Source organism: Daucus carota, chromosome 8 (genome assembly GCF_001625215.2).
Source record: "Daucus carota subsp. sativus chromosome 8, DH1 v3.0, whole genome shotgun sequence".
Taxonomy (NCBI): domain Eukaryota; kingdom Viridiplantae; phylum Streptophyta; class Magnoliopsida; order Apiales; family Apiaceae; genus Daucus; species Daucus carota.
The window spans coordinates 30,281,166-30,415,913 of record NC_030388.2 but is presented as its reverse complement, the minus strand read 5'-3'; the positions used below and the strand labels follow the sequence as shown (position 1 = coordinate 30,415,913).

Below are 134,748 nucleotides of genomic sequence, written 5' to 3'. Positions count from 1 at the left end.
TGTCACTTTGACTTTTTGCACATAATTTAAGGTGAGTAAAAAACATACATCCGTTCATTATTTTTAAAATTTTCTTTTTGTGAATAAAAATATAAACTATAAACTTTAATTTAGAAAAAGAAAATTTTAAAAATAATAAGTAGAAGTATGTTCTTTAATCACTTTAAGTTACGTGCAAAAAGTGACAAGTAAAAAGGGACGGAGGTAGTAGTAAAAAAAGATCTCCCGGTCCTCTCACACTTGCATTCAATTTCTTTCTAAATTATTACAAAGAATTTTGGTTAACAAAATTATTACTCCCTCCATCCCATTTTAAGTGTCCACTTTGTAATTTTCACACATATTAAGAATCAATTAATGTAATGTTTTTATCATCATCTTTCACAACTAATCAGCTTAGTTTTCATACATATTAATTACGTATCTCATTAATTATTGTGTATTGGACCTTCTCTCACTTCAAATTACACTATACATTATGAATGCTTCTAAATATATTTATGAGGGGTTGTTGGTTGTATTTAATACTATATTGGAAATAGTATAAACTAGTTGAGAATCCGCGCGTTGCGGCGGCCTATAAAAATTACATTAATGATTCAGAATTAATATTTATAGAATAAAATCAATTTGCGGCGACTTATAAAAATTATATTAATGATTCAAAATTAATATTTATAAAATAAAATAAATTTTATATTATAAACATCTCGATGCAATACCAATATTAATTTTTAAAATTGCAAAATTGGACTATAATTCATGTGTGAAAAAATGATAATAAGTTTCTACATGTAATTAACGATTTAAAGCACGACGAATCTTAATTTTAGTTGTGTTTTTCTTTTTGAAAAGTAATCATGTTCTTGACTAACATTGTCATTAACTTTTCCAAACACTACTTCTTAGACACATACACCACTGCCTGCATATAAAAAGCATACGACTATACTGACTGATGACATCAATAAAACAGACCGTAAGCTTGCAAACAACAACAAATATGTCCGACGACCAAAACAAATATTATAAAAGAATCACCAACAAAAATATATCATTGTAATTAGGGGTGTGCATTCGGTTAACCGAAACCGAAATTTATTTCGGTTAACCGAAACTGAAATTCTATGAAACCGCGGTTAAAAAACCGGATAACCAAAAAATGAAAATTTGGCTACCGAAAACCGATCCGATATATAAATTTCGATTAACCGAACCGAAATTATTTTGGTTATTCGGTTCGGTTTTCGGTTAACCGAACCGAATGCACACCCTTAACTGTGATATTGAGAGACAGTGTAGGTTGTGTTTAGATGATCCAAAACCCTACAACCTTACAGGTGCCGAGAAACTTGTGCGCTACTCTTTTCCATAATTAAATAATCTGAAATAGAATCAGATTAAAAAACTTGCAAGTTACTATATTCCATAAATAATCTGAAATAAAATCAGACTAATACTTCAATTTATTATATTCCATAAATAATCTGAAACAGAATCAGATTAATTTATGCCAAGATATATACCATATCAATGAATCTGAAACAATTTGGTTATTCGGTTCGGTTTTCGGTTAACCGAACCGAATGCACACCCTTAACTGTGATATTGAGAGACAGTGTAGGTTGTGTTTAGATGATCCAAAACCCTACAACCTATAAGGGTATTTATAGGTGCCGAGAAACTTGTGCGCTACTCTTTTCCATAATTAAATAATCTGAAATAGAATCAGATTAAAAAACTTGCAAGTTACTATATTCCATAAATAATCTGAAATAAAATCAGACTAATACTTCAATTTATTATATTCCATAAATAATCTGAAACAGAATCAGATTAATTTATGCCAAGATATATACCATATCAATGAATCTGAAACAATTTTTTTTATATCTTTCACCCAAAAATTCCAGAAAATTAGAAAAATAGAACGGAGCTATCTGAGAGGCGCCACCTACACGCCCCTCGCTTCTCCTTTATATAAGTATATTGATTTTACATGGGTTAAAGAGTATGACACATATTTTGGGAATTTTTTTTTTGGCAAAGTGGACACTTAAAATGGGATGGAGGGAGTATTTAGCTACTGATTTATAGATATTAAACTATATATTTGTCTAAATTTTGATAAAAACTTCAAATCTCAAATCACAACCACAATTTTCAAACCACGGCATCCAAATCTCTAAGGCCGGGAATTATATTCATCGACTTCTGAGTCTATTTTCTGTCATTGGGCCTGAAAACATGAAATTTACAAACACCTTGAAACTTGTTTTGCCAGAACGATGTCAAGCTTGTCTGCTAAGAAAAATGAAAAATTGTGTTCATACATGTCGCTTTACCCGTGGTGATCAATACGAAAACATGCAAGACCTGTCTCATCTCACTCAAGGACCACCAGGCACCACGGGAGAGAATGCACATTTATTATTTATCTCTCTGTTTTTTTCCTCGATTACGTTCATAACCTTCTTTGTCGATCTCCAGCAAATCGTTTATTTTTATAAGCTGCTATATTGTGCGACAGAATTTCTAATATGTGCTCACGGTTATATTTATAGTTAAAATTTTGATTCATTCTTATTTAATTCATAATAACGAAGCCCATAAAAAAAAATTATCAATCAAAATCTTCTACTTAACTAAAAAACTGTTAGAGCATCTCCCTTGAGACTTTTTAGTTAAAATATTTATGTGTCATCTAAGTGGCATTTTTAGATGATATGTAAAAAAAAATACTCTCCAACCATCATCCATTAGCAAAGAGAATATAGATAATCATGTTTGATTCAATAGATTTGTTGAACTAGTAAAGCTATTATGTATAATTTTAACTTGACATAATTATACATAATTTCATTGGAGTGTTTTTCTCACCTGTTAACAAAAAACTTGTATAAACAATTTACATAATCATTGTAGCTAACAAATATAGAAATCACCCTTGTGACGTATGAAAAAAAATATCATGAAGACTCATTCTACAAATCCGTCGATTGATCACCAAGTGCATAGTAATCACACATGTCATGTCTAAAATCTTGTCAACAATTATATTTTACATAAATTAGTTAAAATTTAATAGAGACAAGATATTTCAGATCGACCGATGATGGCATGTCATAATTTATTAACTAATCACGTGTTTAATTTCATGTTGATAACTTGTTTTAATGTAAATTATTCAAAATCAAGAATAAAAATGTGTTAATCAGTAATCCCTCCGTCTCAATTTATAGGTCCCTTTTGAAAAAAATACATATATTAAGAAAAAAGTTAGTTGGATATAATTTTATCACATATATCATTAATTAGTGCATTGATAAGTGATAATAAAGTTGAGTTTCAAAAAAATCACAATTAATATAGAGATAAATTTGTATTGAAATAGGAGAGGGACAAATATTTTCGGATAATTTTTTTTTCAAAAAAGACCTATATTTTGAGACGGAGGAATACAATTTGTAACAATTACAAATTTCGTAAAAGACTAATATTAAAGACAATTCACACTTTGCAATTATTCCTCGACTCGGTGACGGTGAGCGGCTTGTATTTGGGACAGAGTAATAATACGGAGTACTTCGTTTTTTATATGACCTTTGTTCTCTTTTGATATACCAAAAACAATGAACATTTAAAATATATATTTAATATTATTACAATCATATATTTATATAATATACTTATTTTAGCAAGCACAATTTTATTTTTATAATTATCATTAATCAAATTTTAATTTCTTAAACATCATCCTACTCAACCGATGTCATATATTCCATCCGTCCTCATCCATTTACAGTTTTTTGGCATTGTTCGGCACACATTTTAAGGCGCATATAAAACATAGTTTCATAATTTATTTTTAAAAATTTTCTTTTTTTATAAAAGTTTATATGTTAAATTTTTATTTAGAAGAAAAAAAATTAAAATAATTTGTCAAACTCCATTTTACGGGAGCATTAAAATGTGTGCCGAGTCCCCATCTCTCATGTAAACTATTGAGGGGCACCAGGGAGTAATAACTTAGTACGGAGGAGAATAGTTTCAGAACGAATTGTATTACTGTAGCACTTAATAATCGTAAAGTTGCGTTACAAAGATACACTCTTCAACAAGAGTATTTGTAAGTTACAATAAGTAATGAGATTTGGTTGGTGGCTAGATTGGGTGGTTGAGCCTCTCGAGTTAGTAAATGAATGGGAGCGCAAGTGGTGAAACAAACTGTCCCTTGCAGACGTCGTCCAATTCGTTATTGGGTGCACTCAGACAAGATGGAAAGAAATGACAGCCCTGTTTGAGGGCCCATCATGTGCCTAAAGTTGCAATCCATGTTTCAACATCACGGAAAGCCTAGTGTCCTAGACGCATCGCTTTACCCTCAGCAACTCGCAACTCCCTTCTTTCGCCGTAATCGACTAACTACTTGACCTGCATGACGCGCCTGCGTCTCTTGCTTTCTTTTTCTTCTTTCCGTCTTGTCGGGAGTTTCATATTTTACGAATAATTTATCATTTGGCAACGCCGCAACGGTAACACGACACATATTTTAATATTTTGTAAAATATAGTTTTGTAATTTATTTTTTTTAAAAAATTTGAATAATAATTTAATTTTTAAATTTTTATTTAGAGAAAAACATTTAAAAATAAATTATATATTATAAAGTATTAAAATATGTGTCGAACAGTGAAGAAAAATATATAAAATTATATGACACGGAGTATGATTTAGTGAAAATTTTGTTAGCACGGGAAGCCAAAATTATTCCAATGCAAGTTTCGGACAGTGGCAAAATGGATTATGAATATATGTATATGCATAAAGCAGTTTTTAGATAAGTAACAAATATTATTGAACTTTAATTTTATCAATTTTTCATCTATTTTTTGTCCACAGAAATTATAGTTAGAGCCGGTATTTCAAAAATTCTGAAATTATTTAAAAGTTAATGAATAAATTTTTAAAAAATATTTTACCGATTTAATTAGTAATTATACTCCGATATTGCTAAAAGTCACATATATATATTAAAATAAATTTTATTAATTTTTAATAAATCCTGAATTGGTAGGTTATGACCTCGTTTCAAACATATTTTTCTAGATTTTATATTGTGTTTATAATATTGTCACGAACTGTTCAGTAACAAAAAAGACGTTGCCTTCACAAAGTTTTATAATAACAAAATATTATAAAGCCACGAATTATTCAACTAGAAGTCTAGAACTGGCATAGCTGTGATTTCTTAATTTCTTTATTGCCAAGTAACTTTGAACTAAACTCAAAAAATAAAATAAAAAGTTTTACGATAGTAAAAAAAAAGTGCCTTCACAGCACTTCAAAAAACATAACAACCCACCTAACTAAAAAGTCAAAGCCTCAACGGCATCAAAAACCGCCCTCACGCGCCGCCACTCCCTCCCACGCGCTCCCCGTCGCCGACCAAAGAACTCCGACACAACGGACAACTAAAGTTGAGATGATCAAGCCACCCATCAAAACACTTTTTATGAAACACATGTCTACACGCTAACCTGCGCACACAGTCCCCATTCCTGAGCCGGCTCAGACACACCACACAGTCGGCGCCGCCAGCTCCGTCCAACGTTGTCCTCGAATTGTACGAGTACGAGAACATCTTGTTGAGGCTCAGCTGCTCGGCCAGGCCCGAGGAACTCCCTTGTGGTGAGTCGTCATGGGAGAGATTGAGGGAGTGCAAGATAGCGAGGAGGATGGAGCGGAGATAACCTACGCCGTTGGCGATGAGGAGGAGGATAAGGATGGGAAATGAGTCCGATGAAACATCGTTCATCTGGTTTTGTAGTCCCATGCTTCCACTCCTTAACTTTGTAATAAAATTATGTAGCCTAATCCTATGTATATATAGGTAGAGATGTAAAGTAAAGCTATGTAGAGTTTATAGAGCGTGGGAGATTTTGTTTAGATGGGGAACTGTGGATCGATGTGTTGTGTGTATTTATGGTACTTTGCTTCTCCCCTCATTCTTTTCCACATTGTTTATTTCAAAATTATTATGGCCTTTAGCGGTTAGCTCTTAGCGGATTGAATTATATATTCTGACTAATTGATTGAGATAGATGTTTTGATTAGCGGATTGGATTAACGGTTTCATGTAAAATTGTTTGATAAATAGTTGTTTCATTAGCTTTTTATGACGCATACCAAAACCGCTAACTCAAAAAACTCTTAAAAGTAGCTTTTTGAAAATTAGTTTTTTGAGTTCAAACCTCTATTTCAATCCGCTAACTATCAAACACTATTATTAGCAGATTGAAATGGTCAAACCTCTAACTCACCCCAAACCTCTAACTTTTCCCAAACTGCTAACTTCCAAACACGGCCTATATATAAAATTAAATTGTATTTATATTAAAATTTGAAATTATGTCTTTTAAAAAGATTATTGACCATTTTTAAAGTGTTTTGATAAAAATTTAACTTTTAATCTAAATAAATTAAACAATAAAAAATATGACAAATTAAATGAGAGGAGAGGTGAGGACCTGATTAGTGGTGTGTATGTAATACAGGGAGCGGTGGAGTGTTGGGACGAACGCCTTTCTTTATTGTTTTTATTTTTTAGTTATGCGTCAATTTTGTTGGCGTTTTATGCTCGGAGGGCGCGTTCAAAGTGTGTGTCATTTGTTTATTTGATGATTTTTAACTGTTTATGATTTGTTGTTTCTTATGCGGAAATGTTACATCATAATTATGTTACTCCCTATAATTTTGTTCTTAACAAAATCCTTTTCGGGCATCTAATGCTCCAACAAAATAATCTGAAATAGATTCTAAATTATTGTTTTTTGATTTACCAACTAAAGTTTATAATAATATTATATATATATATATATATTCTTTATATTCTTCTCATTTCCTTTTATAAAAATTTAAACATCAAATGTTACTCACAAAAATATAATTTATTAAATTATATTTTATGAAAATTTTAAAAATGTCGTAAGAGGGAACATAGGAAGTATATGTTTAAAATGGTATCTAGAAAAATTTGTATAACATGGACATGTGATGAGTGTTCCTAATATATTACATCCTCAATTGTTTATATTGGGTGACGAAAATTTTGCACGTATTTTAGTATTCTCATAAAATATTATATGATTTGATAAATTATTTTAAATGTTTTTTATAAAAAAGGAACATTTTTAAAATATTATATATCGAAAATACGTGAAACATTTTATTTTTTTTGAAACTAAAATACGTGAAACACTTGAAAAAAGTGTGAATAAAAGAGAAAGGATCGGAATACATTAAAAAGTTAAAACGATCAATTTAACTGAAAAAAGTCACACAAGCCCGTTTGATCGATGACGGGTGGGTTAAGAAAAGAGGTGATACGTCATACGTGGTGGAGAAACAGGGTGACAAGAGTCAAGCTCTAGTGATGTACGCCTGTAAATATTTGTACACTATCGTGTCACGTTTCCTCGCATTTCCAGGAAACCACCCAAACCAGAAGAGCAGAAGACAACTGTGTTGGAGACCGGGAGTAAACAAGAGCAGTATTGTCGCAATATTTTACACTCGTGCATAGTACAAACCGCGGTTCGAACCCGTGCCCTGTTTCAGTTCGATTTGTTTTATTTCAACGTGGTGATTTCTACAATTGAAAATGATATTCGAAGTGAAAAAGTAAGAGGAGAGTGATACAGTGGAATAGAAAAAAATTAATATTTTATTAAGAAAATTGGTTTAGAACATGACTAATAGCGTCTTAAAAATGAGATACTTGTTGGATGTGCCGGTAATTCAAAACACTGTTAGGATATTGTTGGAGCATACATTTCATTCAAACGGCTTAAATTTGAGTTTTGGACATCAATTTAGAACATTGTTGAACTCAGTGGCGGTGCCACATTAGGGCACCTGGGGGCTCGTGCCCCTCCAACTTTCAAAAAACAACTATATTTTTGTGGGTCCCACATGTATTATTAACAGATGCCCCCAGCTGAACTATGTGATTAGAGTTATGGTGCCCCTTTATACATTTGATCCTGGCTCCGCCAATGGTTGAACTTGTTCATATTTATTCACTCGTCCAAAATCAATTCAATATTTTCTCGAATTTGTCTAATTCTAGTAATATTTGGCAAATAAGTTATAGTTAAAATAAAACTTATTTTTTTGTAAAAAGTTCATATTTATATAATTTGAATTAAAATGATCATTATTTTGAAGAAAAAAAATATTTATTTCTTTTTTTCATAAATATACGCTTCATTCAACAATGATTTTAAAGCATGGCGGCAATATTTCCTCGTAAACCACCCAAACCAGAAGAGTAGAAGACAACTTTGTGGGAGACCCAGAGTAAACGAGGGCAGTCTTGTGACAATATTTTACACTGATGCAGTACACACCTCGTTTCGAACCCCGTACCTTGCTTCAATTCGATTCGTTTTATTTTCAACGTGTTTATTTCTGCAATTGAAAATGATATATTTCGAATTTCGATGTGCTCGCCAATGTAACTTCTTGGGCCCGCACTCGGACCATTCACTCTCTATGGACGTGATATCTTATATACTTATTCGATTTCGAATAGTTTGATTATTAGCTGAATAAATATGAGTTTTTTTTTTTTTGTAAAGAGCTGAATAAATATGAGCTTAAATATGATGAGTCGTTTGAAATCTACAAAATGTTCGGGTTTTTAGAAATCTTAAATCGTTACCAAATTATGAATTTATTATCTAGTTGTGATTATTGTTCAGATTGTTCAACACTAAAAAAATGATATGTTTTGCGATTTTTATCTACAATTATGGATCATATACGTTTTTAGACAGTGCACAACAATTTTGTGTCTCTCGATAGAACACGAAATTTCTAGTCTTATCAATGATGATAAAAATTTATATCAGCAAAAATTTTCACATACAAAAATAAGTAGTATGTAATTAGTAAACCTACATATTATAAAGATATATTATTAAAAATAATATTCATGAGTGGGCGAGTAAAACTATGCTTCGTTCAAGAATGATTGGAAAGCATGGCGGCAGCTAGCCAAGTGGAGTATAACTTGTGGTGAAGAGCTAATTGTCGTCCAAGATCTCTTAATCCAGGCCACAAGTTAAATACAGGTGTAATTTACGATACTATTACTCGATATTAAAGTGTGTGTATGAAGTTTTTGACCAGGCAAGTGACGGGTTGTACACAGTTCTTTTAGCCATGAAATGTGTACGTAACACATCTATCAAACGCTCATTTCCTTATGATTATGCTACTCCCTCCGTCCCAATGAATTGTATATAGTTTCCTTTCTGGGACGTCCTATCAATTGTATACATTCCAAAAGTAGTGAACTTTTATAATATAAAAAAGGGAAAATAGATTTTTATGCCACCCAACTTATTATTTGTTTAGAAACCTACCACTGAACTATAATTTTTTTCTTTTTTGCCACTAATGTTAGGTTCGGAATTTTTTTTTTGTCACCAACGTTAGGTTCGGATTTGATTATTACACCAGTGTTAATAATCAAATCCGAACCTAACATCAGTGACAAAAAAAAATCCGAACCTAACATTAGTGACAAAAAAGAAAAAAATTATAATTCAGTGATAGGTTTCCAAACAAATAATAAGTTGGGTGGCAAAAAAATCTATTTTCCCTATAAAAAATCATTACACCAACTACTTTCTTCCACTATCTCCATTCTATAATACTCCCTCTGTTTTTTAATATATGACGTTTGACTTTTTGGCACACACTTTTAAGTACTTTGACCGGATAGTTAAAAGTATTATTTTTGAATTTTTCTTTTTCTGAATTAAAATATACAATCAAAATTTTAATTCACAAAAAAAATCAATCAAAAATAATGTTTTTTACTATCCGGTCAACCCACCTAAAGTTACCTGCCTAAGTCAAAAGTGTCATATAAAAAAAAACAGAGGGAGTACTGATATAAACACTATTACAACCACTAATTTCCTCCGCTATCTCAAATCTATTATTAAATATAAATGGGTCCCACCACTACACCCACTTTTTATCTAACTTTACTCATTTCTTACACAATTTCTTGGTCTCCGTGTCCCAACCATTTGTATACAAATGACTGGAACGGAGGGAGTAATTTTTTTTTTCCCATCTTTTCCTAATTGTACATTTTTAACTTTAAATTATCAAATTAACTATTTTTTTGAGGATTCTAAAAAACGCCAATTTAACTGATTAATCTCCGATTAATCCTCAACAACATGATGTAAATAAATAGTCGAAATTTCAGGTAAAAGATGCGTTTGGGACGGTGGCTGGGCCATTTAAACTCTCAAAGATATCTGCCGTGAATCGTGATGCTCTCGAGTTAAACTTATTAATATAAATCAACAAGTACGTATGATTTTAATTAATTTGATTAGTATAATACACAATTGGATTAAGGAGAATTAATTACATCGTTGAAGGCGGTTGCAGAAGATTTGAACATCCACCGGCCACACTCAGTTTATAATTTACTTAACACCACTTGTGAGTTCTTAATTACATTCTTTTAAAAACAATATTGCACTAACCTTGTCATAGACTAGGAATATTATTTTCATATTTAATAGGGGAGTCAAAGTAATTGTTTAAATTAGGAATTTTCAATAACTACAAGTCAACATCTATAATTCTTGTATTTAGTCGGTCATAATAAAACTTATTATTCTTGTACCCAGCTAAATCATATCATTTCTTGTACTTGTGTCTTTCTAATTTAAGTACAGAAGAAGAAAGAACAGCGAGTTTATGTGAGATTGTTATTTGCCCAGCAAGCGAACAAAATTCGTGCAAAGCTCAATGACTTTATGTGACAACCCGGGTCAAATCCCGAGTCTTTTTCGAAAATCGGGTCAAGTCCCGAATTCCGAATCCGAAAATAAGCCCAAATAACTGGCCCAACTGCAACAACTTGGGTAATCCACAAGCCCACCACATGCCACCAAAAGATCATGATTTGTTGGTGCAATTAGTAGTATTACTTATGCTTATAAACTGAACTAAAGTCTCCACACGACTCGATGTGGGACTGGGGTGTTACAAACTCCCCCACTTAAATTCCTGACGTCCTCGTCAGGCCGAAACGGATAGCCCATAGGCCCAGATCGAACCTCTCTAGCCATTGTGGGATAATACCGGCTGGCTTCGTGTCCCCGCCTCCGGATCTCTGTCCATTGCGGGATAATACCACCAGCCTTCGTGTCCCCACCTCCGGCAACTTGACGAATCAAGCTTTCGAGAGCCTGCTCTGAATACCATATGTGACAACCCGGGTCAAATCTCGAGTCTTTTTCGAAAATCGGGTCAAGTCCCGAATTCCGAATCCGAAAATAAGCCCAAATAACTGGCCCAACTGCAACAACTTGGGTAATCCACAAGCCCACCACAGGCCCCCAAAAGATCATGATTTGCTGGTGCAATTAGTAGTATTACTTATGCTTATAAACTGAACTAAAGTCTCCACACGACTCGATGTGGGACTGGGGTGTTACACTTGCAAATGAAATATAAATATTTTTTTTTAATTACTAGACATGTATTTTAATACAAAATATAATTTATACTTTTATATATATTATTCAAATATCTACTTTATTTAACTTGTTGCAATAATTTCAATTATACAATTTCTTTTATTATCTGAAATCATTTTTATTAGATTTAATTATCAAAATGACATGTAAGAAATTAAATAGACTTTATTACCATATATATAAACAAATAAAGTTTATATATATTTTATTACCATGTATGTGAAAAATTAAATGAACTTTATTAACATATATATAAACAAATAAAGTAATGATATCAAAAAATCCAATGAATTTTTAATTTTGTCAAAAAATTAACAAAACCCTGAACATTTTGAGCGCCTATATTTCCCGCTCCTCAATCAAAACATAAAAAACTAAACTCAACCATTGAAGAAGCTCGGGTTTAAATCCGGACCCATCTCAATCTTGCCGACCCGCCAAAATTAGGGCACCAAATTCTCCCTCTTTCAACTCTATCAGGTAATTGACTCAACATACAAGCAATCTCATTTTGTATCACTCTATTTTCTTACAATATCGCTTATGTTCTTTATTGTAATGTGTTAATTGCTAGTTGAGATATGTGGTATGTGCTTAATTGAAATTTAAATTTCTTGCTTTATAATGTGATTATACTATAATTTTGTTTATTGAAATGTAGTGTTTTGTTTGGATGAGGTCAATTACGAGAAATTTAAATAGTCACGTGCATATATGCCTTCACTCATGCTCGAACTCTCAATGATGTTTGGTGATTAAAGAGGGGCATATTTTTTATGCTACGGTTGTTTACGGGAAATGTGCGGTAGTGGGAATAGGATTTTTATTTTTTTGAATTTCATCGAATGTTAAATTAAGTCGGGTTTAATTTAGATTATGGAGATTAGAGTGAAATTGTTGTTCAGTTGTTACATCTGTAGGATCGGTGTTAGCGATGATTCAATTATTTGAATTTAGATGATGTGTTTTCGCGTGCTAATATGCTGGCAGTTTGTATAGATATTAGAAATGTAGATTGTCATGTTTCAGAGCATTAGAGCAAGGATGTGAAAGAAAGATTGGATTTGATCTAAAAAGAACATGACGAAAGGATGCAACGATTGGGTGGCAGAAGCGCGGATCCTATTATTAATGCAGGGACTTAGCTCCTTATAGTAGTAAAATGTGCTCATCTATAGCATCCGATATGTTTTGTAATGTTTGAGGTTGGAATTGCAGGGAAAGTAATCTGGAAGCCCCCCAACCCAACCCCTAGAAACAACACCGGTATCTAGTATCTAGGGGTGTGCATTCGGTTCAGTTAACCAATAATTGTACCGAATAATTGAAAAAATTTCGGTTCAGTTAACCAAACTTTATATTTCGGCTTGGTTTTCGGTAGTAAAATTTGTGAAATTCGGTTTTTCAGTAATTCGGAGTTAACCCAAAAATCGAATTAATAACCGAATTTCTTATAAGTATGAATGATTACTATTATTTATAATAAAGTATAAAACATGTACTTTACTGTCTACTCTCTTTCTCAGTTTCTCTTTACCGATAGGTGATAATCTGACAGATACACACGCTCTGTCACAGCTTAAACACACAGCTTCGATTATACACACAGCTTAAACATAGACACACGACCACAGCTTCGATTCCCCTATCAGTCTCCATTCGATTCGATTGAGGTAAATCCCTAATTGATTACTCGATTTTTGATTTTAATACACAGTTACATTCGATTCTATTTGATTTTTGAGGCTATTTCACAGTTAGGGTCTTAGACAGTTAGACTCTTAGGGATTTTTGATTTTGAATTGTTGATTATATTGTTGAGTTTTGAGTCTTTTGACAGTAGGTCAGTGTGCACTGGGCAGTGGCTTAATACTATTTTGTTCATGTCTTGTCGATGGATGGAAGATGGCTTAATCTATGTTTTAATTGATCTATTTATGTTTTATGCAATAATCATTAGATCTGTTCAACACTGTCTCTAATAGTCTTTGTATATTATTTGGGAATTCTGTCCTCTTGTTTTTTAAACATGATCACATGGTAAAGAAAATGGCATTTTTCATAGTTTTTTCTACCACTGATAATCTCAAGCAATACCATTCCATAACTATAAACATCACTCTTTTCTGATATTGCATAGTTTGTGATCCACTCTGGTGCAAGGTAACCCCTCGTGCCCAATCCAACAAATCTCCTTTATTTTTCTTAAAGATCTATCTTTCCAGTGAACCATTTGCCATGTATTCAAAAACCAGGAGCCTGTGGGCACCTTCTGTGCAAAAGCCTTTCAGCCTCACCAGGTGGAGATGATGAATGCTATTATGCTACCAATACTACTAACTTCAGCTTCTTTGTGACTAAAACGTATTGGCATCTCAGATATGTTTTCTAAGAAATTATCCTCTTCTGCTTCTTTAGGGAACTTTCTTTTTGCCGCCTCTATCCCCTCCAGAATCTATCCCATTGCCTCCGTTCCTCGAGACCTTTATGTACGAAACAAAGTCATTCCCATTATTTGAACCTTGCAAGCTTCCTACAGTATCAAAATGATAGCAGTTTTGAGGCTTCTCGTCATAAAACATAGCAAGACATGAGCAGTTAGCAAGACAATTTTTTTTTTTAATTCATGTCTTACTTTCATACAGACTTATAGCCACATTTGATGGCCACTTTTAACAACCTCTTTGGATTCAGTGGTCTGGTGTTTCACGTTGTATTTTCTGTTACTTGTTTAGGCTGTAAACTTGAATGTGTTGGCATGTGAACTTTAATATTTTAAATTTTGTATTCAGATTTCTGATTGTAAACTTCAAGTTTCTGATTTCTTTTTTGCAATTTTGGCATTTTATTTTAAAATTCTTTTAAATTTCGGTTTTCGGTATTATTTCGGTTCAGGTTAAAAACCTAATACATTTCAGTAGTGATTTTTCTGCTAATTCGGTTTCGGTTAACCGAACAAAATTGGGTTCGGTTCGGATATAACCGAATGCACACCCCTATTAGTAACGAAAATTAATTGATTATAAATTGGTAGTAATTTTGGCAGTCACTGATTGCTGTAATTATAAATTGCTTCATGTTTTTGCAAAGCAGGACAGGGTAAGAACTCACAGGTTAACCAAAGATGACTAACTATTTTGACATTGATGATATTCTGGCCGAAGATGAGGTTAGAACCACCTGTTTGTTCTCTTAAAGTTCTCATTATTAAATATTAGTTCTGTAGAAGGTGCGACCCAATGTTTTGAAGAGAATTGGCACTTGCATGCAGCTTGTACCAGCTATTTTCCGTGAAGCTACAAACGGAGTTGGCCTTTTTGATTCTACCGACGACACGAACAAGGTAATGCTCTGAGGCTGTTTTAGTCGACAAATAATTCTTGTGAGTACACTATTTGATATCACATGGGGTTTCTTGATATAAGGTAGAGCCAGGTTCAAAAGTAGAGCTACCATTTTGGCTTGCTCGGGAACTACACTTGAGGCAAGCAGTGACAGTTAATGTTCCCCCTTGTTTCAATAAAAGGTAAATGCTTCAAAGCTGTGAATTTAATATTGATGTGTAATAATTTCTATTAGATACTAGAGTAGTATGCTTTATAGGTATTCTGTTCTGATGTCTATATTTGCTGGACTCTAGTTTTGAGTAGTTATTCTTTGTGTGTTCGTGTGGAAGTGTGATTACTTTAATTTGTCATGTTGATATGCTTTTAAAAGGTTCGTTCTTTGCCAGAACACGTGAGGAAATTGATGCTGATGCTGCGCATGTGGATTTAAGGAGCCGTTGTCCATATTTTTATGAATTAGGATACAAGATTGCACCATTGTGAGTTCTCTTATAGTTGTTCCTTTTTAGCTATAGATGCTCTTGAACTTAATAAGATTTAGAAGATGGTTACGCTAGACCGCATAACTACTGTTTACAAACTCTGTTCATAGGAAATATTTAGGTTCCATATTCTCTTGGTTTTGTTATAATGTTAAGGGGTTTTGGTATCTTTTGTGGAAGAAGGTAGAAAGCCACCAAAAATTTATGAAAGTATTACTTTGACAAATCATCAGTCATTACGATGCTCAAATTTGTGCTGTAAAATTAGAGAAGAGATTTCATTACGATTGATGAAAAAGGCAGTCTTATGCTGATCTGGTGGAGTTCAAGTGATGTTTGGTAAAAGAAGTTGAAATGTTTATTCGGAATCTTATTCAAAATCCTCTAAACTGGCCATATTTCTCATAGGTGTATATGGTACAAGTCAACACAATTACAGTATATCCGGCTAAGTTCGAAATTTGAGTTGCGTGGTCCATGTATGTACTATATACAATGTGTATATATGGTTTTCGAGGCTTCGAGCAACAAGCTGCAAAATCGCTTAAAACCTGTCCATATTACTGGGTTTCTTGGCAGTACGAAAGAGGCATGAAGCAAGTAATTAACAACTTATAAATCATAACAAATACACGTCCTGTAGTCAAAGCTAAGGTCATGGGTCCGACACTCTGCTTTTGGATTGAGGACTTACAGACTTAATTTATCATAGGTTTCATATCTTGTATTGTCATATGTTCTTTGAGAATATACTTAACTGAACCTATCAAAGACATCATTTTATTCATTAAAACATTACTATTATCTTAAGTGTATGATTGGATTTGATAAAATATTATGTTAAGAAGCATTTGTATCTGCATCTGAATTCTTTTATTGCTTTCTTGATTATGAAATTGATATACAAACGTGGGTGCTTACAATTTAACTTCACTTCTAATGTTTGTTACTTAGCGGACATTTGTTTCTGACTAATTTTCTTCTTGCTATGGACAGAGTTGGTGATAAAACCATAGGACTTGTTCTCTTGATCGCATTTAGAACCAGGTACAAGGAAGTACTGATCAAAGCTCATACAGCATTTGCAGTGGCTCCGACATTCTTAAGCCTTCTAACAGAAGAAGAAATCAAACGTAAGATTTAAAACTAATTTTACTTTTAATCTTCTCAATTAACATTATAACATAAGTGATTTTCACCATGAAGTGTACAAGGCAGCTCAATCTTCTGCCGTTGCATTTAAGAAATGGCGTGTGGGCGGCCCAAGATTTCAGAAAGCTTCTGTACTTGGGAGGAAACGAAAGCCGGCTGAGTAGGTAACCAGCACCAGCTAAGAGAGTTAATTTTAAATTGTAACTATATACAGAAGATTTATTGGCTTTTACTGCCGTTGTTGGTTACATCATCCTCCTGAAGATTATTATGCAGGTTAACATGAATTTAATTTGCTTGTTTCAATGAAAAACTTAAGATAGTATGTCTCTCGTGCACAGATGGCATGCAACCTGAATATCTTGTTTGTCCGTAGTCCTACAATAACAAATCACTGCTTTCTTTAATGTTTAAGCAACTAAGAAGACTGAAAGATTAGTACATTTTTATACCTAGTGCATTTACATGTAGTTCGAGAGTTGCGTTCGCTTCTGTATGCTTGAACTTGCACACAAGGGTTTCATATATGGACAGTTCAGAATAAGAAAGAGAGGAAGAATGAGTAGGGGATCGGATCGGATTCGAGAGGGTGGTTATTTTTAAAATAGATGATAATAAGAAGACTTGTGAAGATTATGGAATCTGGACTATGCAGGTATGTAGTTAGCACCAGAATGGTTATAAACTACTTGCAAGATTGCTCAAGAATTAAAGTGATCACAAATACATAAACTTTCTTTTTGTGTTTTATTATTCTTTAATATCAAGGGATTAGCAATTAGCTTATTTTTTGCTTCTTTAAATCAGTGAATTTGATTATTGCTCTACTGGTATATCCGTATATAGAATCGAATGTAGTTCCTCTTGTTTATTTTCTGTTTTTCTTGAATATAGAATAGGATGTCCTTACATGCGTCTAAACGGCTTTTGGCTTATTTAAAAAAAATAAATTAATACTTATAAGTGAAAAAATATTTATAAATGAAAAATAGTTTTTATTTTATCTGTTTGGGCCTTTTTTTATATTTACATATTATCGGGTATAAAAATTATTAATATAATAATCAAAAATATCAGAAATTAACTTTTGAAGTGTCCATTACATTTTTATAAAATTACATTTAAAAAAAAATCACCAAAAAAATTAGGATTTTCAACTTCTCATATTCTGACTTATAAGTCGAAAACTACTTATAATTTTTTTACATAAATGGGATAAATAAAACACTTATGACTTATAAGTCCAAGTGGATGCATTCAATTGTGATTTTCAAGGATTTTTTTCATTTATAAAATCTAGATGTATTTAATTCGAATTTTGAAAAATGTATTAGAATTCTGAAATATTCAACCAAGAATTTAAAAAATATTACAAAATCTAGTAATATTCAACCAGGATTCTAAATTACACTTAAAAATGTGATTGTATACCATTGACATTATTTAAAATCTAATGATTGTCAAATGTTGATGGATATTTTTGAACTTATGGATTTTGTGGATTGTTCAGTATATTTTAGTTTTTTCTTAAAATCTCACCAAAATCAATAAAATGTAAAATACAGTGTTTAAATCCCAAATTCTTTATATTAACTTTGTATCATTTTATCTAAAATCTGTATAAAATCAATCCACTAAAATTTATAATTTATATAATACACTTTAACTAGAAACAATCCTAAGCTTGTATCATACATAATAAATATAAATTTACCGTAACGTGGAAAAATAAAAGTATATAGTAGTATCTGATGAGATACACTAGAGAAGCAAGTTTACTTAATTGATACTATTATTTACAATTTTCAACTACTTTCTGGTGGAAGTTAAAAGGTAAGTAATTAAAAGTATCCGCAAAATCCAAAACTTCTATTTATGCATGCACAGACTGTAAAGCACAATAAGTATACGAGAAAATATAGAAGATCATACCAAATTAATATCCTCATTAACTCGAAACAAATATGGCAATGCAGATGCTATAATTCTCATAGATGCCCAAACACAACGAAGAAACCAAGTAAAATGAGCCACACTATGTGAACCAGCAGAAGAGCTTGACCCGAAATCGTCCCGTTAACACCGTCTCCAATCTCGCAGAATCCTATTTTGGCGACCTGAGCGCCAGCGCACTCAGCGTCAGCACAACCGCACCAGTAGGTCACACCGTCCGCACCGCAAACGGGGTCGGTTCGGAAGCAGCTGACGGGGCAGTTGACGGCAGTAGCTGCGACTGGACCGCAGGGGCGGTTGACAGTGGCATTGGTGAGAGAGAGCCGAAGTGAAGTGGATTCTGATTTGATTTTTGCGGAGAAAAAAGTGAGAATTATGAATGTTGCGAGGAAAATATAGAATTTCGACATGGTGGTCGAGATTGTTGGGAGGAAAAATGGGTAAACGGGGGTTGACAGAATGGAGTGATGTAGTAAAAGAATATTTTGTTCATGATCTGGATGCCATAGATTAGTGAAAGTAAATTTAGATATCTCTCGATTTGAATAAAAGATACATTCTATCTTAATATATCATAATTAAATATCGGATTTTCTGATGCGTGTTCATATACACTGACAACCTACTTTTAAGTTAAATGACAGATTTTTATACGCTCTAATTTGAGTAACGATGGTCTATGCAAAAAACCACTTTTGAGTTAAATGACAGATTTTTATACGCTCTAATTTGAGTAACGATGGTCCCCGTGTATGCACAAAAATATTTACGACTCGAGGACCCATCACATGTCTAAAATATGATACTCCTTCCGTTCCCACAATTTCTTATCGAATGGATTGGACATGGAGTTTACGAAATATGTATAAATTAGTGGAAAAGAGAAACAAATGTGGGTGAAGTGGTGAGACTTATTCATTTTTAATGTAGTAGTGAAAAAAAAACGAAGAAGTAGTGGGACCTATATTTTATATTTGATAAGTTTTAAAATATAAAGAATTAGATGGTACACCCCAAAAAGGGAAACGTAAAGAATTGACCGATACTGAGGGAGTAAGCAAATTGGTATATATTATTTATTTGTTTTAAGTTATAAGAAATCAAATAGTGTTTATCTAACCGATTAACGTTTGTAGTTATAAAGAGACCAAATACTCTTTATCTAACCACTGTGCCCATGTGGAATGTTACACTGACAGCTTATGTTTACTCAAAAAATGCAGGGGTTGCACGTACATGCTCTGACTGCAAGAAATCCCAGAAAAAGCTGTTCATTTGTTCCTCATTGCAGATTTAAATGAATCCATTCGGCCTCTTGTATGAGCCTCGTCATAAAGAAGACTAAAGAATAACCATTGACTGCAACCTTTCTGCAAGAGCTGCTTTGTTATTGCATCCTTTATCTGTGAATGCATTACTTTTCAAACCATTTGCAGTATGGAATCTTAAAGTTTTAGGAAAACTGGTCACTTAATATGGTAACAGAGCTCTCGACCCAAAAATGGGCTTTCGAGTGAGGGGGAATTTTAGAATACAATATGATCCTGGTAAGTTCTTCTCCTAACACCTTGAAGTTTTAGGAGAATTGGTCACTTAACACATCTTGTTAGTTGTTACAGGTGAGACCGTGGAAATGACGGCTACATGCCTTTGTCCGAGTACTGTCATAGTATGGAGTATTATCTGCAAGAGACGTGCTACAAGACTTCATCGCTGACTTTTTAATAGCTGCAATGCAATTCCACTTCAGGCCAGGCAGACGGCTAAAGTATCAGACTGCTTGCATTTGATTATGACAATTATCTTGGTCTGGCATTTCAATGAATAGATTTCAGTGGGAAATTCTCTTCTCTCAAAAAGGTTTCCCTTTCTGATTTTTATATTATGCCACAAATCTTGGTTGGCATTTCATTAATAAGTCATGACACATTAAAATTTGATTTTTATACGATTAGGAACCAGAATGGCAGCATATCTTGAACCAGAAAACCTCGATTGTCAAGGCCTTTCTGGAAATTAATAAGAGCTGTTCAATTAGTTATGAATCAACCTACGAAACTAAATCACACACAATTCACTACATAGGAAATGGCATTTTGGAATGCTTTTTCCTCCATGTAGTCCTTCCTCTAACAATCTCTTCGTTCTTAACTTCTCCTTTTGTTTGCAGAAGATGTGTATACTTTATCTGCATCCCGTTTAAGGATCTCAAGCTTTCATCAGTTGTTCTGTTTTCTTCATCAGGTTCAGAAAGTGATTGAACTATATCTGAACTTCCGCATTCTTTTCTGTATTCCAGAATTATATTGCACAGCTGGTACTGCTCCATAAACTCGTCAGGCATTGTCTGCAGAATGAAAAACATAATAGTTTCAGCTTTGGTTTTTTTCAAAAATTATCTTACATTAGACTCGTTTGATGTTTTTTTTTTTTTACCTCGAGCATCCATCCCACATACTTCACATTATTTACATGGTGGTTCATGTCCAAGTCACTCCTCTTTGCCTGTAGATAATAAAACAGAATTATCAGCATGCATTTCCTTACAGTTTCATGCATATTAACACATGAGTTCTTGTCATAAACTCTGAATCCACTTTAAGATAGTTTACCTTCAAGCTTGAAGTGCCATGTTTTGCAGTGTCATCCAACTTCTTCATCTTTTCAGGAGTGTCTTCCATTATTGCTTGCTTCTCTATGAACCATGGTGATAACTCCGCCCTCACTTCATCGGGCATTTTAGAGAGGCGCCTAGTTCTCTTGTTCATCATTACCCATGTACTGCTCAACGTCGCACCATTACTTAATTGGAAGTGATGTACTAAATCTCTCAAGACAGTAGTGAATGAATAAGATTATATCTTGACACACATGTTATTACCTTGTCGCCCGAGCAAATACAACGCCTGTGGCCTGTGATCTAAGTTCCCAGTCTCTTCGCATCCCATTTTTCCCTGATGCTCCAACCCAGGTGTCAAGTTGTAAGACCTCTCCCCTGCACAAAAGAAGCATATGCACTACTTATCTAGACCTTGTCTTTCAATCATCTTTCGGAACATTAAAATTGCGTGTTTAAAATTTTGGTACCATATTGGATAATCCTCCACTTGTAACTGCAGTCTTGAGACAACCCACATGAGATCATTTCTTACCATTCCATGTGTGGCACCAAATCCGTCGCCCAATAGTCCTGACATCCAGACATGATTTAGTGCTGTTTCCTGCATAATTATCAGTTACAAACAAGAATAATTATTTATGCAATCACATTTTGTGTAACAAAATTGGAACAACTAAATAGTATCTGTAACTACTTGTTCAGGTGAATCTGAACATTAGAACAGAAGCGAAAAAATAACTGTTTACCTGAAGAAGGTTAAGGATGCTCTCTAATGTTGCAGTTTTGTCAGGTCCAACTTCATAAGACCGAATAACCACCAACTGTCTATATCTTACCCCGTTCTCAATAATGCTGCCTTGACGATGAGGATCCACAAACTGTTTCGTGGTTGGAATATTCTGGCGTGTCTGTTTCAAATCCATGTCCACATTTTCAATGACATGAGGAACAGTGGATACAGTTGAGGCTCTGATCTTTGTAACAGCAGACGTACTGCCATTTCCGCGGATATTAAATTTTGGCAGTTTCAATTTGCTCAAGTAGTGAATGTCTTTAGCTAAAGAGTAACTGATATTATAGCAAGCATGATAAGAGACAAAAGCAGAAGCCATTTCTTCTCTTACTGCAGAGAGAAAAGAATGAAAATGAGCTTGGTGTACTCCATTGTATTTATACTCCTTTAATGACACATCCAAGAAACAAATATTGGAACTTTGTGTTTGATGACTTGTCAAGCTGTTTTAGTTCTAATCGACATGAGATCGAAGAAGACAACTATTGGCTGCATGACATTTAAAAGACTAAATATATGAATCAGCAATAACAAAAACTGAATGTGTAATTTCTAGTTTTATGTAATTTAGCTGAAATTTTTTTATGTTTCAGTAGCTATGAACAAACAAACAAACAAACAAACAGGACATTGGTTATGATGTATTGACACCTTGTTTTGATTTTATGCTGTTCTTAAGTTTGTAAACTTGCTAAAACTACCACTAGTAAATCCATTAATTTGACATGCATGTATCCAGGATTATCCCTAGAGTCGTAGATCGGAATCTGCATGCTACAATCTGAACTAAAAAAAATTTACCCTTCAACTATTTGAGGAAACTCAGAATGTAAAAACTATCTGGTGCCAAAAAATATTGACCGCGAACAGACTATAGAAGTTAAGTCAGTTCTCATTTATTTGTTGTAGTCTGTAGACTAACCGTGCTGTCGTGCAAAGAATACAACCTCTACTAGTTCTTATGTAGTTCAGGCTCTCAGTTTACCCTCGATGAACACGTGCTGCTGGAGAAAAAGTTCTGGAAACCCAAATATAGGACTGCAAATTGAAACTACGGAGAGATACTTAAATAATTAAATTCATATAATGATCAATTTAATTGAATAATATTGAGCTTTCACCTTTTCTTACAAATGTATTGATTCTCTTGCTGATCACAGAAGAATCTGATATTATTTTCATAGGTTTTGAGGAGTTGAAAGAACATCGATGCCTAGGAAGTAAAACAAAGCACACCTAGAAGAATTTGTATAGATCAAGGCTACAAGACAACTAAGATCATCCAAGAACTATGGTACCAATGCAGAGAAAGGACGTTGAATTAAAAAAGGCGACAATTCTTTATTAAAACTTATATTTCATTCCTCGGTGTGAATGTTCTTCTGATGTGAAAGTTAGATATTCGAAAGCTCAATTCCCTACTCATAAACGAGCATTCCTATGCAATATCTCTGGTGTTATTATAACAATTGCAGAATCTTGTAAACTAAAAGTTCTGAATTCAAGATCATCTACTTTATATGTAAAAAATAGTCCAGATTCTTGTATTGTCAACGTACAGGAGACTCTAGAGTTTGTATATACTTCCGAGGATCATAGAAGTTAAATTTGTTTTCAAAGATTGTGACATGATTGGAGCATCTAGATGGAAAGGATTACGGAAGACAATGGCGGAAATATGTGAAAATTTGATGCTGATACATTAACTTTACTATTGTATTGCTTGTGTTCTGGATGGTATACAGAACAAGCCCAGACAAAAATAACTCATACTTGCTGCTACTATTTTGTCGAAACTGTGGATGATATCTAAGAAGTGAACAAGTACCCCAGGTAGTATGTGCATGTTAAACGAAGTGCGGACGGAGATAAGCAGAAGGAGATGAGAAGAACAAGAGACTCAATCCTGATAAGTTCACAGGTGAGACTGATACAGCTTACAAGAAGACACAGACACACTACAGATCTCTCCAACAGACAGACGTCAAGAAAGACGGGAATTTCCAGAGCCCGTGGCCTTGAGAATCATCATGATTTTTGCAGGTACAGTGCTAGAACCATACCGGTAAATCAAGAAGCCATAAAATAGCGTTATGCCTAAACGAAAAATTGTTATGCTGAGTGCTTGAAGGAATCATTATGTAGGGAACATTTGATTTTACTAAATATACAATAATGCAGTATCCATCCTTTTTTTTTCTTTTTCTATCCACTTCTGGACTGGAGGCTTTCTGTCATGACTTACAGTTTCGAGTTCTGTCAACATTTGAAGGTCCATGAGTATCATATGATGGACTGACAGAATTTCACAAGAATCACTTCCAAAATTATTTTGAGAGAGCACATAAATAATTTGGCAAGTTCCCAGATAAAGGAGATGCTCATACTTTAAAGGGAGAATCATGTCAACATTTTCACTTGTATAGATAAATCATCAGTAATGGCAACTTACACTCAAGAATGTGTGGTTCTGGTTGGTCACATGCATCGAATTCTTGGATGAGGTGCTACATCAGTCTATAGAGCCACTATGGAGTATATTTAAAGACATCCCCTCTTTGATCAGGCCACTCTGAACATGTCGAAACACCTGTACAAATTTAAACGAAAAGAGAGGAGTACAAGCAATATGATGGAAGAATACAGTACATTTTTTCAAGTTCTTACTACCTGAGCTTATAAAAAAAGTAGTCACAGTTATATTTTGGCAATAGAAGATGAGAAAAAGCTAGAGAAGAATTAGTATGTCAAAAGAATTTGAAATGAAGAAATTTTGCCGGTATCTAGACAACTCAATCTACAGAGCAGCTTCAGGAGTGGCATGATATTTAATATAATATGATCCTGATTCCTGGTAAGCCCTCCTCCCAACATCTTGAGGTTTTGGGAAAATTGATTACTTAACATGGTATCAGAGCTCAGGCTCGCCTAGTAAACCCTCCTCCCAACACCTTGAGGTTGAGGTTCTTGGAGAATTGGTTACTTAACAACACCACTGGCCCATCAAATTTCTTAATGGCCTAACACACTACAATGCCATAAAACAATCGAAAATTTAGAACAAGAGAGTTCCCCAATGGTTCATGCATTGTTTTAGCCTGAGCTTCAACATCATTACTGAGAGGTATGCATTCAAGGTATCTGGTATTCATTTCTTCACATAGTTCAAAAGGATTAAAGGACTCGAAGGCAGATAGCAACCATTTTCGCAACAGCTCACTAACTTGTTCGTCTTGTTCCAGATTTCTTATCTTACAAAGACCATCAACAAAAACATTAGTGATAATATCTGGTGGCACTCTCTTTTCTAGCATTTCTGCTTGCAGATTTGCAGACTAGATGCAATGCAGTTAAGTTATCATCAAGCCTCTGTTCACCACTTTTCGAGTTGAGCATGCACGATCATCTGGCTGCAACACGTTATGCAACAAGTTATGCAAAATCATTCTGCGGCGCTTGGCTAATTCCTAGTCTTCCGAGAAGCAAACACTAGAGTACCAAAACTAAAGTAAAATGAGGAACAGCTCGACAGAAGAAAACTTCAGAAACAACCTTATCATAGGCTAGCTAGAATATGACCACATGAGACCACTGTCGTGAAAAATGAAAATATGATATTTATCATTTCAGAGCTACAACAACGACAAAAATAATACAAACAAAAGTGTAAATATGATAATAAATATGAATACTAAGAGACATATTATAATAATATAATCATTTCATACAAATTTGGTATAATAGTAATAAGAGATTGATAAGATAATACATTTTTATATATGTATATATTATTGCGCTGCGGTGCGGTTTGAACCGCACTAGGATTATGTCAAACCGCAACCCGCACCGCACCGTGCGGTTTGTGAAAAATTCAAACCACAACCGCACCATGAAAATTAAAAACCACATTTTGTGGTGCGGTTTGGTGCGGTGCGGACGATTTATGCGGTTTGGGCGGTTTCTTGATCTCACCTCATGCATTGGCTGCATTCATTTCATTTGTTTTCTAGCAGCATTTCCTACCTCCCAGGGACACTGCACTAAAATATTTGATTGTAAGGCAACAACTTATTACAATATTCGAACTTGAATTTTTAGACTTTGAGCAGAAAAAGTTCGAGCTGAACTTATATTATTTGTAAAAATAAGATTTTGAAAATTTTCAATTAACAGATTAAGGAGGATATTGACCAAAATTTTGAAAGTCTGATTATTGAAATTTTATATTGGAATATCATTAGTATCAAATTTTTATTTAAATTGCAGTAGTAGTAATCATGCATATTAATTAATAGTACTGAATCAATGTAAACTTTTTTCCAAAATAATAAATGACCCAGGACATATTAAAACATACCTCCATAATCAGACAACATATTAATATAAATCTTTTCCTCTTTTTGATCAGATTGAGAATTTAATCTATTCCTTTTATTACTCAAACATACACATAACTCGTGCTTTTATATATAATAATTGATAATAATTGATAATTGATATACAAAATGCTTTGTACTTATCGAAAAATCAGAAATTATTGTTTGGGATTTTATACCATGCCAATCATTTTTTAATTGAGTTATTGACCATAACACAATTGTCATTATTGCTTTTCGACAAAAAGAAAACTGTTTTTTTTTTTTTTTCCTCTTAGCATTCCCGCTTAGTTATCCTAAAAGCCAATAAATTATATTACTCAAAAAAGCAAAAAAAAAGAAAGAAGAATGAAGAAAATATTCCATATTTCTTACCACAGTAAAAAAAGTGAAAAAGACAAACTCTTACTCCTGCGGATAAATTAAGACACATCCTCCTGGTCAATCGCATTTCAAACCCTAACACACACATCTCTGTCTCTCTCTCTCTCATCTCTCTCGCCGCTATGTCTTCTCGGCGACTTCTCGCCTCTCTCCTCCGCTCATCTCTCTCCAAATCCACCTCCAAGCCCTCCCTCTCCTCCACCCCCACCTCCCGCTTTACCACTCGCAGACTCTCCCCCGCCTCCACTCTCTTCCCACGCGCCGCTACCTACTCCACCGAAGCCGCCGCTCCCCCCGCCTCCTCCCCCACCGTCTCCGCCTCTCCCAAATCCTCTCCCGGTGGCGGAAAGATCACCGACGAGTTCACCGGCGCTGGCGCCATCGGTCAGGTATGCCAGGTCATCGGAGCAGTCGTCGATGTCCGATTCGACGACGGATTGCCGCCGATTTTGACGGCGCTGGAGGTGATGGACAACTCGATCCGCTTGGTTCTCGAAGTTGCGCAGCATTTGGGGGAGAATATGGTGAGGACGATTGCTATGGACGGTACGGAAGGTCTTGTCAGAGGTCAACGCGTGCTCAATACCGGATCTCCTATTACCGTAAGCTTTGGATCACATTTTTCGAGTTTAGATATATGTAATTGTTGATTTATCGTATTTATGCTGATAAAAAATGTCGATTATTAGATTTTGTAGATTGTGAACTTGCGGATCTCCTGAATTGTGTATTTATAGGTAGATAGAAATACTTCTGTGTTATATTGTTGCTCGATTACTGATTTGAAATGTTTTGACTATTGAATCTTGTGTGATTGTAAGTCTGTAAGTGGATGATTTACTGAATTTGTTGTATGTATTGATATGTGTGTGTTTTAATATATTTTTAGTGTCTTGATTAGAAATGTTTTGAATACTGGATATTTACCGAGTTCGATGTATTTAAATATAATTGATTAGAAATGGCAAAGATTTGAGATGTAATGTACATATATTGTTTACGAATGTATTGTTCAAATGCAGGAGGATTGCCAAGTCTTCACATGATTACTTTGTTTTATTTTAAGTGTAATATATGTTTGTATATTGCATATTCAGCTATATTATGATGTCGTTCATAGTTCTCAATTCCTATTGTTGCTGACATTTGAGACTAAATATTTGGCAAAGAGAAGAACTTATCATGTTAGTTTCTTTATAGTGATTTACCCTGTTAATTTATTTTGTACTGTTACAGGTTCCTGTTGGGAGAGCTACTCTTGGTCGTATTATGAATGTTATCGGGGAACCGATTGACCATAGAGGCGATATCAGTAAGTGAACTATCTCATTTTTACAAACAAATGGCTTAATAAAGTCCAATTCGAAAAAAAATCTCACGTGTGTTATATTTTTCTACTGCAACAGAGACCGACCACTCCTTGCCTATCCACAGAGAAGCCCCTGCTTTTGTTGAGCAAGCAACAGAACAACAAATTCTTGTCACTGGTATCAAGGTAATTTATATTGGACTTTTTATTTGGTGAGGGGGGGTGAACACTTATAATGTTATTGTCCAGGTATACACATGTATAAGCCTAATGAGATGCTCAATTATAGGTTGTTGATCTGTTAGCACCATACCAAAGAGGAGGAAAGATTGGTTTGTTTGGTGGTGCTGGCGTGGGAAAGACCGTGCTTATTATGGAACTTATTAACAACGTCGCAAAAGCTCATGGTACGATCTTGTTCAAATTCTTATAGAAGTTCTATAGAGTCTAATGTTTTTCTTACCCATCTTTACTTATATTCTTTGTGCAGGTGGTTTCTCTGTGTTTGCTGGTGTTGGAGAGCGTACCAGAGAGGGCAACGACTTGTACAGAGAAATGATTGAAAGTGGTGTCATCAAGCTAGGAGAGAAGCAGGTTAGTTTTACTTCAGTTTATTTTTTATCACTCATTGTTTCCTACTAGTTTCAGACCTAGTAAACTGTACTCAATTACTTGTGTTAAATCAGAGTGAGAGCAAATGTGCTCTTGTCTACGGTCAAATGAATGAGCCCCCAGGTGCTCGTGCTCGTGTTGGTCTTACTGGTTTGACTGTTGCTGAACACTTCAGAGATGCTGAAGGTCAAGATGTGCTTTTGTTTATTGACAACATTTTCCGTTTCACTCAGGTACTGTACCCTGCTATGAGAATTTTGGAATTTTGATTACAGTAGCATCTTAATAATGTTCTATATGGTTTTTCTTTGTCTCATTTTCTTGCAGGCTAATTCTGAAGTGTCTGCTTTGCTTGGTCGTATCCCATCTGCTGTCGGTTATCAACCAACTTTGGCCACTGATCTTGGAGGTCTTCAGGAGCGTATTACTACAACTAAGAAAGGTTCCATTACTTCTGTCCAAGCTATATATGTGCCTGCTGATGATTTGACAGATCCTGCTCCTGCAACAACATTTGCTCACTTGGATGCCACAACTGTCTTGTCCCGTCAGGTTTGCACTTCCTGTCTCCCTTATGTTGACTTACTAGGTACTTCTTATTAGAAATTTATACTGAAGTTGACAATTTTCTTAACAGATCTCTGAGCTGGGTATCTATCCAGCTGTTGACCCCCTTGACTCTACATCTCGCATGCTCTCACCTCATATTTTGGGAGAGGAACATTACAATACTGCTCGTGGAGTACAGAAGGTTCTTCAGAACTACAAGAATCTGCAGGATATTATTGCCATTCTGGGAATGGATGAGCTTAGTGAAGATGACAAGTTGACTGTTGCTCGTGCTCGTAAAATTCAAAGGTTTTTGAGTCAGCCCTTCCATGTTGCAGAAGTCTTCACTGGTGCCCCGGGCAAATATGTGGAGTTGAAAGAAAGCATTACCAGCTTCCAGGTGATTGTTATTTATTTAATGGTTGTTTAATTGGTTCTTTTTAAATAAGTAATTCCTCTGTAAATGCCTTGTTATGATGGGGAGATGTTACACCTAGCTGAGTAGAATGTAAGAAGTAACTTCCTGTTGCCAGTAGCACAGTAATCGAGCCTAAATATCCTTGGTGGGTCAAGTACACAAGAGAGGACATACTAATTTCGATGTATGCTCACGTTTTGTTGTATCATGTTGTTCTGGAGGTGGAAATGATACACGGACAAAAAAAAAAGTGATTTCATTAGAGATAAATAGACAATAAGAGGATTGTAATGTTTATAATGGAAAAAGGAAGTGGTACTCGGTAACTCGGTTATTGACCATTTCCATCATAAAGGGTTTGTTACATGTTTTAATGCACATCATGTAGTATTATATTCTTCCCTTGCTTACAGCATTACTGCAAGTTTATCAATGGACCTGTGTTCAAAAGTAGATCTCCTGCTTATTCATACTTTTATAGACACCGGGACTCTCTCGGGGTGCCTTCGTATATCCTTTGCATGTACAACAGATTTAGTATGTGCAAGCTCTACTTGTTTATGTTTATGATGTTTAATGTTTTGTTGCCTCATGTTTGTTTCAGGGAGTTTTGGACGGGAAGTTCGATGATCTATCAGAACAATCTTTCTATATGGTTGGAGGTATTGAAGAAGTTATGGCCAAGGCAGAGAAGATAGCCCAGGAAAATGCTGCCTCTGCTTCTTAGACAAATGACACCTGACTTCTTTTATATCTAGATAATTGCGAAAATAATATTTTGCTGAATGTTGGCTATGCAAGTGCCTGGAGTTTAATTTTTTTTTTCGAAAACCAACTGTGTTGGGATTTTGCTTTGTGTCTTTTGTCCTTTTACAAGATTGTACCTGAGCACTAGAGAGCAACAGAGTTGAATACCACCCATAGGAAAGCCCCTTTATGTTTCATTGTTTCACAATAAGGGAATGATGGTGGACCTGTATATTTTCATCCAAGTGTTACTTTCTCCATATTGAACACCTATTTATGAAATCTCTTGTTGAAATTCAAGGTAGACAACTCTCTTGGTTTTTTTTTTTTGTTTTTTTTTGAGTTTACGAGTTTAATGTTCACTTGCAGTGAAAATCTGCAATATTCTTAATAGCTAGTAATTTGGAACTTTGAGCAATTTGCATAATACATATATTTACTAAATTGTGTCAATAGTTTGAGACAGTTGCTTCTCCTTTTTCCGTCTTAGGCAACTTTGAAAGGTTTTTGCAACCGGAGTGTATTTAATTGAGATTATAATAAATTGTTTTTAGTTTATGGATTTTAATGAATTAATGAATTGCATGTGATTTTGATTTTGTGTGCAATTCTTGATTTAATATCACAGAGTTGATAGAATTTAAGCATAATGTTTCAAAATCTCAATTAAATATTTCAAGATTTTAATAGATATTAAATAATCTCAATTGAATATTTTTCATAAATGGAAAAAGATCGTTTAAAATCCTAATTTCATATACTCTTCCTATCCCAACAGATTCGTTAAGTTCGTTTTTGGCACACGTTTTGAGGCTCTTTCAAAGTATAATTTTATAATATTTTTATAAATATTTTTAATGGATTGTTTTTATTGTATGGATTTTATTGAATTTTATGTGCATTTGATTTTGTGCGGATTGCTGATAAAAATATCACACATATTCTTTAGGATTTAAACACAATGCTTCAAAATCTCATTGATCTTTATCAATGAAAATCTCATTGATTTTCATTGATAAAAATCTCAAAGTCCTTCATTTTATAAAATTTTAAAAAATCTATCTGACATTTGAATACCATCAAATTTTATGATTACTATTAGGGGTCGCTTGGTTCGAGGAGGGGTATCGGGTTGGAATGAGGAATCGGGTTAAGTTGGTATGAGTTTGAGCCTTTGAGGTATCATATCTGATATCATGTGTTTGGTTGAGTGCTGGAATCAATATATACAATTTTATAAGAAAATAAGTTATTAATATATATCAATTAAAAATATTAATAAAATTATTATTGTCATATATTTTTGCATCATTGATTTAATTTTGTATCAAACATTAATATTTCATTACTTAAAGAGAGAAAAAAAATAAAAAATCAATGTATCTCATACCTTCATCTCATACCCACCTCCCCACTAGGTATCAAAAACTCATACCTCGGGGGTTTTCTCAACCAAACACCAGATATGGGTTTGGAATGGACAAACCCCATACCTGATATCAGAAACCCACGAACCAAACGACCCCTTAGATTTTGTAATATAATTTAAAATTTAAATTGAATATCCCAACATTTTAATGCATTTTAAAAATCCAATTATTAAAGGGGTTTTTTCATAAATATATAGGAAAAAGTAAATTTTTGCAAATTTACTTTTCTCAAGAATAGCTATTTGCAATTTTACTACACTATGTTTCTAAATTGCAAAAATACTACCCCTCCTTTCTGCAACTGAATGCAACCACATGCAACTGAATGCCATATATATATATATATGGATTCCAAGGATGAGGTCGAAAATGACATTCGAGAACTGGAACTTGAAATCAGGAGTTGTAGTTGCATATGAGGTTGCATTCAGTTGCATATGGTTGAATGCAATCTCATATGCAACTGAAAACTGTAAGTTACAATTAATGTATGGGTGCCCCTGGCGGGGCCATTAGATCAAAATAGAATCAACTGAATGCAACCTTATAAGCAACTGAATTTTTTTTTAGGGTGGGGTGATATTGTGGTGGATTTGGGTTGCAGGCCCCGCAGGGGCAATATTCAACTGAATATGCAATCTCATAAGCAACTAAATAGAATCAACTGAATGCAACCAAATGCAACTGAATGCAACTAAATGCCTGATTTCAAGTTCCAGTCTCCAAATGTCATTTTCGACCAGATTTTCAGAATATATATATATATATATATATATAGAGAGTTTTACTCCAATAGAAACCTTCTTATCCTAAAAACTAAAAACCAATCTGAAATATCACTAAATCCTAAAGCAGATACCACTAAATTCTTAAACAACCCCATCTCCACTTCCATCTTCACCAAAACCACCTCCATCTTCACCAACCCACCTCCACTACCACCACCTCCGTCGTCGCCTCCTTCATAACCACTACCACCTCTATGCCGCCCGCCCCCTCCATAACCACCACCTCCATCTCCATCTCCACCTCCACCTCCACCTCCATTATTTCTCTAACAACACAACCTCCACACCTCCATCTTCACCATCCCCATCTTAATCGCTGCTTCAACCTCCTTCAACCATGTTCATACTTCTTTCTCCACTCGACTCAACTTCAAACGCGGAGCCGCCACTAATCCGGCAACGCTCCAACCCCCCACTTCAAGCCGCTCAAACCTCCGCTACAATCATCCTTCCTCCATCTTCACCTTCACATCCACCATCTCCACCACTATCACCACCATCTGAATTGAACACATGAACAGATCTGGACATTTTAAGCTGGAACATATCTGGAGATTAAATTTTCACTAATTCCTGCAACACATATCACTAAATCCTAAAGAGAATATCACTAAATTGTACTGAGAATATCACTAACTTGTATTGGTTTCTAGTTTTTATTTTAAAATTGGTTTCTATTTGATCATTAGCCTATATATATATATATGTGTGTGTGTGTGTGTGTGGATTCCAAGGATGAGGTCGAAAATGACATTTGAAAAGTGGAACTTGAAATCAGACATTCAGTTGCATATGAGGTTGCATTTAGTTGCAGGGGGTGGGGTAGTATTTTTGCAATTTAGAAACTTAGTTTAGTAAATATGCAATTAATTTAGAAAGATGGTATTTTTGCAAATAAAATCCTAAAATATAGTATATTTGTTAAATTCCCATTAGTGCAATACACCCTCTTGATCTCGATAGGTCTGTAATTATAAACCTTTAACTGGGACATAATCAGGTGAAAATAAACCAGCGGCGGAACGGAGACCTCACCGGCGACGAAGACAGTGAAACTCCGGCGTCCATTTCCGTAAGTTACATCTCTTGTATATCTCTGTGTGGTGATGTTATAATGAATTCAACTTGTTCATGTTAGTTTTGCATTTGGCTGATTTGAATTGAGGCTTTTAGGGTTTTTAATGAACTGATATGTGATGAAATTACTACAAATGTGATTTAATCGGAAAAATAGACGACTTAAGTAGTCGAAACGCAACCGAACGACTACCCGGAGAAATGAGCTCAATATCCATATATATATTCGTATCAATGTAGATTATGATTTTACTTATTAAGAGAAGAGTGATACTAGTTACCCCAAATTCTGTTCCCAAATGATGTGGTGGACAGATGACTTATTTTAGTTAGATGGTTTACGTGCATACAGGGCATCCCATTATTATTAGTGTGTGTGGAATCAATCATAAATTACCAACTAGATTTGAGAAAAATTTTGGAACACTTCTTGGGGTACCTAGCATTTTCGTTAAGAGAAACCGATATGTGGGTTACATGACTCGTAACACGATAAACAAAGGAAAATGCTAGGTACCCCAATAATTGTTCCCAATTTTTTCCCCCAAATCTTCGTTGACAATGTATGATTGGTTTCACTCATACTAATAATAATGGGAACCCCCGGTATGCACATAAACCTCTCTATTAAAATCAGCCATTTGTATGCCACATCATTTGTTTGGGGGGGGGGGGGGGGGGAATTTGGGGTTTATTTTGAAACTGTAGCACGTCAGTGAATTGCGTTATGTGCCCTGATGCTTTTAGTGTGAGTGTTATGTATTTTCAAAGCATGTTAGAGTGCATGAACACTTGTGGCGTACTCTCAACCAATATGGCAGCAAGCATATTGAATAATGTATATTTATTATTCATATGGCGTATGTATTATTAACGTTAAGAGGGTCATCATCTTGTAACATGCTATTTTGAGCATTTTCTCAAAACTTAACTTCTAGCCTCGTGTAAAAAGTATATAGGTAAACACTAATCTTTATACTAAATTTAGGTGAAGTATTTACCAATAAAAGAAAACATCCCTATAAGTAAATTTTTTTTGAACTGGGAGAGATATATAGTAAGAAAGATTAATATTTAGAAAGTGAGCGAGGCATTTACTTGAGGGTAGTTGCCCAAAATACTTCAATGAGTTATTAAGCGCAAAAGTCAAAAACAAGTAATAATAGGGTATAGGAGTATTTTTGTTCATTTTGCTTATTCATTGTGATTTGGTCATTTACTTTTATATCTGTTGGGAAAGCTAAATGTTAAGGGAGCATGTTTTTTCATATTGCTTACTTATGGTGATTTGGTCTGGGTTCATTTGTTTAGCAAACTATGTATACTTCATAATTTACCTATCGGTCCTATCCTGATCAAACTTAAGTAACTAAATCTTCAACGTTTTTTCGTGTTTTTTTCTTTCATTTTGAATTTCTGAATGTACATGCCTGCTGTGTTTTCTTTTCATTCATTATGAAGTTCTGAATGTACAATTTCGGAACAGGAATTAAATGTCATTACTTGCAGTCGGTTTGAAATGTATATATAGTTTTGGATCAGGGGAGGAGATAATAATTTAATAGCCGTGGAAGCTAGAGGTTTCCATAATGAATCAGCAATATGTGGGTGTCTTGTCTTATTTTATAACATTTGGATAGAATGTACTGAATTGAAAGTCACTAAATATATAATACATCTCAGTAGTTCTCACTAGGTAAATAGATAGCAGTAAAGATAGAGGTTGAACCAAAAAGGTCAAGTTTTAACCAAATGAGTTTTGGCCCTTTGTAGTGCAAATATGGGAGAAACGAGCTCTATGCAGGGTGATACAAGCTTGGTGGCTACGAGGGAAAGATTCTCCAGTGTTCTCAAAAGGTATGGGGAGTTAGCCGAGCGTCTTTCCAGGGACTCTGATAAGAATGTTTTTGAGCGTTTGCAGAGGGAATTTGAAGCTGCTTGTTACTCTAAAACTCGAGAAATTTGTTTAGATGGTGAAGAGTGGAATGATGGGCTATTGGCCACCATAAGAGAAAGGGTTCACATGGAGGTTGAGAGTAGGGCAATGCAGTTACCTGGGTCCCCAAGATCTCCTCTTGCTGAGAAGATCATCTACAAAGTCGGGACAAAGATACTTTGCTGTCTTGATGGAGCAAGAATTGGCATCCGGTATGAGGCACTGTATGGTGGATATGTTCGTGAGCATTACCATTGTGTGCTTGAAAGCAAGTCATTTCTTCAGAAGATGACTGTCCTCGAACATACAGTTCCTTTCTTTCTGCCAATAAGGGAAGCAGAAAATAATTTTCTCTCCTCAAATGCGATAAAATTTATAGATCATGTTGGCGAGCTGGTGCAAGCTTATGTCGACAGACGGGAGCAGGTCCGTCTTACGAAGGAATTATATGGGAATCAACTCAAAGAACTTTATCACAGTCTTCCTTACGATATGGTGGAATTCATGCTAGGCCATTGTGATTGCAATATAACTGTCAGTCTGAAATACGCAGATCTGTTGTCTATTCTACCCACTCGGGTGAGTGTACTGGCATGGCCTGTGAGTGAGTCTAAAAATTCTTCGACTGCTAAAAAACTGAGGAAAGGTAATGGAGCATCAGAAAATAGAGATGTACCATTGCGCTTAACATACGCAGAAGATGCATTGCGAACTATGAGTTTGCCTGAAGCATATGCAGACATGGTGCTAAACCTCCCCGAGGAGCTTTCTGAACTAAATACTCAAAGGAACGTCTGATGTATTTTCCTCAGAAGAAGATCTGCAGATTAGCAAACAGGTGAATGTTTGTTTGTGTAATAACAGACTTCTTAGAACTATTAGAATCCAGGGTGTTATAAACATACAAAGTAAGTACTGTTTCCGACTTCTGCACATCCAGTTATGATGCACATTGCAACTAGTTCTCGGGTTCATGTGGCTTGTGGTTTCTAAATTATGTCATCTGTGCATGTTTCAGTAGTTATTAGATTGGAAACCAACTTTTCAAATGAGCTCTTTTGGTTCCTTATAGGTTACAAATTTTAGAAGTTTTCAGTTTAGAGGTTAGAATGAGCCGACATTCATCGACTTAGTTTAGGTTTTCACCTTCATGACTCCTCTTCCTCTAGCGAGGTACCCCATCTTAAGCATTTACCCACACACATTTGCTCGAATCCTAGGTCAATATTTACTAGGTTATATTTGGCTCTTAATCTCAGCGGAGATAGAGCCATGGTCAATCAAAATATGACACGTGTTATTTAGGACATATTTTTGAATCAAAATTGGTAGTATGATAAAAGAGTTGGTTGCAATAAAACAGATTATGTGTACTTTCTTAATCAGGTCTAAGTAGGTTGCCAACCAAAGTACCCAAACCAATGAAACTAATCCTTGTCACCCAAATACTTATTCTACTAGATTTGGTCATAATACAAGATTAGCTAGTCAAATTTCAAAAACAAAATCATCATACATGTCGCTCTCAAACAATTAGATAACATAAATTTCTATTAATTGCAGAGCAGATAGATTATTATTGCATGTTTACTTGGTAGTCTTCATTTCAATGAAATAGGAGAGGCTGTAGCTCAACTAACCACACATAACTAATTTGAGAAAATCTTTCGTTTTCAACCATTTTATTTGTATTTTCTTCTCTTAGGGACATAGTATAAGTGCAAATTTAGGCAATTGATTGCTATTAGTAGTCTTAATTTAATTATTCTTAGCTTAATATAGGTGATCAACTATTCCAACTACTTTGTTCATTTGTTTATTGCCATTCAATTCAATGGGGTGTTTGGTTTATGATCGAGATCTTTTACACTAGTGTTTGCATCAATAATTTTTGGTTATTTTGAACAGGAGTCCTAATCATATTAGGGATTTAAATTTATTGACGAAAAATCATTATGTTTGGAGCCCCTCGTTACATGATTACTTGTAAATCGTAAAGAATTTGAAAAGAAAATGATTATGTTGAGTACATAGTTTTGCCTTGCACGCCTAACTCATGTTTTATGCAATAATATTAGAAGGAAAGTAATTGTTTTGTCCTCTTTTTGTACAAAATAAGAATGAAAGTAATTGTTACAGTGGCTTCTTAACTCCAAAAATTCAATTTTTTTACTCTATCTTGTTACAAAGAGCTCCTCGATCGAAGTGACTAAGGTCCTTTTGGAATAAAGGATACGATGTAAATATAAGAAAACTTTGAGTTATAAATTCGATTAATAAGGATGAACGTTTTCGTAATTAAATTACTCATTCAACGTTAATATAAGTAATACTAATGTATGAGTTCGATGTTGAGTTTTCGTGATTGACGTAACTACAATTCTTCGTCAAATTAATAAAATCATTTCATGTTAATTGAATTTGAGTTCATTCTCGAACAAATACTTTGAGTTTATACAAAATTATTTCAAAATTTCGACAAATTCAATATATTTCTCGTTATTCTGAAATTAAGTTTATAAATAGGTTTATAATTACCGAGTCTCAACCTATGTATAAATTACTAAATAGTAAACATAGATTAATATTTTTAAAAAAATTGAAAAGTTTGTGTGTTTTAAAATATAGATGCCGAGTTTGGTCTTGACAATGTTTGAGTAGGATCTAATAAACAAGATATAAGATCACTAGGGTGTTTGGTCGGGTTTAAAAGCCCGGCTCCTGCAAGCATTAATTCATACCGTTGCATTAATTCATACCGTTTGTTGTAAAACTCAAGAAGTACTTACAAGAAACTATAAGAAATTGAGAATACTAACTTTTGTTCAATGGCTTCTACTTCTTTCCCAAATACTCTAATCACTTGTAAGTCGTAACTTACAAGAAGCACTTATTTTAAACTCATTAAAACTGTCAGTATTGGTTCTTTAATTTGTCCGAGCATCGGTGTGATCTGTCCAGAGTCTTATTGAGATTTTAATGAACACGAAATAAATTGAGGAAAATCGGGAATGATTGGTTACATTTTGATTTGTTTGTATTGATTTGTACTCCATTTGTCCCCTCAAGTGTTTACATGGGAGATGAGAATTCGACACGTATTTTAGTCTTCTCGTATAATATAGTTTAATATAGTTTAGTCTTCTCGTATAAACAAGTATCAACTAAACTCTAGCTTCTCCCTTAACCCTAATTCTCTTTAGCCTCTTTCTTGTCATAGCCGTCTGGGGCTTCCATCGGTTTTCACCGGTGGAAAACCCTGAATCACTTGATTGCTTTGTTTTCTTTCTAGTTTTTTGAATAATACATCTTCTCGGGAGAAACTTAGATCTAAAACCATCGGAGATTTCACTGTCTCTCTTCCAAGTGGATGAGTTTCAGTCTGATTTCTCTTGTTTTTGTGGTTTTGCTCCGGATCTATTCTCGGGAGAATTCTTAGATCTAAAACCATCGGAGATTTCGGTGTCTTTCTTCTCTGTTTTCAAGCGGGTGGATTTTCAGTCTGATTTCTCTTGTTTTTGTGGTTGTGCTTAAGATCTAAGGTTGTTTTCTCTCCCTGGTGAGAGTTTTGTTTTTGGCTTCTTAATTGTAAGCGGGGTTTTTGATTTGGTGATGAAAGTTTGTATGGAATCGCCGTTTTGGTCGATAGCTCAAACGATAGCTCTGTCAGGGCATGATGAAGAGGGTACCAGTAATTCAACGAGGATGCATGAAGCGGGTACTTGTATTTGTATATACATTTTCTTCAAAATATCGTTTAACTGTCTCCTTATGAGAACAGGCGATTGCAAATTACTGTTTGTTCGACTCGATCATTGGTGTAGATGCCGTATGGCTTTTTGTTATTAGATTAACACCTTTGCTTCAAAAAAAAAAAAAAATTATTTTTAAATAAAATTTTAATGTTTAAATTTGTATAAAAGGAAAAATTTAAAAATTAAATTATGAAATTATGTTTGACATGCGCTTTAAAATCATGCCGAGTAATGTAAAGAGATTATAAAGAAATGAAAGAGACACGGTTAGAATTTACTAATTTATATTGATTTATCTAGTTATACTGGTACTCAGAGAATCTCCAGCAGAGTCCTAACATGTTCCTTAAATATATAATAAAATATTCATTTTTTAAGGGATTACTACATTTTATTGAATGGAAACTCCAACAACATTCCATATTTCTATTCCCTATTATTATTATAATATTAGAGCAACTCCGGCAGCTTCCCTATTTCATGTCCTAAGTTCAATTATAAGGAATGTGACATAAATTAGTGCTCCAGCAGTGTCGTAGAGGTGCCTTAAATCACTAGGATCCTCTTTCCATGCCTTATTAATAAGGCACCACTAGCCATGCCTTATTTGATTTCTTTGATAAAAAAATCATTTCTCTCTCTTATTGTAACTTATTTTTCTCTCTCTTCCTTCCATCTTTTATCAATCTCTTTCCAAATTTATTATTATAATAATAATAAGGAATGAATTATAAGGATCATTGTTGGAGTTGAAATACAAAATCTTGTCCTAAATTATTAGGATTCAATATTTTATAATATTTATAAGGAAGACACTAAGACACGGCTGGAGATGCTCTTATATTCAACTTGTAAGTAGGAGAGAGAAAGGAGGGAAAGAGGGTGAAAAGGAGAGAAGTGAATATTTTATTGTTCAAAATAGTATGAGGAATGGTTCCACAATCCTTAAAAATAGGAATGGAGTGGGCATTCTAACTTTTTAAGAAATGGTCAAGATTCTGCTGGAGTTGTGTTTTATGTCATATTCTTTATATTAATAATTTAGGACACCATACAGGGAAGCTGACGGAGATGCTCTCACGATTTGAAATGTTATTACTATTAATAATATTTATAAGTTTGAAACGAATTGAACACAAATTTTTACTCGAAAAACCTCCCACACATATTAATATCACATTAATTATTTTCTAATAAAGAAAGATTATCCAATCATACTAATCCTCACACAATAAATTCACAACTCCACTTCATTTAATCAATCTTGCCCCAAGATCATCTAAATTACTCCAAAGATTAAACAAATCAAAAAAAGAATCGTGGCCGCAGTGACCGGCTTAGCCGTTAAATCCTCCCCTCACTTCTCTCCTTTCCTCTACATAAACTCCCCCAAACATATACATACAAACCCCTTGTAAGTATATGCAATTGTGTCAAACACTGACAACATTTTCAAGCACATAGGACAAAACTCCACATACATAATACATAGTACTGTAACAGAAATATACATGGGTATTGTGGATATGTATTAGGTTAATGGGTAGCTTTTAAATTTCACAAAAATCACTATACTCCATCTCTTTGCTTCAATTTGAACATACATAGAGTGATTTTGCAGGCCAAGAAAAGGGTAAAGATCAAAACTTTCTTAGCTGAAACATATAGATCCCCCTTGTTGTAAGTCTTTATGATGACCCTTTTGTTTTTTCTGCTTATTTCTTGATGATTTTATGTTGTTTGATTATTGTTTCAGTTTTGCTCATCTGGGTTGGTCTCATTTTGTTTCAATTTCTTGTATGTTGTTGGAATCTTTGTGTGTTTATAAAGCTTTGGAATTGTTGTGTTGAATAAGGTGCTTTTCTTGATTTTTGGGACTTTTAAGGGGAGAGAATTGAAAAAGCTGAGTACTTTATGTGAAATTTCAATTCTCTTATTTTTGGTTCATGTCTTTAGACCATTGCTTGTTTACTAGCTTTGATTTGTTTTTTGGGTGGAACTCCAACTTAAACTTTTATACTTTTTGTGATATGTGTAATTGATCCTAGAAGCTTGGGTTTATCTTTTGTTCTGTGCTATTTATAAGTAAATTGGTTCAAGCACCGTTGTGATTGTATTGGTTAAAACTTTGTTGCTTCATTCAATTTGAATTTGATCTTGGTCGGGAGGTAAAATATGTTTTTAGCTTTCTTTTAGGGCTTTTCAGTACTTCAACTCAATTAGAAACTAATTTAAAACCTGTATGTTGTTTTGGGTATAAAATTCACATGATAGTTCTACTTTATGGAGATTCCTAGTATTTATATGTATAGATACACACAGCACATGCCTTTATATAATATGAGTAAGTAGGTTTTTTGTGCTCTTTTTGTTGAAATACTTGGCGTTGGATGATGTAGTTAGGTTTGGGACGAGAAACTGAGTTTGTTGGTTGCATTTTATTTTCAGTAGGTGTTATCTGGGAATGGGGGACCATTTTGTGTTGCTCGTTGATCGCTTGCTTACTGAATCCACTTTGGAGGCTGCAATTGAGAGCAGGAACCCATCAAAACAATCAGGATCCGCAGAAAACAATGATGTTGTAATTGATTGTGCTTCACATTCAGATTCTGAAATTGGTTTCGCTCCTAGGAAAGTGGTTGAATGCAGGATATGCCAGGATGAGGATTTTGATTCAAAAATGGAGACACCTTGCTCTTGCCGTGGCAGCTTGAAGGTCAGTTACACTACATGTTGATTATTGTTATTGCGTATTTGCATTGTCCTTTTAGAGTAGTGTTCATTTCGCATGTATGACTCTGGAGGCTCACATATCAGGTTAAGTCTCTAGAGTAACATTTGTATTGTGATTAATGCTGGTCCTGGTATCCTTTCTACTTTTGACAATATTTTCATTCTGTTATATAATTCTGAAGCCGGATGAAGTGGGGGTGAAGTTTCACTAAAATTGTGTTGACCTTTACATGTTAAAAACATTACTAGAACAACTTTTTTGCAATAAAGTTCACAATTCCTCGCTGGTCCACAGATTAGTGAAATGACGATTGATATTTTGCAAATTTGCATGTATGTCAACTTGTATGCAATATTTAATACTTCTGACATCAACATATTGCTTTATCTAGTAAAAATTTCTTACTACGAACACTCATCATATATACACGTTGAGGAGATTTGGGAAATTTGAAATGGCCAGCTTGTGCCAAGTAATTGTGGAGTTTATTTGTTGTGGAAAAGTTTGATTTGATTTCTGTTTATATTTCAGATTTTTGAGTTGCCTTGCAAGAGTGGTAGGCTGAAATTCTACTTACTTTTAAAGAATTTACCGGACCTTTAACTAGTCTTTTATTTGCTACTCCATCTCTCCATAAATATATATACACATATACATATACTTCCCTTTTGTTTTAAGTTTCTTATTTTTACTCCCTTCTCGTGATGTACTGTTCTTTGCTTCATGTGGACCTTTTAAACAAGGAAAGTACTAACCTAACTAATACTAATTACTAAGTACCATTAATATGCAAATAAGTATGGCATGTTGAAAATAAGTAATTCAAGGAGGACCTAACAATGCACAAATGGAAACTTTTAGGGTACAGCCACCCCTTACTAAGAACAGAACCTCATCCTGAAATGCCAAAGTTCACCCAATCAATGAAATGTTTGAAACAAAAGGAAATGGGATTGCCTCTCGATGTCTTTTGATCTTAAGTAAAGTTTGGTGAACATTTGTGTAATGCAGAACTTTGACTTGTTTACTCATCGAGAACTTGCATTGTTGCCAAATGCAATTTCCCCTAAAGCCTGTTTTAGTATAAGAATTGCTTTAAGCTGATATACTTTTCTTATTTAGAAGATAATGTAAATTAATTCTTTGAATGTTAATATTGTTTCCATGCTTCGTGCATCCATAAAGTTATGGTTGGCAACTTTTAAAGCTCATGTTTACTTTGTTTTTGTAGTATGCTCATCGCAGATGTGTGCAAAAGTGGTGTAACGAGAAGGGTAACACTATGTGCGAGATATGTCATCAGGCATGTCTTTTTTAGCATTAATTTGACCAGTAAATTCGTACTATTACCCTTTTTTATTCCACACGTTGCTCCAACTTTTTTCAAACCTGTTGCCTATGTAATTGTAAATGCTCTGACTGTTAGAAATTCATGAATTTTCAGCAATTCACCCCAAACTACACAGCACCACCTCCTCTCTTTCGATTTGGGGGCATCCCAATGAACTTGAGGTATTTTATTTTATCTTGATTCATTTAAGAAATTGTTATTTATACAATTCCATGATCAGAAATTTGAAGAATCTTCCATTTGATTTTTTGTGCCAGGGGTAGCTGGCAAATTAGCAGGCGTGACTTGAATAATCCCCGTTTGGTTGCCATGGTTTCAACTCATCGCAACTTTCTCAGTCCTACATATGATGAATATGCAGATTCGTCATCAAGAAATTTGATATGCTTTCGTTTAGTTGTTGCAATTGTAAGTATCTCTTCTTACCTCAACATAGTAATTAGTGACACAATTCCTTATATAAGTGATATTTAGGAAATCATTATATTTTTTTAACATGTGTTTGATAAGACCAGTCCAATACTTCATTCAAGGTGAAATAAATACATATCAAATGAGGGAAAGTGAAGTTGGCCAAGTCAGTTCAGGATTTTGTTGGGGGGAAAACCTGAACTGATTCTCTCAAGTGATGTTTAATTTTAAAGGTTTTCGATAATGAACCTGTTCCATAATTAAGGGACGTTGACTGGTTCAAGATATATCGTGCATTTGCTAAATTTATCTTATTAGTACGTATCTGACATTTGAAATATCACTGTCCCCTAAAATAGATGACGAAGGAATGTTTGGTTCAACAACACAGTTTGATGTCTATCATCAATTACATCATTCTGACAGAATTTTATATGTTTCTTTTTCTGTGCAGTTCATGGTCCTATTAATTCTAAGGCATGCTGTTCCAATCTTTGCCACAGGATCAGATAATTTCTCTTTCCCATTGTTTGTGGTAAGAGAAACTAGCTCAAAAAGTGCCAACTGCCAGTTTTTCCTTATGGTAACCTTTTTGCTGTTCTTTGTTTCAGTTACCGCTACTGCGAATTTTAGGGATCCTTCTCCCAGTTTACATCATACTGAAAGCTCTACATGGTCGCCGTCGCCAACGACAGGTACTTTGCCAAACTGTAGCTGACCCAACTTCTGCAATCACTTTAAAACATACTTCCTTTTGTGTCACATCTCCAAGGATTATTTTAAATAAATCACGGTAGATAAAGTTGAATCTGTAAGGATTAAAGTTTGCGAGGGATTAAACTGACATATTTGTTCTATTTTTTCTAAATGGTCGTTGATAGGCTACCAGTGTATCCTCGGTACGATCTGATGATGAAGAAGCTGATGATGCGGCAATTTTGCAGAATCAACCCGAAAGCATTCAAGTTCCATGATGGATCTGTTACAACAATCTCAAGTAACAAGCTGAGTCGATGTGACTGGTTTCTTTTGGCACTAAAGGCTGCCATGAAAGTGGTGCTCCAACTTGAACATAACTGGTCAAGTTTAGGTTTTAGTTAAAAGACTTTATAAACAAAACAGGATGAGCTCGAAAGCATGCTCTCCATAGATACAGAACAGGCACCCTTCAGGTTTCCATATAATATGTATGTGTGGATATTTTGTGTATCATACTTTCAGATTTTATAGAGTCCGTAAATATCGAACCGGGTTGTAATTATTACCAGTTTACTGAAAGTAAGCAGGCAATGTAATATCTTAGTGGATTTTGTGTATTAAGCGTAATTATTACCAGTTTACAGAAAGTAAGCAGGCAATGTAATATCTTAGCGGATTTTGTGTTCGAGCTAAGATTATGTTTGGGAACATGTATGCCATCTCAAATTCTGGATTTTAAATGACATAATTTGAGACGTCATTTCAGATTACCGATTTTATACTAGTATCCTGGATTTCAAATGAAATTAAAATCCAACATTTTTTGTGTATTCAAATATGACAGTTGATCAAATCCAGAATTTAAAATAAGCTTCAAGTTCCCGAACATGCCATAAAGATTATCGCTGTATTAATCCGTTGAAACAAGGTTAGCACGGTCTTTGACCGGCCATGTCTTTGATTAATCTTTATCAGTTTATAAACCAAGTTGAAAGACCAGATTAACAATGAACACGCTGTTCCATAATATGTATAGGCCTTGAGGTTCAAAATTACTAGTATTATATAATCCTAATATACAATAACCACAGAATCAAACTCTTGCTTTGCAACAGTTTGAGATGGGTCATAACACAACAACGCTTCCAACACTAGAGCGAAAAGTATTTTCCTAAGCTTCAACAGTTGTCTGAGCTCTGGTTCTTGATGATCCATAGCTGCCCTTTTTGTGTTAATGGACTCTTAGCAAACACTTCCTCCTCTGCGGGGCGGTATGCGTAGATTATCCATAGCACAAGACTGAGCATAACTCCTACTGAGATTAGGCCGAGTCCTGCGTTAACTACTTGGAGACGGTGTTCTAGTGGAGGGCAGTAGTCAAGTACGATAGAATGGAATGTATCACGTACGAAGTTGCAGTCTTGAAGACTAAGCAATATAGGGGCGTAATGTTGAAGGGCATTACTAACATTGACTGCATCCACCAACTGGTCATACATATCTGGGGTCAACCTTCCAACGCTGCTGCAGACACCAAATCCTGATGACGTGCAAATGTAGTTCTGCCAAACCTAAAAATGTACAAGCGATGGATACAAGTTCAGCTGCCTATAACAAAAACAGATGTGTTCCAATAGAAACCTATTACAGTAATATTTCCAGGCACGTAAACAAGAGACTACATACCTGAGAAGCATTTGCCATGGAAACCTCTTGAGGTGGACACTGGCGATCTAGCAGATGGGAGTCGTATGGCTGGCATAGATGAGGCATAAGAGGTCCTGACTGGTTGTAATAACTGGGATATGCCTGAGGAGGTGGATTTGAGTTGGCAAAATTATCTAGAAACTCGTTCACAATATCTACAATAGCATTGGTGACTTCTTTACTTTCTATCAGTGTCTGGTTTGTCGTTCTCTGGTCAACACATGGAAGTATATTACTAAGAGCAGTTTCAGCATGGGGGTGATCCACCCATTCGTCCATTGCCACACAGGTATCAGCAATTGCACTGAAACACAATTCATTTACTACCATCTCAGCATCAGAAATTCAATGTGCTTTGAGCTTATTTTGTTTTTCTAATTAAGTGTAAATATCTGTCTAGAACCCAGATAACAAACTGAACAAAGGGTCTACACAGGCAGGAATCCTTTTAGCAATGAGTTACAGGATATGATAAGTATGTGTATGATGGATAAATGCATAGCTAATGGAGTCGTATAAAACAAGCAGCAGCTGATATCACAAAGTGGAGCCATGTAAAACAAGCAGAAATTACACTATTTTGCATACTGTAATCTATTACAGCAGATGATACATAACTAACTGCAGAAGTTTAACCAAAGATGAAATATTTGAATGCACTACAAAATAGACAGATTCTAAACTGAAATGCTTAATTGAGCAAACATAATGCATGCTTCATCATTACGAATACGATATGAAGCAAGTATATGCATATCTTTAAATGCGCGAAAATCTTTGGAGATAATTTTGAAAACCAATATATCATCCATCTCTTGGAAAAAAAGAACAGCTATTGAAAAAAGTGTAATAGTGACTAGTGTATTTATAAGTTGAACCAAAAACTGGGTTTTTGAAGTGTATATTTAAAACTATATTGGTAACTTACTTTTCGAGAATCAGGAAAACTCCACAAAGAATGAAAGTAACTGCAACGAGTATCCATCCACTAACAACAAATCTGCATTGCAATTTTGAAAAAGTAAGAAATTTGTAGAGGATAAAGAGATATAATTATGAGTGCTGTCATTAAGTCATTCAGCAAAGGTAATGCTAAGATTAGTTACATGTAAATTGCATGTCGATGACCAAGCACGGACAGAACTGCAGAGAGATATATAGTTAACTATATCAGTATACTGACAAGATAGATATATTTAAGGGGAAAAGTAAAAGAAGATGGCTGATGGGTATAGTAATACATACCAAGACCCAGAACGGAAACAAGAAGCATCACCGCTGCAACAGTAATCAAAGCTGATCGCCTGCAACACACACATAGCTAATCAGCTTAGGACAGGAGGTTATAGCACACACTAGACCAACTGAAACTACTATTTATAAAGTCAACAAGATCATACACAGCATCAAACACCCTTCTGATCTTGATCGAATTTTCATCTGTTTTCTCCCAGAGTGTTTCTGCAGCAGTATTTAGGTCTACATTCAGCTTGTCAATATCATCTTTGATATCTGAAGGTAAAAAAAGTTGTGCGACATTTACTGTCTTTGCAAGTGACAGATACCCCGTGACATTTCTCAGAGTCTGAACAGTGAAGTCTGACTGATTCACTACATAATTTAGAGTATGTAGTGCTTCACCACGAAATTCATCCTGTCCAACCGAAAGTAGAATACATCCAATCCTGAGCAATAAAGATATTGGCCCATTGTTAGACAGGGTTGAATAGAGTGCCTTGGGGTATGTATAATTACTGGAAACACCATAAAAAAAACATAAATGAAAAGTAGCTTGTGTAACCCAAGCTGATAAAGGCATTAATCAGCAAGGGAAAATGATGGATATACGGCACACGGCACAGATATGATCACCTAAGTCACGGCACACATTAAAATAAGTACGTAAACAAAAGGCCCGATGGCATTCTCGCTCTAACCACCTCTATGGATTCTTTGTGAACTGTCATAGTAAGGAAAATTCACTCCAGTGCATTGAAGTCTGGTGCAGAAATATATACTTTAAACAGAGGAACTCTTAATCAGAAGAAAGTGCTTAAAGTATGAAAGGTCAATTTAGACTTTAGTAGGGGAGGGAAATTCATAGCTAGTACGGTCTTTAGCGTTCCTGTGGCCATAGTTCAAATTTTCAAGGCAAATGGAGGATAAAAGAAATGTTGTGTATATAAACCCTTAGAAACAGCATTAGATGAATTTATTGTCACTGCTGTTATTAATGAGTAAATGTAAAAGTGACCTTAAATAACACAAAGACTTGGTGGTAAAAATATGAATCCTTAGGCTATTTCTCTTTTCTGGATCTACCAAGATGTCTATATAAGAGACTGTAATTCATATAAAAGATAAACTTTAACCAATAAGGATTGCTGCCGAAGCAAGTTTCGACCAGATGGGCTTACCAAAAAAAAAAAAAAAAGGATCAATATTGGAAAGAATAGAGTGCAAACAGACACAAGGACAGGAAAATTAGAATTATATAGATATGAGAGCCATAATTCAGTGTTAAGATTATTACGCTGCGGCACATGTGAAGACAACGAGCAAGATCAAACAAATCCTTTGAGAACGGGGTGTTTCTTTTCCTCTAATGTTAATTCTCCACCCACAGCATTGATGTACACCAAGAGCAATTCCAAATGACACAAACCACAGCACGGCAAGAATGAAACCAGAAATACCTGTATATCCTACAGACTGCAGATGCAGTTGTCAAATACAAAAGATATCAAAAGATAATTCTTTCAAGAAAATTAATAGCATTGCATAATTTGTGTGGGTTGTCCAACTTAAGCAGCAAACACTACATTTGTGTGGGCGGTTTATAAGGTGCATTACTGAAAGTAGCAAGCATTTTGTTGCAACAAGTTTAGCAACTAATTAATCAATATTCAAATACACACAGCACCACAAAACTTCAGAAATATGTAGAAATGTAAAATTCACAACGATTACTTGGAGAACAATACTGGTCATGCACTGGGGACTTAACTAATCATATTGCATGACCAAGTTGACAAACAAGCCAGCTAACAGCCTTTTTCTTAAAAAATCCTTGGATAATCACAAGTAAAAAAGTAAAGTTTCAGAAGAACTGAGATAATTAATCCCTCTCAACACTTTTCTTGAATTTTTTTCTTTCTTTATATATATATAAATAATTACATCTTTTTGGTCCGTAAATGGTCTGAAGACTCCTTCAGCCACAAGTAGGTACCCTGCAAGTGTGTGTTCTGGAACAGCAGGCCTCAAACAACCTACTATAATACTTCTTCTACAGCCAAGTCATATTTCTTTCCAATTACTATCACTTCAATGGAAGCTGTATTTCTTTCTCTTTTTTCTTGGCTGTTGAAGCTCTTAGATATTTTCGATGTCTTTCCTAGCTTCCAGTTTAACACACAAATGTAGGTTCCTACTCAAGAACGGAAGTCTATAAACTTTTCCTGATATATTCGCTTAATCACCACCAACTATTCCATAAAACTACAACATGTCAATATAATTCGAGAGAAACTTAGTAGAACATATCAAAGATAAACAATCAGAAGCACACAGCAATATATATATATTCTCAGAGCGAGAACTAAAGAGAAAAACACTCACAGCCCAGTAATGCTTATTGACAATGTCCCATCCACCCTGATATTTTTTAAAGCCGGAGAGTATGTCCGGCCTGCGTGTCCTTTTCTCTGCCAAAACAAATGGGCTTGATCCTGGACCAGGGGCCTCTGCGATTGCCCTCGATATTCCACTTCTCCACCTCCCTAAATTTGTATCACCTAATGTCAATCACAGAATAGTGCAATTCAGTATAATCAAACATTTCAAGATATGCACAAGCACAACTACAATTTGCAAACAGGGCAGAAATAACACTATGTAACACACTAGTACTGAATTATAAAGTGACAAAGAAAACTCCCAAATTTAAAGGAGCCGTTTGTGTGCCATTGCAATATAATCATAAGAGACTGACTCTTGTACATTGCAATCACCAGGTGATCAAAATCAAGAATCAAGAAAACCCAATTCACATACATCAAAAATAAAAATCCCATTTCACCATTTCACCATTTCACAAAAAGAAACCATAAACAGCGAGAGAGAGAGGGAGGGAGGGAGGGAGGGAGAGAGAGAGAGGGGGGGGAGGGAGAGGGAGAGAGAGAGAGAGGGGTGGGAGAGAGAGAGATGACAAACCTAAAATAAAGTCGAGACTTTCTCGATCAGGCTGTTCCTCCACAGCTAAAACCGAGCTGCAAAAACTCAAACCAACAATCACCAAGACACCCAAGTGAGCAATGAAGAACAAACCAATATCACTTCTCTTCATTTTTCACCAGCTGTTACAAAAAACAGTGTATCAACACCCATAAATGACGGATTTTATAGTGCACAAAGAGTCATAAAACATCATTTAATAGAGAAATCCAAGAATCTGATTAGCCATCATTCCGTTCTTTTCTTGTTATAAGAGCTAAGTTGCACTTTTAAGTGTAAAAAAGAGACACACGCATGTAGAAATATGTATGTATGGAGAGAAATATGATCACATGGGAAAGAGATGGGGAACGAAAAAGGCGGGGTGTGAATAAACGAAAGAGAGTGAACCAAGCAAAGTTCAGCTCGGTTTAGTGTGTTATGTTACGTCCAAGTGCCGATTAATTTTTTTAATCTCGAGCTCGAGTTCGAATTTGTTTTTAAATTAATTTTTAATATTTAAGTAATAAAAATTGATCCTTATAAATGTAAAATAGCGTGAGTTAATTATGTTGTTTGACATTCGGGTTTGATATCACCAGTATTATTCTTTGTAGTGATTTACGAGTATCTGTAATTTTTTGACATTATTGTTACGTGATTTTTGTTAAAGTATGAAACAACAATTACATATTTTGGCTTTGTATTTAGTGAGAAAAAAAAATGATTGAAAAGCAATACGTAAATCTTACAAAAAAAACACGTAATGGTGTCAGGTATTTCTTAAAATCTTGTCTATTTGGAGTGGGCCAGGGGAAATCTTAAGGATCTGTTCGCGGACTGTAAAACTAGTAAGTCATGCGGTCGAAATATTTATAATTTATTAGTATATTTGTTTTAATATATACTCCCTCCGTCCCCTTGAGTTATATATAGACATGGCAATTTGATACGTAACACGCTAACACGAAACGAAACGACACAGAAAAAATGGATATGGGTTTTGATTTTTGATACACGAAACACGAAAGTACACGAACACGAAATTACACGATAGATTTCGTGTCGGATATGGGTTTTCATTTGGAGTACACGAAATATACGAAAGTATACGAAATATTGGTACATAATATTTATTATATATATGTTATGATATATTAAATATATAATTGTGTAAAAAGTATATATTTATATGTATGTGTGGATATATATTGTAGATACATTAACAAATTTATAGAGAATTGTATACAAGTATAAATATATCATTCACATTTACTAAAATTATGAAGGAAATTATATATTAAATCTATTTTTTGATTAAAAATTATATTGATATTTTTATATATAATATACACGAAACGTTTCGGATCGGATACGGGTTTCAAAGTAGGTACACGAAATTAATAACGGGCGGATACGGGTTTCACCTTTGAGTACACGAAACGAAACGATTGCCACCCCTAGTTATATACATTGAGGACGGAGACGCGGTACGGATTTAAATACTCCTATAAAATATAGTTTTATAACTTATTTTTAAGATTATTTTTTTCTGAATAAAAGTTTGAATGTTATATTTTTATTCAGAAAAAGAAATTTAAGAAAAATAAGTTATGAAACTATATTTTATAAAAGTATTAAAGTGCATGTCGAGCTGTGAAAAAGAAAAATATACAATTAAATGGGACATTTATATATCTTTCTATAAATTTTATTTATATTTAAGCTAAGAAAGTACACGTCATGTAAACTGTATACTTTCAGTAAAAATAATCAATTTCGAAGAAAAATAACTTGCCTCCTGATTCACACCGGAGCAAGCAATTAATTAAAATCCCATTAGGAGGCATAATGATGATTAAAATATAGACATATTATTATAGAGTCGGCAACAAAAGAGAGTGCAAAATTAATAGATAGGCTCAGGGGCGACATGGGGGCCCAAACGCGTCTAATAAAGTTGCGGCCCGACCTGACCCGGATCTTTGTTCACATCTCATAAAGATCCTGATCCATCCCAGGGGCCAGGAGTCACCCTAAATTTTTTATTCGATTTTATAAATAATATCATTTTCTAAAATGTTTCTAAAAAAAACCTATGTTATATAATATCCGATATAAATATTAATTTCCGGAATTTTGGATATATCTATCCATATTGACCCATAGGCCATATCTCAGGATATCTCGAAAAATATCGTGTTCTTATTTTATTTTTTAAGAGATTTAGTTTCATCAAAATAAACTAGATTTAATTTCATCGAATGAAAGGAGTAGGTACGTAATTCATCGACATGACATTTTTTAAATCAAACCAATTGCTTTCACTTTTCTTTCAACGAACGAGAAAAAGACTGCATGCGTATTAAAAAAATGTAATTTTGCGGCAAAATTGCACTCTCTTCCTTAAAAATGCAAATTGTCCATTCTCAGTAGCTTTTAAACTGTTAAATATATGTTTAAATGGTAATTAACGGGATTAAGAAATGCTTGGTACATTTCTCACTCAACCTCTACATCATCGCACTATCTCACTAACCACCTAAAATTTTAAAATAAGTATCATATCCGAAATTCGGAACAAAACATTTTCAATTCTAAATATCGCATTAACTTCGATATCTATTTTTTAAGAGTCCTGGTCTCCGACAACCGTTTGTCAAAGACCGTCCGTTTATATAACATACATTATCCGGCGTGTCGGATCTATATAATAAGGGTCCGGATTGAAGCTTTTTCTTTACCGATCCGCTATAATTTTTCGCAGATGAGAACTTTTCGGTTTCGTGAAAAGGAATAGCTCTGATCCACAGAGAATTATAGCGGATCGGTAAAAATAAAAACTTTCATCCCGATCATTAAAATACAGATCTAACCACTCTGAAGTTGTGTGTTGGATAAACCCTCCATAACAAACGCTTGTTATGAACCAAAACCCATTTTTTAATACAAAGTTTTCAATTGACTAAAACTGAATACGGTGTTTATGCACAATTTCCGGTCCAACAATCGCAACAAAAAGATAAAAGGCATGCCAAGGTAAAAAGAACGAACGAGAAAGATACTTTGCTAAAAAATTAACGACGAAAATGAAAGGAGGGGAAAGCAATAGCACGTATTGCACTTCACACACAATGAATAAACGCAGTAGGGTCTCCTTTTTCATGGGATTGGTATCTAGGCCGAAAGCAATAAACTTGCTTTCATGTTTGTCTCTTATGTTGGCTGCCTTTATTTTATCGGAGTCTTAAAATACGTGTTAAGTTTCCGTTCTTGAAGATAAAAAAATCTCCGAAAACAAAGCTGAGTAGAAACTAGAAATGAAAGGGATTGATTTATATAATTGAAGGGTTTTGGTCCATAACAAGTGATTGTTATGGAGCCCTTATCCAACACACAGCTTAAGAGCCTTTAGATCTGTATTTTAATGGCGGGGATGAAAACTTTTTTTTTACCGATCCGTTATAATTTTCCGCGGATCGGAGTTTTTCTCTTCCGCGGATAATCCAGACCCTTCAAATAGAATTCCGACGGTCCTGGTAGTGTGTGTTATATAAACGGTCCCTGACACATGGTTGTCAGGGACGAGGACCCATAATTGAAAGTAGTTTCTAGAATAGCTATGATAATCTGATGCACTCAACCATCTGGTGATGCATGCAATTTTGTTTTTCATTTAATTTCTTTTCCTGCTAGTTACATTGAGGATATGTGTGAAGACTTTATAAACGTGAGCATAAGGCAAGTTGATAACTTGATAATACTTGAAATAGACTACCATTACTAAAGATATACGACTCTGTTTGTTAAAGTTTGTTCTGTGTACAAAAGAACAAAACAAAATGAATCAGCAAACCTAACAAATTGTTTTGAATGTAAAATACTAAATACTCCCTGGGATGAGATTTTGTAGAATAGATTTGTATGAAAATGACAATAGTCTCTGCTTACATGTAATGGGCTAAATCTTGGTTCCACTGGACCAGTATTGATTTTGCACCATTCAGATTGGGCCTTGGCCACATCAATTTTGAGTGAGTGCAGCTGCCGCCAAATCCAAGCCAGATTAAATCTCAGGAAGGGGACGGTATAACACCCGTAACGAATTTAACCAGCAAAATATGATTTGGGTTGGAGTTTTTCGGATTCGAGTTAACGTAAAATCTACCTGGAAAAAGCAAATGCACAAGAATTAAAGTTTATATAGTTATACAACCGAGAAAACAACAAACAACAAGCCTGAGAAGTTGCATTACCCCGAAAGAAACTGTGTTAGTTAATGGAATTTCTGAGTAACCATACAAAACATACAGGTTACCCAACAAAAAAAAAACAGCAAACATTACAAGCAATAAGTTACCAGAAAAAAATCCACATGGACAAGATTGATATCAAAATAAATATTGTCATGCACAACATTTTAAACGAGAGAAAAATAAAAGCTTAAAGGATAGTTTACAAAGACATGATATACTGGCCATCGGAATGTATTGATAATTAGATAATGAGACCAAATGTCAAGGAATGGCAAAATTTCAGGAACATTAACCCCAAACATACATCCATGATTTACATTTTATACAACATTTGACCATTTTAACCCGAATTTAACAGAAAACTCCTGACTACTCTTTAGATATTCAATTACGTTAGCTAAGCAATTAAATTGACAAAACTATGAAGCTAAACTACTTATTCTTGATGGTGACACCAAGCTCGCCTGCAACGATCAATGTAGTAGCCATATCTAAACAAATTCCATGCTCAGCAACACCGGCAAGCCTCAAAATCTCATCACTAGCAACCCTCAAATCCCCGATTTCTTTCTCTAAATATAAATCAATTATATAGTTACCATTATCCGTAACAAAAGGTTCGCCATTTTCACTAATTATCCGTAGCTTAGCAACACACCCTGCATGCACAAACATCTTCTGAAGCCTCTCGAGAGTATATTTCCAACAAAAAGGTACAACCTCAACCGGCATAGCCAACCCACTACCACCTAAATGCTTAACCAATTTCGTTTCATCGACAATTACGACAAATTTCTTGGAAGCACCTTCCACCATTTTCTCTCTTAACAAACACCCACCTCTCCCCTTAACCAAATTCAAATCAGGATCAACCTCATCTGCCCCATCTATCGCAAGATCAAGAACCGGGTAATTATCGAGATCAGATAATGGAATTCCAACCGAAACAGCCTGCTCATGAGTCTTTTTTGACGTAGGAATTCCTACAATGTTCTTGAGCTTTCCTTGTTGCAAAAGCTCCCCAATTCGAGCCACAGCATAACAAGCAGTAGACCCAGTTCCTAACCCTAAAACTGTATCTGATTCGACAAATTCGACAGCTTTGTAGGCTGCGATTTTCTTTAATTCATCTTGGGTTAAAATCAAAGTTGACTGTGAAGATTCCATTTGACAAGATCAACTTTTGGCTTGTTAGTCCCAATAAAATGAGGGTGGGGAATTGCCATAATATCAAGAAATTGAATAAAAATAGAATCTATATGGATATAAAATGGGGGGTGTGTAAAAATAAAATCTTTATGGAAATAAAATGGAGGGTTAGAACAAAAAATCTTTAAGAAAACAAATTGATGGGTATGAATAAAAATTGAACCTTTATGAGTAATGAAGATATCAAGGGTCTAAAATGGGTGCTAATTGCTAAAGGGCTCTAAAATGGGTTGCTAATTGGCAATTGCTAAAGGGCTATAGCAGCATTTAGCAAAAATAAACAAGGGCTGTAGCATTGCAGAGGAGAGGATAAAGATTAGAGTTTTGAGATTTGAAAAAGAGTGGAGGATATAAAAGGAAGCTTTTTAACAATACATGCAATATTACTGTACATGATGTATGTATCAAGGAAGAAGGTATTGTGGGAAAAGAAAGATGTGGAAATGATTACAAATTTGAATGGGTTGTGAGAATATTGGATTGTCAGAATGTGGGAGAGGAGAGAAAAGGGTGGTGGCAGGGTTTTGGATTGCTTGTTATAGATAAAATTGGGTGTTTTTTGTCTGAATATTTTTTGTGTTTGGGCACTTGAATTTATAAGCAAAAATAAGGGAAAAAATTGGCTGGACTAGGGAGGGAGGCCTGGAGGGTAACCAGAAATCTACATATTTAGTTTTATAATAATAATATTGGATTATATTCATAAGTCATAACTTAGCTAGTTAGCTCTAATTAGATAACTAAAAGTATAAACAGTACATAAACAACACCCTTATATAAGAAAAATACAGAAAAATATCAGCATAACACTTCAATTTTTTATAATGTATTGGATTGTTAATGATCATATTTAAAAAAAGTTGAAAATTATTTATATACAATCGTGTTATGATAGATTAAATTAATGTGATTTTGTGACTTACTATATGAAAAGGAAATCAATGGAGAGGTCTCCTTAACTTTATAAGATAGAGAGGTGAACAAGGCATTGGCCTTGCTTTCATTGCTACCATTCTCCGCATATTCCCAACTCACTGGGCTTCTAGATTCCCAACATTTGCTTTAGTAATATCAGATTTTAGCATCCCCTCAACTCATTGATCATACTACTATTGGTTTATGGTTAATTTAATTTGGCTACTTCAGCCATGTTCTCAAGTTCAAGCTAGTGTAACCCAAGCTGATAAATGCATTAATCATTTTGGGGGGGGGGGGGGGGGGGGGGGGGAGGGGGATGCTGGATTTACGGAACCCGGAACAGAAATGATCACCTAAGTCATGGCACACATGAAAAGGTGTGTTAACAAAAAACTATAATCTCTGGATTCTTTGTGCATATAATTTGTCTTTAGAATGGAATTATTAAGTCCAGTGCACCAAAGTCTTGCATGAAGAAATATATGATCCAAACAAAGGAACTCTTAGTTTGAAGAAAGTGCGAAAAGCATGAGAGGTCAATTTAGTACGGGCCGATGGTCTTCAGCTCCCCTTGCCATATTTCAATATTACAAGGCAATTGGGGGGATAAAAGACATATTGTCCGGTATATAAACTCTTAGAAACAGCATTAGATGAATTGATTGATCCTGCTTTTATTATTTTGTAAATGTAAGAGTGATGTTAGCTGAATCAAACACTTGCTAGTAAAAGTATTATGAATCCATGGGTTATTTCTGTTTTTAGGTATACCACGATGTTTATATAAGAGACTAATGTAATTCATGATAAAAGATAAACTATAACTAATAAGTATTGTTGTGAAAGCAATCTCAACCGGATAGGCTTACCAAGAAAACGAATCAAGATTGAAAGAAGTAAAGTGCAAACAGACATTAGGACGAGGAAAATTAGAAGTATCTAGAATTGAAGGCCATAAAGTAGTGTCAAGATTATTACCCTGCAGCACATGTGAAGTCTATAAGCAAGATCAAGAATATTCTTTCAGAATATGGAGATTCTTTTCCTTTGATACCAATTCTCCACCCACAGCATGACAGCCATACAGCATTGATGTACACAAAGAACAATTCTAAATGACATAAACCAAGAGCAGTGCATTTGTCAGATACAAAAGATAATAAAAGATAATTCTTACAAGAAAAGTAATAGCATTGCATAATATGTGTGAGTTATACAACTTAAGCAGCAAGCAATGCATTTGTGACAGTCGGTGTAAGAAATGCATGACTAAAAATTAGCAACAACTTTAACAACTAGTACATATCTATAATTTAATACACACTGCGCCACAGACCTTCAAAAATATATAGATATGTATAGAAATATATATATATATATTCATGCAGCAAATATGATAAGGTCCACAATGATTACTTTAAGGATGACACTGGTAAATGGTAATGACTGGGAATTCAAGTAATCATATATTGCCTAATCAAGTTTCACAAACAATCCAGGTTGTGATGCCTTATTTGATTATTTCTCAGACAAATCCTATGATAATCATAGATGAATAGTGCAGTTTCATAAGAACTAGGATAATACTACTCTTTTATTGGAATTCACTCCTCTCTGTTTATAATTAATTACATTTTCATTTTGTGAGTGTTTTGAGGACTCCAACAGCCGCAGGCCAGTGCCCTGCAGGTGTGTGTTTTAGAACAGCTGGCCTCATATGCCTACACTGAACCGTGATTACCTACTATAATCATTCTCCTAGAGCTCAAATCATATTTCTTACTAATTACTCTCACTTTAACAGAAACTGTATTTCTTTCTCTTTCTTCTTGGCTGTGGAAGGTCTTAACAAGAATCAATGTCTTTCCTAATTTCTAGCATCAAGTTTAACACACAGACTGTAGCCTGTAGGTCTCTACTCCCGAACAGAAGTCTATGAATCTTGCCTGATATATTTTATCTTACTCACTAACTATTCCACAAAATTAAATAATAGTATAATTGGGAGAAACATAGAACAGAACAGAGCTAAACATTTAGAAACACACATAACTTTATATATCCAAGAGCGATAACTAAAGAGAAAAGCACTCACAATCTAGTAATGCTTATTACCAATGTCCCATCCACCCTGATATTTCTTAAATCCCGAAAGCATGTCAGCTTGTTTGTCCTCTTCTCTGCCAAAACAAATGGCTCGATCTCTCCTCTGCCAAAACAAATGGCTCGATCCTTGACAGGGACCCTCTCCTATCCCCCTTGATATTCCACTTCTCCACCTCCCTAAATTTGCTTCTCCTACACCATTCTCAAAACCAAACCAATTTCTTATAACAAAATAATGAAAACAAAATAATCCAATTCAGCACAATCAAACATAAAACATAAGCTCAAACTTAGTTCCATACATCAAACACATTCAAATAACACACTATTACTCGATTATAAATAACCAAAAAAAAAAAATCCAAATTTTAAAGAGCCATTCTGGTGCCAATTGCCATTGAATTCAAAGTTGAATATCAAGAATTGAGAAAACCCAATTCTCAAACATCAAAACAAAGAAACCCCGTTTAGCCATCAAAAAAATCACAAAACTTTACAAGATTAATTCTGGTGACATTACAATCAATATCAAGAATAAAAAAAAACCAATTCACATACATCAAAATAAAGAAACCCCATATACTATTTCACAGAAAGAAACCATTAAAAATTCAACACACACAATGAGAGAGAGAGAGGGAGGGAGAGACCTGAGATATTGTTGGGCTGTGAAGGAAAGGAACAGCTGAAACAGCTGAGCTGCCAAAACTCGAAACAAGCCAAGTGAACAGTGAAAAGGAGAGCACTTCTATATTTTTTCAAACTAAAATATAGTGACAGTGTCCGATAATAAGATAGTACTCCCTCCGGTGGGATTGTTAACTTACACTGTTTGCACGCATTTTGAGGCTTTTATAAAATATAGCAATATAATATTTTTTAAATTTATTTTTTTCCTGAATAAAAGTTTAGACATCAAACTTTTATTCAGAATTTTTTTTATAAAAAAAAACATCATGGAGCTATATTTTATTGAGGCCTTAAAAAGCGTGCCAAAAAGTGATGTTAACAATCCAATGGGACGGAGGGAGTACTATAAATCTTTTTAATCTTAAAATCATTTCCAAAAATCACGATGTTTAGCAACATATATTTAAGGCAGGTAAATAAGTTGGATGTATTTTATTCCGTAAAATTAAGGCCATTTTCATTTGAATAAAATAATATAAATAAGATTTATACGATAAATTAGGTTGACGAAGAATATGTATATATTTTTCGTTTGATCAGTCATTTCATTCCGATCTATTTAAACTAAAAAAATAACTCACATTTTAAAAAATAATGCTCATTTCAGTTATATATTTTATTTACCTTTTTATCGTCAATAATTCAGTGTCACACATTTTTAATGACTACTTTTTTATATATTATTCTTTATTACAAGGAAAGTTGATTACTTGAGTAACTCAAGTTGAGTTCACATGTCATGTTCAGGTAAATTTAAACTACTTCTTTTATGATATAAATCTCTGTTTCAGCAAACCTAGGAAATTAATTAAAATCCAAATTATAAAATCTGGTTGAAATTGAAATCGATCAGTCATTATTTTTTTTCAGCTAAACAAACTCACGTGGTTGATATTTGATAATGACCACTGGACTGATTCTGTAACATTCAAATTGAGCTTCTGCCATATCAAATGCTGAGTGAGTGCAACTGCAGCTACACTGTTATTGCAATGGATATGATGCTGCAATCTAAAATCTAAAATAAACCAACACTTGCTAGTTGCTATGCCTTTTGTGGTGGACACTAATGATAACTAATACTTCAATATGATACTCAAGCTAGGGAAAACCTGATCTGTCAAGGGAGTTCAGAACAGCTACTCTTCTGCATGCCTGAATTACTACATACATCAATTGCTTGGATTACTGCAAGTTGAGACGATTCCGCTAATTATACTTATTCAGCTTGCTGGTTTATTTCTGCGAGTCTAAACAAAACCTTCACCTGTATTACTTGAAGGGTGGTTCATGAAAAATGTCTACTTGCTCAGAGGTTTGAAACTTAATTGGATGCATCTAATCCAATTAAGTTTCTACCAGTAAAATATCAAACTATCAGAAGGTACTTTGGTAGTTCAGATGTTCCTAGGTCTACAATTAACTAAAACTGGCTAGGATAGGATGTACAATGTCTGCTTCGTTACATCTTCTAAGACTTAGCCGCACAGAATGGAGCGGATCCATCACATAGAACATATAGCACAAAAGCCACACTACACAATAGAATATCACAAGACTAACTGCAATATAACCATTTCCACTACTAACATACAGATCTGATGCCAGCTGATGCCTTCGACCAGAAAGACTCTGCTCAAGAAATATCATAAAACCTACCACGACAACCGTTTTCAATTCTACTTACAATACAATCCTAACTTATGCACTCAATCGGAAAAAAACCTATGCTTAAAGAGAAAAAGGCTGATTAACAACCAACAGGTATCCATTGGTGATAATGAAAACAACAAGTTTTATTATCGATAATAAAGTTGTATTAGTTGAACAAATTAATGAGCAACATACAAAACATACAGGTTAACCAGTAACCAAAGTTAAAAACAAACATACAGGTTAACTCCAAGCATATGCTACAGGCAATAGTTAACAGAAACAATCCACATGAAGACAAGATTGAAGAATTACTTATTGTCATGCACAACATTCCAACCGCGAAAAATAATAAAAGATTAAAGATAACTATTACGAAGCCATGATATGTTTGGAAATGAAATGTATTAATAATTAGATGATGAGACAAAAATGTCAAGAATTTGCAAAACTTTCGGAACATCATCCCCAATCACATATCCAAGATTGTATCTGATACAACAATTGACTCATTGTAGCCCAAATTTAACAGGGCAATCCCTACCACCCTTCCATAGATATACTAATACGTTAGCTAAGCAAATTGATAGATAAGCCTCTAAAAGCTAAACTACTTATTCTTGACCGTAACACCAAGCTCACCTGCAACAATCAATGTCGTAGCCATATCCAAAAACATTCCATGCTCAACAACACCAGCAAGCCTCAAAATTTCATCACTAGCAACCTTCAAATCCCCAATATCTTTCTCAAAATACAAATCAATTATATAATTCCCATTATCCGTAACAAAAGGTTCACCATTTTCAATAAACCTCCGCAGCTTAGCAACACACCCTGCATCCATAAACATCATTTGAAGCCTCTCGAGAGTAAATTTCCAACAAAAGGGCACAATCTCAACCGGCATAGCCAATCCACTCCCACCTATATGCTTAACCAATTTTGTTTCATCGACAATTACAACAAATTTCTTGCAAGCACCTTCCACCATTTTCTCCCTCAACAAAGACCCACCTCTCCCCTTAACCAAATTTAAATAAGGATCAACCTCATCTGCCCCGTCTATCGCGAGATCAAGAACCGGGTAATTATCAAGATCAGACAAGGGAATTCCCACCGAAACAGCCTGCTCATGAGTCTTTTTCGACGTAGGTATTCCTACAATGTTCTTGAGCTTGCCTTGTTGCAAAAGCTCCCCAATTCGAGCCACAGCATGACAAGCTGTAGACCCGGTTCCTAACCCCAAAACCATACCCGATTCGACAAATTCCACAGCTTTGTAAGCTGCAATCTTCTTCAATTCATCTTGGGTCAAAATCACTGGTGATTGTGGAGAAGCCATTTGACAAGAATCAACTTTTGGCTTGTTAGTCCCAATAAAACGAGGGTGTGCAAGAGCCATGTTATCAAGAAAATCAATAAAGATTGAATCTTTACGCAAACAAAATCAAGGGTGTGTATAAAAACCGAATCTTTAAGAAAATTAATTGATGGGTATAACTAAAAATCAAATCTTTATGAAAATGAATTGATGGGGATGAATAAAAATTGAATCTTTATGAATAAAGATGATTTGGGAGTCCAAAAATGAGTGCTAATTGCTCAAGGGCTATAGCATTGCAGAGGGGGGATAGAGATTAGGGTTTTGAGAATCAAAAAAGAGGGGAGGATAGTAAAAGAGGAAGCTTTTTCAACAATGAAGAAAGAAGCTTTTGTGGGAAAAGAGAGATATGGGAAAGATTGCAAATTGAATTAGTGGTGAGAGGATTGGATTGAGAGAAATGGGTGATGGTAGGGTTTTGGATTGTTAGGTTATTGAAAAACTTGGGACTTCTCTTGTGTGCATATTTTTGGTGTTTGGGCACTTCAATTTATAAAAGAAGATTGGTGGGATAGGAACCCAAGAGGAAACCGGTAACCGGAAATTACAGAGGTTATATGCCTCCGACAAATTTTGAGTATTTATAAGGAATTTAAATCTTTATTTTTGAAGTAACATATATGATGATTCGATATCTTTAAACATAAAAAGCTAAACAAATCTCCAATTTTGAAATATAGAATATTAAACGTCATTTGAAATGTGTAACTCAAATAAAATTCAAATTGAACTTTTTTATATATTTATAATGTTATTTTATCAAATACAAAATTTTAAATGAAAATCAAATTCTAACTTTTTATAGATGGATAATGTCATTTGATACAGAATTTCAAATAAATTTACGAGTTATTTCTTGTATTTAGTTGTGTGTAAATATTACTACTCCCTCGGCCCCTGAGCATATATATTGAGAGACGGTAATGCTATTTTAATATTTCTGCAAAATATAATTTTATGATTTAGTAAATTTGTTGTTTCTAAATAAAATTTGTCATTAAAAATTTTATTCATTAAAAAGTAAAAATATATAAAATAAACTAGAATTTATTCATGAAAAAAATAAAAAATATATAAAATTAAATGAAAGGGCGGAAAATATAAATTATTGTTGCTTTGGAACTTGTAGTGTGTAAGAAAAGAATCATAAGAGAGGTCATTGTCTCTGTTTGAGACAAGGCATGGGCCTTGCTTAACATAGCCCCCATTCTCCGCATATTCCCAATTCACTGGGTGTCTAGATTCCTTTCATTTGCATTTAATTATATCAGCATTTTGTCCTCCACTCAACTCATTCATTAGGTCCTACCTTTTCCGTCTCAAATTAAATTTATGTGGCCCGTTAAATTTTACTTTAAAAAAGTTATTATTCTCGTATGAAATTTTTCTAAACGAGTAATGTAGAGTTAATTTTTCATTTCAAAAAAAAAATTGTTGAGTTAATTTTTGATTTCACTGAAGTATATATAAAAAAGTTCACCAAAAACAATTACTAATATTAAGAATTTTTTACATACAATTCTTTTTTAAAAAAATAATAATTCAATAAATAACAGTCATACGACATCTACAAGAACGACAGAGTCGAACAAACATAGAATAGATTAACATAGAATAGATTAACACGTCTGTCTTCGTACTTAAGATGAGACAAATAAGCGGTGTTGAAATTGACGATGGTCTATTTATAGATCCTTACTCTGTGTTCACTACCTTTTTCAAAAAATCCGTTTGAGCTATCAACCACAAATGTAATTACCGTAAGACTTTTATCGAAATCCAAACCAACTTTGACAAAAGAAGGAGAGAAAAATCACACGCTCTCACTAGGGAGAGAGATCAAAATAACACACGAGAGAAAATTCAACTGCATACTAAGATGATTAGATCTGCACCACGAAACTACACTAGAAGATGATCAATCCACTCACAAATTCAAAAATCCATCTGAAAGCGAATAAGAGCGAAAATGAAAAGTTTCGATGATATAGATCTAAGATAACTTTGCCCAAAGAGGGAGTTTTATTGAGAAAATCAATGAAACAAATAAGAGCAAACAAAGAACAAGTAATTAAACGGAAGGATTTGGGGCTTTCCAACGAAAAATCGGTGAAAGCCCCGTCGGGATGTGAAAAGAGCGAGGCGGCTAAAGAAAAGAGAGAAGAAATTTGGTGCAAAATATCACATGAACATGTATAATAAATTAATTATAGCCTCCACGAGTGTTTATTTGTCGGCGTTTATTATAAATTAAAGTTTCTTTTGATGTTTGGCATTGTTAGAGCATCTTCGACCATACGAATTAAAAAGAGTTTTTCAATATTTATGGGAAATTATTATAAATTTCATTATCAAATTTCATCAAAAATATTTTATTTTTATAATATAAAATATTAAATAGTTATCTAATTTTTAGGCCCTTCTCTGACAACACTAACAGTTTTCATCAAAACTTCGGGACAATCCCACCGTTTAATTATCACTTGAAACTAGCCACCTTAGAATTGACCAAATATGAGTCGTGGTTTGGACCCATAATGCTCAGCCTGCACTTTGGTTGACATTAATTCTAAAAATTCAGCTGAATTAAAAGAAAATTTGGAATCAGAATACTATCAGATTACAGTCAAACAATTTGAAGGTCCTTTAGACACGCCATCCTCAAAAGTGTTTTTCAGTTAAGAATTTTAATTATGGACAAACGAAATTGTTCAGGATTACAAATGTGAGTCTTGATATTTTTCAGAAATATATTTTTTTAACAACTTAGGATATTTATATTAGTATATTAATTTTTAAGTTAAATAATTTATTTTATATTTATCTGAATATTAATTATATAAACTTTTATTATGTTATAACTAAAAATAAATTAATTATAACAACTTTTGTTTCACATCATATTTCTTTGCTTTGTCATTTATCACTCTAAAAGCCACCTTTTTTTTTAAGTACTCTAAAAGCCACCTTAGAATCATTTTGACCAAAGACGAGTCCTTCGTTCTGACCCGTGATATATACGTCTCCAACACTTTCGTTCGTTGACAATTAAATTTGAAATTCAGCTCAATCGAAAGAAAACTTGGAATCAGATTACAGTCAAGCAATTTGAAGCACGGACTTCAAACACGTTTAACACAAGGGGGAAAGGGTGCAATTTAGGCGCATACTATGATCTTAAGTTTGGTTGAACTAAGAGGAATTTAAATTTACGATTTATGATTTAACGTATTTAATATGATTATAAGTTGGGAGTTTAAAATGTTTGTGTACTTAATTTTGATTTATTAATAATTTATAAGGATTTAAAAATATAACAAAAATATAACAAAAATAAAAATAATTTATGGATAATTTATGATTTATGAGTAATTTTATAAAAATAAATTACTGAAAATATCATCTAAAACTAATTTTTTATTTTAAATCAGTTTCTGACTTATATTTTTTTTAAAATTAATTTTTAATATATTATACAAACAATATTTTTCAATTTAAAATTAGAAATCGTTGTAAGCTGACTTCAGCTCTAAACAAAGAGGTTCGAAATGATTTGTTCGATTAACTTTTATCTACTTGCTTCAACTTATTAAAATGTGATGATATTTATTTTTGCTGTATTAATTTTTATACTTAAGGTAGATAACATTCTAATAATCTATCTATTCCAAATGATAAGTAAAGTTAATTTTGCGTGCAAATAGTACATTCGAAATGAGATTTTCGCCCTTATTAAAAAGAAAAGAAATTAGATATTGGACCTTCAAAAAAAGGAAAAAAGATTAGATATCCGACATGTTCAGGGCCGTAGTTTATAGCCCATTAGAAAGAGCCTGGGTTAACTTTCCTGTGGGCTTGAATAGGGAAACATTTAGTTAGTGGGGTACCTGTGTGTGGTCCAAAGCTCGTGTTGGGCTGACCCAATCCCATCCCCTGCCGGTCATAGTCTTCTGTCATAATCATCCCAATTTTAAGTTTATGAAACATATTAAAATAGTAATGCTACATATTTTAGTTTCTTTTCCGATTGACGTGATGAAGGGGCGGCTGATCTTAATGAAAAATATTTTCAATTATTTTTGTCAAATTCTAGTTGACGATGTTGGATAGGTTTAACTTATATTAGTGATAATTGGATTTCCTGTATGCACATAAACTATCCAACTCAGTCGTTTGTTTAATCAGACGATTGAAAAGAAATTCTAGTCAAGGGATAAGATCCGCAGAAGAAGAGAGAGAAAAAAAGAAGAAACTGTTGGAAAATGTGGGTTTTTCACCTCATATTGTTATGTCGATTTTGAGTCACATATTTGAGAAATAATTGTTGTGTGCGCACAACGAGTGACGCTTAGATAGCGTTCTTTTTCTAGACATTTTTCCAAGGCATTTTGAATGAGATAAATTAAAAGTATCCAAAGTTGGTCTCTTGGAAATGAAAAAATAGGAATGTGTTAGAAGTCCCACATTGACATTGCAAAGGAGAATATCTGATTTTATATAGCAAAACATTCATGGAGTACTCACATGTGTTGTCAATATATTGCTCCAACACCCACGGTGCGCGTGCAGGGGAGAAATCTAGATTTACATAAATCACTTGCTTAAACTTGAAATTTTCTCAGTTTGAAGAGAGTTGAGCAGGGTCTTTCTTTGAAAATTAGTCCCAGCCTCTCTGCAGAGTCAGGTGAGGACAGTAGGACACCTCTCAAAGTTTCAAAATAATAGGAGTATGTCACTCAGAAGAAATAGAAACACAGACACATGATATGTTTTCTGTTGCTTCGTGTTTGGAAGTTATTTCCCATACTTATATACTCCTATTTGCACATATTTTAATGTCAAAAGTCTGAGATTTAAGGGCAGGATGAAGTGTACTCTCCTGAGCCTCAGTTTAGTACGTGCACAGTGTAAAGTTTCAAATAGTGACATGTTTTTCAAAATTTAACCAGACAGCTATCTTACCAGGATAAAAAAGCAAAAAATTCAAGACAGCTGTGGTATGATTCGGAAGAATGATACTGTATGAGCATGTAACGTAGGGTTTAGCTGCGAACTGCAAACAGGAAACAGGTAAGTGTAGAAGTAGACACTACACGAAAACAAGGCTAATAAGTTCGATTAAAATTTGATCCTACTTTACATGAAAACATGCATGGTATTTAATTTAATCATTTATAATAGGTATATATCAGATTCTGAGCCCTATGTTAACAGCATATATTCAGTGGAAAAAAACATTGGAACAGTTTGATCTTAAGTTTTTGATGTATATACAGGGGTGCTACAATATCATTCGGTGGAAAATTGTCTAACTTTAAATTCTTCACGTTCAACGCTTTTTTTTCGTGTCGCATATGTTAACAGCATACAAGTGTTGCACAGTTTGATCTTAAGTTTTTGATGTATACACAGGGGTGCTACAGTATCATCTAGCGGAAAATTGTCTAACTCTAAATTCTTCACGTTCAACGTTTTTTTTTTCGTGTCGTATATATGTTACTAACATACATATGTTCTGGACTATCTTTATAATATGGCTAGTTGAAAAATAAAAGTTAATAAAGCGGGGGTTATATTTTAGAAAAATATAACATATTTCGATGTATAGAGTATTTAAGAAAAATTATCATCAGCATGTTGAAGGAGGAGGGAGGTCTATAGTGAAATGGGCAAATGGCAAAATTTAGGGCGTGTTTGGCTAACAAATAAAAGCACTTTTTTTTAACAATAAGTAAGCTTTTGGTTTTCTTGACCATTTGTATAAAGAATTCAGATGCCCTTATAAAAACCTAAAATTCTAGCTTTTCTTTCAAGACTTCTACTTATTTTCTAAACACTTTAATAACTTATAATTCTTAATTTCTCACATCTATTCCAATTTTTTATTTTAAGCAAGAAGTCGTTTTGCTTAAGCTCATCCAAAAGACCCCTTAAATTAACTGGAAAATTTGAAATAGAATTGACAAACGATATGACAACACAAAAAACTTAACATAGAGCTCAGATTTTACAGAACACTTACCCTTTCGGTCCCACAACGGTGGGAGTGATGAAAACAAGCTACTCAATCTCTATATGTAGCCAGCTATGGCTTTTGCTGCAGTATCTTTCAGGTCCTCTGGCTTCAGAGTTTCAATAGTATTTTTTATCTCTCTCTCTGTCTCTCTCTTTCTCTCTCACTTCATGCTGCATGTGAACAAGGACGACCTTGCCAGTGGAGCTTCAAACGAAACAAACCAAGATGGCAAAAAACAACTAAATCTCAAATTTTGATTTTGGTTGTGAACTTATTTGGTAATTACAGGAACCAGATTGTTGAGAAGCAACTCTTTTAGTTAGGGTTGGGGAGTCGGCAGAATAACTAAATATGAAACAAACTAGCTAGTAGGTTAAACATGCATGAAAGCTGTTGAGAAAGGTGATATATGTGGGTACTTGTCATGAGAACAAGAACTTGTAGTACATGTGTTTTTACTGTATGATTAGCTCCAGTTTCTAACTAGGGTTTCAATAGGAAGGAAAACTTTGTAGTCTTCAAGTGCTTGAATGTTTCTTTGACCCGGATTTGTTTTCAGAATTTTGTTCACGATGCATACTCAATTTCACTAGCTAATCATGTCTCACCAACATATATACTACTCCCTCCATCTGTCCCGGACAGCACTTTATTATGAGATTATTATAAAATATAGTTTTTTAATATTTTTTTAAATTTTGATTATGGAATAAAAGTTTAGACATCAAATTTTTATTCAAAAAAAAAAAAAATTTTAGAAAAATATTATAAAACTATATTTTAAAGGAGTTTTAAAATGCGTGTCAGAAAAAAACGTATATATTTAATTGGGACATAAAAGTAGATTTTAATATTATTTCTGAAAAGAAATTCATATTAGGTTCTGCTTCAAACCCTAACTGATACCGGAAAAGGTACTCAATGATTTCAAGTATCTAGGTTTAATGACCCAATAAACAAATGTTAAAAGATAATTTGTGGCACGTATCTGTAAGATCTTGTACTCTTATAGGTAATTATAATAATTATTTGTAATTAAATGATAACAAGATTCGACAAGGGTTGTTAAAATTAATTATGATTGATAATGAAACAATGATTTATAACGGAATAAGGTTTATAATTTAGGACTTGGACTGAGATTAATTGGGAATTTCAGATTTATTCGTAAGATTGAAGAAACATCAAACAAAGACGTGATTCTTGAAAAATAGGTCCCTTCACCATCACCATAGGTTTCTCATTCCAAGATTTCACCATAATGGACCACTGCATATGTGGTATTGATATTGTCGATATCAATTATAAACATGACGAGACTTATTGTGATTTTAGTTAACGGAATACTGAGAAAACTTCTGTTTTCGCATATTTTTTTGTAAAATATTGATTTTTCTTTAAACAATTTTTTTTACCGACAATTATTATTATTAACAATATCAATAATTCTGAAGCATTACATATGTCTCAGAAACCCTGAACACAAGGAACAGAGAAGGGTCAAGGGTGTATTTGAATCACACAGGCCAGCTAGATGAGTAGTGTATTATTGTGGAATATACAAAAGTAGCCCAATCCCATGATAAATAAACCACTAGCATTATTTGGGAGAACTCTTCTCATCACTTGTCACTTGTCAGTGTTACAAACAGCTAATTTATCTCCCTTGCATTTCCATGTCCCCGCTTTTCTTTTCTTCTCCACATCCATCATCTCTATATATTCGCCTCCCCTATGTCTTGCTATTCTGTTTATTTTAAGTGTATGATTTAGTTAAAATGTTCTTGATGTGCATGTTAATTTGCTGCTGCATGAATACTAGTGTGTATAATGTTACTAGGGAGCTTTCTTCAGTCCAGTCCGAGGTGGTTCGAGGGCTGATTACACAACTGCTGGCTCGTTTGTTCACGAACTCGTCGCAAATTTATTATAAGGTCTAAGATGAGTTTCTGATCGAACGATGCAGGGGTTGTGTTCAGTTATTGCCGTCGCGTCTTGGACTGAAGGGAGCTCCCAATATATACATAGCTATTGTATTCCCTCTGGTTCATTATTCAGGGCGTTTGACTTTTTAGTAACTTTAGGTGCTTTGACCGTATAGCAAATATTAATATTTTTGTAACTTTAGCTGTATAATTAGTATCAGAAGCCTTGTTGATAGCTTGAAAATGGAGATTATCAGCTTTCAATAATTAGGGGAATTATCAGTTTCTTATAATTTATTGCTATATGTTTACTAGCTGGTAATTTTTGTAGAAGGTGACCTGTGGGGATTAATATATATTGTTGTGCCGATTTAGTTTATTTAAATTGCAGGCTGTGGAACTAGGGTTTCTGATTCTGCAAGATGGATTCGATGCGGCTTGAGTTGATTCATAATTCTCTGCAATGCCGGAGCTGGATTCCCTACAGCTAGCAGCACTCCCCTTCCTTTATCTTTTGCATGCTTACTTGTATTTCAGTTAATAAAAGCTGCCTCTTTAATGTGTGACAAATCTCAAATTTTAAAAAAAATTCATCTTTTATACTCCCTCCGTCCTAAAATACTCCCTCCATCCTAAAATAAGTGTCACTTTGACTCTGGTCGAATAGTCATGTCATATTAAACTCAGGTTGATCGGTTTCGATTCTGTTTCTTTTATGAAGCTGTTTTCCGATGTATAATGTGATACTAAAGTATTGCTTGCTATAAGAACTTTTGTTATTATTAGCATATGTTAATATCTCTGCAATCAAATTTGTATAAATCATTAATTAAAATTAATTGATGTAGGAATTTTTTAGCATTCGTATAATTTGTTATTAGCATTCGTTAGTATTTCTTCATTCAAATTTGTATACAGCATTTAAAATCAATTGTATGAACTTTTGTTATTAGCACCCGTTAACATTTCTTCAATCAAATTTACAAAACACTTGAAATCAAATCTTAGATATTTCACTGATTTTACCGGACATATAAGCGAAGGTAATGAGAATATGAAAGACTTAAAATCAAGACCTCTCCTGATTATCACCATTCCAACACTTTTTTATTCTCAACAATCGATCAATAGAAAAACCCGGTTGGGCAAAAATCAAGTCTCTAGTATCCTTCACAAGTATTTACAGTGTCATGTTCATAAAATTCAATGCAACCACGAACGCCGAATGCGAAACACAGATCATCAAAAGAGCTAAAACACCCAAGGCCAAGCTGGGCCTGGTCCGCATCAACAAATTCTGCAAAAACCCTAGTGCTTCACTCACATCCAGCTTATAGCTCTCTTGATAATATTGCTTCTCCCACTCCATCCAATCCGTTGGCAGCTCTTCGCTCTTCTCACTCGACATGATATCATGAATCCGCATTCTCAAAACAATCATATTCTCATCCACCATGTTGCCCTTGTACTTTTTGTCTTCTTGATTATCTCTTTTAACCGCCATGATAGCTGGTCGTCTCTGATAAGTGATTGTTCTTGCACTCCTCGTCTTCGTGGAAAATAATAAACGCGGAGGCGGGAGTGTTGATGGAATGAATGAAGATGTTTGCATTTCGAATTTTGGTGTAATTGATTTTCTGGTTGATTAAGCAGGAGGAATTAATGAGGTATGTTGCGTGCTTATGAACTTTGATAAGTATCACTTGGTATTTATATAGAGCTATGTTTAATTAGCTTGAGAAGTAGTCGTTATAAAGACGTTAATCTGGACAATATTCGAGAAGGTCGTCAAGTTGACTTGCTATAAAATTAAAGCTAATAAGATATGTAATGACACAATTTAGATTTTGCATGTTTTTAGGAACAATTCGCAAAAGATCTGATGATTAGTTCATAACTTTGAATTATTTTTATTTTTCACTTATAATAAATTACACGACAGCTTTTTGACACAATTTTTTTATTAATTAGATAGAAGGAAATTAGGATTGAAAAAATTATGTTGGCAATATTATTTTTAAATACAAAATTTAATTTTTTTTGTATACTTTACTAACTGTTCTATATTATTTATAAATATTCTAAATAATGATTTTGAATTATTTATACCATCGTAACTTATAGCAGTATTTAAGAAATCAGAAATCGTAACTAATCTGTCGATCTAATTTTTATTGGAATTTTTTTTCAAAAATCAAGGATTTTTAGTTAAATCGAAATGTAATCATAAATCGGTAAATTATATTTTAAAGATAAATTCAAAATTATTCAATAAATTAGAGATTTTCAGAATACTGGTAATATCTGAATATTATTTGATTACATATAATAGAAATATAAATTTTATGATATTATGCAGAAATTACTTTGCATTTGAGATAAAAGTGCAAGCTCATGGCTCTTGTTCTAGATGATCACATGCAAATTGTAGCAAGTTCCAGTCAGTTTGGATTTCAATATACGGCTTCATCGTGATGACTGACGAATAGCATACTATTCGACTAGGCTTTCATTTTAAAATATTGTATTTTCTGTGAAAGATCATCAAGCTTGGTGATCAAATTGCACTGGAGTCAACTTTCCACAGTTCAAATGTTTAGAAGAATATTGACAGAATATCAAGACCTCTAGATGTTTTGAAACTTTTTACTTGTATACTAGTACTCCATTTTACACTCCTACCTTTTCTATGCCATGGACAGTTGATATGAATTTTTATTTTATTTCAGGATATTATTGTATTCTAGAAATGTAGTAAAGTGTAAAGGTCGATTGTTTTCTTATATTAACTGTCACTATATTATATAAAACAGACTGCGAAAATTATAATATGTATAGTTAAGATGTTTTATCTTAGAATTTGTGATTCACTGTAATATATAAAGTACGCATCTATATTGATTCGAGAAAATAAGTATCCAACTAAATAAAATATAATTAAGATTTTTTTAGAGAAATTCTTGATGGTACACTCATAGAATTGACTTTTCTCAATGGTATCATCGCATTTTTGACTTCTACAAGTAGTACCCTCGTACTTTTAATTTACTCTCTATGGTACACTCGTGTACTTTTGATCTACTCTCTGTTGATTTCAGACTGTAAAACAAATTGTATATATGAAATCCTTACGAAAACTTATATAAAATATACCCTTAAATCATGTAAAACAGAGTTAAAATGAGTGAGATATTAATGACAAAGTTTGGTTATGAAGGGACCGTTTGGGTGAGTTTAAAATAAGTGCTTCTTGTTTAAAATAATAAAATAGAGTAAAAGTTAGAAGCAAAGTTAAGACTTATAAGTAATTAAAGTGTTTAGGAAATAAGTAAAAGTCCTAAAACAAAAGCTAGCATTCCTAGCTTTTAATAAGTGCTTCTTGACTTTTTACATAAACGGTATAAATGAGTGCTTCTAACTTATAAACCAGAAGTTGGGCTTAAAAGCCGTAAACAAACACCCTCCAAGTTTGAATATATCTCATACATTTTGACTCTGTTTTACATGATTTAAGGGTCTATTTTATGTAATTTTTCGCAAAGATTTCAAATATACAATTTGTTTTACAGTTTGAAATCAATAGAGAGTAAATTAAAAGTACACGAGGGTACCATAAAGAGTAAATTAAAAGTACGAGCGTACCATCCATTGAGAAAAACCAATTCTACGAAGGTACCATCAAGAATTTCCCGTTTTTTTATTAGTGATGTTTAAAATTGTTGTGACACTAGAAAATTTAAGTGATTTTGTAGATTTTAGATGACTATTTTACAATGTTTTTGATATCTGTATGTCTTAAGATATAATATAAAAAATAATATTTTTGTTAAGGTTCGATATAACGAGAGTTTCGTACAAATATTTAATAACAGTTCTTTTTAAAAAATATGGGTGTACAACTTTTCCAAAAGGAGGTTTTATGAAGACTAAACCGAGGTAAAAGTTATTAATAATCGATAAATATTTGTATGATATGATGGAGGATTTAAAATTTACCGCGAATTGACAATAAAAATCTACACAATCGCCCATATATAAAAGCTGTACTTTTTTTATGAATATGAGGGCGCATTGTGTTATTTTATAAAAATATTTGAAAACAAACGATTATTTGGATCCTAAACGAATTTTAGTTTTACTGATGAAACTAATCAATAGAAATTAACTTAAAGTTATGACGTGGCGTTCCTGAGTCTCGAAGTGAAATATTCAGGTAAATGATGTTAACGTGCTTCTGGAATTTGACGTGCACTGATGAAATTTTCAAACCCGGATCGATTCGAGGCCCACTAATCAACGCTGGATATAACAGACTGGACCTTCACAGGCCTTTTAGTTTTCAAGGCCGGCTCCTAATTTCCCCAATATTTTATTAATATAGATATAGATGGTGTTACTTGTTATTTTATAATTATAATTATATTATAAAAAATTAAATAACGTCATAATTAATTTTGATAAATAGTAAATTATATAATATATTTTGTTGACATGACCAAAGTTATTAAAATGAGGATGGGCATTATCAAAACCAAATATTGAGGTAAATTATATACCTTAGGTAAATTTTTTATATTTTATGTTTTATGTAATTAGAAAATGTAAATATTACCCAACAAAAATATAAGGAAAAAGTAAATATCTAATACTCCAAAACAAAACCGATCAAAAATTTCCTAAAAAAAAAACTGATCAAAATTTTAATCAATCTTCCCAAAAAAATTACAGAGAACGACAGGGAATCTCCCCCATTATTATCTCTCTCGATTAACATCTCTCTGATCATCCTGGTATCAGGTAACATTTGTTCATTTTGGCCTTTGATTTTCTACTAGTTTGATATCTGATTTTCTACTAGTTTGATATCATTTATTTTATGATTTGAAATAAAAAAAAAGAGCCAACAAAATTTGTGGTTTTTTTGCACATATGATACATGCATTAATTAGAAGTAATTATCAGATTCTAATTCCCAACTCAAAATATGATTTTTATTTGATTTTTGCAGGATGGCTACATTAATTTTTGGATATAAATATATTCAGTTATATTCTGTGTTGAGGCTTGGAAGTTCTGCAAATTGTTGTTTTTTGTAGAGGTATGACTTTCTTGATGGCTCTGATTCTTATATCAATTTATAGTTTATGTGTTAAATGAGTAAATAACTGCATGCATGGGCTATGTATATTGTTTACCATATTTGGTTAGATTCTGATCCCAGATAGGAGAGAATTTTAAGTACAGAAGATTATGCTATGATGATTTGTAGATGCATAATCTCCGGCTTAAATGCACAATACGAAAAATTCTAGCAATTAGGAATTTCATGTTCCTGGTTGAGTTATTTTTCTTTTTTGTCCAGAACTTGAAGTATGATTTTGATATTCCTCTGATAGTCCTAGGCTTGTAGCACCTTTTCTAGTTAAGAATTTTTCTATTGGTTTAGTAGTTGATAGGGGCTTGTTTTTTTTTTTTTTTGGTTTTTTGTATTGTTTTTACTTGAGTGATGTTCTGAAGCAAAATCTCTCTGGTATATTGTACTCTCATCATTGTGATGTTTATGATTTGCTGCAAATCTTTTCTCAAAATTTTGATTGCCAATATACTATCAAGAAACTCTGTGTATTTGTATTTGAAAATTATATATGTAGGAAACGGATTTGTTGTTATGTGTTTCTTTTACCTTTGATTCATGGTGTCTTATCTGTTGCAAGGCAAAAAGATTATAAATTTAGCTGTGTTACCTCAGCTAAGATCCTTATAGTGTCATGCGTGAACACTAGCTAAAGTTCTTTAGCTAGATGTTTATCTTTCCTCAAATGGTTGAACCAAACACAATTTGCATTTTCCTAAAACGCGACAGTGATTAAAATTATACAACTGTGTTCTATTTTGCAGAGGACGTTAGCAATCAACTTTAGTTCGCTTGTTTATTTCCCAAATGTATGCAACTGATTGTTTCCTTTAACCAGGCTGCAATTGATTGTTAAATGGAAACAAAATTAGTGCGAGAGAGAGATTCATCTTTGGTAACGACTCCAGCTTTGGAGGAGAATCCAAATTTGACAACAACTTTAGCATCAGAGAAGGTTTCATTTTTGACAAATCCAGCGTCAGAGAAGGATCCATCTTTGACAATAAATCAGGCATTAGAGAGGGATCTATCTTTGATAACGTCTCCTATGTCAGTGAAGGACTCATCTTTGACAACTCAGGCTTCCGAAACGGATTCATTTTTGACAACTCAGACGTCAGAAAATGATTCATTTTTTACAACTCCCGCAACAGAGAACGATCCATCATTAACAACTCAGGCGTCACATAAGGATCCATCTCTTACAACTCTGGTGTCAGAGAACGATCTATCTTCGACAACAGCTCAGGCGTCAGAGGAGGACCGATCTTTGATAACAACTCAAGCATCAGAGGAGGATCCGTCGTCAACAACTCAGACATTAGGGAAGGATCAATCTTTGACAGAAACTCAGGCATTAGACAAGGATCCAACTTCGACTACAACTCAGGATTTCGAGAAGGATCCACCTTCAACAACTAAGGCTTCAGAAAATGATTCATTTTTGACGCCAACTCAGGCATCAGAGAATGATCCATCTTCAACAAATGAGGCGTCAAATAAGGATCCATCATTAACAACTCCAGCGTCAGAGAAGGATCTATCTTCAACAACTCAGGTGTCAGAGGAAAATCAATCTTTGATAACAATTCAGGCGTCAGAGAAAGATCCATCCTCGACAACAACTCAGACATTAGCAAATGATCCATCTTCGAAAACAACTCAGGAGTTAGGGAAGGATCCATCTTCGACAACAACTCAGACATTAGGGAAGGATCAATCTTTGACAGCAACTCAGGCCTTAGACAATATTTCATCTTCGTCTACAACTCAGGCTTTAGAGAAGGATCCATTTTCAACAACTAAGGCTTCAGAAGAAGATTCATTTTTGGTGACATCTCAAGCTTCAGAGAATGATCCATCTTTAGAATTAGCTCAGGCATCAGAGAATGATTCAATGTTTACAACAAATCAGGAGTCACAGACTGATCAATCTTTAACAACTCAGACGTCAGAAAATGATCCATCTTTAACAACAGCTCAGGCGTTAGAGAAGGATTCATCATCAACAATTAGGGCTTCAGAGAAGGATCCATCTTTAACAACTCAGGCGTCGGAGAAGGATCCATCTTCAACAACAACAACTCAGGCATCAGAGAAGGATCTATCTTCGACTACTAAGGTGTCAGAGAAGGATCCATCATCAACAACTACTCAAACACTAGAGAAGGATCCATCTTCTACAACAACTAATGCATCTTCGACGACAACTCAGCTGTTAGAGAGGGGTCCATCTTTGGCAATAGAGAAGATACCTGACAAGGCATTTTTAAAAGTTGATAGAATGCCAAGTGATACGAGCAGTTTAAACCTTCCACCATCAGGGCCGGGTCATAGGCGTTCAAAGAGTGATGTATCATCTGGGAATGGGGGCAAACGCAGCAACGGTTTCCAAAAATGGAAGCATCAAGTTCAAAGGGCTTTAAAATGGGGTAAAGATGAAAGTAAGGATTACAATTTTAATCCTGAAATTTTGGCTGACCAAAAGCGCCAATGGTATCAGCTTCATTCGAATTCCTCGGTATGTTGAGCTAAAAGGAACGAATGTTTGTTAATGTTTTATATCATTATGAATTTTTTTTAACAATTTTATGAATGTTGATAGCACTATATGATAACCCCCTCCCCCCACGGTCAATTTAGCTGTAAAAAGTTTTTACTGCATGACAATGCATTTTTTTTTTGCCATATGTGTTTGTTTGAATAATGCTAACATGTATAATCTTTGACAAAGAGCAAGTACGGTCGTGGACATTGAGCTCAACTAAATTTGGGGTTAAAACCTACTTTAACAACTAACATACGTCATATAGAGCCCACTTGACCTATCTTAATAAAAGTCACTTGCTAAAAAGTAATTTTATCCACATACTTAAGTGATTTCTAATAAAGATCTTCCATTAATAATCCTGTCTAAATTGTACAAGACTTTATGAAATTTCACGATTGTATGGGCTTGTATTCCTTATGACTTCATGCCACTGATGTATAATTGTATGCAAAGTCTGCCTTCCAATATCTGGTCATTATTTTGTGAAATATTATATTCTCTTTGGGAAAATGTTTGTTTAAGTGGATATCTTTTGATATATACAATATGTATTTGTTTTGAGCAATATGCCGCGATATATCTTTAAAATTGACATGGCCCGCTGAACAACTCATTTATTGTGATTATTCAGAAATATTTATGTTGAACCTTCCTGCTTTTGAGTTACATTTATGTTTCCTTTTCTTTTTTTTTTTTTGTTTCAGTTACACTGATTTTTAGAAATTCTCTGCGCATGCAGCAAGTACTTGTGCACTTCAATTTTTAATTTTTTAGAAATCTTGCTTTTAATAATAATGTAAATCTTTTGATTTGATCATCTTAAAAATGCTTTGCAGGGCCTTACATATACAGAACCTACCTCCCTTTTTGAACACTTCATTATTGCCGGTCTTCATCCAAATTCTAATCTCGAGGTTGTGGAAGCTGCATACGCCAGACAAAAAACGTGGGAAATGCTTAATAGAAATAAAATGTCGCCTGATCCTAAGAGGATGCGGAATATGGAGCCTCCATCATTGGAACCTGAGGTTAGTTATCCTATATAATTACTACTTTGCTTTCGCAATTTGAGTATTTCTTCTTGCTGATGTGATATTTTGGATTAAATTGTTCTTCATAACTCTCCATGGTTCTGCATAAAATGGCTGAAAGTATTTTTGTTGGTCAGGTATGTTGCTGAAAATGCTATTCTAAATAACTTTACCACTCATTAAAAACTTATAATGCTCCAGTACAAGATTATTATCTTTTTACTGTTATCCATGAGAATTTTCATCTAGAGCTTTTACCTAGTTTTATACGGATTGGATACTGGAACATTGTTCTCATCTTGTTTATATTTTTGGTATAATGCTGTAACTAGTCAATGTTGAATATGACACTTGTCTCATGTTAACAGATCCTGTTTGAGTATCCTCCTGGGAAGAGATTATCTATGAGTCCTAAAGATTTAGCAGCCTTTTGCTTTCCCGACAGCATAAAGGTTTGTAATTTCTTAAAATTACTGAAGTATTATTACACTAAATTTCTAATTTTCTAAAACACAAGTTGTTGACCTAATCTTTTTTTTTTTATGTGAACACTAGTATTATAATCATTGTAACACTTTCGTAATCCATTTCTTTAAGATCTAGGGTCAATTTGTTGCGAGAGGTATATTTCAGTGTTTGTATACTTCTTGTGTTTCATGCTAAGGTAGTAAGGTGGCATTAAATTGACATGATTACTTTGCGCACCGCGCACCTCATTTGGAGGCAGTTTGACAGTTTTGGCGCTTAAATTTCTAGAAGGAGTTGTTTACATGTGAGCTGACATGATTTACATGCAAAACATTAAGATAAAAAATTTGACCACGAGCCATCGGTTTAAGCTTCAAAGCCAGATTGTGTTTTGATTTTTCATTGGCTTTGATTTTTCATTTTTTTTGATTCAAATAATCTGCTTCTTACTTATTTTCTCATGTTTCTCTTGTGATCACCGTCCAAGTTCCAAATGCATACTCGCCCCTGTTAGAAACATAATTGCTTTTCCACTGCTGCATATATTTTCTGTCATATAATCCCCTCTTTATTTATTCAGCCACATGTATTGGAGAGGACCCCATCGTTAAGTGAGCTGAGTGAAATTTTTTTTGGACAGGTATTTGAATCCAAAATGATTATTGATATTTTGATAAATATGCTTATTTGCAGACCTCTCTAGAGCTAACATATGTCTTTAATGAGATGCAGGGACATTTGAGCACAGATGACTTATCATTTGTATTCTCACTAAAGGTAAATCAGACTCGCATTTTTAAATGAATATCTGAGCCTAGAACTATATCATTGTGCTGCTTTAACAGTTTAGATAATTGGAAACTTACTTTTCTTATTATTAATCAAAGCTTACTATAGGCAGCACATTTTGACAAATTTATCCAAACTCGTAGTACTTATTGAAATTATCGTTTATGCGAGTTTCTTGCTAACGTTTGTGTTTGGAAAATATCTACTTTATCAAGAAAGAAAGCTCGTTTTTGGGGAGTTATCGAGTTATTCTTGTGTATTAACTCGTAGGTTGTTTGCTCCTGCTCCACTTTTTTCTTTTTTGACAGTTGTGCACTTAAAAACACTTCTATACAATAACTATAGTTTGGCTTGCCAGTTGAACAGGCTTGCAGTTTTGGTGGAGCTTTAGACAGTAGACTCTAAGATTGTATAGGGTTCGACCAACCTGTATGTTTGATGATGTGCCTAATATAATATTTTGTGTTAGCGATGAGTCTCTGACCTATGAGAAGCGGTCCCCTTACAAATAGGGATGGACATCATTCCCACCTTGCCTGACCCTCATTTGAACCTCACAAAATATTTATTGCGTTTTGGAGATATAGGGAACTAATAGTAATTTAGGGAACTAGTCATCGTGTACTTGTCTGGTCAACGTAAACTAGATATGCCAAGCTAATCTCATTACCCACTCTTATTTTTCATCAATATGTGTTTTAACTGGTCTCCAATTTCTTTTAATACCAGTCCCTCTTCTGCAATGAATTTTTATTGTTCACGAGACATTAATTCTCTGTAATTTAGGTTGCAGACAATGCAACACTTTATGGTGTCTGCTTGCTTGTAAAAGAAATTGTTCAGAGGCCACCTACTCCACGCACAATGTCAGAGGATTCACTGCCTCTGCCCACTTCTTATGAAGTGTGTAGTCGTGTTTTGACTTCTGCTCCTCGCTGTTACTGTGTATTAACAAGAGCCCCTTTCTTTGAATTACATTATGAGATGCTAAAAAGGTTAGAAACTTAAATCTTTCTACTCTCATCTGAGGACATATATAGTGGAAATCAGAATACAAAGCACTCATTTGACATTATACTACTCTGATGCAGTATAATTACACAGGAGAGGCTGACTCGGGTAACACAGTTTGTTAATTATGTGAGTCTGCATGATCATGCCCCATCAATATCCAGGTCTCATGATCAAAAGAAGGAGAATGGGGATCCTCATAAACAGGAGAGTTCCGCTGATTGGATGGCTACTGCAATACCACTTGATAATGCTGTAGCTCTTACTGCTGCTGCTGCGGGTTTCATTACAGATGATGAGATATACTCATCCTCACCCAAAGGGGAGCATTGCTCTTCAGAGAGAACTTCTACTGAGACTTCAGAGCATAGTCATGTCCAGGAAATAGTTATTGAAAGTGGAAAGAATTTGAAGAGTCTTGATGATTGCACCTCTGAGGCATCAGAAACTCTTCCTGATGGTTTGGGTGTAGAACATAAATTACAGGTGGTAGATGCCAATCCTAGAATACATGCAGTGGATCACCCTGAAAGTTATGAATCCTTGATCAGGTGGTAGAATTACAAGAGCTGTTTTTACTCTTGTATTTATATCATCATAATCTGAGTCAGTTTTTGATATATGATTATATTGCATCTTACATCTTACTTTATATCAAGGCGCATAAAAATCTTGTTTTTGACTTTGCTCAAGTTTTATGTTGGTTAATAATGTGCATTTATATGTTGTTTCATTTGCCTTCGGCTTATTGAACTTACAAGATTTTTTTTCATAAAGTTGACACTGCAGTAATAAGCCTTTGTACTTTGACAGTTCAGTAAGCTCGATGGGCGAAGATGAAAAATTAAGTAGTAATGGCCAAATTTCTAAAGAAGATTGGATAGCGGAATGGGCCAAGGCTAGTTGACTATAAATTCCTAGATTACTAACGTTAATGCTTTTCCGATTGCAACTAAGTATCTCTATGTGGTTTCAATTACAGGAGAACAATAACGCTCTGCTTCAAATCATCTGTGCTTATTATTCAATGCCTTTTCCTGAAAGAGGAGGGGAAATATCTTTTAAACCACTTGAACATCTACAAACAGTTGCTTACCAAAGGCCTTCTGTTTCTTCTCTGACACAAACTGATAAGCATTTAAACAGTATAAGGTGGGAGACATTGAGTGATTTGGAGGTACGAGTAATCTTTTGCTACTAGTTTGGTCAGATGTTCTGATATGTACATGTATGCTGATCATTGACATGTCTGTTTTACAAGGGAGATAAGAAGTTAGCTGCTGCGGAGGAAGCTGCTGCACTCTCAATATGGACAACTGCTGCAATTTGTCGCGCACTTTCTCTTGAAAACGTAACATACTTTGCTTAAATATGTGAAGTTTATGTTGTAAAACAATTATGGTACTATCTAGATGTAGTCGAGTCATTCTATTATGGTTTATACAGTTTACTTTCATATTCTGACGTGACTCGTATCTTCTTTCAGATTTTGACCTTGCTGACAGGGGTATTACTGGAAAAACAAGTGTTGTTCGTCTGTCCAAACCTGGTAATCTCTGCTGTTTATTGAAAGTCTTTCTGCTATTTCCGCACTCATTTCTTTTTTGTTCTTGGTGATTCTATGCAGGGAGTTCTATCGGCTATGGTCTTATCTATTATTCCTATAATCCGACCTTTTCAATGGCAAAGCTTATTTCTTCCCGTAGGTTGAACTTGTGGCAGAGTTCTTTCTGCAACCATACAAGCTTTTCTGCTTTCAGTTTTCCTTCTATTTTCTCTCCGTTTTTCTGATCAGATGGTTTCCATTATGAGATTACTCGCATAATCTGTATTGCAGGTTCTCCCGGGGAAGATGAAAGATTTTCTTGATGCTCCTGTTCCTTATATTGTGAGTTTCCTTTTCCTATTTTCCCCATTTCCTGTGTTTCTACATTTTTTGTGTTACGTCCAATTGACGAGTTATACTAGACTTAATCAACTTGTTGGCCATACGCAATTTTTCGAGCAATTTGAAGGTATCTTATTATTTCTATCATTCTTAGGTCGGAATGCAGCAGATGCCAACTGACTTCAAGCTAAAAACATCAAATCTCATTTATGTTGATGTAGAATGTGACGAGGTGTGTTATAACTGTATCTGCAAATTAATCTTTCTTGTATATGATTTTCTTGAGGCGTTCTTCGCCTTCTCCCTGATTTTGTAAAATTCAATTACTCATCAACATTTCCACTGATTATGTTCAATCTTTCCGTTCTGAATATGTACATCGTAAACTTTAAGGGCTGACGCCTGAGATCAAAAGTAGAGGTTAGAAGGTTCATCAAGGGAGAATGCATCGCCATAAATTAACTTGCATTTACTTTTCTCTACATGCAGGTGAATTCATGCAAGTTACCTGCACTCCCAGATTATAGAGATCTGATCTCCGAACTTGGGCCAATCTATTTTAGAATGTCAAAGCACTACGCAATTGCTAAAAAGCGTCCAGTGTACAGTTACAATGAAACCGAGGTATGCAGTTTACTGATTTCAGGGTTATTTGAAATGCTACCTGCACCAGGGAGTAGGTTCGGGTGCCTGACTTTCAGGTAGTAATGTCAGTTGCAATGTAGGCTGAAGCTGCTGGACGTTTTCTGGCTGTCATGAGACGCTACTTATACTCACTCTGTACGGATATGAGATCTCATACAATTACTAGTGTACGAGCAAACAATGACAGGGTTGGTGAAAGCACTATCTGTACTTCACACCTTAAATTTCAATGCCAGAGAACTAATAAATATCAATTTACTTTTCCAGGTTTCGATTCTTTTAAAGGATAGTTTTCTTGATTCCTTCCCCAGCAAAGACCAACCGTTTGTTAAGGTCTGTTTCCTGGTTAAACTTACCTTTCTGTTTATTCTCTGCGAAGTATAATAATACCTTCTGAGAACCTGATCTCTAACTTTGCAGCTATTCTTGGACACACAACTCTTCTCGGTACTATCAGACTCTTATCTGTCAAATTACGATAACTAAAATCAGTAAACATATGAAAACAACTCCAATATGCATAACCAATCTGAGCTAAAGAAACAGGAAGCAAGTAATGGACATGGCAAATGATCTGAATGCATTCAAAGTCATCTCCGGCGGATACTACCAACTACAAGCTACAGTAAATTGTTTACAATACTTTCTTGGGTATATCATCATCCTCGTGTTTTAGTTGGATATTGATATAACACGAAGAAGCAGCACAGGAGAGCCAAATACCACAACATTTCACCCAGATTCTTGCGTTTTATAGAGAGTCTTTCATGTGTAAGCTTGTTTTTACTGCTGTATATACATCCAGAGACGAGGGAAAGAACAAAAAAAAATTAGAGAAATTAGGCACATAACTTACAAGTTAGCTTTGTAAAATCAGACAAACTTATCCTGTAATCAAAAAGTTGTTTTGTTTCAGAGTTCTAATATGACCCTATTGTATGTCAAGATAATATGACATCAATATGAACACATTACAGCTCAATTGATTTCTAACAAATTAATATATTGTTAGATAGAGCAAAACAAATTTACAAATTCAAAATATGTATACTTGGCGGAACTTTCAGTTTACGCAGGAAAACTGCAACTGCCAACTAATTATTTGTTTAGACTCGCGGTTACATTTCCTAGTATATTGCAATGTTCTGCTTGCTGTTCATACCTTCATATCAGATTCCTCGGTTGCAAATTTTTTTAGAAATTGTATAGCATATGTCGTACTTTCTATAAAAGTTGGTGATCAACAAATCATAATGGAAACGAAAACGTAACAAGCAACTGTAAATTATTTAACTAACCAACTGAGTGTTACGTAGATTGTCAAGCTTCTGACTTAGATCCAGAACAGTATCCTTCCTCCCGATTTCAAGAAGAGAGTCTTTCAGATTGCTAAACATATGCACGGGAGGTCTAATACCCATATCCATCATTTCTTGAAAATATTTACAGGCATCATCCAACTTATTTTCGTGACACAGACTGTGAATCAGTGTTGAATACATATGCATTCCAGGAAGCACATTATTAGCTTTCATCTGATCCCAAATCAACATTGCCATATCCAACCGTCCCTCATTACAAAACATCCTCACAATAATCTCATATGTACTCAGCACCGGCTTACAGTGTGGCTCGTTACTCATTTTCTGAAAAATATCATAAGCCTCTTCTGTCCTCCTCGCCTTAACAAGGTGATGTAGAATGATATCATAAGTTCGAGAATTAGGACCAATCCCACATTTCCTCATCTCGTCAACCATCCGATATGCATCATACATTTGCAAAGACCAACAAAAAGCCCCCACAACGGCATTATAAGTAGGCGCTTCTGGAGCAAAACCACTTACTTTCGACTGCTCAAAGAACTCAAGAGCCTCAGCCAACCTCTTCTCATTACCCAAACCATTAATCAACGTGCAGTACGTATGTGGACTAGGCTTAACACCATTCCTCTCCATTTCACGAAACAATTCAATTGCCTCATCATTCTTCTTCGCCTTACAATAAGCATGAACAACAATCCCATAAGTCACAACATCAGGTTTCAGCCCATCACCTTTCATCTCCCTAAAAACTTCATTCAATTTCAACAAATTCTGCTCTTTCCCCCACCCTTCTAACAAAACCGTATACGTCTTAACATCCGCCTCAATCGTACCCTTCTTCCACTTATCAAACAACTGATGTGCCTTCTCCACATTGCCAGACTTACACAAACAATCAAGCAACCTATTATAATCACACAATTCAGCCTTAAGCCCAAATCTTTCCATCCTCTCAAATGCTTCCACAGCTTCCTTAACCTTCTTAGCTCTCGAATATCGCCTCGAGATCATCAAGAATGTATCTTTACTCAAAACCCCTTTTTGCTTCATGTCATTAACAAGAACCCAAATCATCTTAAACTGCCTAATCCTCCCTAAAGACTCAATCAAACAGTTGTAAGTATCTGTTGTATGCTTGTACCCATGTTTATTTTCAGCCCATTTGAAGAATTGTAAAGCTAGTGCACCAGCATTGTTTAGCTTCTTTAAGACCTCAACAACCAAGAGAGGAGATAAATCAACATTAGCAGAGCTTAAGGCCTTGTCAAAGCTTGAATCTTTATTATTTTGATGATGGGTCATTACAATTTTGCAAATTTTCTCTGATTCTTGAGAGATTTTGGGGCTTTTTTCATCTGGGTTTTGGTTGGTTTTGTCAGTGGGTTGGGGTTTTACTGAATTGTCATGGATTGTTGTGTAGTTTCTTGAGATTTTGTGGGAATGAAACAGGGTTTTGTTTGGTTTTTGAATAAAAAGATTTGATTTTTGGAGTTTGCTTGTACTGCGAACTATTGAAAAACCCATTTTCGAAGAAGCAACTACTGAAGCTTTACCGGGTACATATATCTGGGGAGACGGTTCGAAAATAAAAATTGAATATTGGAATTAATCTGTTAAAAAATTCTGATTTGATAAATTTGTCAGAGATTTTTTTATAAATCGAGAATTTTTAGTTATATCAGAATATAAACGATAAATTTTTAAAATATTTTTTAAAGATTAATCGGAGAATCTTAGAACCCTGCTTACTGCTTTAATGCGATAATTAACTTGATCTTTTTTGTTGCACTTGAATTTAAACCTTTTCATCAGACACAGTTTATGGTTTGAAGTGAAACTTGTCATCTTTCCAAACCTTGTCTTGTAGAGTTCAATAGTTCATCAAGGAGAAGCCATCTGGTGAGTTTAGCCAAAAAATACATTATGTTATCATTCATTGGATAATTTATTCAAGAATGAAAGTACAGGCCCCTTAAACAAAATATGCTTATTCAACATTTTTCATTACAGGAGTGTAAAAAATGATTTGATGTCCTCCACAGTCCACATTACAACACTATAGTGGAGAGCACAAATGTGCTTGAGTATACAACATTGTTGAGTACAAAAGGGAGATTCTTCTCATCATCTGAAGAATTTTGGTGAAGACCGAACGACGGACATCTGATCTATGGTCACCCTGAAAGAATCTGAGTGAAGACCAAAGAATGCACTTCCGAAAGCCTTTCTTGAGCTACTGTCATAGTACGCACTGATTGGACTGCGAGTTCCAGTCATCAAGTAGATTGCTCATAGACTCTTTAAACTCCTTAGCATGTTTTCCTGGCTTCAAAATCTTGACATTTAAAGAAGATCTCAACACATACTAAGGCACAAGAATTGAACTGTTCCACATATTAAAACAAGAATATTTTTGCTTAGGTCAATTCCAACAGATTGAATTTCCAAACACAAATCCTTATCAACAATTTCATCACAGGATAATTATCAAAACTATCTGGTTACAGGTAGCACACAACTTATACCAGGACAGAGCATAAACGGATTTAAAATCAAGTATCAACATACAAATCATTATTATAGATAACACACAATAACAATAACAAAATATTATTATAGATTTCTGTTTTTACTCATCCTCCATTTGAAAGGCATCATACTCTTGGCATAAAACCTGTGGCAGTAAATTTATTACATTCTAAATATGAGTGTATTAGAAGGGAATGAAATTGTGCCAAAAAGATGGTTCATTATAAAATTTAGTCTTAAACACAAATAGCCAATGCAACTTTTCTCCCGTTTCTTCCAAGTTCCGAAAGGAAAAACTGTCAGATAACTGAGTGTTGATAGCTATATCAACCCCTGTCGCTGCAGATCGGTATATGTTTTCTTATTATAGATATTTCCCTCTTGGTCTTCATACTCCTCTTCAAGGTCCGGACGCCACTTGTTCACTCCTTGACGCTCTTGGATACGTTCCCACAATTCTTTGGCTTCCTCAACCAATGTGACTTCATTGAAATTCTTGGTATTAGGAATGCCAAGGCAACGCATCCCGTGCTGATGCCTCCATTCCTTAAAGTGACGCTCATAGGCTCTACGGCCCCAGTAACTCTGGTTCCCACATATCTCACATTTAAACTCCTGACCCAGACCATGAAGCTTGTACAACCAGTAAGGTATAGGCTTCCCATCCCAACCCATTGGCAACTTCATAGGATTATAAATTGGCTGCTCATCATCATCATCACTTTCCGTGGCGGCTTGTACCTCATTCTCTTCTCTTTCTACTTCCATCTCTTGGTATGTCAGAGCCTGCTTCCTCTCCACATTTTCTTTTGTACGTACTATTGTCTTATGTAACAGATCGCATAGCTTTTCCATCTTAGCTTCCATCAAGGCAATTTCTTTCCAGTCATTGATTTGTTCTCCTTTCAGAAAATGCTTTTTATCCAAATTTTTGAGGTGTATCCTTGGTAAGGAAAAGCCTCTCTGCACGCTGAAGAATAGTACCACCCGTCTTGAGTCCTCGTGCTGCCAAACCCTCCTTTAACCGCTCAGGTCCCTCCTCGATGAGCTCTTCCACTGTGCTGTAGTCATCAAGATCAATGGCAGTGTGTTGAGAAGGATCATGTCCTTTGCTAGCCCATGGCTCCTCCAACTCAGTTTTAACCTTTGAGAAAATTGTTTCCAGGTCTTGCAAGGGTTCTGTCCGTTGAAAGAAACCTATGAGATACTCCAGCACCTTGCTCAGATACTCCTTGTATTGCCTTGTAAGCTTCAATTTGCGAGGTATCTTCCCAGCTTGTGGAAACACTTGAAGGTACGCGGAGTACTCAAGAGGCTCTCCAAATTTAGAATTCATATAATCATTGTAAAGTTGATGCAGATCCAAATAACGACCAGAACCTTCCTCGCCACTGAACTCAACCTCGAGCATTGACTCAACCATATCAGTTGCACGATCAACAACACGATGACGCCTAGGATACTCCCGAATCTCTTTCAATAGCTCGTAAAACAGGTTATCTTCGTGATCCATCTGGCATCTGAGAGCCGCAATCTCATCTTTCCTGGCATTGTTGTCATCTTCATAAATCTCAATGAGTTTGTAAGTAGTGGCGGAGATTTGATCGATCATACTGCGAACGCGGTGGCTCTGGTGAAGACGGTCTCTGTTACAAGGTGGATCGTTTTGGAGATCCTCGACGATTGTTCGCTCGAGGCGTTCGACTTCCTCGTGATACGCGCGAGTCACCTCTAGTAAAGTCGCCGACATCTCCTTGGTCTCGAGATCTCTCTAGGATTCTCTCTCGATCTCCCTGGTCTCTCGATCTCTTTGATTTGAGGGTTTTGTGACAAAAGTTGCGAACGGGTGATGGAATCAATTCTTTCCCTCTTCGATATGGTTTGTGATGGAAACTTTCATTGTCTTTGTTAAATTTTTCTCTGAATTCAAATAGGATTATGAGGCAAAACTTTGATTACGAACTCAAATTTTGGGCGGAATCGAAATACAAAGCCCAATCCGTGTCGAAAAAGAAGAAATCCGGCCAGCTTGTCTATATATTCTAACCACCGTATTGAATTAACAAGGAGAACATATCTCTCGTCTCTCTCCCTCCCTCCCTCTCTCTCTCTCTCTCTCGTCTCTCTCCCTCTCTCTCTCTCTCTCTCTCTCTCTCTCCCCCCTCTGTGTCCCCCCCCCTCCTCTCTCTCTCTCTCTCTCGTCTCTCCCCTCTGTGTGAAGTGGTTGTTTTATTTGAGAACAAGGCAAGATGTTAGGCTCCACGCCGATACTGCCCCTTCCGGCTCCACCGATTGATGGGAATCTTGGTCCTCTCCCTCCATCTGAATTGCAAGATAGGGAGATTCTTGATGATATTGAGGAGGAAGCAAGGCAGGCTAGCTCGGCTTCTGTATCTGTTGCCACTCACACAAAAACTATTGGACTTATTCATCCACCTCCGGATATTCGAACCATTGTTGAGAAAACAGCTAGGTCTGTGGCTAAGGTTGGGAAAGAATTCGAACATAGGATTATGAAAAATTATCCCAACAATCCAAAATTCAATTTCTTAAAATCTTCAGACCCGTATCATGCCTATTATCAGCATCGTTTATCTGAATTTCGTAGTCAGAATTCTACCTCGCAGCAGCCAATTCAAGCTTCAGATGCATCTGGTCTTGAGTCAGCAAAGCCTGATCCCTCGGAACCGTTTCGTAAACCCCTTGAACCCCCAGCAGCAGAGCAGTACACTGTTGGTCTTCCTGAAGGAATTACTGGGGAGGAGTTGGATATGATTAAGCTCACAGCACAGTTTGTAGCGCGGAATGGGAAATCATTTCATGAAGAACTCTCAAGGAGGGAGGGGAATAACCCCCAGTTCAACTTCATGAAGCCCAAACATAGCATCCTGTTTAAGTTTTTTACTTCTCTAGTAGATGCCTATTCAAAAGTGTTAATGCCTCCGAAGGGTTTGACTGATAAACTGCAGAGCAGTGTTGACAGCATGACGACCATCCTTGAACGTTGCCTTCACAGGTTGGAGTGGGAGCGTTCTCAAGAGCAGGCAAGGCAAAATTATATCATGGATGAGGTGCGGCAAGAAAGGAAACAGATGGCTAGGAAGCCTAGGATTATTGATTGGCATAATTTCGTTGTTGTCGAGAGGATAGACTTTGCCAATAACGAGGATGATGATTTACCAGCTCCGATGACACTTGAGGAAGTCACAAGGAGAAGCAAGATGTCGACTTTGGAGGAGGAAGGATTAATTGCTGAGCCTGGAAAGGAAGTAGAAATGGAGATGGATGAAGAAGAGGTTCAGCTTTTCGAACAAGGCATGAGGGTTGCTAGTCTTGAAGAAAATGGCTGCGGTAAGCAAAGTGAAGCCACAATAACCCCAATGAGAATTGTGAAGAACTGGAAGAGGCCTGAGGAGAGAAATCCTGCTGAGAGAGATTCAACTAAATACGTTGTTTCCCCAATCACTGGTGAGCTAATTCTGATCAATGAGATGTCTGAACACATGAGAATCTCTCTCATTGATCCCAAGTACAAGGAGCAGAAAGAGAGAATGTTTGCTAAGATTCGGGATAGTACCACTCTTGCCCAGGATGATGACATATCCAAAAACATTATGGGACTTGCACGGACCCGTCCTGATCTATTTGGTACGACCGAGGAGGAGGTTTCTAACGCAGTCAAGGCAGAGATTGAAAAGAAAAAATATGAGCAACCAAAGCAGGTCATATGGGATGGTCATACAGGGAGTATTGGACGTACTCTCATGTATACACCTCTAACAGCTCCTCGACCTTATGCACCCCATGTCATGCCCCAGCATGGGATGCATATGGTTCACCCACCTATGCCTCTTGGAATTCCCCCACCGCCTCCACCCGAGGAAGCTCCTCCACTTCCGGAGGAGCCTGAGCCAAAGAGGCAAAGACTCGGTGATTCTATGCTCATTCCTGAAGATCAGTTCCTGGCTCAACACCAGGTATGGAGTATCTTTTAATTTTATTATTGTACTGCAAGGTTTCCTTGCATCTCTGTTTCAGTAATTCTGACTTGTCATTCTATGTAGCATTTCTGATTGATTTTTTCTTCTTTGACCTCAGGGACCGGCAAGTATTCATGTGTCTGTGCCAAATGTTGATGAAGGAAACCTGAAAGGGCAGGTACTGGAGATTAGAGTACAATCTTTATCTGAGACGGTTAGCCGTTTGAAAGAGGAAATTGCGGGAGAGATTCAGCTTCCTTCAAACAAACAGAAACTGAGTGGAAAGGCTGGTTTTCTTAAGGATCATCTTTCCCTTGCTTATTACAATGTCTCAGGAGGAGAAACACTTTCCCTTTCGTTGAGAGAGCGTGGTGGTAGAAAAAAATAAGATTTTTTGTTAGCAGATCTTCTGAATTTTGACTATGAAAATTACATAAGCATTCGTCGTGAGAGGTTGGGAATTGTTAAATCGGATTTACATTTGCTCATTAATGTCTGCAACCTATTTGCTCATTTCTGTTTAAAATATATCATCTTGGTGATGGTTTAAAAAACCATAAAAACGTGATTATACCTAACGTAAATTTTCTGTTTCACCCGCCAACATTTTCAGGTTTTTATTTGATGATTATAGTCCCAGAGTTACCTATATATGTTCAGTATCATCCAATTGACAAGATTTCCGTTTAAAAGAGAGTCACTAAACGAACATTCTAGGATGGACTTTTATCTTCATTTACATATCAACATACAACAGAAGGTGCAGCCTAGACAAATTTTACAATACTTAACCAGTCCGTTGTATGAATCTCAACTCAGCTGCTGTACTGTTGAGATCGCGGCCTGGTTTCTCTATCATCTACAAGCTTCGTCATTTTTTTTGCTTTATACAGAATTTCAGAGCTTGTATTCTTTATGCGCTTTGTTCAAGGGGCGCAGCTTCATGCTGTGTGACCTGATTCTGATCACACTATTTCTGAATCCATGTAAGTCTGCAGAAAAAAAGCAAACATCTCCTTAAGATATCTTACTGTTAGATAACACTATTTCAGATTCTGGGACTTGATTATGAGCGATTAAAATGTTCTCAGTATCTCGGAGGTTAAAGTAGGGGTGAGCAAAAAACCGAATAAAACCGAAACCGAAACCGCTAAAAACCGCTAAAAACCGAACCGTATAAAACCGAACCGAAACCGAAACCGAAACCGAAAAATTAAAAACCGAAACCGATTGTGCGGTTCCGGTTATAGCTAGGAACCGATCCGAAAAAAACCGAACCGATCCGATTTTTTAATAAATAATATTTATATATATTATTTATAATTTATATAAAATTTTTAATTTTAAAAATTATAAATTACATATATTTCTGATACTAAAAGTTATAATATCTAGCTGGGCCAAGCACTGATGTTTTATGGGTATGTTTAAACTGGGCTTTTGATACATTCGTTGCTTCAGCCTTCACCTTCAGAGTCCATTTACACTAATCCCTAATTCGTTTACAATCGATCAAAGTGAGCACTGAGCAGTGAGCAGCACAGCAGCGACCTAATTTCTAATCTCCATAGCAAGACCCAGCAAGCCAGCATCCATTGACAGGAGATAAGAAGATAAAGTATGGATGATGATTTGCTGCAGCAACAAACTCAAAATCCTCGTACAGATGAAGGGGTAAGACTCGATTTGATTTCCGCTGTAATACTCTACTTCGTTGTGTACTTTTATATTATGTTTAGTTTTAGTCATTTTGTTTTTACTTTTGATATCCTTATTATTTATCAGTACCCCTGTTAATTTTGTAGATACATGTTAATCTGGAAAACGAAAAGGTACCAACTGGTGAAAAACAAGATGAGTTGCGTGATGAGAAGACTAAAAAGATTTCGCCGGCTTGGGAGTATTTTGTTAAATTAGAAGGCTGTCCAGTTGGTAAAGAAAAGGCCAAGTGTCGGTTGTGTAACGTGGTAATTGGATGTTTTTCACGAAATGGTACATCGGCAATGATGAATCATTTGAAAACGGTATGTCCTAAATCACCACTTCGTACTAATATTGATAAATTGCAAAAGACATTGCGGTTTGAAAAAATATCAAAGGAAGATAAACTTCACATGATTAAAGCACACACCTTTAGTCAAGAAAGGTTAAGGAAGAAAATTTCCTTAATGTGTATCAAAGACAATCAACCCTTTAGGATTGTGGAACACGAAGGGTTTAGAGAGTTATTAAATGAAGCCGAACCAAAATTTAAGATGCCAAGTAGATGGACGGTTGCTAGAGATTGCCTAAAGATATATGGTGAGGAACTAGTGAAATTAAAAAAGAGCTTGGCCAATCAAAGAGTCTCCTTTACCACGGATACTTGGACATCGGTCCAAAACACTAATTATATGTGCCTTACGGCTCATTGGATCAATGATGATTGGAAGATGTGTAAAAGAATTTTAAATTTCCCACAAATTGGAAGTCATAAAGGGGATGCAATAGGAAAAATGCTACTTGATTTATTTGCACAATGGGGGTTAGATCGTGTATTTACTATCACATTAGATAATGCTTCCTCGAATGATAAAGCGATTTCATATTTAAAGAAATTTCTTAGAGGACCGGAGGCTATATTGGAAAACAAATTCTATAATGTGTGACAAAGTATTGAAGACATTGCAAGAACTTTTTGACTACTACTTGAATTTAAGTTTGAAGGGGCAAGGGAATTCAACTTCCAAAATTCAAACTAATCAATCGGATGATTCATGGAATGATGATTTTGAAAAGTACATGGATGATAGAGATCAAGGAGGGACGGGAAAGACGGAACTTGATGTCTACTTGGTTGATGCAAGAGAAAGAAAAGGTGAAGTTTTTGATATATTAGAATGGTGGAAGATGAACTCCACAAGATTTCCAATACTTTCTAAGATTGCTAGGCATGTACTGGGAATGCCAGTTTCTTCGGTCGCCTCAGAAGCTGCGTTTAGCACTAGTGGAAGGACAATTGATGCCTACCGAAGCTCGCTTTCACCAAAAACAGTTGAAGCTTTAATTTGTAGCCAAGACTGGCTAAGAACTTCAGAAATTATCACTGATCTAAGAGGGGAACCTGAAGACTATTTACAACTTGAGAAGTTAGAAAATGGTGAGTTTGGTTTTAAATTTTCAGATTTTACATGTATACTGTTTTCAGTTGTCTACTTGTCTGCACAGTCTGCCTATTGCTTTCATTCTGCACAGTCTGCCTAATTCACAGTCTTCTGTAATTATAAATGTATTAGCCTGTTGAGCATTCTGCAGGAGTGCTGGTAGCTAGTTTACATTCCAATCTGTTGTTTGCTGTTTGTGTCTTTGTCGTCATTGCACTCTATTGCTTTTTGTTTGTGTACTGGTTTGGTCCTAATCTCATAATCTGTTCGTTGTTATTATTTGCAGATGAGCTAAAAGTCACTGGAAATACCTTTCAATACTTGGATATCGATGATTAGATCCGAAAAGGTAAGTATGTATGAGAATTTAGGACATCAATGTTAATCTGTTTTTGGTTTCTGTAAGTATCATATACATCAGGCGGCTAGATGTTTGCTGCTTGATTTTTCTGTAATTATGAGATTATCCTAATATTGACCTGTCTCAAATACTTTGGCCTTTCCAGGTATTGATACAAAATCAGAAAGAAGATAAAATAGTGATGCTTGACTTTTTTTCTTTTATTGTATCATTCTCCTTTTGCACTTTTTTATTAATTCCATTTGAAATTGAGAATTCTGGCTTGTGTGCAGATCACGATTTGCGCGACTAAATTATATTGTCAGCAGCATCAATCAGGTTGCTTATATTGTAATATCCTTCCTGTAAAGTTAAGAGTGACAAAACTTTCTGGTTTTGGACCATCAAGGAATTAAGTCAGCTTTACTGAATCTTAAATATTGTTTGTTTTGTAGTCTAAGCGTGTAACTTTGTTCGTATTGCCCTTCCAGAATATAATAACAGTGTGCATAAGTAAAACTTATTTTCTCTTTGCTCTCTTTCTAATAATCAAATGTTGGGGGATATGTAGCATAGACAGAGAAGTAGACTTATTTTATGTTGAAGTAGACTAATTATTCATCTCATTCTTGCATAGTCAGTCTACTGCAATACTGCATATGGTACTAAACTACTAATTGTCAATTAGTAATTGATATCTGATCCCATTTTTGTTCCTTTCAGGAGGAATATGTGGCTGGAGACGAAGTCGAGAAGCTGTTGCTGAGATTGTGGCATTTTATTACTCTATTATCTTGAATTCTTATTTTGGAAGTACAAATATTGTAATATTAATTTCTCGTATTTTGAGTGAATGAAGACTTTCGGTGTTTATTTTTGTGTATGCGGTTTATAAACCGAAACCGAAGTAATTGTAACCGAACCGAGATATTTAAAACCGAAACCGATCCGTAACCGAACCCGCGGTTTCGGTTTTGAATTTTAAAAACCGAGGGTATGCGGTTTCGGTTTCGGTTTTACTAAGAAACCGCACCGATCCGACATCCGCTCTCCCCTAGGTTAAAGGATGTCATAGGCCAATTTTGAGCTCAGCCATCTCAAGAACCTCACAGTATAATCAATATTTTTCTAGATATCCAAGATTCACAGAAGCCTTATGAGTTATGGTCATACCTAAACACAATGTATGATAAAACTTAGACGTATAATGCAGCCTTGGGGGTTTGAAGGGGAAACTCGTGAAATATTGGATATAGATAAATTCTACGATTTCGTGTCAGTTTGTCGTGTTAGTGTCAAAAATTGCTGGGTCTAATAAAAAGTATTGGATCGAATCATCATGAAAACAACAAAGTAATCTAGGAACCAATAATCCACCTCATCATTTTGTTTTGTTTGGTAATTGAATTCCACAATATATTATTGGATTCCATGCTCTATTATTGATGAAGTGCTTGAGCAGCTAGCTACATATATTGTCAAGAACAGGTCTATGAAAACCCTTGTGATGAACCTAGAGGCTCCACGTCCAACACGCGCAGCCTTTTGCAGAAGGGCAACGTTAAAGCAAGGATTTATTTATATGATTGCTTATTATGGCTGTGATTACCCTAATTAATCTTGTTGATTATTGATTAGAGTAACAATTTCTTGTACATGTTACTCCATCAACTTGATCAATGATTGGAGGGGGCATTGATGATCTGTTTACATCCTGAAATATTCCTGATCCCCGATAGCGATACTACTAAATTTCATGAATTTCAAATATTTTGTTACACAATATCGACTTTAGAAGAGTCAAGGTAGGTAGTGGCGGAGATTTGATCGATCATACTGCGAACGCGGTGGCTCTGGTGAAGACGGTCTCTGTGACAAGTAGGATCGTTTTGGAGATCCTCGACGATTGTTCGCTCGAGGCGTTCGACTTCCTCGTGATACGCGCGAGTCACCTCGAGTAAAGTCGACATCTCCTTGGTCTCTCGATCTCTCTATGATTCTCTCTCGATCTCCCTGGTCTCTCGATCTCTCTATGATTCTCTCTCGATCCTTATATAGATGCAAAAGCAAAGTTCTAACCTTAGTCGATATCAATTCGGATTGAATCAATTCTTTCCCTCTTCGATATTGTTTGTGATGGAACTTAAATTTTGGGCGGAATCGAAATACAAAGCCCAATCCGTGTCGAAAAAGAAAAATCCGGCCAGCTTGTCTATATATTCTAACCACCGTATTGAATTAACAAGGAGAACATATCTCTCGTCTCTCTCCCTCTCTCTCCCTCTCTCCCTCTCTCTCTCTCGTCTCTCTCCCTCCCTCTCTCCCTCTCTCTCTCTGTGAAGTGGTTGTTCTCAAGAGCAGGCAAGGCAAAAAAATATCATGGATGAGGTGCGGAAAGAAAGGAAACAGAGGGCTAGGATTATTGATTGGCATGATTTTGTTGTTGTCGAGATGATAGACTTTGCGAATAACGAGGATGATGATTTACCAGCTCCAATGGCACTTGAGGAAGTCATAAGGAGAAGCAAGATGTTAACTTTGGAGGAGGAAGAAATTGTTGAGCCTGGAAAGGAAGTAGGAATGGAGATGGATGAAGAAGAGGTTCAGCTTTTCGAACAAGGCATGAGGGTTGCTAGTCTTGAAGAAAATGGTGGCGGTAAGCAAAGTGAAGCCACAATAACCCCAATGAGAATTGTGAAGAACTGGAAGAGGCCTGAGGAGAGAAATCCTGCTGAGAGAGATCCAACTAAATACGTTGTTTCCCCAATCACTGGTGAGCTAATTCTGATCAATGAGATGTCTGAACACATGAGAATCTCTCTCATTGATCCCAAGTACAAGGAGCAGAAAGAGAGAATGTTTGCTAAGATTCGGGATACCCCTCTTGCCCAGAATGATGACATATCCAAAAACATTATGGGACTTGCACGGACCCGTCCTGATCTATTTGGTACGACTGAGGAGGAGGTTTCTAACGCAGTCAAGGCAGAGATTGAAAAGAAAAAATATGAGCAACCAAAGCAGGTCATATGGGATGGTCATACAGGGAGTATTGGACGTACTCCCATGTATACACCTCTAACAGCTCCTCGACCTTATGCACCCCATGTCATGCCCCAGCATGGGATGCATATGGTTCACCCACCTATGCCTCTTGGAATTCCCCCACCGCCTCCACCCGAGGAAGCTCCTCCACTTCCGGAGGAGCCTGAGCCAAAGAGGCAAAGACTCGGTGATTCTATGCTCATTCCTGAAGATCAGTTCCTGGCTCAACACCAGGTATGAAGTTTCAGTTTAACAATATGGAAGTTTTAATATTATGATTTCTCATTTTTATGTTGCATCTCTGTTTCAGTAATTCTGACTTGTCATTCTATGTAGCATTTCTGATTGATTTTTTCTTGTTTGACCTCAGGGACCGGCAAGTATTCATGTGTCTGTGCCAAATGTTGATGAAGGAAACCTGAAAGGGCAGGTACTGAAGATTAGAGTAGAATCTTTATCTGAGACGGTTAGCCGTTTGAAAGAGAAAATTGCGGGAGAGATTCAGCTTCCTTCAAACAAACAGAAACTGAGTGGAAAGGCTGGCTTTCTTAAGGATCATCTTTCCCTTGCTTATTACAATGTCTCAGGAGGAGAAACACTTTCCCTTTCGTTGAGAGAGCGTGGTGGTAGAAAAAGATAAGATTTTTGTTAGCAGATCTTTTGAATTTTGACTATGAAAATTACATAAGCATTCGTCGTGAGAGGTTGGGAATTGTTAGATCAGATTTACATTTGCTCATTAATGTCTGCAACCTATTGGATATTAACATTTTGTTTTGTATAACTCCTTCGGAATTTCTCAGATAAGATTTCTGAGAAATTCTAACATCAATATATTCTTATTTGCAAGCCTAATCTCCGACATGCCAACAAATACACAAATAGAATGTTCATATCCACAAATATGACACCTTCGTTTGATTCCGTTTAAATTAGGTATATTTTCCTTGTCAAAAAATAAAATATTTTTTCGTGCTTTATTGGCTGACACTTGACAACATGACTGGATTAGCGATGACTGGATTAGCAATATAGGCTTGTTAAAACCATTTTTTAGTTTTCCAGTTATCATGTATAGAACTTAGTTCATATATCAACATCTTCTCAACGCATGCACCATAATATTACGTAAATAAGTATAAAAAAAATACAGGACATTGTATGGGCAAATGAGTTTGCCTACTCTTTCCATCCAAGATCACTGGTGTGATCAATGAAATTGAGATCTCTGACAGAGGAGAATGCATGTGATAAATCTGAAAAAGGAACAAAGGCAGCCGTAAGTTTCCATTGTGAAATAAGTTTATGTAATAAGTTAACGTATAAGACTTCACCAGGTGAACATACTCCTACATTACAAATTAATAACACTCAATAAAAAAGGATATAATGTGGAAAATTATATACTGGATAAGCTACACATTTAGTTTCAGCAATAGTATCACTACCAAAGCCCAAAGGTGCAAGTTTATCAAACATAGTTGATATAGATTGGGAGAAGGTTTACGTTTTTTCAGAAACTTCTGCATTGTATAATTAGTTCTGATTCAGTTTTGGAGATAACTTAGAAGTTAGAAGGGATGACTAGTGAGAACCTTAATGATCAATCATAATTTAGAACCTTGTAATATGATCAAATGCCAATTCTCATCCATGCATTATTTTCTCCACCATTTGAAATATTACGAGCAAGATCTCTCAAGGAAAATCTGATTAACAAGGGCTGCAGTTCTTGGAAAATGAACACTCGCAACTCAGATTCTCTATGTAGTAATGGACAGTGGTGCAGAAGCGCTTAGTAACCCGATCATGGAGAACTCCCTTCCAATGCTGTGGTAATCATGGTCTTTCTTGTAGTGATTCCCTGGCCAGGAGGAAAAATATCAGTGCTATTGGGTGGTGAGGTGCAGATTAAGCAGGTTTCATATAAGACCATAAGTAGTGGCTCAGTTAGCCAGTTTCAATAGTTTATTGTCGCTCATTCTGTGCAATTTTATTTACGAGTCTCCCGGGAGACTCAGCTCTGATACCATGTTAACGTTAACTGATTAATTCTCCTGAAATCTCGAAATGTTAATCGTCAAAAATTGCAGGGTCTAATAGGAAAGTATTGGATCGAAATCATGAAAGCAACAAACTAATCTAGGAACCAATAATCCACCTCATCATTTTATTTTGTTTGGTAATTGAATTCCACAATATATTATTGGATTCCATGCTCTATTATTGATGAAGTGCTTGAGCAGCTAGCTACATATATTGTCAAGAACAGGTCTATGAAAACCCTTGTGATGAACCTAGAGGCTCCACGTCCAACACGCGCAGCCTTTTGCAGAAGGGCAACGTTAAAGCAAGGATTTATTTATATGATTGCTTATTATGGCTGTGATTACCCTAATTAATCTTGTTGATTATTGATTAGAGTAACAATTTCTTGTACATGTTACTCCATCAACTTGATCAATGATTGGAGGGGGCATTGATGATCTGTTTACATCCTGATAGCGATACTACTAAATTTCATGAATTTCAAAATATTTTGTTACACAATATTGACTTTGGAAGAGTCATGGTAGGTTATTAGTTCTATTAAGATTATAATTGTAGTTGCACGAATATGGCACGCGGAAATGTAAAAAACCAAATGAAAATTAATAAATAAATTTTATAAACAGAAAAATAAAATATTGAAATATTGATTAAATATAAACGAGTTTAAATTTTTTATAATAAAAATATATAGGGATACTGCATACATGACAAGAAAGTGTAATAAGTGTTACTTTCAAACAATGTGGGTTAGATTTTAGTTTAATGTAATGACTGAAATAATAAAAATTATATACATTCTCTCTAATCACCTTCAGTGGTTGTAATTTTCATCAATCCTCCCTCCCTTCAATTCGATCTTGAACTGTATATGATCATTTAAAAAATAGTTTATAATACTTTTGTTATTATATTACTAATTTTATTAAATATATTAAAATTATTTTTTCACTCAATTTATTACTTATAAACAACAATTAACCTCTTTAAATAAAAAACGACCAAAGTACATGTTTTTTACAAGGCCAAAGTTCTCCGGTCCATCACTTTCATAATCAAATTTTCAACTAGAAACCGCGCGTTGCGACGGTCTATAAAAATTATATTAATGATTCAATATTAATATTTGTAGAATGCAATGATTTTGTGGCTGTTTATAAAAAATATATTAATGATTAAAAATTAATATTTATAGTATAAAAAAATTTATATTATAAAAATCTTGATGTAATACCAATACTAATATATAGAATTGCAAAATTGGACTATAATTTATGGTGAAAAAATGAAAATAAACTTTTACACGTAATTAAAAATTTAAAGTACGACGAATCTTAATTTTATTTGTGTTTTTATTAAAAAATAATCATGTTCTTACATTGTCACTTTCATTCAATTTTTTTGGATTGATTGTGCACAAAAACATCTAAATTAAATCCGTGAGATAGCAGTCTATAGCTATCATTGCTTGTAACAACCTTTACTGTATAAACATCCTTCACTTAAAAGTTGCTTGAACGGAGCAAACAGATAATGCATGAATAATATTTTCCTGTATACAAAGTAAATCATATAAAAATTAACAACAACAAACATGTCCGATGAACAAAACAAATATTACAAAAAAATAACCAACAAACATACATCACTAATAGTTAATTTATTCATATCATCCATCAAAATCATGTCAAGACTATATTCTTCTCTCGTGTTTGGATTTGTCGACTCCCACATAGTAGTCTATGACTACCTTTGCTTGCAACAATCATTATTTTTTTAATATCGTGTAAACAGCCTTCGCTTATCAGCAAAAGAACAGCACTACCGAGTTAGGAATCGAGCAAGAGAACTATCACAAAAGAGAGGTAAGGTTGTGGTATTGAGAGAGAGTATGTTGTGTTTAGATTATCCAAAACCTACAACCTATTGGGGTATTTATAAGTGCAGAGATACTTGTGTGATACTCTTTCCCATAATTAAATAATCTGAAACAAAATCAGATTAAAACTCTCAAGCTGCTATATTCCATAAATAATCTAAAACAAAATCAAATTCCGAAACTTGCTTCTAATATATCCGAAACTAAAAAAGGTAATTTCTAATTTTTGATATTTTTCATCCAAAAATTTTAAAAAATTAGAAAAATAGAACAGAGCGATGTGAGAGGCGCCACCTACACGCCCCTCGCTTCTCCTTTATATAGATATATATTGATTATCATTTAAAATTATTATCTTCAAGTGACTAAGGATGAATACGACCATATCTTTTAGCCTAAATATAAAGCGAAAAATTATTAGTATTTTTCAAATCCTTTTTCCCATTCAACTATCCATATCTCTTGAGCTGATTGTTACAAAAAAATAGACTTCAAATAATAGAACGAATGAAATGGACTTGGCCGGGGAACAATGACGTTTACCGGTATTTTTGGAAATGTGGCTAAATCATTAGAAGAGAAGATACAACAAGTTATAATACCCGAAATTAAATATAAAAGCATCGATGAAGTATGAAGAATAGATTGCAATACATTATAGAAATGAAAAAGATGGATCGTAAATGCAAGAGAATAAAAATGAGACTATATAAATCATTGTTTTAAGTGTGGCTGCATCTTATTGGATGCTATATGCATGAATGCCGTATTCGTATGAATACGTGAGTAATCTGCAGAACAGTTTTTTTCATTTAATTTTGCATAAGATTTTATTTTGCATGAAACCGATCAGCAAAACGCTCCATCCATGGTCATATATTTCAAGACTAATTAAGCAAATATGAAAGACTAGTCTAGGTTCATATACGACTACCACAAACTATAATATCCGTTGAAATATGCTCCCTCTAAATTGTTTACGTGTACTGTTTGCACGCATTTTGAGGCTGTATAATTTCATAATTTTTTTTTAATAAAAATTTATATATCAAATTTTTATTCAGAACAAATAAATTTTAAAAATATATTATAGAAGTATACTTTACATGAGTGTTAAAAAGCATGCTAAAAAGTAACGTAAAGAAATGAGGGGGACGGAAGGAGTAACATAATATTTTTTTTATGATATTTATCTGACATCTTAAAATTTTAGATTAACTAGTTCTCAATATAATATCAAACTCGATCTATTTAAAATCTTTCTCTAATATTTTAAAATTAAAATTTTAAATAGGATGATTCTCAATATCGACACTAGCCTCCTTTCGAGAATTCTTTCGTAGTTAACTGTCTTTATCTGCACAGCACATAACATAAAAATGTATATTAGAATGTTCCAGTATATATACACAAGTGACCAAGATATGATGAGCGTATACATACTAATGATTATTACCGCGTTTAGTAGTTCAATTATATAATCCAACAACCTGGAGCTAGCATGTACGTAATTAAGTACAGCTGCAAACAGAAAAGCTCGTTCATCCAGCTCGTTGAAAATACCGTGTAACAGGACGTTGATTTGTTGAATAATAAGAATTTAATAATACAGTGACTAACTTGTGGCGAAATATTATAAATTGTTTAATGTTTGATTATTGTTTAATAGTAAGAGTTTAACTGGGGATCAAGTTATAAAAACCGGACTTGTAAAAAGACCACGTTCAATCCGGTCTTTTTTTATGCATGGATGAAAATTATGTTTCATGCACAAAATTATGTATAATTTTTTTAATAAAATGATATATATTAAATTTTTAATTTGAATGAATCATATATCCAACATAAATAGCACAAATCAAAACAGTTATCATGTCATTTGTATAAAATCATATACCCAATTTTATAAATGTAGCTCTGGCTTGTAAATCCAGAACCCTCATTATACTTTTCAACATGCATACAATGAGAGATAGAGCAAAAATTAATGAAACCTTTCATTCCAAACCGTCCAAATTGAAATTCATGGTTTTGTAACAGTTTTGATGGGTAGCGGTTCTAATTTTTTAAAAATTGAAAATAACTATTTGTGTTGGGTTTCTTCTTAGCTGTCAAATATAACCCAATCTACCTGAATATAGTATTTGTGGACAGTAGACGCGTTGGTAAGATCTTACGGTATATGTTTACATATAAGTTACTGCTGTATGTAATATATTTGACAGAATTATATGTGACCGAATGTTTTATTGTTGTAGTACACTTTATTTGTGTGCTGACTACGTATTGCTTGCACTATATATACCCCTCCTATGCTTCACAAATCACAAGTCCCTTGCAAGTTCCATATATTTTACTTCTCTCTCTGAATTCAGAAATAGAAAGAAGAATATAATGGGTGTTCTCGACCATTTCTCAGACCTGTGCAGTGTTTCCAGCACCAGGAAGAGCAGGAGGAAGCCTTTTCAGGTATCATCATCACCTACTCTTACCTCTCGATCTACTGGCGTATTACTATGAAATAATTTCTTCTTATTGTTAAGTTTTTCTTTGTTTATTTTGGTTTCAGACTGTGGATATTAAGGTGAAAATGGACTGTGATGGTTGTGAAAGGAGAGTGAGAAGTTCTGTCTCTTCCATGAAAGGTTCATCTCTCTCTCTCTCTCTCTCTCTCTCTCTCTCCCCCTCTCCCTCTCCCTCTCCCTCTCTCTCTCTCTCTCCCTCTCCCTCTCCCTCTCTCCCTCTCTCTCTCTCTCCCTCCCCCTCTCTCTCTCTCCCTCCCTCTCTCTCTCCCCGGACACACAGAAACACATATGTTATGAAGCTTGTCGAAAGATTTCTAAGGAGATTTGTGACAATACACTTAAACTTAAAATAACACATATAGCTCTAGCTCCTAGCTGAACAAAGTAAGATGCCTGCAGCAAAATTACTCTAAACTATGCAACAAAATAAAAGGGCTGAATCTTTATACTTTTTGCCACTAATTTAGCTAGACAGACCATTTCGAATCTTCAAATGTCAGAATACCACAGGTTTTTGAATTTTACAGCACTTTGAACTGAAAATACATACTATTTATTTTCAAATTCCAGTCATTTTCATTTTTCATTTTGCAATCACACAAAAAAAATTTGTTTTATGTGTTGATCAGGTGTGAAATCAGTGGAAGTAGTCCGCAAACAAAGCCGTGTGAGTGTGACCGGTTATGTGGAACCACACAAGGTCCTGAAAAAAGTACGAAGCACCGGAAAGAGAGCAGAATTCTGGCCTTACATTCCATATAATCTGGTGACTTATCCTTATGCACCTCAAGCCTATGACAAGAAGGCGCCATCCGGATACGTGAAGAACGTTGCTCAAGCGCTCCCCAGCCCGAATACTCCTATGGTGAAATACACATCACTTTTCAGTGATGATAATCCTAATGCATGTTCAATCATGTAGAAAGTTAGATAGTGAGTTATCAAGTGCTTAAATATATAGCTTTCGAGTTATATCAGCTGAAGCATGCTTGATACTATGATCTGAGGAAGTATTGTAGTTGTTTAGAATGAGTTGTGAGATTATGCTTGTAATCTGTTTAAGTATTGGTATTATATTTGAGCTTGAAAAGAAGACAGTCCCTCAGATATATGTTGCCTCTTATACGTGATCAAGGTTATTTTTTCATTTTAAAAGAAATTGGGAGAAGCTCAATTCATCTTCCCATCATATATCTTCCATCAGTGAGTGAACCTCTGCATTTTTAAGTTTAGTTTGCCAAAAAAACCAATAACTCGATTTTGTGAAAAATGAAGGCTCGACCATCAGAATCCCAAGTTCAGTTAATAAAATATCTGAAATTGTGCAGACTGATTGATTAATATCAGAAGTATTGTTTTAGTCGAATTAAGATAACAACTCATGTAATTTCCTGGTATAGGCCATCTAAGCGAGTTATAACTTCATAATAGTATGATATTATTCGTTTTCAACTGAAACGCACGACCACGACTTTGTTTTTGGACACGATGCAAAGAGTTGTTATGTTTTATGTCCCTAGCTCCCATCGATTTGGGACAACTCCTAACGCAAGGGCCATGTTACCCACGTTCTTCATTTTGTCTCAAGTATGTATCGGACAGTTGACATATATATGAACATGAGTATGCATACTCTGACACTTATTTTAAGCTAATAATATGTAAGATTTTCAAATTGTTGTCAAATCCGACACTCATGTGTGTGATACTTGACTCTCTGACATGGGGATGGATACTCTAAGCCAAAAATATGTCAAATTTTCAAATTTATCGAATCCCATGTTCGATACTTGACTCTCTAACATGGATATGGAACTCTCACACTTATTTTAAACCAAAAACATCTATAATTTTTAAATTATTGCCAAATTCAACATTCCAACATGTATGCAGGTAACATATGTACTTTTAGCCTAGTCGGGTAACATAGGTCAAGAGAACCCCTTCATCTGCAAACTTAATTTTTCTTTTGAAAATCGAAACAAGCACTAATAAGAGCTGACAAGCTGCGGCAAGTCCTGACCGTCCAGGAGTTACCACGTATGTTTTACAGTTCGGGACCAGAAACTGGTGTCAAAACCTGGGCAGATGATGTCTGAAAAGGCTATTCATCTGGAACTAGCTAGTCTCCACAGACATGCATGTGTAGGAATTATGATAATGTGGCACGTACGGGACTCGGAGTATCTGAAAGTAGACTTTAGGCTTTCTTTCAGTTCTTTGTTGCATGATGGCCTTTTTCTCCGCATCTGAACACACAAAAGGTTACATCTTCAACTTTGTTGCTTTAATTTTGTTTATGAATAGCAATAAAGATCCATGTTCTGCATCTCTAGCTACTCGGTCGCTCAAAATTAATCTTGTTAGCATATATTATTCAATTTCTCTAAATTCCAGAAAAATGTTAGAGATATCAAATTGAATACAAAATTAATACTACAAATTAAATAACATGTATTATACGCTTATTTTTGACAATTGAGTATAATTTAAACAATAATAATAAATTTTTTTATATGTATTTCATATTGTCATTCACTCCTATCACGTCATTTTATAAAAAAAATAAATTTGTATCTAATTTGATACTTTGAAATACTACCAGCATGACTATACTGATCCCACCAAAACCTTCCTAGACTCATCTTTGGACCCTTGTATTCTCTTGATTTCTAGTTTACTTGTTTTTACTCTTGATGCTATAGTTTTACCTACTCTGGTACAAATGATTGAATACAAACTAAATATGAATTAATATTTTTACAAGTATACGGAGATTTATGAGTGCGGGGCTAAATGGGATGAACTCTAATATTGCTATTGAGCTTTGTTCGAAATCTTAATTAGACTCTAATGGATCTTAGATGGATTAAGTGAAATCGGGATCGATCCCGTCATGTCATCTAGCCATGGGTGATGACATATAAATGTGAACGATATCATACAAGAATAATTTTCTGATTCATATTTAATATTTATATTTAGTGATTTATATCGCAGCGACGGTCCGATATTTTTTAATTCAAAGCATGAATTTCACAAATTATGCATGACCCGTATATCCACGCATGATCAGCACCTTTGTTGAAGCAAAGCTGAAACGCATACAGGTGCATGCAAGGGAAGAAACACCAAAAACGTACCATTATAAAATGTTTAGCTTAATATCTAAGTTTTCTTAATTCGTCCCAAAGGTAGATCAAATATATTAAGAGCATATAATTGTTATGGGATCTTAGATCGGATCAGAAAAAGAATAGGAAAAAAAAATAAAGTCAAAAAGGGAAGAAAGTAGTTGCTTAAGTTTTCTCAAATACCTTATTAATTTAGAGTATACTACTATTTATAATAAATTTGCCCTACTATACTCGCAGCGCAACTCTATATATATATACAGTGCAGACATGCAATTAAGTAGACGCACCGTAAATTAATTAGTCATTTTAGTTTCATGAAAAAGACTTCATATTAATTTAATGAACTTAGTTATCTACTCCTTCTGTCCCAAAATAAGTGTCGTTTTGACTTTCAGCACGTAATTTAAGATGCAAGAAAAATATACTTCTACACATTATTTTTAAAATTTTATTTTTCTGAATAATAATATAGATGTTAAACTTTAATTCAGAAAAAGAAAATTTGAAAAATAATATGTAGAAGTATGATCTTTTTGCACCTAAAATTAAGTGAAAAAAGTCAAAGCGACACTTATTTTGGGACAGAGGGGTAATACATTTGCACTTCATATTCTAAGATTCGAAATTATATATAAATTTAATTAGTGTTTGACACACATATAATTAATATAAAAGTTCGGTCCATCAAACCCCGTCAAAATTATAGACACATTTTTTATTCTATAATTTAATAATGATTTAATAATTTAATATATCGTATTGACTTTATATTCTATTATTAATTTATTATGTCCTCACTAAAAAGAATTCTAAGTCCGTTCCTGGGTGCATTATTTTTAAGCGACAAATTAATGACAAATTAATCTTTATAAATTTTTCGCGATGAGCATTTTATTCGCTAGGAATCTATGATCATTATTCATTAGTATGGGCCTAAACATCTATAGTTGATACTTATATAAAAAAAAATTATTGACTTTCATAACCTTGTCGGCTTTCAAAAGGTTTGAACCAAAAAATCTGATGTCCAGCCCATCACCAGTATTTGTTGTTTCCAATTAACCCTGTAGACTTGCATTACAGGCTTGTAACGCTTCTGGCCCACTGTCCGAAGAAAATAAATTCAAAATATTTAGGAATAAAAAATAATATAAATACAGGGTATAGTAGGAAAGGTATGCTTCCATGGGTTTGATTCTGAAAAATTGTGAATAAATATGTTATCAAAATTACTAAAAGACGTTTTTTCAGAAATTATAAAAAAAAAAATATTAAGCACGGTTTTAAATTATCAATTTTTGAGTGAAATTATAAATTCTAATATACATGCATTTCATAGATCTGAGGATTTTGTATCCTGATAAAAAAGCAAAGCAACCATCACATGCTACTATTTTGCAAGAAAAATAAAATAAAAGCGAAGCTGATTATATGAAAAAGTAGAAGAAAATGGCACATGCTAGTTAGTGGGCTTTGGTGGCAAAAAGAAAAGTAGCCGATGAGTCCAAGTCACCATTCAACAAAAGTTTCTAACTTTTCCCAAGTATCATAATCAGATACTTGACGAAAAAATGTAAAGAAATTGTGACTTTTAAGTTCTAGTAGTATATGAAATTAAAGGAAAATAGCTTTTAAGTTTAAAAATACTTGTATTTGTGTGCTGTTATATATCATAGATTGCTTTGTAATTTCATCTAATTGAGTAAAAATAAAATACTCAACCAATCTAATAATTTGATGCATGATATTTATTCATACTAACTTATAATCCGTGTCATGTATATACGGCCTGTAATATTTATTATTATATTATTTGTATTTTACTTAATTTAAGTAAAAAAAATTATACACATATACTTTTGAATTAAATATTTCGTGGATGTTTAATATTATATAAAATATGTGTTTATTTTTGTAAATGTACATGTCTAAATTATTATTTTTTCCAAAAGATGGAATTTATGTCGTATTATGTTGAGTAACTCATTATTACGGGGTCGTTTGAGCAAACTTAAAAGAAGTGACTTCTTGCTTAAACTAAAGGATTCTACTTCTTTACGCAAACGGATAAAAAAAGCAGAAATAGAAACTACTACTTCCGGCAAACAAACACGCCCTACATAAATCTAACGCAACGGAGTACAACATTGGATGCCTATTTCTCTCAATCCGGATCTCAATGAGAAAGAGTGGAAAAAGCAAATACACAAGTTCATGGGATCGCTAAAAGGAGATACAAAGTGCACTTAAAATAACACCGTGGTACCACTAAACTGCCCTTTTGTCATTAAAGAAAACCTAGTTATAGTAATCCACAGTCAAATGACTAATAATATACTCCATTAGTTAAGAAAATTGAGATATTTCTCAATGTTCTTGATGACTTGTAGAGTATAATTATCACAAAAAGTTCTTGTTGTTTGTCTTTTACTGAACACGAAAGCACATCTGCATTAATAGTATCATAGCCAAATGTATCTTTCGGGCAGTATCTGGTCTATTTCTCACACTTTAATCCGGTGCATGTTGCTGCAGATATTTTGTTTCAGTACAGATATTTCTTCCGGGCATAATTATGTAACTTGGGGCTGTTTGGCTAATTGTATTTTTGCTTCTTTTAATATTTTAAGTTGTTAACGGGAGAAAGTAGTTCACAACACATATGATAACTTGCTTAGAATATAGAAAGACATTACAAATAATATGAGATGGAGAGTGATGAAGAATATCAGAATATAATTGATCTTGTATTTAATCCTAAGATAAAGAGAGAAAGTGTTCTTTAACGTTCTCAACAAGAATCGTCTGATTGAGAGTTTTGTAAAAATGAGTCTGAGAAGAGTGACCCATGATAAATGATGAACCCTGAGATCGCTAAGTATAGCGATCTCAGGAGTCATCTTCGTGCTTGCTGCGATCCTTTCTGTAAGAGGGTTTTGGTAATCTTCTAAGATAGCGAAGCCCACTTATGTAAGAAATCTTTAGAAAAAATCAATGTAATTTTTTATTATATTATAGTGATATATTTTATTTATAACTTAATATATTAACATATAATATTTAATATATAGTCACAAATATAATCAACACCATCAAACCATAATGTCTTGCGGGTTAAATAAATTTTATATAATATTTTACCTGTCTAATTTAGCCAACCTCATTGAAGATAAAAACAAAAATTTAAAATTTTATATAATGTGATGGGATCTCAAAAAATATAAAATATACTAAACAATCTCAGAAATTTTTCTAAAATCTTAATTGAATACGTATAATTAGTTGGTAATTTTTGTGAAATGTAGAGATGATTGTAGATATATATTGACACCTCTTGATTATAGTCATGTACTACAAGTTAATTACACGAGATTTGTAGCTCTAATCCACATTAGATATGGTCAACTGTACAAGGAGTCTTGATGCTGTTCTAAAACGAATTGTCTAATAGTAACACGATCCTGTTTTTAGATGCGCAAATTAGATTAGTAAGACAATATTATCGAACCAAGGGTGGCACAATCCCAAAACTGTTTCTGCCAAAAGACAAATCTACATGCGTGATTCATCATAAATATATACTTTGTCGAAACTAGAATGTACATCGGATCAAACACTAGGAAATCATCTTGACAAAAAAAACTAGGAAATCATAACTTTTAGGAAGTCAGAATCAGGGTTAATATAACTTAAAAGCGTTTTTATAATAAAATATTATATTTAATATTATCATGTATCAGTTATGTGATATTTAAGAGATATTCTTAGAGATTATATAAAGATTCTAAAATTTTAATATATTATTTTCACTAGTCGTTTTATAAAAAATATAATTAATCATATTTCATTGATTATATTTGTGAAATCAATAAAATCCTTGATATTTTTTATATAAATATAATTATAAATAATTTTCTTATATTTATATATTAATAATTTTAAAAATTCGGAATCTTGTGGAATCCTAGACACACGTCAAAATCCTTCCATCCGAAATTAACTACGATCTCGGTTAAGATCAACCAATAGCTATCCAGTTGTAAGGTTCGTTTGACTGAACTTAAAATAAGTGTTTTTTAGTTAAAGTAAAAAAGTGAAGTACAAGTTACAGGTTAGTTAAGACTTATAAATGATTAAAGCGTTTGAGAAAAAAGTATAATCTCTGAAACAAAAGCTAGAATTCTTAGTTTTTATAAGTGATTCAGAACTTTTTATATAAACGATACGAATAAATGTTTCAAACTTATAACTAAAACCGAGATTTAAAAACTCCACCCAAACATTATTTAGGTTTTGAGAACTTTTTTTGGTAGAATTAATGATTATCCAAATATAGAATCAAGAAATTAATGATTGAGAGGAGAGAAGACGTCTTCCGAACGCGGTTGTAGGGTGAGGAGATGATTGACATGTTCAAGTTAACTAAAAATGAGGAACCGACTGAGTGATTAATAAGAGTGTGGTGTACTCCTGCCTTAATTAAATCACACACAACAATGGCAGAGACATAAATTGGTCTTCCTTCAATCAAGGGGATTCTCATTGGATTACCACCGCTTCTCTAACTGAAATCATGTACCAACGACTTTTTAAATCTGTTTATTTAATTGTTTATCCGAAAAATATGAGGGATAACAAATAAATATCAGGTTATTTCTATATTTTATGCCGTAAGCGTTGGTCTACTCATTATTAGAGCAATCGCAGAAACAAGTTGGATAGTCCCTCTTTCAGGTTCCGTCCCATTTCTTATATTTTTTGAATAATATGAGTTAGAATGTTACAATCGAGTATCTGTTTTTAGATAATTTCAAGAAGAATTAGAGTCGAACTCACAACATGATAAAGATGATACAAAACTTCAATTAAAACAGTGAAACGGGACACAGAATTGGAATCATTCAGCCAATTCTGGATATGAGACTACTTTTACTTATTTGAAATGGAAATATATTGGAGTCATAAATTTGAAAAACTAGTATCAAACGATGTGATTGTTCTTTCTTCCGAGTATAAACCGTCTTGACCGTAACCAAATCTTGAATTATTTGCTGTCTTATTTTTGATATATCGGATAGAGTCAAGACAAGTTATTTAAAATTACGACTCGGCCCGAAGAGCAAGAGCGTAAAATTAACTTTCTATACTTAAAAACATTATATATTTGAAAATTATAAACTTTCTTAGTTTTTTTTTTTTTTTTGATCATCATAAACTTTCTTAGTTTTATTAGCTTATTCATATGACCGTAAAGATTAATGATATTTTCAAATAATATTTCTCGAATGATTTTTTGTAAGCATAAAAGTGAATTAGTCTAAACATAGAGAAATGGTCAAGCAAGTACTTGGCACAATTTTGACATTCATTTTTACTTTTCTGTATTATGCATTAAATTTATAAATACCAGGAATACGAATAATTATAAAAAAAATATAAAGAATAAAAAGGAAACTAGATCACAACAATAATTGAGAATAAATGAATAATAAACACATAGGTGTGTATCTTTACAACCATTCACAATATTCCCCATACAACTGTATTTCCTTCAATTTTTCGCTTCGCTCTCTCCCAACTCTCCCTCTCTCTTCTCTTATTATCTCCATTCTTTCCGGGAATCTCGGTTTCTTCTTTCTTCCAATCAAATTAATCTACCACGTCATATTCTTAATATATCTGTCTTTTCAGTTTTTTTAAGCAACATACATGTTCTATATAAAAAAGGAGGCAATATACAATGTCAACAGAATATTAGAAATAGAACATAATTCTGTTTAAAAAAAAAAAAGAAATAGAACATAATTTAGAGTATATGAACAATCCTACACTTAATTTTTAGCTGAAAATAGTAACAAAAAAAAAGCATTATAACTAAAATTTATATAAATTATGTAAGTGGGTGTTTGGCAACGGCTTAAAAGTCAGCTTCTGCGTTTATAAGTTAGAAACACTTATTTCGTACCGTTTGTGTAAAAAGTCAAAAAGCACTTATAAAAAGTTAGGAATGATAGCTTTTGTTTCAGGGTTTCTACTTATTTACCAAACACTTTAATTACTTATAAGTCGTAACTTGTTTCTAACTTCTACTCCACTTATTTATTATTTTTTTAAGTAAGAAGTACTTATTTTAAACTCATCCAAACGGCTCCTATATATCAACTTTAATGAGACATTATTGTTATATATAACATTTAATGTATTTTGAGATGGAAAAATATTTTGATGTTCATCATACTCGTCAAATTTTGAGAGACGTAAAATCCACATATGTCATTTTGTTAGAATAATATGTATTATTTATAATACTTTAAAATGATATATTATTTTTAAATATATAATATCAAATATAGTCGGGACCATCAAGACCCTTGCACATCATCAAATTAGACATATCATTCTAGCTATTTTATACGGGATGCTCTTATTTTACTCTCTCTGTCCCAAAATTTTTGGCTTACATGTAATTCTCTTGTAATTTTAAAAATATATAATATGCATGATAAAATACGTATAGACCGTTTTTTAAATCACAACACTTCTTCGGTCTCAAAATAATAACACGGGTACTGATTTACGGTGAATAACAAAATGTACCCTGATTTCCGGTGAACAGTGAAACAAAATAATTTGGCAAAGCTTTATGAGACGCGTTATTATGGTTACAATCTAGAAATTTCTTCTAAACCAAGCAAAGAGGATTAGAACATGTAACACGAGAAACAAAAAGAAGACGAGACTGAATCATATCCTTAATTGCATGCAAGACTTTGTCGAGACCTCTTGATCCAGATGATTTATTCCAAATGCAAGAGCTAAGAAATTGCTATGGAGTGTGTGGTATGAGGCAGGTGGGGGCTAAGTGAACTGGAAGCAATTCTCACCATGCAAACAGACACTGTGTGCCATACCTGTCTCGTTAGATCAGCATTCCACATTCTATGGTCTCAAAACCATGGCTGAAACTCATACAATTATTTCCCATTATTCCCGTAAAAAAAATGGAAAACCGAATCGCGGAGAAATCAAAAATCTGAGCTAATCAACTGAACTACCGATTCATGATTTATTAGAGATTTCTCAAAGATGTTTTTGATAAGTCATGGATTTTTAGTTAAATAGGAGTGTAATTGGTAAAAAAAAAGTTAAAAATTAGTCATAGATTTTTAAAAAAATTAGAGATCTTTAAAATAATGTCATAAATACTTAAATTTTTGATAGAGATAAATAAGTTTGTACATTTGAACACGTTTGGATAATCCAATTAATAAATTTATTTTCTGTGATCCGGGGATATTTGAATTTGACTCTCGCTCAATTCAACAAATATTAGAACAGAAATTTATTTGTAAGATATATAAATTTAAATATTCAAAAAAAAAATCATAAATTTATCGAATTCTCGAGCTAGGGGAGAAATATGAGAGGGTATTATGTCATTTTCAATATAGTTAGTTTGATTTGAAATAATCAACAAAATTCCATCAAATCTTTCAAAAAAAGAAAGGAAATTCCATCAATAAATGTGATATCCACTAACTTTGACAAGTAAAACTAAAAAAAAAATAAAAAAACCAAAAATCCAGCCAAACATGAGCTAAAGCAAACAACATTATAGCAAATACTATAATACCACAAGTGGTGCGTTTGTTTTTAAGCAATAAAAAACACTCTCATTCTTAAACTCCCCATGTAATAATAACAACTCTCATCTCTTGTCTTCATACTCCAAACTCCATTCCATCTCCAAAAAATGGCCGGCGGTGTCACAGCCTTCTCCTCCGGCGACTCCACCTCCGCCTCTCTACATGCATTGATGGGCCTCGTCCAAGACGTGGGCCGGGCCTCGTGTGGCGGCTTCAAGGGGCCATTTAAAAAGGATTGTTCAGACTTGGCCCGGAGGATTGCTCTGCTCTCGCATTTACTTGAAGAAGTTAGAGATTTTAAAGGGGACTTGAGAGTGCTTGATGAGTTTAGTGTGAATTCTTCGAGTTGTTCTTGTTTGGTTGATCTTAAAGTGGTTGTTCAAGCTAGTAAAGGATTGCTTGTTGCTGCCGACAGCTTTGATGCCAAGATCTCCCAGGTATGATTTGTTTATTGTTGAAATATTGTTTGTATCTGTTTTGTGTAATGTGTTGAATTGGTTTGGCAATTTGGGTGTTTTTGTTTTGTTTCGAGATTTTAGTTTTAGTCATTTATTTACTAGATTTGCAAGTATGTGTGTTTGGAGTTTTGCATTGCAATTTTACGAGCAGGTCGTAGACAGTGTACAAGACTAGTTACGAACATGGTCAGAGAGGGGTCCAGGGAGGTCAATATAGTCTATAACCTTAATTTGACGAGGAGACTGTTTTCACGGTTCAATTTGTGATCTAGTATGTATCATGAAGAAATATGGCTGTTATGCCAAGCACAACATTCTAGTTGATTAAATATAACATGCAGAGACTTGATTATTGCGTCAAAAACGACCTTCTAAACTTTAGAATTTAGATTATTGCATTATGGTTTATAGTACATGTTCCGATCCCCGGATTAATTATCATCCTATAGATTGGATAAAAGTTTGTTGGCCTTTTCATCATAAGCTTTGTGCTGTTCTAAATGACGATAAAAAGATCACAATATGTTATATGATTATAACTATACAAGTTCTTTGTGGAGATCATCAAGTATAAAGATGAGTTATTTGGGAGCTTAAACCCTTTTTATGATGCGTATAGATGATAGATCTTCCATTGAAATTCTAGTTGCTTGATACTTGAATAAATATTGTACAGTTACAAGGACAAGAATCAGCTGTTTCGGCTTACATATGACAGAGCTAACCATAAGTATATAGATATTCGTATTCCATCTCATTCATACCATTCCCATTTCCGGTAGCTAGTACATAGTTCTTTTTGGGCAGTTTAACTCGTACTTAATATAATCGAATGTACTCTAGAAGGACATGCTGTATTAAGATCAGAACACGAAAAGCTATAAATTGGCAATTAAGAGTTCTGGTGTTGAATTGATCTAGGAAGAGCCAGGTTACAGAGGCCAGGCAATATGATATTTTGTACAGATAGTCATTAGCGTAGATGTTATTCATGTGTTGGAAGATTCCCTAATAATCCCCTCTGTATTCATGTTTGTCCATGATGTAAGCCCTTTTATTTATTTTTAATAACTTTCTGATTCGGATTTTGATTTCAGGAAGGTGCTGCCAAGAAAATTGCCTTTCAGTTTCAGTGCCTGACATGGAAACTTGAGAGAGCATTGAAAAACTTTCCGTATGATCAATTAGATATCTCGGAGGAAGTTCAAGAACAGGTAAGACTTGAGCTGATGAGCCTTGTTGAAAGAATGGCTTAAACTTTATGTTGACAACATTTTATCAGTTGAGCTTGTTTGTCATACAACTGGTTTCCTTTTACAGGTTGATCTTGTAAGAGGGCAGTTGAGAAGAGCAACAGAAAAATATGGTGGCTCACTGACTCCGAGTAGATTGTCACGTGCTTTGTCCCAGCCATTAGATAAAGAGATCGATCCATTACAGTCAAGGAACAGGATAATCGGGAGCTTACACGTAGAGAGTACAGGTAGCATCGATCATGAAGTTACGGAAAAGGTGGAAGTTTCTCCGAGAACAAATTCTTCAAAAGGATATGGATCAGATCAGATGATTCATAGGTTAGAAAGGAGGGGAAGCTCCTCTGCATCTTCCGAGATCTGTTTGTTGGACAATGCTGATGCTGATGATGGAGAGAACTCATCCCCAAAAAACTCAGAGGAGAATAGAAAGCCCAGTTCTCCAGTAATTCCTGATGATTTTTTATGTCCGATTTCCCTTGAAGTGATGAGGGACCCTGTTATAGTGGCCACAGGACAGGTAAATTTTGCGGCAAAACTGCAAATATCATAAATATGTTCTCTGTTATATCTTCCGCTTTTTGACTAATTTCATATGTACTTCCTTTCTAATTCCATCTTCCTCTTTTTGTCCAGACATATGAGAGATCCTACATCCAGAGATGGATAGATTGCGGAAACACAAATTGTCCAAAAACTCAACAGAAACTTCAACATCTCACTCTAACCCCAAACTACGTCTTAAGAAATCTTATTACTCAGTGGTGTGTAACACACAATGTTGAACAGCCAACAGCACTAACAAGTGGTAAGGTTAAAAGAAGTGATGGAACGTTTCGTGATGTTAGTGGAGAGATAGCAGCTATCGAGTCACTTGTCCGTAAGCTCTCTAGCCGGTCTATTGAGGAGCGTAGGGCAGCAGTGAGGGAAATTCGTTCACTTTCCAAAAGAAGCACAGATAACAGAATACTAATTGGCGAAGCAGGAGCTATACCTATTCTTGTGAGCTTACTGACTTCTGATGATGGCATAACTCAAGATAATTCAATCACTTCCATTCTCAACCTTTCTATATACGAACACAACAAAGGACTTATAATGCTTGCTGGTGCCATTCCTTCTATAGTCCAAGTCCTCAGAGCCGGAAGCATGGAAACAAAAGAAAACGCAGCAGCAACACTCTTTAGCCTGTCCCTCGCTGATGAGAACAAAATCATCATCGGTGCATCTGGTGCAATACCAGCATTGGTGGAACTGCTCCACAATGGAAGCTCTCGAGGGAAGAAAGATGCTGCAACAGCCTTGTTTAATTTGTGCATTTATCAAGGAAACAAGGGAAGGGCTGTCAGGGCCGGGATCATCACAGCATTGCTGAAAATGCTGACAGATACAAGCAGTTGCATGATCGACGAAGCATTGACTATACTCTCTGTCCTTGTGAGTCACCAAGAGGCTAAGGCCGCCATCATAAAAGCTAGCACCATACCAGCATTGATTGATCTTCTGAGAACAGGCCTGCCGCGGAACAAGGAGAATGCAGCTGCCATTCTGCTCTCATTGTGCAAGAGAGATACCGAAAATCTTGCATCACTAAGTAGGCTTGGCGCGGTTATTCCACTGACAGAGCTTGCGAAATCTGGCACAGAGAGGGCCAAGAGGAAGGCTACTTCATTGTTGGGGCATCTAAGAAAATCGAAACAGCTCTGACAGGTGGAATATTGACAAGATAATTAATTAATTATTTAAATTTATTTCATTTTATCTGATAATTAATTTTCACGTTTTTTCTACCTTTATTCTGTGTCATTGTGGATTGAAAGTATCTGATGCTTAAAGCATGAGAAATAAGAACAATGTCATGCTTACCAATGTACTTATATCATCTATTCTATATACAAGTGCATAAATTCTTTTGATATAGTTCGTAATTTGCAGAATTATCTTGTTCTGGTTCGATGTCCGCATATCCTTGCGCCAAAAAAGAATATTATGATTGATAAACGTTCATTAATATAGTTCGTATATCTCAGGAATCTACAATATAAAATTTACTTGTTACTTGAGAACAAAATTAAGTGATTTTCTCGTAAATACCCAAGTCTCAAACTTTTTTTTGCAAAAATATTACATCTGTTTTTAAATATTTTGCAAAAGTACCAAACTTTTGAAAATATTTTTGCAAACCAGTTACAATCACGTGCAAACATACTTACAACTAGATTTGCAATCCTGCGGAGCTAATTAACTGCATTACGTAAGTTGCAGACTGGATTTTTGCAAATAATTTGTAAAAAATTTGGTATTTTTGCAAATTTTTTCAAAAAATATTAAAATCACACACACCTTAGCAAAAAATTGTGTTTTCGAAAATTTTCCATAATCAATCGGCAAATTTCCCAAAATCGAAACTATGTCGAAAAATATTATTGGCTCCGAAACCTCCTTGTCGGTAAGGAGGTAGAAACAAGAAATAGCATCTTCATTCATGCATTTGCACTCGTTATTTCAACATCTCTTGTGCTGCCAGGCCGAGTCACGGGGTCAAGTAGTATGAGAAGAGAAATCTTATTCATGCATTTGCATCCATTTCGTCACTTAGTTTTCTTGTCAATTTCTAGCCGACGTTTGTTTAATAATACAAAGTATAATCTGAACGAATCAGCAGCAGAGAACGTGATAACTGATAAGATCGGACCTTTACAAGTTACTTAAGTCTTGGTTTTTTAGTTAAGTCACTGCTCATTTATCTAAATAATTCTGTATTAGTCGCAAGTCGATGTTAAATGGAATCTACAAAATTTCTTGAATTTACACCAGGATTGTCGTGTACATGCGTGTCATTCTCGTTGAAAGTTTACTCTGTTTCATGTACATGATTACCTAATCATCGACTTATTCTTCTCTCTGTCTAGAGCTGTAAACGAACCGAACTGTTCGGTAAGCTCGCTCGGTTCGGTTCGTGTTCGAGTTCGGTAAGCTCGTCCGATAAGCTTACCGAACACGAGTTCGAACAACATTTTCCGTCCGATAAGCTTAACGAACCGAACCGAACTTTTAGGGTGCTCGGTTCGTGTTCGGTTCGTTAAGCTCGTGTTCGTGTTCGGTTCGTTATGCTCGTGTTCGTTCGACAATATATAAAAATATTTATAATATTATATGTAAATATAATATATAATATTCATAATTTAGGTAATAATATTATTTTATAATTGTACATTAATTTAAAATTGATATTGTATATGTTGTAAATATATAAATAAAATATTTGAGGTAATTTTTTTGTTAAATTAATTTGAAAATAGCCTGAATATTATTTTAAAATATCTATTGTTCGCGAACTGTTCGTGTTCGGTTCGGTTCGACATGTTCGTGAACAGTTCGTGTTCGGTTCGGTTCGTTACCGAACTCGAGTTCGGACATAAAAATTTGTTCGATAAAATTATCAAACATTATTCGGTTCGTTAAGATTTTGTTCGAGTTCGGTAAGAGTTCGTCCGAGTTCGATTCGTTTACAGCTCTATCTCTGTCCACTCGATAACGAGATCGTATAAATAATTGTGTGCGTGAATATTTAAATTTCAATTAATTTTTTTAATAATTGAAACAGAAATCAATATTTTTGATTTAAGTGAAGCGAATAGCGATATTGTTAGTGAGCAATATGTCAATGATAATTTTCGGTATTAGAAATAGTATTGACAAAATCCAAGGAGTTCATAATCTAGTTAAAAGTCAATCATAAGTATTAAGTACTGTATTTTCAAGTTGGAGCATGTTTCCAAGACGCCTTACTTATTTGACCTTAAAAGCTACGACAGCCAATCCATACACAATTATCCTCAACTATCCCCCAACACTGTGCCAAAATATTCAAGCTCTGCGTACTAAACAGTCAAGTCCTAGAAACAGGTTAAGTTTCTGTGCATTTCATACACAGAGAAGGGGAGAGAGAGGGAGGGAGGGAGAGAGAGAGAGAGAGAGAGAGAGAGAGAGAGAGAGAGAGAGAGAGAGAGAGGGAGAGATTAGTAGTTGAGGAGAGATAGTAGAGAGAGAGAGAGAGAGAGAGCATTAGCTAGTGTAAAAGAAGATGGGTAATAGCATAGGAGGGAAAAAGAGAACAAAGATTATGAAGATTAATGGTGAGACAATGAAGTTAAAAACTCCACTTCAAGCAGGTTCAGTCACAAAGGACTATCCAGGCTATGTTCTGCTAGACTCAGAGGCTGTTAAGCATTTCGGAATTCGAGCAAAGCCACTAGGACCTTACCAAGAACTCAAGCCCAAAAGGCTATACTTCTTAGTAGAATTACCTAAAGTTGCAGAAAACAGATCAATGAGAAAAGTGCGATCAGGCATTAACATGAGTGCTAAAGACAGACTGGAGAGCCTAATGCTGGCCAAAAGATCGGTTTCCGATCTCTCGTTGATGCAGCAGAAGAGCAGCATTGGTGATGAGAGGAGGGGAGTGATGGAAAGTGAGCCCGGGAAGCTGAAAATGAGGTTGCCGAAGGCAGAGGTGCAGAAGTTGATGAGTGAAAGCAAGACCGAGGCCGAGGCAGCCGAGAGGCTAATGCAGCTATGTCTGGATTCGAGTGAAGGCGAGACCAATGGCCGAGTGCATTGGAAGGACGGTGGCTATGGTAGAGCTAGCCACGGCGTCAAGCCGCGTGAGGTATGGTTCTCTGCAAAATCATAAGAACAATTTTATTAATTTTGTTCCTTATGTTGTTTATTTTTTGGCCTCTGAATCTTCATGCATCTTTGGGCAATTAATGTCTTCGTGTCCGAACCTGAGACCTCTGTCGAACCTGAGCTCTGATACCATGTTTGGAACCAGTCCATCTAAAATTAAAATATTAGAGGAAGACACTAAATAAATCTTATGTTATATTTCAACATGTTGTGTATAATCCATCTGTCACGTTATCAAGTTTGAAGAAACTTGTTTATTCAGGCTTTTGATTCTTGAATTTATGCAGAAGCGAGTGGCGTTCTTGCCAGTCGATGTAGGCGAGATTCATGAATCAGGATGACAATGCTCGCGATTGAAGCTGCAAGAACAATGCTTGTGCATTCACGTCGTTAATACTATATACGAGTGCATGTAACCCGAATGTATATATGTAATCTCTTACGAGCAAGACAGCAACTAATGTTTTGATTCCAATCTTTCGAAATTTTGGCGCATTTTGATTTACTGTCGAAATTTTATTTCACTATTTACACAAGCAGCTGCACCGCAAGAACCCGCAATTGTCTTATTTCAACACAGTATGCATACCAAAAAACACAGTATTTGTTAAAACGTGTTCAGTCTCGAACGTTAAGTATATATTTATATGAAATTCCCTTATTTGGGCTTTCCGATAAAATAATGTTAATTCAAAACATTCCATCATCTGGCTATTTTTTATAAAAGTTATAAAAATTAAATGATATAATATTATAAAATGATATGTGAGATGTAGAAAACGATATTTAAAGTGTTATCTCCCCGAATTATGATAGAAAAGGCCAACATCAATGCCGGAGGATATGTTAATCCTTCAGTTTTTCTAAACCTAACCCATGTTCGAACAAGACTTTCAGTTACATCTGCGCGTCCCAGACATTTGACGGCAGACTCTTTTAATAAATAAAACGTAAAAACCATCAAAGTCATTGTGTTATCCTTTGAAAAAATGTTTAAAGAGAGATTTCAAGAACTGGTATAAAACTCGAAGAATACATGTTACATACACTTTTTTTGATCCCGATTTGCATTTTGCTCGTCTTGCACGAAATGTAGCTTCAATATATTCTCGAGTAATAGTCAAGTATCTACTTGTTATCTATTACGTGTTATCTGTAGAGCACAGACCTGCTATCTTCCAAGTTCGAACCCGTTAAAACACAGCAAAACCCTGTCAGAGCTTCAACATGATTTAAATGACAACCCAAGCATAAACTACTCAACCATCAAATGTTTATTTGATAAATGGGTTACAAAAGATTAGATGTAATGTACATGATGTAACATGAATTGTGCTCAAACTAAATCCTAGATATTATCTCGCTATTGGCTATGCCGACCACTGATCAGGCACTGTAAGGAAATAGGTTGTCATCGCCTTTCTAAATCGTTTCTTGTATAGTTTCGGAGAAACAATAGTCGGGGCAGCATTCTTTGCACCGCCTAGTATTCCAGAGCTCTTCACCCATGTCTCCAAGTGCTTGTCCCATGTATATTGTCTCATGTAATCGATTATCCCTAGTACCAGCTCTTTCCTTTCTTCATCCACTCCCACCAGCAAAGAATAATCCATAACATCCACCGACTGCAACACAGAATACGAACTTGGAACTTAACATATTTTCGATGCATTCCAGCTCATGGTATGCACACAACTACCAAGATTATCAATATCCCGTTTCTGTTTTTGTTTACTTAATTATTTAAAGCCCTGTCACTAATTTTTACGTGCATTGTTCATTAAGCATACCAAGGGTCTTGATCATGACTTGCACTACATTACCGTCCCAAAAATAAACTAATGTATAAATAAAATCACAATTATGTAGGTAGTTGGATAAAATTAGCTTACCGCTAAAAATGATGTGTCATTCCAAACTGCTCTTTCCAGGCTTCTCTTGGCCTTGCTTCCAAGAAACATGGGTTTAGTTCGTAATGCTTCTAACAGATTCATATCCAGCAACACCTTGTTTTCTCCGGTAGTATCAGAATTGTAACGGGACCGTGCAGAGCCCTTGAGATCATAGACTCTCGAAATGTTTCTTCTGAAAAAGAGATTCTCCATCACCATCAGATCCATTTTAGTTTCCTTGCCACCCTTCAAGTGTTTAACAGTCACCTGAGATTTTCACAAAGAAATTAGAATAATAGTAACTAGAGCATTATCGGTCCCATTTGCCCAACCCCAGCTGAACCCAAGGAACGGGCGTATGTTGACTGACAGCTGTAAGAAACTAAGATACTAAGAAATAAAGAGAGCATATACGAAGAATGAAATCAACCTGAAATATCCCGAGAATTTTCGCAAGACATGTGGGACTTTTAGAGTCTACAGAAGCTTTCATATATTTAAAGTACTCAGGTGCAAACTCTTCAAAAGATACTAATTCAGTTTTCGTGACTTGCTTCACAATAAACCTTTCATCCAAAGACTTTGCGAAGTAAACGTTGCTTTTCCCACCTTGTGCATTCCACCTCTGACATCGGCTCAGAGAATGTACAAGATCTACTTCATTACAGCCACATTTCTTTCTGAGAGCATCAAATTGCTTTGGGAAATAACAGGTAACTGAAAACTTTACCCTTCCTCCAGAATTAGGTGACTCGGCCTCAAAAGAAATTTTGAAATGGGGACTACTACTAGGCTCCGTTAGTATGGTACCAATAGTGGTCGAAACATCTTCAGAACCATAACTTCCGTAGTGGATGTAATCCAAGTCTAAAGACCCAAAAGACTGCCAGGCTGGAATGGTCGAAGCTGCAGAATCCTCTCGCTTCAGTTGAGCAGCATTCCAGGCCTCTTCAAATCCACTAGATTTATCGGCTATCCAGTCTTTATGCTCTCTGGAACTGAGCGCATAAGATATAGCACTAGTTGGTTCATTATCATAAACAACAATAATCAAATCTGTCTGGCCATTTGATGAAAGTACCAATCGTGCCCCATTAGGCAAAAGAGATGCAGAAGAAATAAATGAGGGTGAGGCATTCCAAAGGTTAAATTTCTGGGCCTCGTGAGGTGAAATTTGAGTAGAAGTCCTTTGTAAGTCAGGTATGGGATCTCTAAGCATGTTTACATATTCCCCAGAAGCGTGAAAAGATCTGACTGCTGATAAATGCATCGAGGAGGGAGGCAATCCCTTCTTAACCCTTTCTTGGAATCTTATAGCAGAATCAAATGATTGAACTCTTGCTGGCGATGATAATCTTCTCGAAGGTAATTTCAGCGGACTATAGTCCGCTGTACCATTCCACACAGAGTCAATTTTATCCGACAATTCAGATGCCGCTGAGGGAGCACGCTCTAATAATGTCTTGTTATCTGTAGATTCTCCATCTGAATGTGTCTTCAACTCATCCTTAATCTCACATGATGTCGACATGTAAACTCCACGAACGCCAAAATTTACTGCTGAAGCTTCAGGATCTTTGTCATGCGTGCACGGTAAATCTTCCTGGGGAAAATCTGGTATATTTAAAATCTGTTCAGACACACCGACATTATTATGGTCAAGAGAAAGGGTGACATCGCTGAGAGATGAAACACTTCTTGAATTCTTTAGGCCAGCATGATCTGAGGGACCAAGCCGTGTCTCAGAGTTAAGGCGAGAATCCAATGAACAAAGCCGTTGATCCCAGTCATGTGAAACGATCAGGAGCGATTGTCTCAAGCGATTAAGTTCAAAAATGTCCATCGTCACTGTAGCTAGTTCTAAACTCTCTTTGCTAGGTGGTTGGAGTATACACTGCATAAAAAACATTAAAGCAGGCAAAAATTAGTATACTTTTTTCAATACATTATTTCAAAGCATAGATTTATCTCAAATAACAGTGGACAATATCAATGTAGAAACATATGTTATCTGCTTGGAGCTTACATTAGAATCATCTCTCTCTTTTATTAGCTGGTCCTTCAATTCAATGATGTGACTATGTAACTCAATTCTATCAGATGATTCAAGTCCAAGAGAGGTACTTTTTTGTTCAATCCTATGAAGCACTCCCAATATTTCCTCGTACAAAGTGGTTTGCTTGCTTAAAAGCTGTAGCAGAGTAAAGGAATTAGATTATTAAAAATGTGACAGATAACATGCAGTCTAATTGTTACATGATATCGCATAATATGTGTCTAAATTACCTCGGCTGTCTCTTTCTTTAGCCAGTCCTGTTGAGAATGAGGAATGAATTCAAGAACTGATGGGGGCAAACGGACAGAGAGAATATCAATAGGAGAGTACCGGAAGAATGCTACCATACTCCCAAAGCTGTTATACAAAAGACAACATTTCATAATTTTATAAACAAAATAAAGAAATATAAATAAACCGACATGTATCAAAAAAACACAACAGTGGAATTAAAAAACAAAAGTCCTAGTAACAAAATAACATTACCCATAGTACCGAAGACAGTCCCTTTGCAGAGAATGACCACAGCTTGCGACACGATTAGCAGTTGCATGATTCGAGAAACTAAGTTCTAAGAACTTCCCAAAAGAAAGGCCCCAAGCAGCATCAGACATAACCACCCTGCGGGTTGCTGGTGGAACTCCATCTATATGTGTACACCTCAGGCACCGGTGCCACATCCAAATTTTTCCATCACGTTCTCCAGGTAGCTTTACTGTGGGAAGCCTTCTAACATTTATTGTAAGATTACCCTGCTGGTGAGTGTAGCAGACTACATGGGAATCAGCTGGTTCTTTGCATGATTTACAGCAGGATGTCTAGCATTAAAAGTGAAGCAGTTCAATAATCCCATGCCATATGAATTTGCGACAAACAATTATAGTACAGATAAACACAGAACAGTTACCTGATCAAATAGATCATCTTGAAGATACCTGCCAAGTGGTTTATCAAAACAACCATAAAATTTAATGCGCAGGAGTCGAGAACGCTCACAGACAGTTCCATTAAGCACACAACGACTTGAAAAGGATACCAGTATGCTCTGGTGACTATCACCTGCTGAATGGTATTCACTGGAGGCATCAATAGCAAGCACCTCGTCAAGCTTTTTCTGACAGTAGAGATCCTGTAGTTGCATATGGCCTGAGGTCATCTGGGTATTCTCCTCGTCAAGATTTCTTCTTTCGTAATTGTCAACTACACCTGGCCTGTATTCTTCCAAGGCTGCTGTAGCTGTTAAGTGATCGTCTATGACATCTGAGGACCCGAGTCTGTATTCCACAGAGTTGGGAGAAGAGATGAACTGAGGATTAAGAGGCTCAAGTACTGACTCGCTTTCCTCGAGTTCTAGATTGAGGCCTGTAGACTCGTCATTAAAACTTGTGATATTAGCAACTTCTGAGTAGGAGGTGGGAACAACGGAAGTAGGAATAACAGAAATAGTACTATCGACACTTGTCCTTTCTAGTAGTGATATTGAGGATCCCAAGGTCGGTTTAGGTAAGCTAGCACCCTCATCTGCAAGGAATGAAGTTTCAAGGGACAAATGATAAGCTGCAAAAACAGCATACTGAACAACATGTTTAACTTTCTTTAGTTCTTCACGACAAGAACCCTTCAGCAGGACCTAATTAAATCAAAAAATAATGATCAATTAAAAGGGGAAATTGTTTTAGAAGCTAAAAATAGTAAGCAACATAGAGACTACATGTAAACTTTGAACCAAACATTATTTAGGATGCAAAAAAGGGTTTAAATATGAAGCATTTCACATCTACATAACAAATACTTTTAATGGTAGCTGTTAAACGAGATTCAAGTATGCACACATTTTGTTATCAGATTTTGTACTTCTAAGAGATTTTAGCTCAAGGAAAATTAATTAGGTGAAAATTTTGTACAGCTTGCTGTCAGGGACACTGTACCAGATAGCTATTACGACACAGTGCTGAATAACTATTTACATATTCTTATGAACTGATTAATAAAGAAAAACAATGTCTATGCCTAAAGCTCATAAAGTGATTGCAGTTCCCATCATTTCTTAAAATATATAATAAATATTCAAGTTTAAAATGAATTTGCATAGATGGAAAACTTTACCGTGCAACCTAACCGCCGTGGACATCCTTCAAAGAACATTAAGGTCTTAGATGGCTTTCTCTGGTGCTGATTCACTTGTTCAAGGTTTTCAGATACTTTTTCTATGCGAAAGAGTTCACAATGCCCTAAACGAGCTACAGACAACTTATCAATAGGAGTTATAGAAGCACCAGTGCACCTAGCTATTCTCTGTAGTAAAGGCTTTTTAACATTCAACACCAAGGAGATCTCCTTCGCCAACAGATACTCTTGGGCATATGAAGATACACCTTTCTCAACCAGTAACACATTTGGATGATGAGCCTCTATCCTTGAAACGATCATCTTCAGATAATCAATTTCCTATTGAGATAAGTAAAGGTCATAAGCTCATGCTTTCACACAATTTTACCAAATAGACCAGATTTCTAAAAACAAACCTGTTGTAGTAGCGTATCAAAAGATGCCAGCTGATTAGGAACTCTTTGGTACTCGAGTGCTCCATCCAAAATGAGTAATCTAGTGTTTCTGTACTGTGAAATCATGCGTTTGTGTTTTATATTTTTTGTGCAAACTACTCCTTTAATGAATTTGCTGCATGCATATGAAAAATATTACAAATGTAGCATTAAACTCTTCACGGTTTACTGTATAGACTAGTACAAGAAGGGATATATAGAACTGGAAATTAAAGGAAATAACAAAAAGAGAAGATGAATGTATACCTTTCACTGGGATTTCCGGATGCTATACACTTAACTTTTACGTAATCGACAGGATCCATACTACCTCCTCTGCTAGTATCTGGTCTCACAAAGTTTGCAGCTTGCCATGATATTTCTGTAACTACATCTAGCCAATTGTCTTCATTGTTTTCTTTACTCACCTGTATCCCCTCCCCAAGCAAAAGCTGCAACACAAGGGCTCTAAAATGCCCCTGTACGACAGCTCTTAATGAATCCTTTTGGCCATCATTGTCTTTATCCTTCTCTGATAGCATGTTGTCAATGTCGGCAGATGAAAACATTGCAGTAGACTCCCCAATATCATCCTCGTCATCTTCATATGCAAAGAAGTTGTCTTCTTTCTCATCATTTTCATCAACAGCAGGTGGAGGAAACCAGATAAGACCATTCTTCTCCAAATCTAGAGGTCGATCTTGGAATGTCAACAAATTATTCTCCTTTTGACAAGCATTTTCAGGATTCTTAGTCCCCATCTCAGGCATTTCTAATACAGCCGAAGTTTCTTGATCAGAGGGACCATTTTGAAACCTTGAGGTTCCTACTTGCTCCTGCTCTACAGGATGCCCTATCCTATTAAAATTTTGGATCCTACAGGGGCTGTCCAGTGGACTTGATCCAACTGACTTGGAACTGTAAAATTCATGTCTAGCACTAATACTACTTGAATCTACATCCGATGTATCATCAAAAAATGAACTGAAAAAGGTTTTGTTGGAGTCCTCTTTATCATCATCATCGCTCCTACAACATAAGCATGATATATTCAGTGTACCAAAGCATAAGCAACTTCTGATAAATGAAACAGGCTATTAAATTGGTATGTGATGAGGATGTTTGAAGTAATTATAAGTGTTATGTAGTAGGAAGAGATCACTTAGGCTTACAACTATAAACATCTGCACAACAATCAGTGAACCATCCGAAGAAGAATAATTACTGACCATCTAACAGGCTCCTATTACTCGTTAGATATGTTTGTTTATAAGGAATTACAATATGAAGACTATTTGCTATATAGTCATATATAATCATATATACATTAGTAAACCATTTAAGATAATCTTATGAACTGAATTCTAAACTTCTTAGAATATTTGGAGAAGCCTATATAATCCTTTCTCCCATTGGCACCACCGATCACCATAAAATGAACTTATATATGTGATAGAATTTGGTAATAAACACACACACACACAAAAAGAACTTAATTCCAGTCACTCTACCAAATAATTACTGGAGTATATCATATGCTGCATGTTTAGACAAAACTTACTCTGTTTGATCAAAGATGGACTACTTTTTTGTTAAAATATGAAACTAAAGATTGGAATTTCAAGAACAAGATGATATTTTACCTGCTTGGAGAGTAATGAATTATGCTTCTGGCAGAATCTGGATGACAACATTCATCACATCTCCCGGTAGAACATGGAGATGGTGGTTCAGGGCTTTGTCTAGGTGAGTCTGAAGGATAAACTTTTTCAATGAACTTTTTCCCAACTTTTTCCTTGTTACTGATATGAGAGCAGAACTTGCAATAGTTAGTTACAGCACCAGCTTCAGATGAGCCATCTAAAATCGAGTTCCCCGATGAAACAACACCAATACAACCATTTGACTGCACACAGTTCTCACACAAGATCCTGCCACATCTTTGGCAATGGTTACTACCGGAAGACTCCACTACAGGCATCATGCAATCACAGCAGATTTTAGCCATCTTGTATTCACTGGAACAAGAATCCAAATCACCACTTCCCCAATAAATCCAAGATCCAACTTTATGTATCAAATCCAGAATCGAATGATCAGGTATTCCCATAGAATACACCAATCCACCATATATCAGCCCAGAAAAACTATAACCCCTCCTCTTCTTTCACTAATGTAATCAATTGTTTGTATCAAAGAGTAAACTTTACCCAACTAATAGAGGTGAAATTTACCAAACCCACAACAAAAATGGCGGGTTTTATAAAGTTATACTATTATCTTTTCTACCTGATCAGTCAGAATAAAAGTAACAAGAAAGGAATAAATATTTCCCTTGGATTTCAATATATATCTCAAAGAGAATTAATCAACACCCTTCTTCCTTGCTATATATACAAAATCTCTATTAGTATACAATAACACAAGCATCTATAGATCTTCTTCTTCTTTAACTTCTTCAGCTTCTTCTTTTTTCCTATTTTTTCCTTTCTGCTCAAACCCTAAAAGCCCAATTCAACCACTCCAAGAAACTTCAAGATTACAGCTAAAAATTGAATTTTTAAACCAAAACAAGATCCACTTCTCATAAAGTTCCAATCTTTATGCATCAAACAGTCAAAACACTAACAACCCACATCAAGATTAGAGCTAAAGATTGAATCTTGACAAGCAAACCAAGATTCCCTTCCACTAAAGTTACAATCTTTATGCATCAAACAGTAAAAACACAAACAACCCACATCAAGAAAGCTTGAAAACAGTCAAATCAAGTAAAGATAAGCAAACTTAAAGAAGAAAAAGGATGGAAATGAAAAGAAGGAAAAGAAAGAGTACTGAGAAATTCCCCTTTGCATTAAATTGACAAGCTCTCATCTCCATAAAAATTTGCTTCTTGATGAACTCTACTAGTTTCTCTTTCATACCCATCTTTCCCGGTGAAGCTTTCATTTTCACAACTCAATTCTCCATTAAACAATCTTTACTGTCCCACATCACACAAACAACTAGTATTATACAATACCCATGTGTGTGTATTTATAAAAATTCAAATAAAATATTATTTTTTATACTCCCTCCGTCCCAACATGAAGTTTACGTACACTGTTTGCACGCATTTTGAAGCTCTCGTAAAATATAGTTCTATAACATATTTTTGATTTTTTCTTTTTCTGAATAAAAGTTTAAATTTCAAACTTTTTTTCAAGAATTTTTTTTAAAATATATATATAATGTAAGTATACTTTACATGAGCCTTAAAATGCGTGCCAAAAAATACGTGCCAAAAAGTAACGTAAAGAACCTGGTGGGACGGAGGGAGTATTTTTTTATGTGTTTCTTTCTTGGTATCTCTCTAGCTTTTCCCACCCATTGCTGTCAACTTTATCTTTGTTCTGAGTTTATGTCATGAAAATGAACGCTTTATCTTTGTCCCTCCCTCGTATTTAATTATCTACTTATTTTAATATATTTCTTATTCTGGTCACTTATATTTTACTATTTTCACATTTGTCTTTAACCATTGGCTAGCATAATCTTATCTATAGCTATCTTGAACAATTTTAGATAAATAACTGGTACCTAATTTTTCTTCAGTTTATAATATTATTATCATTATTATTAAGTAAATAAAAATTTATCATCTAATTAAAAATTTAATGTACTACTAACTAAATTGGATATTATAAAATTTTAATGTCATATATTGCATTTATTGGTGTTAATGCTGGTCAGAGGCTACTAATTGGTCAAAATTAGTGCATTAGTGCTTTTCAAATTATTCCAACTCAGGTGAAATAAATAACCCAGGAGTAAAATTTACTGACAATTACTGCACCAACCTTCAATGGGTTTGGTGGTTGATAAATTGAACATTTAAACCTAACATACATGCCATAATGATTTTAGATGGCTGAAGTATTAATTTCATACTCATTTAAGTATTATTTTTCTACTAAAAATATTTTCTCATTCTTTATAAATTACATTATCATATAAATTCTCTTATAAAAATATGTAGAGAGCAGTAGAGCACGTACTTGCATTTTGAAATATAGCTATGTATAGCTATGTTTTATTTAAATACGTCACAATGTTTATTAGGCACGTGTAATATTTTAATAATTTTATATTATTTTTTGTCACAATAAAATATGAAATTTTAGTATCCAATATAACTATTTATTAGAAATAAAGAATCATCTAAAAGGTCAGATATAATGAATTATTAATGTTGGTAGTTTATTATGATTTGTATAAACCTGACCCCGGCCTTTAAAACAGTGTAATAATAGAATAAATTAAACATTAGCCTCCATCACCCGCATGCATACAATATCCAATTCGAAGTCCTAACAAAAAAATATATATATTTATCCGATTTGAAGTGTAGTGATTGAAATTGACAATTTATTAAAAATTGTGTGATAGTTACAAACTTGCAATAGTACGTCGAGAAAGAGGCCTTGCTCAAGATTCTATACACACACAATATACATTTGTGCATACTCGGGAGATTTTAGAAATTATGTGCTAAATAAAAAGATTTGGACTTCTTATAAACTTTTTTAGTCCAAAAATACTTGTTATTGTTAAAAATAATCCTAATACTTGTTTTTTTTAGATTTTTCTTTGAACAAAAGTTCGAATTCTAAAAAATTTAGCAAGATGAAAATTGGAAAAATAATTCACCAAACTACTATTTTCATGAACCTTGAGTACATGTAAAAAAAAAAAAATAAGTGGTGGCCATACTTTTCTCTAAATTTTAGAAAAAATGGTTAAATTTTCAAACTCATAGATTCATGATCAGATTTTATTTTGATCTTTTCCTTAAAAAATGGTTAATTCTAATTTGTTCAGAAATGCAAAAATAGAAACTGGCAATTCTTTAAACAAAATTAATGAAAAATTAACAAACGCAATCATTTTAAAGTGCAAAACTGAAAACTGATCACTAATCTATGTATTTGAATTTTTGATCTTTTTTCGATTTAGTGTACATTAAAACTTTGCACGCCGTCAACCAATGCCATCACATAATAAATATTCAAATAGTAGTTGCCTTTGTACGAAAGAACCAACTAGAACAACATTGTGCACAATTAAAATAAAAATACTTATTTAATTTATTAGTATAAAACTTGTTCGAGTTCATGCACTTGCCTCAGTTGGTGAAATGAGCTCTTGCAATGACTTTAATATCTAAAAGTCAAATTTGTTTGGCCCATAATAAAAATTCCTGAAAGCACAAAAGAAAAAATGGATAGATTTGTTATCACTTTCAAATATTATTTATGAATTGAACAAATTATCTACCAACGCCTCTGATAAGGTACTCCTTTTTCTAAGTGATTAAATAGACTTAAAGTAATAAAGAATTAATTTACGGTGGCCATGTAAAGTTGACTTCCGGGAAAATTCGGCATCTAAATAGTCAATGAACCATACATATTAAACGACTGTTGGACAAAATATAAGAAAGAAGGGTCAGTCGCATATAAACAAGTCGTTAATTGTAAGCGAGAAATAAATTTTGTTATATATTGTAAAGTGATCCTTTGCATATTAGCAAAATCGAAACTCAAAAAAAAAAAAAAAAAACAACTCGCTAAAAAAGTTCAATTTTCAACTTAGCATATTCTCACTTATAAGTCGGGAATTGACGTATAAATTGATCACATAAACGTCATCATGAGTAAGCTTTTTCTGACTTATATGATCAAAAGTCTGGTTTATGCCCAGCCAAATAGTCCCTAAATACTCTTTTTGAGATTGTATGACTAATTCACGCGTAATTTATAAAATCAAACACAATCATGAGTAATCTTGCTGACTCGTATTTACGAGTATTTTAATACGGTTAAATTTTTATATTTAATATTAATATAAAATTAAAGATATTAATGATTAAAAATATGTGTTGATAAACGCGATAAAGGTAAATACGAAAAATATTAAGATATAGTGAGTAATTTTTAATGACATAAATCTGTAATTTGTTTATTATATATATCTATAATCAAAATTTGGTTGATTCCATTATCAGTCAAAAACCGGGAACAGAGATAGCATAACTGATTTTTTTTTATAATATAAATTAATTACACACAGAAACAAAGCCGAATAGGTTGAAGCAGCCCATACCAGCAGTATTATTA

The 134,748-nt window shown here is 34.6% G+C and overlaps 16 protein-coding genes and 2 pseudogenes across 29 annotated transcripts; 10 read left to right on the top strand and 8 right to left on the bottom strand.

Moving 5' to 3' along the window:
• Window positions 1-5,233: 5,233 nt before the first annotated feature.
• Window positions 5,234-5,976, bottom strand: LOC108198659 (E3 ubiquitin-protein ligase RHA2A). The gene has a single exon (XM_017366434.2). The coding sequence runs from the start codon at window positions 5,834-5,836 to the stop codon at window positions 5,408-5,410; it is 429 nt and encodes a 142-aa protein (XP_017221923.1). The 5' UTR covers window positions 5,837-5,976; the 3' UTR covers window positions 5,234-5,407.
• A 5,940-nt stretch (window positions 5,977-11,916) lies between these two features.
• Window positions 11,917-16,852, top strand: LOC108197664 (DNA replication complex GINS protein PSF3). 6 transcript variants are annotated; one of them, XM_017365349.2, is made up of 9 exons: window positions 11,950-12,059; window positions 12,609-12,743; window positions 13,158-13,252; window positions 14,673-14,748; window positions 14,851-14,922; window positions 15,005-15,105; window positions 15,313-15,405; window positions 16,405-16,541; window positions 16,615-16,852. In XM_017365349.2, the coding sequence occupies exons 4-9, from the start codon at window positions 14,704-14,706 to the stop codon at window positions 16,722-16,724; spliced, it is 558 nt and encodes a 185-aa protein (XP_017220838.1). In that variant the 5' UTR covers window positions 11,950-12,059; window positions 12,609-12,743; window positions 13,158-13,252; window positions 14,673-14,703; the 3' UTR covers window positions 16,725-16,852. The 6 variants fall into 6 exon arrangements, with proteins under 6 accessions (XP_017220842.1, XP_017220836.1, XP_017220837.1 ...); XM_017365347.2 differs by lacking the exon at window positions 12,609-12,743 and having other exon boundaries at window positions 11,923-12,059; XM_017365348.2 differs by lacking the exon at window positions 12,609-12,743 and having other exon boundaries at window positions 11,932-12,059; window positions 13,123-13,252.
• A 3,583-nt stretch (window positions 16,853-20,435) lies between these two features.
• Window positions 20,436-22,256, bottom strand: LOC108198530 (palmitoyl-acyl carrier protein thioesterase, chloroplastic). Its single transcript, XM_017366286.2, has 6 exons — window positions 21,880-22,256; window positions 21,601-21,734; window positions 21,395-21,508; window positions 21,126-21,294; window positions 20,950-21,018; window positions 20,436-20,860 (listed from the first exon to the last, which is right to left on the bottom strand). Exons 1-6 carry the CDS (start codon window positions 22,243-22,245, stop codon window positions 20,591-20,593), a joined length of 1,122 nt encoding a protein of 373 aa, XP_017221775.1. The 5' UTR covers window positions 22,246-22,256; the 3' UTR covers window positions 20,436-20,590.
• Window positions 22,257-26,734: 4,478 nt separating this feature from the next.
• Window positions 26,735-30,621, top strand: LOC108199576 (ATP synthase subunit beta, mitochondrial). The gene is made up of 9 exons (XM_017367461.2): window positions 26,735-27,288; window positions 27,923-27,998; window positions 28,093-28,181; window positions 28,285-28,402; window positions 28,486-28,589; window positions 28,682-28,840; window positions 28,935-29,159; window positions 29,245-29,556; window positions 30,179-30,621. Exons 1-9 carry the CDS (start codon window positions 26,809-26,811, stop codon window positions 30,299-30,301), a joined length of 1,686 nt encoding a protein of 561 aa, XP_017222950.1. The 5' UTR covers window positions 26,735-26,808; the 3' UTR covers window positions 30,302-30,621.
• Window positions 30,622-33,462: 2,841 nt separating this feature from the next.
• On the top strand, window positions 33,463-36,530 carry LOC108197670 (uncharacterized). The gene is made up of 2 exons (XM_017365357.2): window positions 33,463-33,611; window positions 35,390-36,530. Exon 2 carries the CDS (start codon window positions 35,397-35,399, stop codon window positions 36,348-36,350), a length of 954 nt encoding a protein of 317 aa, XP_017220846.1. The 5' UTR covers window positions 33,463-33,611; window positions 35,390-35,396; the 3' UTR covers window positions 36,351-36,530.
• A 4,154-nt stretch (window positions 36,531-40,684) lies between these two features.
• On the top strand, window positions 40,685-45,119 carry LOC108197405 (uncharacterized). 3 transcript variants are annotated; one of them, XM_017365012.2, is made up of 8 exons: window positions 40,685-40,987; window positions 41,756-42,023; window positions 43,273-43,344; window positions 43,486-43,553; window positions 43,650-43,800; window positions 44,258-44,338; window positions 44,415-44,498; window positions 44,685-45,119. In XM_017365012.2, exons 2-8 carry the CDS (start codon window positions 41,772-41,774, stop codon window positions 44,775-44,777), a joined length of 801 nt encoding a protein of 266 aa, XP_017220501.1. In that variant the 5' UTR covers window positions 40,685-40,987; window positions 41,756-41,771; the 3' UTR covers window positions 44,778-45,119. The 3 variants fall into 3 exon arrangements, with proteins under 3 accessions (XP_017220501.1, XP_017220502.1, XP_017220503.1); XM_017365013.2 differs by having other exon boundaries at window positions 40,728-40,940; window positions 44,685-44,911; XM_017365014.2 differs by having other exon boundaries at window positions 40,802-40,940; window positions 41,759-42,023; window positions 44,685-44,911.
• Window positions 45,120-45,503: 384 nt separating this feature from the next.
• Window positions 45,504-50,831, bottom strand: LOC108197262 (uncharacterized). Its single transcript, XM_017364835.2, has 9 exons — window positions 50,425-50,831; window positions 49,831-50,006; window positions 48,743-48,921; window positions 47,610-47,894; window positions 47,455-47,513; window positions 47,316-47,352; window positions 47,138-47,209; window positions 46,189-46,513; window positions 45,504-46,073 (listed from the first exon to the last, which is right to left on the bottom strand). Exons 1-9 carry the CDS (start codon window positions 50,555-50,557, stop codon window positions 45,681-45,683), a joined length of 1,659 nt encoding a protein of 552 aa, XP_017220324.1. The 5' UTR covers window positions 50,558-50,831; the 3' UTR covers window positions 45,504-45,680.
• Window positions 50,832-54,603: 3,772 nt separating this feature from the next.
• Window positions 54,604-57,772, bottom strand: LOC108197544 (probable ribose-5-phosphate isomerase 2; annotated as a pseudogene).
• Window positions 57,773-61,644: 3,872 nt separating this feature from the next.
• On the bottom strand, window positions 61,645-63,123 carry LOC108197286 (probable ribose-5-phosphate isomerase 2). Its single transcript, XM_017364864.2, has one exon. The coding sequence runs from the start codon at window positions 62,659-62,661 to the stop codon at window positions 61,867-61,869; it is 795 nt and encodes a 264-aa protein (XP_017220353.1). The 5' UTR covers window positions 62,662-63,123; the 3' UTR covers window positions 61,645-61,866.
• A 13,353-nt stretch (window positions 63,124-76,476) lies between these two features.
• Window positions 76,477-84,657, top strand: LOC108198528 (uncharacterized). Its single transcript, XM_064083516.1, has 18 exons — window positions 76,477-78,236; window positions 79,103-79,294; window positions 79,666-79,749; window positions 80,346-80,405; window positions 80,498-80,542; window positions 81,341-81,549; window positions 81,646-82,116; window positions 82,379-82,463; window positions 82,548-82,742; window positions 82,827-82,916; window positions 83,052-83,114; window positions 83,193-83,267; window positions 83,403-83,453; window positions 83,608-83,685; window positions 83,943-84,077; window positions 84,179-84,286; window positions 84,366-84,431; window positions 84,519-84,657. The coding sequence occupies exons 1-18, from the start codon at window positions 76,572-76,574 to the stop codon at window positions 84,582-84,584; spliced, it is 3,738 nt and encodes a 1,245-aa protein (XP_063939586.1). The 5' UTR covers window positions 76,477-76,571; the 3' UTR covers window positions 84,585-84,657.
• On the bottom strand, window positions 84,233-86,979 carry LOC108197473 (pentatricopeptide repeat-containing protein At1g71060, mitochondrial). 3 transcript variants are annotated; one of them, XM_017365106.2, is made up of 2 exons: window positions 85,397-86,978; window positions 84,233-84,563 (listed from the first exon to the last, which is right to left on the bottom strand). In XM_017365106.2, exons 1-2 carry the CDS (start codon window positions 86,945-86,947, stop codon window positions 84,552-84,554), a joined length of 1,563 nt encoding a protein of 520 aa, XP_017220595.1. In that variant the 5' UTR covers window positions 86,948-86,978; the 3' UTR covers window positions 84,233-84,551. The 3 variants fall into 3 exon arrangements, with proteins under 3 accessions (XP_017220595.1, XP_017220596.1, XP_063939587.1); XM_017365107.2 differs by lacking the exon at window positions 84,233-84,563 and adding an exon at window positions 84,765-84,887 and having other exon boundaries at window positions 85,397-86,979; XM_064083517.1 differs by lacking the exon at window positions 84,233-84,563 and having other exon boundaries at window positions 85,388-86,979.
• A 446-nt stretch (window positions 86,980-87,425) lies between these two features.
• LOC108199479 (splicing factor SF3a60 homolog) lies at window positions 87,426-90,122 on the bottom strand (annotated as a pseudogene).
• Window position 90,123: 1 nt separating this feature from the next.
• LOC108199478 (probable splicing factor 3A subunit 1) lies at window positions 90,124-99,309 on the top strand. Its single transcript, XM_017367302.2, has 6 exons — window positions 90,124-91,929; window positions 92,051-92,306; window positions 96,139-96,239; window positions 96,878-96,975; window positions 97,758-98,694; window positions 98,831-99,309. The coding sequence occupies exons 1-6, from the start codon at window positions 90,202-90,204 to the stop codon at window positions 99,098-99,100; spliced, it is 3,390 nt and encodes a 1,129-aa protein (XP_017222791.2). The 5' UTR covers window positions 90,124-90,201; the 3' UTR covers window positions 99,101-99,309.
• On the top strand, window positions 93,369-96,288 carry LOC108199480 (uncharacterized). 5 transcript variants are annotated; one of them, XR_001802422.2, is made up of 6 exons: window positions 93,373-93,606; window positions 93,738-93,956; window positions 94,639-95,071; window positions 95,362-95,424; window positions 95,709-95,754; window positions 96,139-96,288. XR_001802422.2 is itself a non-coding variant. In XM_064082696.1 (5 exons), exons 1-5 carry the CDS (start codon window positions 93,553-93,555, stop codon window positions 95,412-95,414), a joined length of 666 nt encoding a protein of 221 aa, XP_063938766.1. In that variant the 5' UTR covers window positions 93,369-93,552; the 3' UTR covers window positions 95,415-96,288. The 5 variants fall into 5 exon arrangements, 4 of the variants coding, with proteins under 4 accessions (XP_063938766.1, XP_017222794.1, XP_017222793.1 ...); XM_064082696.1 differs by having other exon boundaries at window positions 93,369-93,606; window positions 94,639-94,789; window positions 94,883-95,071; window positions 95,362-96,288; XM_017367305.2 differs by lacking the exon at window positions 95,709-95,754.
• A 5,313-nt stretch (window positions 99,310-104,622) lies between the features above and the next one.
• Window positions 104,623-106,036, top strand: LOC108198734 (heavy metal-associated isoprenylated plant protein 21). The gene is made up of 3 exons (XM_017366512.2): window positions 104,623-104,857; window positions 104,958-105,033; window positions 105,543-106,036. The coding sequence occupies exons 1-3, from the start codon at window positions 104,630-104,632 to the stop codon at window positions 105,833-105,835; spliced, it is 597 nt and encodes a 198-aa protein (XP_017222001.2). The 5' UTR covers window positions 104,623-104,629; the 3' UTR covers window positions 105,836-106,036.
• A 9,650-nt stretch (window positions 106,037-115,686) lies between these two features.
• On the top strand, window positions 115,687-119,323 carry LOC108199990 (U-box domain-containing protein 10). The gene is made up of 4 exons (XM_017368026.2): window positions 115,687-116,133; window positions 117,252-117,368; window positions 117,475-117,927; window positions 118,044-119,323. The coding sequence occupies exons 1-4, from the start codon at window positions 115,804-115,806 to the stop codon at window positions 119,112-119,114; spliced, it is 1,971 nt and encodes a 656-aa protein (XP_017223515.1). The 5' UTR covers window positions 115,687-115,803; the 3' UTR covers window positions 119,115-119,323.
• A 2,050-nt stretch (window positions 119,324-121,373) lies between these two features.
• On the top strand, window positions 121,374-122,604 carry LOC108198669 (uncharacterized protein At1g66480). The gene is made up of 2 exons (XM_017366445.2): window positions 121,374-122,079; window positions 122,387-122,604. Exons 1-2 carry the CDS (start codon window positions 121,495-121,497, stop codon window positions 122,438-122,440), a joined length of 639 nt encoding a protein of 212 aa, XP_017221934.1. The 5' UTR covers window positions 121,374-121,494; the 3' UTR covers window positions 122,441-122,604.
• Window positions 122,605-123,350: 746 nt separating this feature from the next.
• Window positions 123,351-131,572, bottom strand: LOC108199325 (putative 1-phosphatidylinositol-3-phosphate 5-kinase FAB1C). The gene is made up of 11 exons (XM_017367098.2): window positions 130,234-131,572; window positions 128,858-129,619; window positions 128,573-128,726; window positions 128,154-128,495; window positions 126,955-127,677; window positions 126,534-126,865; window positions 126,278-126,404; window positions 126,018-126,182; window positions 124,422-125,885; window positions 123,992-124,258; window positions 123,351-123,724 (listed from the first exon to the last, which is right to left on the bottom strand). The coding sequence occupies exons 1-11, from the start codon at window positions 130,698-130,700 to the stop codon at window positions 123,470-123,472; spliced, it is 5,058 nt and encodes a 1,685-aa protein (XP_017222587.1). The 5' UTR covers window positions 130,701-131,572; the 3' UTR covers window positions 123,351-123,469.
• Window positions 131,573-134,748: the final 3,176 nt, after the last annotated feature.

Coding starts and splice junctions, on each gene's coding strand:
- LOC108199576 (XM_017367461.2), top strand. CDS start 26,809: ATGTCTTCTCGGCGACTTCTCGCCTCTCTCCTCCGCTCATCTCTCTCC. Junction 28,590..28,681: donor TCAAGCTAGGAGAGAAGCAG/GTTAGTTTTACT, acceptor GTGTTAAATCAG/AGTGAGAGCAAATGTGCTCT. Junction 28,841..28,934: donor ACATTTTCCGTTTCACTCAG/GTACTGTACCCT, acceptor ATTTTCTTGCAG/GCTAATTCTGAAGTGTCTGC.
- LOC108199478 (XM_017367302.2), top strand. CDS start 90,202: ATGTTAGGCTCCACGCCGATACTGCCCCTTCCGGCTCCACCGATTGAT. Junction 92,307..96,138: donor TTCGTTGAGAGAGCGTGGTG/GTAGAAAAAAAT, acceptor TGTTCCTTTCAG/GAGGAATATGTGGCTGGAGA. Junction 96,976..97,757: donor GCCTTTTGCAGAAGGGCAAC/GTTAAAGCAAGG, acceptor CTCTCTGTGAAG/TGGTTGTTCTCAAGAGCAGG.
- LOC108199480 (XM_017367305.2), top strand. CDS start 93,553: ATGGATGATGATTTGCTGCAGCAACAAACTCAAAATCCTCGTACAGAT. Junction 93,607..93,737: donor ATCCTCGTACAGATGAAGGG/GTAAGACTCGAT, acceptor TTAATTTTGTAG/ATACATGTTAATCTGGAAAA. Junction 95,072..95,361: donor ACTTGAGAAGTTAGAAAATG/GTGAGTTTGGTT, acceptor TATTATTTGCAG/ATGAGCTAAAAGTCACTGGA.
- LOC108199325 (XM_017367098.2), bottom strand. CDS start 130,700: ATGGGAATACCTGATCATTCGATTCTGGATTTGATACATAAAGTTGGA. Junction 128,496..128,572: donor TTGATACGCTACTACAACAG/GTTTGTTTTTAG, acceptor TTATCTCAATAG/GAAATTGATTATCTGAAGAT. Junction 125,886..126,017: donor AAGAGAGAGATGATTCTAAT/GTAAGCTCCAAG, acceptor TTTTTTATGCAG/TGTATACTCCAACCACCTAG.
- LOC108197664 (XM_017365353.2), top strand. CDS start 14,704: ATGACTAACTATTTTGACATTGATGATATTCTGGCCGAAGATGAG. Junction 15,406..16,404: donor GGATACAAGATTGCACCATT/GTGAGTTCTCTT, acceptor TGCTATGGACAG/AGTTGGTGATAAAACCATAG. Junction 16,542..16,614: donor AACAGAAGAAGAAATCAAAC/GTAAGATTTAAA, acceptor TTCACCATGAAG/TGTACAAGGCAGCTCAATCT.
- LOC108197262 (XM_017364835.2), bottom strand. CDS start 50,557: ATGAAGAGAAGTGATATTGGTTTGTTCTTCATTGCTCACTTGGGTGTC. Junction 47,210..47,315: donor CATCGACATGCAATTTACAT/GTAACTAATCTT, acceptor ATTGCAATGCAG/ATTTGTTGTTAGTGGATGGA. Junction 46,514..47,137: donor GTTTTCCTGATTCTCGAAAA/GTAAGTTACCAA, acceptor ATTGTGTTTCAG/TGCAATTGCTGATACCTGTG.
- LOC108199990 (XM_017368026.2), top strand. CDS start 115,804: ATGGCCGGCGGTGTCACAGCCTTCTCCTCCGGCGACTCCACCTCCGCC. Junction 117,369..117,474: donor CGGAGGAAGTTCAAGAACAG/GTAAGACTTGAG, acceptor TTCCTTTTACAG/GTTGATCTTGTAAGAGGGCA. Junction 117,928..118,043: donor TTATAGTGGCCACAGGACAG/GTAAATTTTGCG, acceptor CTTTTTGTCCAG/ACATATGAGAGATCCTACAT.
- LOC108198669 (XM_017366445.2), top strand. CDS start 121,495: ATGGGTAATAGCATAGGAGGGAAAAAGAGAACAAAGATTATGAAGATT. Junction 122,080..122,386: donor ACGGCGTCAAGCCGCGTGAG/GTATGGTTCTCT, acceptor GAATTTATGCAG/AAGCGAGTGGCGTTCTTGCC.
- LOC108197473 (XM_017365106.2), bottom strand. CDS start 86,947: ATGGGTTTTTCAATAGTTCGCAGTACAAGCAAACTCCAAAAATCAAAT.
- LOC108198659 (XM_017366434.2), bottom strand. CDS start 5,836: ATGGGACTACAAAACCAGATGAACGATGTTTCATCGGACTCATTTCCC.
- LOC108197405 (XM_017365012.2), top strand. CDS start 41,772: ATGGGGGACCATTTTGTGTTGCTCGTTGATCGCTTGCTTACTGAATCC. Junction 43,554..43,649: donor GGCATCCCAATGAACTTGAG/GTATTTTATTTT, acceptor TTTTTGTGCCAG/GGGTAGCTGGCAAATTAGCA. Junction 44,339..44,414: donor TCTCTTTCCCATTGTTTGTG/GTAAGAGAAACT, acceptor TCTTTGTTTCAG/TTACCGCTACTGCGAATTTT.
- LOC108198528 (XM_064083516.1), top strand. CDS start 76,572: ATGGAAACAAAATTAGTGCGAGAGAGAGATTCATCTTTGGTAACGACT. Junction 80,406..80,497: donor GTGAAATTTTTTTTGGACAG/GTATTTGAATCC, acceptor AATGAGATGCAG/GGACATTTGAGCACAGATGA. Junction 83,686..83,942: donor TTGATGTAGAATGTGACGAG/GTGTGTTATAAC, acceptor CTCTACATGCAG/GTGAATTCATGCAAGTTACC.
- LOC108197670 (XM_017365357.2), top strand. CDS start 35,397: ATGGGAGAAACGAGCTCTATGCAGGGTGATACAAGCTTGGTGGCTACG.
- LOC108198734 (XM_017366512.2), top strand. CDS start 104,630: ATGTTTTATTGTTGTAGTACACTTTATTTGTGTGCTGACTACGTATTG. Junction 104,858..104,957: donor GCAGGAGGAAGCCTTTTCAG/GTATCATCATCA, acceptor TTTTGGTTTCAG/ACTGTGGATATTAAGGTGAA. Junction 105,034..105,542: donor TTCTGTCTCTTCCATGAAAG/GTTCATCTCTCT, acceptor TGTGTTGATCAG/GTGTGAAATCAGTGGAAGTA.
- LOC108197286 (XM_017364864.2), bottom strand. CDS start 62,661: ATGGCTCTTGCACACCCTCGTTTTATTGGGACTAACAAGCCAAAAGTT.
- LOC108198530 (XM_017366286.2), bottom strand. CDS start 22,245: ATGGCTTCTGCTTTTGTCTCTTATCATGCTTGCTATAATATCAGTTAC. Junction 21,509..21,600: donor GTGGAGGATTATCCAATATG/GTACCAAAATTT, acceptor TCTTTTGTGCAG/GGGAGAGGTCTTACAACTTG. Junction 20,861..20,949: donor ATGTGGGATGGATGCTCGAG/GTAAAAAAAAAA, acceptor TTCATTCTGCAG/ACAATGCCTGACGAGTTTAT.